The sequence below is a fragment of the Euprymna scolopes genome, chromosome 7 (assembly GCF_053919585.1).
Source record: "Euprymna scolopes isolate OS-2025 chromosome 7, ASM5391958v1, whole genome shotgun sequence".
NCBI classification, from domain to species: Eukaryota; Metazoa; Mollusca; class Cephalopoda; order Sepiida; family Sepiolidae; genus Euprymna; species Euprymna scolopes.
The window spans coordinates 36,455,973-36,594,778 of record NC_136488.1 but is presented as its reverse complement, the minus strand read 5'-3'; the positions used below and the strand labels follow the sequence as shown (position 1 = coordinate 36,594,778).

Below are 138,806 nucleotides of genomic sequence, written 5' to 3'. Positions count from 1 at the left end.
TGTTATTTGTGAAAAATTATAAAGAGTTATCTTCCCTTGTTAGAATTATTTAGCTGAAACACACACACACACACACACACACACACACACACACACACACACAATAGCCAATCAGAGAATTGGAACTAAATTTGACTCCGATTGACTTTCATAAGTAGATCCCTAGATGTAAAAGATCTTTCTACTCCAGTAGTTTCTTCCCCAGAACCGCTAGACTCTAGAATTCCATTCCAGGTTCCTGCTTCCCTAACTGTACTGACATGCAGAAGTTCAAGTGTTCCGTCTGCCTGCTTCCCACCTGACTACAACCTAGATGTCTTCAAGCCCAACGTTAACAAATTCCTAATGAACCGCCCCCTTAAGCAAACACTTCATCAAATCTCCACACTAACGTACTGTACTTGCAATAACCCTTATCCCTGAGTGGCTTCCGGGCCTTGATAAGTGGTGACCACCATGTAAAAAAAAAAAAAAAAAAAAAAACGTGAACCGACATCTTGCTGCCCAAATCCCAACATAGTGCCCCAGTAGTTGCTGCCCCTGATAGTAGCCCCCTACACCAAAGTGGCAATGTGCCTTGTTTGGGGTGAAAATGTAATAATAATAATAAAAGAATAAATAAAAAAAAAAGCAATAACAAACATTAGTGGTCTAAGTTTAGTAGTCTAAAGTTTAAGAAAATTAGCAGTCTAAGATTTAGAAAATTAGTAGTCTAAGTTTAAGAAAATTAGTGGTCTAAGTTTAAGAAAATTAGTGGTCTAAGTTTAAGAAAATTAGTGGTCTAAGTTTTAAAAAATTAGTAGTCTAAGTTTAAGATAATTAGTGGTCTAAGTTTAAGATAATTAGTGTTCTAAGTTTAAGAAAATTAGTGGTCAAAGTTTAAGAAAATTAGTGGTCTAAGTTTAAGAAAATTAGTGGTCCAAGCAATGACAGCTAGTGCAGATACTGTCACGCAGAAGTAAAGAGTGTGAGCCACCTTACATCCAACTGTAAGTTTCTGCTAGGAGATGGCTGCTATACGATCCGACACAATGGAGTGTGTAAATATCTTCACTGGACAATCTGTAAAAAGTTGAATATCGAATGCAGCTGTAAGTCCTGGGAATATATATATATACCAGAAAGAACAGATCCCGAATCCATTGCTGTACATTTTACTATTTATATCTTGTTATTGCCATTACTTCTTTACCTTGTGTCTACCTTATTAGTTGTATGGTCAATTGGCACCTTCATACCTTTCACTCCTTTGCTACACAGTGGTAGCTAAAACATTGGCACAAGGAAAAGCAAAAGAAAAGTGAGAGTATTTGTCAATCACTGTCAGTATGTAGCGGTTGTGAGAATTTTAAGGTAATGGTCCCTTGAAGCCCACTTATTTTTTCAAATCGTTGACTTACTTTTATGAGAGTCTGAGGTATCACTTTTTACTTTGGAACAGGGTGCTTACGCACTTATTGAAGCACACTATTTTTAAATAGTATTTTCAAGTTAAATGTTTTATGATATCTTTTTTTATTAAATTGTTAGGTGAAAGTACAAAATAGTTACAAAACACTCCCCTCTCCCCATGTTAAGAATGGCGTTCTAAATAATAAGGTTATTATTTCAGCATGGTTCAATAAGTGCATAAGTACTCAGAACAGACCTTGCAGGCTTTTATAACTGCTCTCACATCTTCCACAGTATATAATAGGTTCTTACTCCTGATGGAATGTAGCATTCTGGTTACCCCCAAGTGGTATAAGTCTGTTGTGTCGTGCTTCTTTGTTATTAGAGCAAAATTTGAAAAAAAAAAAAAATCAATTTTCATTTTAAAAAAAACAATGGCATCTACTTACTTTTTATGTCATTTTCAACTAAAAGCAGTGATACTTACTTAATTGTCATGTCTCGATTAGTTAAATAGCATTGCATTATAAAATAAAACAAGAAGTTTCAACCTTTAGTGAAAAGACGTTTTGCCATATTTGTTTGGGACACATGACATAAAAAACAAGGGAAGTAACTCTTAGTTTGGAATCAGCCTAAGATTTTCAAATTTTTCAGAAAATAATTTCCTCTCTTGTTACAATTTGAACACTTCTATTTATTTTTTGTAGCAAAACTTTCAATTTTTGTTAATTTTCTTCCAAAACTATTTTCATTAATAATTAATTTTCTACTTTATTGTTTTTCATAATTTTTGGATATGTTCATTAAATGTTCATTAAATGCGATGAATATTGAGAGAGCTCTAAAATACATTTTTTAGCATACATATGATTGACTGATAATTATATTATATTATTTGACTAAATAAATTTAGCATCTGGTAGGATATGTCTCTTAGATTTAACTGCTATTGTGCAACAGTTTATGGTTAAATTTGTAAATAGAGAGGGGTAAATAACATTTTTAATGACAGTCAGTCTACAAACAGTGCAAGGAGAAACGGTATTTCCACTGGAGAATGTTGACTTAGAAATTTATGTTTAAGAATGATATCACTGCATAGGTCAGCCATAATTGGTATTATTTTACAGAGTGGAACGATAAAATTGTTGCCACACCAAAGACTTTGTTTTAATCACCCTGGGCACGTCCCTGTTATTCATGCCCATCCAGCTATGCATTTTGAGAGTGTTGGCAATGGTCCTGTTGTCATAACTTGGATCAATAGAGAGCATGAGTTTAATCTACGATCTCACTCTGACATTGTGTCACTTTCAGACATAAGAGAAGGCTCATATCACTCTTGGGATTTGTACACAACTGGACAACTAGTAGATGGTCTGCAACAAAAAAGAAAACTGGTTTTCATTAAATGGAAATGGAATCATGTTGTCTTTTCTAGGGCAACAATTTTATCGTTTCACCCTGTACTCTTTATATGTTAATTGATTTAAAAGATTGATAAAACTTGTTGAAGACTAGGATATAAATACCCTAAACTGTGCTACAAGAAAAAATAATGAAACGAATTGAATGAAGGAAACAAAGAACTCAAATGCTGGAATAAAATAAACATGTTGTTTATTTTCTGTTGAGAAATGAAAGTCTTGGGTGTACACGTGTTCATTCAGCCGTTGACGACTATGCGCGTGGAAGGAAAGGGGAAAGCAATAGAGAAACGTAAAGTGGCAAGCCGGCCTGTAGAAAGAGAGGGTTAAGCTCAGTAGAGCATCGCGCACATGTCTGTGTTGATAGACCAAGACGAAGGAGAGATAGAGTGAGAATGTCAATCCAGTTAATGGAGATAGAAAGCGTATAAAGTGTATGTATGGTCTGTTAGCATTTTGTCCCACATAGTAGCAAGTGGTGTGAGGCACGCGCGTGCGTGCGCATGCCGAAAAGGCATGCTGTCGGTCCGTAGACCGTCCAGCTAGGAGGCTGGTCTGAAAAGAGGTGAAGCTGCTTATTGCACTTGCTTTTATAGGTGTTTCCGGTGGTCTTTTACACATGTGTGGATTTCCTTTGAAAGGGGAAGTGACGTTGTCCATGCGTGCGTGTATGTGCGTACATGTGTGTACGGTAGCGTGTGTGTATATACACGTGAATGTGAGTGTATGTACGCGAACGTGAATATGTGGACGTGGGCGCGTATGTTTGTGTGCGCGTATGTATATGACAAGTAATATAGCTTAAAATGTGAACACATGTTTTTGTGTGAGACTAGAAAAGGCTCGCGCAAACTAAAGAAAAAGGAAAATAAATTATTTTGAATCAACTAATTTTGTGTGAGAGTGCTTTGTGCTGTTTATAAACTTATGACTTATGACTTATGTCAGATTTTTATTTTAAATTTCTTGATATTGTATGAATGTTTTAATAAATAAATTAAAAATAATAATTCTATGCCACAGAATAAGGAGAAAAGTAAAAAAATACAGTTATGGGCGGTTTGAGCAAAGTGCAATTGATTGTAGAGGTGGTCATTATATTGTGACTAAATCGCAAAGCGATTCTGACGAATGCTAAAAAGCAAATAACTCTAATTACTTACCCTCTTTCTTTCTCCACTTCGTTTGGATTTGCTTTCTTCCTCACTTCTTAAAGCAAGTAAGTTTTACAGGAACGTGTTAACTCAAAAATATTTTTCAACCAATCAAAATCGTTTCAAGCCCTAAAAGTAACATGCCTATGTGAAAACAGTAAGCTAATACTAATTTCTGGTCAAGAAAATCAGTTTTCTTCAGAATTCTCAAACCGGTGCATCTTGAATAGGACTCCAGTACCATATTCTCTACAAACCCGTATCCTTTGGGCCTAGAAGTGACAAGGCAAAAAGAACTTAATGACTCACATACCAGCTTTCTCCACTCCGTGCACACATTCTTGCACACTAGCAAGAGATAAGCAAACAGAAAAGAGTTACTACTCACTCACATGCACTTACAAGAACAAAGTAAACCAATACACATACACAATGCTGTACTGTCAAATACTCACATACATATATTTCTTACATATATATATATATATATATATATATATATATATATATATATTTAATTATTTTCTACTATAATAATTAAATACCTACAGACACTAGTGTTTCATCCTTTCGGGAATCTTCAGTGCAGGGTGTCACGATTAGTACCAGTCAAACGATTCGAACCCCGTGTCACGAGACATCTCTGGCTCGATTAGCGGAGACCTAATCCATTCGGCTACCATTAACCGCTTGAAATAACATTGAATTTTAAACATCTTAATTTTAAATGTTCATTTACGTCAATCAGACAGTGATCTAATCGTTATACGATGATCTACGCATAAGAGCTAAATTGACCGACTTTAATTCAACTGAAAGTGCTCAACGATAAGAAACAAATTTCTTAAAGGGGCTGTCATAATTATTTTCTACTATAATAATTAAATACCTACAGACACTAGTGTTTCATCCTTTCGGGAATCTTCAGTGCAGGGCGTCACGATTAGTACCAGTCGAACGATTCAGGCCCCGTGTCACGAGGCATCTCTGGCTCGATTAGCGGAGACCTAATCCATTCGGCTAACATTAACCGCTTGAAATAACATTGAATTTTAAACATCTTAATTTTAAATGTATATATATTATTCACACTATTAATATTTTGACTTATGACTACTAACTTTACTTTCTTTACCAAACATGTATTTGCACTATGAACATTTTGCTAACTGAAAATAACTTTTTTTTATTTTATAAAATTTTAGTTATAAAAATGTTTTATAATAAAAGTTTGTTTTTCTCCATTTTTTTTTATTTACAAATCCTCATCTCAAACATTCAGAAACATAATTGATAAGACTGTAGTGAATTCTGAACAATGGATAAGAAGGTCAAGGCTTTATAATCATTATTTCATTAATTTACAATGGTAATGTATATACGAACATGAGATTGCTTTGGTATATTCTTATGTAGATGGCAGTGAGGTTATCATTTATGTATTTGCATATCACAGTCTTCCCTACATTCTATTCTTTAATGATAAAGGAACTTGAACTTAGCTCTGGTCTACCCGTGGGTTGAAACAGAAGATGCAAAAGTATGAACGGAGAAAAGTATTTATAGTGGGAAGGAGATGCATTGTGGGAAATTTTGAGTAGTTAACAAAGAAAAGATGGGGAACTCCAAACGAAGTCAGTTGGTTGTGTTGTAACAAAAAGAAAGGTTGTTAAAGAAGGAGCAGAAAGAAAGGAACAAGGAGAACAAAAAGTATTTGAGAAAATAAAACCAGGAACGTACTAATTTGGTCTTTACAATAGAAAAGGAAAAATTACATTTGGCCACTGAGGCTTTGGTAGAAGCCATGTTTTTTAATGACGATAACGTCTTCAAGTACTGCTAAAAACCAAACCATAATTTTATATAAATCTGATATAAATGTCATGTTTTAGTGAAGGAATAAAATGGAGAATATATATGCATATGTGTGTGTGTGTGTGTGTGTGTGTGTGTGTGTGTGTGTGTGTGTGTGTGTGTGTGTGGGTGTGTGTGCGTGTGTGTGTGTGTGTGTGTGTGTGTGTGTGTGTGCGTGTGTTTATAGGAAAAATATGTCTTTTCAAGTATATTTCACCCGTTATTTATTCCAACCCGTTTATTTATGAAGCTCAATCTTTGATAAATTTAACAACAGAGCATATACAAACGGATGGCAAAACAGTTATATTCCAAATTCCAAAATTTTATTCATCTTACCATTTATTTATTTCAACATGTCCAAATGTCCGTATTTTACAGCACTTGTTTCACAATGCAGAAACAATCAATTATATATGTGTGTGTGTGTGTGTGTGTGTGTGTGTGTGTGTGTGTGTGTGTGTGTGTGTGCGCGTGTGTGTGTGCGTGTGTGTGTGTGTGTGCGTGCGTGTGTGTGCATGTGTGTGTAGGCATGCATGCATATTAAAATTGGAATAAATGAATTATAAGAGAATAGCAGGGCCACCAAGTAATAAGTGCTACATAAAACACAGACAGAGTTTTGTAAATGCAAAAATTTAGAAAAATGTAATTTTATAACAATAATAATAATTAGTAAATGTTCATAGTGCAAACATATTTTTGGTAAAGAAAGTTGGGTTAGTAGTCACAAGTAGATATGTTCATAGTATGAATATGAATATGTAGGTAATATGTGAGTATTTGGCAGTGTGGCATCATGTATTTGTGTTAACCTTGTTCTTGTTAGTGACTGAGGAGTAATTCTTTTCTGTTCGGCTGATGCTTGCTAGCATGTAAGAATGTGCACGTGAAATGAAAATGTTGGTATGTGAATCATTGAGTTCTTTTACCTCCTCTGCCTTGGTATTGAGCAGATATTCTGGAGTCCTGTTCAAGGTGCTGCTATTAAAGTCTGGAGAAAACTGATTTTATTAACCAGGTCTTATAGGAATTTCTCAGTTGGCACTGGCTTATTAGATTCACATAGATGTGTTACATTTTGAAATTTAGGAACGATTTTCATTTGTGGAAAATACTTAGAGTCCACACGTTTCTGTGAAAACTTCCTTGCTTTGGGGAGTGAGGAGTGTAAAGTGAGACAATGTGTCATTTCAACTCAATGCTAAGATTCACACAAAAAGCAAACAGCCGTCCCTATATGTCCTCTAGATATAGCTATCAGGGGAGATTACTCCCTGGTTACTCCCTGTTATTAAGAGCTTAATGTGGGCTATCCACAACTGGGTATATTTTCTGGAGAAATTGACAGTTACACAGTGTTACTCAATTGCTCCCATCTATTCACGCTTGGTACTGTCGATTCCCATGTGTCTTCACGATCCTCCTTGTCTTTGTCCATCGATGCAGGTAGTTACCATCCTGGTTCTAAATCTGGACAAAAATCTCCAATTTGGAGTTCCCAGAGTGGATAACAATGTTGATTGTAGAACTGTTCATTCCACATATGCTGTTTTTGGCCATTGCTAACTCTCTTAGTTCGCCTATTTTTGTCCATTTTTTCCTAGTTTGATATTTATCCTATGTCAGGAAAGTGGTCTTTAATGACAACCATATAGACATGTCAAGGTCTTGAACAAGGATATTGTAATAGGTTAGTAATGCCCGAGCAGCCCCATCATGGCATAGTGTGATTCTGTGTCATTTGTAAAATGAGATCAAGCCAGAATGAGCTTCTAGTGACCATCCTCACAACTCATGTTCAATTCACACTCATATTTGTATCAGTTTATAAATAAGAAGTACAATATTCCTGTTTTGCTGTAATCTGTCGCCAGTTATGCTACTCTGATTATTTCGAATGTTTGGATATGTTTCTCAATCCTCTTGACTATTACTCTCTTTGATTCTTGCAAGAGATGCTCAAATGCTACATCCCAATAGAACTTTCTGTTCTTTATCCTTAATAGTTCTCAGAAGGAGAGGGGCATAACAAAAATGCATATGACATCTGATTCATGAATCCAAACCAGGACCTAACCCCAGTGGTATTCTGGGAAGTAAAGGATGACTTTTCCATTTCGACAAAGTGAAACTTGGCTTGATTAAATACAATCCCCTTGATTGTGCAATGTAGTCAGTTGTGTGCCAGAATGAAGACTATATTAAGTCATCCCATATGATGTTGTCACATGTACATGGAGTTTTATGAGTCATTACCCATAGTGATGTCATCAAATTGACAGGTATATTGATCCCCTTAACCACATAATCCTTGAGGGGCCTTAAAGTATCTATATCAGCCCCACTTGGTAATGAACGTAGTAGCATTCTGTGAGGCTGGGGATAGCAGTAGACTGTAGTATCCGTTCCATGTGTCCACTGTCGTTTTTATGGTTTCATTAAAATCAGATTGAATGTGGATGAGGTGTGATGTGTTTCTCTCATAGTGGAACTTTTGTATGTCCACTGTGTGCCTTGGAGACTCATCCTTTTTTGGTGTGACCACCATCCTTGAATATTAAGCAGTAGGTGTGCCTACTGGTACCAGTTCTATAATCCCAGTGAAATGTCTCTGCTTCACCTTCTTCTTACAGTGATGAAGAACAGGTATTGGCCTGTGAATTGCTGTTTGTGTTACCCCTGGGATGAACTTTATCTCCAAAGATTTACCTTTGATTATTTGCAATGACTTATGTGACATGTTGAATGTTTTAAATGTTCCATTAGTCATTGTTTTAGTTCTTGTCTTTTGGCTTCTGTGATAACAAGTTTGGGAAATTGGGAGGCAATAAGTCAAGCTCCTTCAAGGCCGTTTGTGATAAATAAAGCCCAGAGTTGTTTTCGGGCACATATGTGGTCTGTTGTATATCTTTTATTCCCACTTTATACACAGAAAGAAGACACTTCTGATGTGTAATTGACTGTCTGTTATCCAATGGGGAGTTAGTTTCTGAATTTTGGGCCCACTCAAACACGTTTGTGTCCTTGTGCCTACAAAGGCAGGCATGTGATGATTGTGTTGGCTCACACGTTTTTTTCCGTATATGCCCAAATCTTGCATAAGTTTCAGGCATCATAGATACCTCCACTGTCACTGAAGGGGGAAGGAGTGGTAACTCTGGAATACAATTGAAATTGCTCTTTTTCCCATTTAAGGTTAGGCATGTTCAGCAGCTGTGTCTTGTTGTGCTTGCAAACAGAAAAATCATCCAATGTACATGCCTCCCGTAGTCCATTCCAAATTGTGGCCCAAGTGTCCAAAAACAATACTCATTCTCCGTCAGTGGTATCTAGTCTTATTGAAGGCCGTTCTGGTATTTGTTTTTTCACCCGTGACATGTTGAGATGTATCTTTTTCAGGTCCAAACAGATGGAAAACTTATTTGCATTTGGTATTCCCTATTTTGCAGGTGACAATGCATAAAGCCATTTAATGTTAAGAGCTAAAACAATACTACTAACGATAAGTGTGAGAGGGATAGATTCCAACTCAGAAAACAGCAATTCTTCCTCCGTTGTCAAAAACATCACTTATGGAATGTAAGGACTAGAGGGCAAAATAAGAGAAGTGAGAGTTACAAGGCAGCTGAAAGTAAACTCATGGTGTTGCTACACAGATACAAAACAGTGGAACTTTTGATTGATCTCAAGATTTTTTAAATCACCTGAATGTTTTATGGAGAATAAATCGTTCGGCCAAATATTTGCATAATATTGATCCTCTCCAGAAAAAAAATGATAAAAAAAAAGAAAATTTAACTTGTAAACTACATGCTTGTATACAGTTGTCGAGAGCTAGTAAACTTAGTCACAGGCGACGACATGTCAATCAAAATACTACCTTTGAGTATTCAATTCAACTTGTATATTATGTGATAAAATTTCCACTCAGCAGGTGGGCTGTCACAACACAGCAACTCATGCCACTCAAACCAGGTCCAGCCAAATAGAAAATTTATTTGCAAATGGTGTTCCCTATTTTGAAGGTGACTTCCTGTTCTTATAAATCATTTGCTAAATCATTGGCTACAGTATATGTTTTTTTTTTTCTTTTTTCTAGGAAGTGATTGTATTTGGATATAATTTCATTATTATTACTAGCAAAAATATACTCCCTTTGGTTCTATAACTGGTGCTATCAGATCAAGTACTGGCTTTCTGACCTAAAATACACTAAACATTGATGTTATTGCTCTTTTCCTTTCCCTTTTCAAAACTCAATCATGTTCTGCAAAGTCAAAAACAAAAGCAACGATTTTCCTTTACAAAACAATCAAACCAAACCAAACACCATGAGTAAAGAAACTGAAAAACTTTTCCAAAATTACTAGATTCAGCATTAAATAACTTAAGAAGGGTTGATATGCTGTAAAACAAAATAACCAAATTCCATGAAAAAATATTTGGCAATATAAAGAACTTGAAGCATATAACCTTTTTCCAAAAATGACCGAATTTGGCATGAAATAACTTCAAAAGCGTTAAGATGCCGTAAAACAAAACAATCAAACCAAACTGGTTGCAATCTTTATTAGTATATATGACAAACAAATACATAAGCTATCCTTCCTCTCAGGAGGAAGTAATGTTTAAGAGAATAGTATGACAAGCAAAAGTATACTACATTAATTCCCCCCAAAAAGGAAGTCATACCTGGAACGAACATATATATATATATATATATATATATATATATATATATATATATATATATATATATATATATATATATATATATATATTACCCTTCTCCCAAAATGAGGAGAAGGTAATGCTGGAGATGATGGTTTCATAACAACACTACTCTCTCTCTAAAAGGCGTAATAATGCCTGGGAGGATGGTCTCATGTGAACAGAATAGAAACTACACTACTCGGCTCTCCTCCAAAAATAGAGATGGTAACACCTAGGAGAATAGTGTCATAGAAACAGACAACACTATGGTCCTTTAAAAAAAAAAAAAGGTAATCCCTGGGAGGAAGGTATCATGACCACAGAACAGTTAGTATACTACCCCGCCTCTAGAAAATGGAGGAAATGATGCCTGGGAGAATGGCATCATGACAACCTAGCAGATACTACAGTATCTCCCCTTCTGAATTGAACATAGAAAGATTCGTCTGAAATAGTATAATAAACTAAACTGAGCATTCAAAGCGCTTAATAGTATAGTTTCAGCTCCAGACAGACAAATATCAAATCTCTATATTTGTAATAGATTATATACATATAGATCTACCTCAGTCTGCACCTATCTATCTATCTTTTTATCTATCTATCTATCTCAATCTGTTTGTATATATCCATGTTTATATATTTTTTATCTACTATCAGACCTGACTAATTGGTTAACTGTTGGTATAGACCGTTTTATACCCTCCAAAAATTACCAGCAAAAACCTAACAACCTAACATGGTTAACTCTAAAATGTGCTGCTGCCATTGCTCACTGAAACCACTATTTCCAGTGCTTTCAACGAAATAGATGTTCTAAAGCCGTCTTCAGGACTGCCAGTAACCACTGTTAAAAGAGTAATAAAGAACACAAGAGAGTCATATTCTCAATTTGTCAAGTTTAAAGTAGCTTAGCAGCGGCTTGGTTCCTCCAGTTTTGGCGAATAAGAAACAGGATCCTGAACAGAAAGCATGTTCTATATCCCAACCATCATCAATGAACACAAGGTGATCTCGTCAGCATCTGACAAAGCCAAACTCTTTGCTAAGAACTTTGCAGAAAATTCTACCCTTTGCGATCAGGACTATCTACCACCCATATTCCGTCCTGTGACTGAAAACATGCTATGTAAAATACAAATATCTGGATATGATGTTGCCAAGTTTATCAAAAACCTTGATTCCAATGAAGCAACTGGCCTTGATGGCATTCCAATCATAGTGCTCAAAAAGCTTTAATTAGAACTAGCTCCCATACTTACAAAGCTGTTTAAAGAGAAATGCTTCTTAACACATTGAAAAACTTCATCAGTCTGCCCCATATTTAAAAGTTCTGGAGATCAGTCATTTGCCTCTCATTACAGACCAATCAGTCTCCTGATTGTTTGTAGATCATTCGTAGATATGGCTTCTTAGGTGTTATAGATAGATATATACAAACAACTATATATATATATATATATGCTTTCTTAGGTAAGGTTTTTTTCTTATTTCTTCCTGGAGAAATTTCTTTGTTTAATCACATGTAAGCAGTCTGAAAATGTATTTACCAAAAAAGATATAAAATTAAAATTAAAAAAAAATATTTTACATTTTAAGGTCAGAGATTACTTTTCAATATTAATCTATATAAATAAAACATTAGATGTGTGTGTGTGTGTGTATGTGTGTGTGTCTGTCTGTCTGTCTGTCAATATTTAACCGATAAACTTTTAAACTACTAGTTATATAATGCTGAAATTAACAGAAAATAATTATCATACCATAAGGATCGTTTATAACTAGTAAAATCTTTGTTTGAATTGATGAATAATACATACAGATATATATTGTGAATGTTGAAATGCAAAATGTCCAGCGACATAATTATATTTCTTTCTGCTTATTCAATTCATTAACTCAAGTCGTTTAATATTAAACCTTTCTTACCTATCTTTTGATAGTGACAACGGTAGGGAATGCGGCTGGAGTGCTAAATGTTTCGATTTCAATTCAAGCTAATGGCATACAAATCATTTTCTTTTTTAAACGTTTCAAATTAGTATCATATATTAGATATATTATAATATTCAATAGAGTATTTGCTCTGCAATAATAAATAGGAAATCTGCATGAACAAGAACGAAACAATGTACGCACTACCACAGTATCACATGCGAAGACACCGTCAACACGAAACAAAAATTTTCCTTCCAAACGAACAATTCACTTCACTATCCAAGCAACTCGTTGCACATGTCAGTACAAATAAAACCAAGCAAACAAATGTCAGCCTAAAAAAAAGAGTAAACGGTTTTCCACGCGTAAGTAAATACTTATTTTTACGAACACACTCCGTTTTTGATGTTTTTTTATAAACAACCATACCAACAGCAAAAAAAAAACAGGACGAAAAGTCAATTGCCGAAAACATTACTTACAAAAATATATATATATATATATATATACACTTGTGCCCGATATTATTCATACCCCCCCTTGGAAATTGAGTTTATTAGGTGTAACTTTGTAAGAATTTATTGTTTACGTCCATATTGATACATATTCTTAATAAACCTCTTCTGATCCTTTTTCGTCATTTTAAAATCTCGGGATACTTGTAATAACAGAAGTATACAGCTATTTATAAAATCTGCAATGTTCAAAAATAATCATACCCCCTTATTTTTTTCAGTATTAATCGAGTTTCTGACTGTTTGATTCTTATTTTGAATGCTTTTATACAACCTTTGATTAATTTCATTTCGTTTTTTGCATTTTTCAGAAATTAAAATGATATCAACTGAAAACCAATAAAAGAATAAAAATTATTAGAATGGGGAAGAAAAAAGAGCTTAGTAATGATCTTAGGACTAAAATTGTGAATTCACATAAGGATGGTTTAGGTTACAAGTCAATTTCCAAGAAATTTGAGGTCCCTACAGCAACAGTACAGAGCATCATCAGAAAATTCCAGAGCCACCACACAACAAACAACTTGATTGGTAGAGGAAGGAAAAGGAAACTGTTTGCTAGAGCCACCAGGAATATTGTAAGAAGTGTTAATGCAAATCCAACCACCACTACTAAGGACATTTTAGAAAATCTGGAGTCTTCTGGCATAAAAATATCAAGGCAAACATTGCAAAGGACTCTGCATGAAAATGGTCTGAAAGGAAGAAGACCAAGAAGGACTCCATTGCACACCGGAAAACACCTTGCAGCACGTCTAAAGTTTGCTAGGACCCATGTGAATTCTCCAGAGTCCGTTTTCTCAAGTATTTTGTGGACTGACGAAACAAAAATTGAATTGTTTGGCCATATGGATGCTTCTTACGTTTGAGGAAGAAAGGAGAAGCTTACAACCCAAAGAACACCATACCCACGGTGAAACATGGTGGTGGTAGCCTAATGTTTTGGGGCTCCTTTTCGGCTAGTGGTCCAGGTAGTTTGGTCAAGATAGATGGAACCATGAAGAAGGAGCAATATTTGGAGATACTCCAGAAAAACATTAGACAGGATGCGGAGAAGCTCTATTTAGGACCAAACTGGGTCCTTCAACAGGATAATGATCCAAAACATACTGCCAAAATAGTCAAGAAATGGTTTGAGGATAATCAAATTAATGTTTTGGAATGGCCTAGCCAGAGTCCCGACCTGAACCCTATCGAAAACCTCTGGCACATATTGAAAACTGAGGTTAAAAAGCGGAAACCTAGAAATTTGAGGGATTTGGAGAACTACTGCATTGAAGAATGGTCAAAAATCAGTGTTGATGCTTGTAAAAACCTTGTTGATAAATATCCAAAACGGTTACAGGCAGTTATTAAGAATAAAGGGCATGCTATTGACTATTAGTAAGAGAGGTATGAATAATTTTGAACCAGTGCCATTATTGTTTTTCTTTGTATAATGTTTCAAACTTGCATGATTTATTTATTTGTTGAGTTTAAATTAAATGCTTATGCTTGATTTATTGTTTGAAATCCCTTTAATATTGTCTTGCTTCTGGTTTGAGCAATATTCTTATAGAAATCTCAAAGATCACAGGGGTATGAATAATATCGGGCACAAGTGTATATATATATATATATATATATATATAAATATATATACACTGCATATATTTTTTTTGACTAGGAAGGGGAGTATTGCTCAAGCCTTTTCTAGTCTCACACAAAAACATGCGTTCACATTTCAAGCTATATTACTTGTCATATACATACGCGCACACAAACATATGCGCCCATGTCCACACACCTACATATATTGACGTTTACGTACATACACTCACATTCACGTGTATATACACACATGCTAACGTACGCACATACACGCACGCATGGACAATGTCACTTCCCCTTTCAAAGGAAATCCACACATGCGCAAAAGACCGACCGGAAACACCTATAAAAGCAATAAGCAGCATCTTCCTTTTTCAGACCATCTTCCTAGCTGGACGGTCTACAGACCAACAGCATGCCGTTTCGGCATGCGCGTGCACGCGCGTACCTCACACCACTTGCTACTATGTGAGATAAAAAGCTATCAGACCATACGTACACTTTATACGCTTTCTATCTCCATAACCTAGATTGACTTTCTCACTCTATCTCCCCTTCGGTTATAGTCCATCAACACAGACATCTCTACTGAGCGTAACCCTCTCTTTCTACAGGCCGGCTTGCGACTTCGCGTTTCTCTATTGCATTCCCCTTTCCTTCCACATGCGTAATCGTCAATGGCTGAATGAACACGTATACACCCAAGACTTTCATTTCTCAACAGAAAATAAACGACATGTTTATTTTATTCCAGCATTTGAGTTCTTTGTTTCCTTCATTCAATTCGTTTCATTATTTTTTCTTGTAGCGAGTTAGGGTATTTATTTCCTAGTCTTCTACAAATTAAAATATATTTAAACATATTTTATGACCCGGCAAGTCTCCCTTCCTCCGCTAGTTTAACATAAAATGATAAAATTTTAGAAAGAGAAAATTAGGATGGTGACATTTTTGTTTTTTATCAGCCAATAAAATTTTTTCACGCTTTAAATATGAGGGTGGGGGGAATGTACAGGGTGGAACAATAAAATTGTTGCTTTAAAGAAAGCAACACTACAGCTTTATTTAAAAACTTTTATTGAAAAAATCAATTCAGGTAGCTTGATTATGTAGTAGAGCTGGCATCTATTTAATATAGCCGTCTTCAGCCTCAATCATCGCCTCAATACGAGTTTCATAAGTGCTGGTGGGAGCCTGGCGGATGGTAGTGATCAAGCTGGTATTGATGTTGTGGGAGGTCATGGTGATGTTCTCAATGTATTACCAAATGAAGTAGTCCAGCAGGTTCAGGTTGAGGGAGGGGGTAGTGAGAGAAAGGTACAAAGTCATAGCATCCTTTCTGATGCCAATCCTGGGTCTCTTGCTGCCACACCCGGGGTCTGCCAGTAGTCATCCGGTTGCACCAGGGGATCAGCACATCCAGGTACACTTTGGTGTTGAGTTTCAAGCTGACTTCAAAGATGTGAGGTGGCATGATGTGGCCTTCACTTGAAACCACACCAAAGATCATCACAGTGGCTCGAAACTTTGTTGAGCTGTGCCTACAAGCGTTGAACCATCCGGATTTGCATTTTGAGGGTGCTTGCAATGTCCTGTTGTCATAATTTCACTGAACAATTTATATATTATGAACCAAACTGTTTCTTTTTCATTTTTACACTAAAATCATCATCATCGGCGGTCACTCGTGTCCGAGTAAGACTGTCCTCCGTTGTGGCTTCTGTGGGTCCTCAGGTGAGCATAGAGCCCAATTCTAGACCCAATTTGTCTTGTGCAATTTGGGCAGATAAAGGTAGTGGTGGTGGGGTAGGGTTGGGTGTGTCTGGTTAATAATCTGTCCTTTCTGTGCTTGCGCCTATCCACAGCAGCTTTATTTAGGTCACTACTATAAAGCGCAGCACCTTTGTGGACAGCGCTCCTCCATGCCAACCTGCTCCCAGCCACGTCCTCCCATGTCTTAAGGTCCATGTGAAACCGCTTTAGATTTGCTTTGATGTTGTCCTTATACCTCATCTTTTGGCCACCCTGGGCACGCTTTCCCTCAACAAGCTGAGAGTAGAAAATCTGTTTTGGGAGGCGGAGATCCGGCATTCGGACAACATGACCAGTCCATCTGAGCTGGCGTTGAGCAACAGTAGCGGTGATAGTGGGAATGTCAGCCTCACTCAGGACGCTGGTGTTGGTGCGTCGGTCCTTCCAACTAATTCTGAGGATTTTTCGGAGGCATCTTTGGTGGTACGTCTCCAGGGTTTTTACGTGCCTCCTGTATGTGGTCCAGGTCTCCGATCCATAGAGAAGAGTGGGCAGCAAGACAGCTTTATATACCATGATTTTGGTCTTTGCCAGAAGGTCACGGTTCTCAAATACTCTCTTCCTTAGCCTTGAGAAAGCCCCACTGGCACAGCTGAGACGGTGTTGTATTTCATCATCTATGTTGGCTTTTGATGATAGGATGCTGCCTAGGTATGGGAAGTGGTCCACATTTTCCAGTCTTGCGTTGTCAATGGAGATGTTTGGGGGTGAGACTGGAGTACTGTTTGGTGGTGATTGATGGAGGATTTGGGTTTTTTTTATATTAATTGTTAGTCCTAGCTGTTTGTACGCCCTCGTGAAGGCAACCAGTGTACGCTGTAGGTCCTCTTCTGAGAGGGCTACAAGGGCGTTATCGTCTGCATACTGTAGCTCCATAATGGATATGGTGTTCGTTCGACCTTTGGCCCTAAATCTGTTGATGTTAAAAAGTCGGCCGTCGGTTCTGTACATAATCCGAACTCCATGGGGAAGATGTTTGTCCGTAAGATGGAGGATAGCAGTAATGAAGATGGAGAACAGGGTTGGGGCAATGACACATCCCTGTTTCACTCCCGTGTCAACCCTGAAGGGCTCTGTTTCATCTCCACTACTACTGAGGACTGTAGCTGACATATTGTCATGCAGCAGTCTCAGTACCCGAATGTACCTCTCTGGGCATCCAAACCTTGCAAGAACCAGCCAAAGGGCTTGACGGTTCACAGAGTCAAAGGCTTTAGTAAGGTCTATAAAAGCCATGTATAATGGTAAATTTTGCTCCCTGCACTTTTCTTGGAGTTGACGAGCAGTGAAGATCATGTCCATCGTGCCTCTATTTGGTCGAAAGCCACTTTGGGACTCGGGAAGGATGGTTTCTGCAAGGGGTGTAAGCCTGTTAGCCAAAACCCGAGCTAGGGCTTTCCCTGTGGTAGAGAGGAGAGAAATGCCCCGGTAGTTCCCACAGTTTGCCTTGTCTTCCTTCTTAAAGATGGAGACAACTAGGGCATCTCTAAGTTGTGCAGGGATTTTCTCTTGTTCCCATATTTTGAGCAGCAGGGCATGGATGTGTCTGAGAAGATCAGGCCCGCCTTTCTTCAGGATTTCTGCTGGGATGCCGTCAGAACCAGCCGCCTTATTGTTTTTCATTTTCCTAATTGCATCCCGCACCTCTTCCAGACTGGGTGGTTCTCCCATGCTCTCAATTATGGGCTGTTGGGGGAGTTTTTCAAGGGCCTCCATCTCTGGAGTGGTGTCCCTGTTCAGAAGATCCTTGTAATGCTCTTTCCATCTATTTGTTATTTCTCCCTTTCCTTTCAGCAGCGTGAGCCCATCCTTAGACCGAAGGGGGGTCAGAGAACGGTAGCTGGGGCCGTATACCACTTTTGTGGCTTCAAAGAATCTTCTGGTGTCCCCAGAGTCAGCAAACTGCTGGATCTCCTGAGCCTTCTTCATCCACCAGATGTTCTTCAGCTTCCTGACTGTCGATTGGACAGCCGCTTTAGCCTTGGCATGGGCAGCTCTTTTAACCTTGCAATTGATGTTATTCTGCCAGGTGATAAAAGTTTGCCTCTTGGTGTCTATAAGCTGTTGGATTTCGGTATCGTTTTCATCGTACCAATCCTGATGTTTCCGCTTTTTCTGCCCTAGGATGCTTATACTGGAGTCCATGATGGCAGAAGACAGCTTGTCCCAGTGCTCTTCAGCGTCCTGCGGATACTGCTTGGGCAGGTCCGCACTAAGAGCTGCCTGGAGGTGTTGTTGGTAGGTGATATTGCCCAGCTGCTCGATGTTGAGCTTTGGTCGGCTCTGTCTTTTTTGCATCCTTTGCTTCCGCATTAAATGGATAGACATGATGGAGCGAATAAGACGGTGGTCGGTCCAACAATTGTCTGTACTGGTCATTGCCCTGGTGTTCAGCACATCACAGCGGTCTTTGGCACGGACAATGACATAGTCAATGAGGTGCCTGATTTTACTTCGAGGGTGCATCCATGATGTTTTGAATGCGTTTTTTTGTCGGAAAAGTGTGTTCGTGATGATCAGGTTATGTTCTGAGCACTTTGTCAGTAGGAGTGTACCATTTGAGTTAATGTTCCCAACTCCTTCTCTTCCAAGCGTTCCTCTCCAGTGCTGATGGTCTCGTCCCACTCTAGCATTGAAATCCCCAAGTAGGATAATCTTGTCCCCCTTGGGGGCCCCGGATAAAATGGTGTCAAGGTCAGCATAAAAGGTCTCCTTTATTTCATCATGTGCATCAAGTGTTGGAGCATACGCACTAATCACAGTGGCCATTTGGTTGCCCGCAAGCATCAGGCGCATGGTCATTAGCCGTTCGTTGATGCCAACAGGGGGCTCATTGAGGTGGCGGATGAGGCTGTTCTTTATAGCAAAGCCCACGCCATGGATACGCGGCTCTTCTGCAGGCCTTCCTTTCCAAAAGAAGGTGTACCCGCCTTTCTCCTCCCTCAGCTGCCCGTCGTCAGCCAGTCGGGTTTCAGAGAGCGCAGCTATGTCAATCTGGAACCTCCTTAGCTCTCTTGAGATAATGGCAGTTCTTCTTTCGGGTCGATCACTTGTTTTGTTGTCCATGAGGGTCCTCACATTCCAGGTTCCAAAATATAGGCATAAATTTTCTTTCTTTTTCCGACCACGTGGTGGTGATCCCTCTGGATGCGGTAGTCCAGACGGGTTTTTTTTTTTTGAGGCAGGCTATTTTTAGGGGTACCTTTTCTAACCTCCCTCCCCTACTGGGGTGAGCAGAGTGGATCCTAAACAGGGCTGCTCAGTCATGGATGCAGCTGCCGAAAAACTCTTTCTGCCTCGGTCCGTGAGGTTAGCGACTGAATCTGGCACCCACCGCCTATGTGCCAGGTTGCAGCTAGGAGCTGCCAGACTACACTGTCCTGCTCCCGTCACCACTTCCTGGTCGCCACAGGACTTTTTCTATCCGGGAATTAAGGGAGAGCTCTCTCTGCCTCAGTCCGGGAGCTTAATGACTAAGACTGTCACAAGACTTTTCCATCCATGATGTAGAGTAGGATGTGTTCCCTTTCGGGAGAACGCCTGCGCGTGATGTCTTTTAACGTGGGGAGACTGATGCGCCTGCAGCCACCACACGGCCCCTTGGCAGAGGAGGGCCTGATACCAATGGCATGGAGAACCACGACGACTGGAGACTCTCTTCTGTTGCAGCCTTCATCCGCCTTCAGTGCCGTTGTGTCATTATTGTCATCATCCGCCGCATCAGCCGTTGAGGTCTTTTGGATCACTCTTTGTCTGGAACCTCCCCTTCAACCTTACCGCCATGGGTGGCCCTACCAGGAGCCTAGGCTCCGGACGGCATCGCTCTCAGGTTCATCGGAACACACAAGGTTCTCCACCACGACAAGGTGGCGATCCAGGGAGAACACACTAAAATAACCAAAAACTAAACTAGCCTTAACATAATTTTAACACAGCCTGAAACTAACTCTAACCCTAAACTAACCCTAACCCTAACTTAACTCTAAACTAAGTTTGCAAAGTCAGTTTAATCATTCTTTTATATTCTATCCCGGGCAATGCCAGGACACAAGTCCTGCTAGTTAGCAATAATTCCTACCAGTAATTTTTCTGACAAAAATGGTTATTTTATTTTTAATAATTTTTCTGATGCTTTGTAAATACTGCATTTTTTTTAAATTATCGATATCTTTTTCTTCTTTTTTTTTCTTTTCACCAATTCACAATTCAAACTTTCTTTGTTTTGAAAGAAAATAAAGTATTATTAGAGCTCTGCACCCTATGCTAATTCGCCCAAAAAGAAAAAATACAGTTTTTTTTAAGGTAAATAGCCTGAAAAACTTGGTAAGAATAAATCAAACAACAAAATATCAGTTTCGCATATAAATCTATTTATCTATATATATATCTATAAAAGTGAGAATGTGTGTGTGTGTGTGTGTGTGTGTTTGGACAACTCTCAACCTATATACTCAACGAATTTTTGATCAGACTTAAAATTTGGTATATAGGGTATTCAGACACATGAAAAACTTTTTAATTGGTTTTCATCTGGAAAAAGGGCTGCTAAGGGGTCAAAATTGAAAAATTGAAACTTGAGGGGGGGGTCATTGGATTTTTATTTGTTTATCAACTGTTTCATGACTGTGTATGCATGAATCATTCACACAACAGCTTCCTTATGTTAAGACTAAGTAGGTTTGAAAACACTTTTTAAAGATCGTGGCAAACTGGACCAATGGTTATTGTACTTGACTCATTGTCTTTAGGGTTTGGTTTCAATATCAGCTCGAATATTTTTTTTTTTTACTTACAAGAAGTGAACTGTTTAGAAAAAAACATAATACTCACATGCACACATCTCAGTTTCTTTCCATTTTTTTGCTATATAGGATACAATATAATCAGTAGAGGATTGGCTTTAATAATCATAAATGTGAAATCTGCATAAATTAAATATCATATTTATGTGTATTTTTCAACCAGACAGGTGGCTTGCTAGTTTAACATAAAATGACCACCTCTTTCAGAATAGACAGTATTTTAAGGACATATAACCAATTTTGATTGTTTTAAATGTTGGCCATGTTAATGTTCATGATCAAACTTTAATATAGAAGATGTTGTTAAAAATCATACCTGCCCTCCTTTTTACTACTAACCCTAAGTCTGGCTGATAAATCAAAAAATAAAGCGATTACATAACTTTGCTGGTGGAATTAGGGTTAGTGGTAAAAAGTTTAGCTAAAAAATTAAAATGGCCTGGAAATGGAAGATCATTTTATACTATTCCCTCCCCACTGTAAATTCTAAAATAATAATTTTTTTTTCAGGACCTATTAGATTTGAGACTCTTTTTTGGACACTGTCTAAGAGTTAGAGACTAGTGGTAAATGCATCAGCCCAGATATGACAACAATACTCCATGCATAGTCGAATTGTGGTTTTGTAAAGATATGACACTCTCTGATGTGAGTAATGTTCTAACACGTTAGATTGTTTCTGATTGGTTAATCTCGATATATGGAACCAATCAAAATTGATTATTTGATCCAATCAGTATTCAACATTCAAGTCAAGAAAATATCAAATGAGTTTTGCATAAGTGCGTGGACTTACAAAGATGGTGACACTGCAGTTTAGTGTTCAGTCAAGATTTGCCTCCCTTTGCATATCAAAAGTCAAGAAGACTATTAGACATGCACTTTGAGAAATTCCGGAAATAAAGAACACTTAGGAAAAAACAGTTTTATGTGAATTGAAATTGGATGTATATCTCTTTGCCATTATTCTTGCTTTCTTTTACTCTTTGTTTTAGTCTTGTGAGCTGAAAACATGACATTTCATTCAGCATATGAATTTACTTCCAAATAATAATGATATAAACACCATAATCTAACTCAATACACATATTTGCATATGTATGCTTAAAATAACATTCTCTCTTTAAAAATAGTATTAAACTTTTATCTCATCTTGACTTCCAAACTTTCATTATAATATTTTCTCCACTAAGACATGAATATTTGATGCAAGTCCAGAATTCAACCTACATTAAAAAATAAAAATACAGAAAAATCTTTATGATCTACATACTCGTCATAGAACAAAAATGTCATATTTCAAAAATCACATAAATTGATAAAGTAGTTTTTTTTAATAGTGTATACACATAGGTAACTGAACACTCTTGCACAAATTAATGCATACGCTTTCTAACTTAGTGCCTATTCCATTTACAGGCATATAAACACACAAGACCACAAGACTAATAGCTGCAATGAACATGTATATTCAATTTCTCCTTTCTTTCCAAAAAAACGTTCATGGACTCTTTAAACTTCCATTTTTTATGAAGTTTTTATCTTTTATTGTTTTAATAAAAAAAAAAATAAAAAGTCACACACACACACACACACACACACACACACACACACACACACACACACACACACACACACACACACATATTAGGTTGAGAAAGTTCTTGTAGAATTTTTAATTTTGATTTCAAATGGTGTATTTTCAAATAAGTTTTCGCTATAATACCTTTACTTTATATATCATTTTAAATAGCATTTTTCGCTCTATCTAATCATTTAAATTACAATCGTTTTAAAACAATTATGTCTACTTTTCAGAACGTTGAATACAAGATGGAGAAAAAGCAAATTCACACAATTTTCTTATTTCAATTCAAACTAGGCCGAAAAGCTACTGGAACTGCTTGTGATACAAACGAAGCATTTGGCCCAGGAACTACTACCGAATGCACAGCACAATGGTGGTTTAAGAAATTTTGTGACGGCAACGAGAGTCTTGAAGGTAATGAGCATAGTGGTCGGCCATTGGATGTTGACAACAGTTAATTAAGAGCCTTAGTCGAAGCCAATCCACACACAACTGTTCAAGAATTTGCTTCTGGATTAGATGTAACATATACAATGATTTCCAACCACTTGGAGAGATTGAAAAGGCAAAAAACTTGGTAAATGGGTGCCTCACGAATTGAACCAAAAGAAACACTGTTATGAAGTGTCATTTTCCCTTCTATTATGCAACAAGAATGACCCATTTCTTGACTGGGTTTTGACTTGTGATGAAAAGTGGGTTCTCTATGACAACTGGTGACACTCAGCTCAGTGGTTGGATGCTGATGAAGCTCCATGACACTTCCCAAAGCCGGAGTTTCACCAAAAGAAGGTCATATTGACTGTTTGGTGGTCTACGACCGGTTTCATCCATTAGAGTTTTTTGAATGTAGGCGAAACCATTATAGTGGCGAAGTACTATCAACAAATGGATGAAATGTATCAAAAACTTTGACAACAACACCCAGCATTAGTAAAACGGTCCAATTCTACTCCATGACAATGCCCGACCACATGTTGCTAAACTGACTCTGCAGAAGTTGAGTGAATTTGGCTACAAAACTCTGCCTCATCTACCATGCTATCCAGGCCTTTCACCTACAGACTACCATTTTTTCAAGCATCTCAACAACTTTCTGTGTGAGAAATGCTTCAAAAACCTAAGCAATATCCAAAACACCTTCAGCAACTTCATCATCACGAGAAGGCAAGATGTTTACATTACTTGCATAAATACACTTGTTTTGTGTTGGCAAAAGTGTTGATTCTGATGGTGCTTACTTGGATTGATAAATTTTTGCTTGAGCTGAGATATGTTCATCTGAATTTAAAAGTTAAAAACTGCAAGAACATTTTTGTTAACATGATATATATATATATATATATATATATATATATATATATATATATATATATATAAAATTTATTTATACAAACATTGATGGCTACATATGTGCATACATGTTCCTGTAATCACCCACGTTGGGGGATTATGTCTTCAGGCGAGTGATTACAGAAACATGTATGCACATATGTAGCCATCAATGTTTGTATAAATAAATTTAATATACCTGCTCTGTTCACTCATTGAGCACTCTTTGGTAGACACATGTTGTTTCATTGGATGTACTTCCAAGAAACAAAACTCTACTGGCTATATATATATATATATATATATATATATATATATATATATATATATATATAATGTAGTATAATAATTCTGAAAGTTCCAAATATCAAGTTTTCTCAGTTGGTGATTTATTACTTCTCAAAAGGTATCCATTACAATATTGTTTCGAATTCCAATTAAGAAGTCTGCAAAATTATGTTATTGCTGCATATTTAGTCACATACTCATCAGATGTTTACCTTAAAAAACAACTTATATAGTTCAAGTAACTCTGCTGCTCCTTCATTGTTATAGATAGATATGTAGAAACAATTTGATATATATATATATATATATATATATATATATATATATATATATATATATATATATATATATAAAGTTTTGAATATAATGGGCGGAAGTCTCTCGAGAGCTCTTTCAGCTATCATCTCATCAGGAGAAAATCAATAGCGTAAAAATAATAATACTATGTCGAAAGTAAAGAGTTCTGATGGGGAACTGTTGAATGTGCCAAAAATTACGGGCACACTAAAATAAAGTTTATTAACGTTTAAAAAACGATTAAAATAATGGCCCAACGAGGGGGGGAAAAAAAAACGGTAAAAATCGAAAGCGATTAAAAATGATATTAATGGCGGAAGCAAAAAGCAATGTACGTATCTTAAATATGTTGACAACACTTTTGCTATGTTTGCATCACAACATGAAGCGTAAGCATTTTTTAATAGGTTGAATCCCCTTTATGGGGCTCTACAGTTCATTATGGAAAGTGAGAAAGATAACTCTCTTCTCTTCTTGGATGTTATTGTTGAACGTTTAAGAGGTGGCTTTCTCACTACCATTTACAGGAAACTGACTTTTACTGGTCTGTGTGTGAACTGGTCTTCTTTTGTACATAATTTGCAAAAAAATTGGCTTAATTCATATGTAGGTACATAGAGCCCTCATGATGTGTTCACCTAGTAAAATAGACTCCGAACTGGATAAAATCAGGGAAATTTTCATTAATAACGCTTATCCAGAAAACCTCATTAATGATTGTATTAACAAAAAACGTTGCAGATTTCAAGTCCTTTCAAATATTTGGGCCTTTAAAATACCCTGTTTATTTAAAATTACCATGGATAGGGGATAATAGTACAAAATTAACTAAACAGATTGTTAGAAGTATTATTAATTGCTTCTACTTTGATTCCTTGTGCTTGGTATATGCTACTAAGCTTGAGTTTCCTTCTTTTTGCAAGGATAGTTTGCCTTACATCCAAAATAGTAATATTATTTATCAATTTAAATGCCAGTGTGATGCTGGTTATGTAGAGTGGACTTTGTTGCATTTGCAGACGCCTATAAACCAGCATGTTCCATTCAAGATTAGACAGGGTAGGGTAGGATCTGTGAATCTCCCTTCCTCTGCAACTTTAGACTCTGCTATTGGCTAGCATTTGGTTGAGAATTGTTGTTGTGCCAATCAGTATAAAATAGAATAGGTTGAGATAGTTCGTAGAGTGGATTCTAAAACTCATTTTAAAATTTTGGAATCTGTCTCTAGAGTTATTTGAAAACCTTCTTTGTGCCGGCAGAAGGAACCATTAAAAACGTTAAATCTCTTTGGGGAACTTTGATTCCCCGTTGCTTTTTATTTTCACCATTAATATTATTTTCATTGCTATCAATTTTTCTCCTGATGAGATGATAGCCAAAAGAGCTCTAGAGAGATTTCCACTAATGTTCAAATGTGTGTGTGTGTGTGTATATATATATATATATATATATATATATATATATTTTAAATATGTTATAATATATTGAACTAAAACATATATAGTGCTATTATACAATGTTAAACTCCTGACAAAATGATTAACATCTGTAGCAACCGCTATGCCCAGCCAGAATAAAAGTCTGGTAGGAACATTTCACAGTGATCATCATTTTGATACACCCAAGTATATGAAGAATATGTAGAAGCACAACGTTGTGATGCGACCACTGCACACAAAAAACAAAAGGAACTATGTTACGCTCCCTTGCGTATGGATACAGTAAACAGGCTGGAACGTTCAGAAAAGCCTGTATATAAAGCTTTGCCTGCCAAAATCAAATCAGTTTTCTCGTCAGTTTCTCTAGTTTAACATGTGTCAAGGAAATTCCATCTGCGGAAGACGTTAAAACCCTGTCATGAATTTACATGTGACAAGCACAATGAGGATTTAAAGCAACGTTTAAACAATCTTATTCCGCACTACTTTTCTTATGATATGAAGCATACACACACGCATTTGTTTATATGATTTATGGACTGTTTTTCTCAAAAATAGCCACAGGGACACTTATCATACAAAAATCAGTAATTTCAAGCCTCGTGCTATTCTCACAAAATCCTTAAACTAAAAAACACTATGTTGGAACACTTTCTTTAAAAATTCTAACACATCAGAAAATGTTATTTCTTTTATATAAATTCACTGATTACAATTGGTGACTCTGTCGTGAATTTGGAATCTGATGGACACTCAGACAGAATACGGATCGCTCATTTCAAATCACATTGCTAATAAAATAGCGATGGCAAACATTTTATTAATTTAAGAAATCATAATTCCTGCAGTAAATGGGAAGTGATCGAGGAATTACTGGACGACAGTTGCGGGTTAGAATATCCATGCAGCATACAATGGAGAATGACACTGTCATCAAATCCGACTATGCTTGCGATAGTAAAGGTCCTGCATTTTTGGGTGGACAACCCCACACTTTGGTTCTTACATGTAGAGGCCCAATTTTATACTGAAAGGATTACTCAAATGGCTTCACTATCACACGAGGTACTGGCTGAAGTGCATGACTTAATCATAGCCCCCACCTGGATTGGTTACATACAACACTTTAAAGTCAGAATTGATTAAATGAACACGGATTCACAACAAAAGCGCTCCCACCAAGTCCTCACAGAAGAGGAGCTGGGCGATAGAAAACTGTTTCAGTTCTTGAGAAGGATGAAGCAACTCCTAGACAAGAACCCACTTCAACTGGACATTTTGAAGCAACTATTCGTCAATAGACTGCCGTCTGGAGTCAAAATGATACTCGCGTCCACTTGAGAGATGACACCGGTCAAAGGCTTGACCCACCTTGCTGATAAAATAATAGAGATCACAGCATCAATTTCCCCAATCAACCAAACTCCAGCCCTGACGATCCCTCTTACCACACCTGAAGTTGATGAAGACAACATGGACGTCAGAGAGATGCTTAAAAAGCAAGCTAAACTCATACAGGAGTTAAGCAATTTTCTCCAAAATGACCTCTTGCATGCGTGCAATCAACTCCCTGTTGACCTCGAAGACATCCCCAAGATTGCCATCACTACTCCATTCAGACTTTTTGAATTCATTAGAATGCCTTTTGGATTGAGAAATGTGGCCTAGGCTTTTCAACGGTTCATAGATGCAGTCACGTGAGGATTGCCTTTCGCGTATGCATACATCAACAACTTATTAGTGGCAAGCTCATCTACAGAGGAGCATATTCAACACCTCAACTAACTATTTCACAGACTATCGGAGTACGGCGTGATCATCAATCCTAAAAATGTGAGTTTGGTGTTTTGTCATTATCTTTTCTTGGTCATATTATTGACAAGGAGGGCATTTGTCTTGTATCTGAGAAGGTTCAATCTATTGTCAACTTCTCTTTGAAACTATGAGAATTCCTTGGCTTAATTAATTTTTTACAAACGATTCTTACCTCACTGGACTGAGATAACATAGCCCTTAATTAATCTTTACTCCTGATCTGAAATGGAACACGTACATCAAGTCTATTGCCAAGGTCGCTGGAAAGATGGTGGGATCCTTCTACCGCTCCAGAAGATATCTCACTACTGATGCAATTCTCTATCTATATAAAAGCCAAGTACATCCAAGGATGGAATACTGCTGCCATATCTGGGCAGGAGCTGCTAAAAACAGCCTATCCTGCCTTGACAGAGTACAAAATAGATTTGTGGCTTAGTGGGGGATGTCCTTTTCTCTACCCTGCAACCTCTCTCCCACAGAAGAGACGTTGCGAGCCTATCCTTGTTTTATCATTATTTCCATGGCAGGTGCTCGTCTGAACTCCAATCTCTGGTCCCCCCCTCGCCAATCTTTCACGGAAAACACCCGTCTAGGCGAATCCACTGTGAAAAATTTCCCCCACTCTTTATCTGTGCCTAAATCAAAACATGGATTCCATGAACAAAGCTTCTTTCTTAGAACTGCACGCCTGTGGAACTCTGTTCCGTCTGCCTGCTTCCCACCTGACTACAACTTGGATGTGTTCAAATCCAATGTTAACAAATTCCTAATGAACCGCCCCCTTAAGTAAACGCTTCATCAAATCTCCACACTAACGTAATGTACTTGCAATAACCCTTATCCCTGAGTGGCTTCCGGGCCTTGATAAGTGGTGACCACTGTGTAAAAAAAAAAAAAAGATGAGCAGTTTTTTTTCGAAATTACACAATTTATCACACCCAGGCATCTGAGCAACACAGAAATTGGTGACGTCACGTTTCATATGATTGGTTTGGTTGTTTCAGTTTTATCATCAACCCTTTTCAGGTCATTTAATGCCGATCCAGTGGTTTTGAAGAAAAAGTTTTTAATAGAATATATTTGTTTTTTTTTTCAAGTCAGTTTCTATTTAACCCATAGTTGGGACCCTAACAGGTACTACCATTCTAGGTCAGAGTGGACCTGGGGCAATGGCAATTAAGGGGTGGCTCCACACTCCCCAAAGCCCGCAAGCTGGGGCCTCACCATCAGATATAGTTTAAGGTCATATCCAAGACCTGAAGCCTTACTCACCACTGATATCTCTGCCGAAACTATCACCAAAACACTCGTTTCATAATGGATATCAAGATTTGGTGTGCTAGAAATTATTACCACCGTCAGAAGTAAAAAGTTTGATTCCTGAACTTTCACATCTACTTGGATGTAAGCACATACAGACCATGCCTTATCACCCATCCTAGAACGGCTTGGTCGAATGCTCCATCGCCAACTGAAGGCTTCTTTAAAGGCACATTCCGATCCCAATAACTGGATGGAATTCCTCCCTCTCATACTCCTGGTATCAGATCTACCATTAAAATTGTACTTACAGCTGCCAAGATCGTGTACGGAACACCTTACCAGGACAAATGATTGCACCGGCCGCGATTAGAAGCATGGTACACCTGACTATACATCACGCTTGAAGAAGTACATGTCAAGAGCCATGCATGTTGAACGAAGAGCACAAAAGACAACGATTCACCTTCCTCAGGATATACACACATGGACACATGTTTTCGTACAAAATGATGGAGTCCCACATGCCTGCAACTGCCCTACTCCAATCCGAAACATTTCATGATAGATAAGAATGGCAGACATGACTCATTCAGCGTTGATCAAATGAAGAAAGCATTTTTTGACAACACAGACTGTAGTACCACACTGAGACAGACTCAAATCTTGAGAAATTCTTTAACTACTGCCATGCCTAACGATACCATGATACCTAGTGCTACAACTTCCACCAAATCCGGCAGACACATAAGCATCCACTCTGATTTGCTACCTACACTAAGTGAAATACTTGACGTATTTTTATTCTTTCTCCTTAGATCGACTTCCCATCTAGGAGAGGAGTGATGTAGCAACTGCTCTGCTCGGCCGGAAAAAATATCCGACAGGAACATTTCACAGTGATCATCATTTTGATACACCCAAGCGTATGAAGAATGCGTAGGAACACGACGTTGTGATGTGACCACTGCACACATAAAACGAAAGGAACTATGTTACGTTCTCTCATATATGGATACAGTAAACAGGCTGGAACGTTCGAGAAAGCCTGTATATAAAGATTTGCTTGCCGAAATCAAATCAAATTTTCTCTTCAATTTTTCCAGTTTTACAGGTGTTGGGGAAATTCCATCTGCGGGAGATGTTGAAAACCCCGCCATGAATTTACGTGTAACAGGCACAAACTTTAATATTCAGCATGGAAAATTACCATATCGAGTGAGGATTTAAATCTCTTTTTAAACAATCTTATTTTGAACTACCGTTCTTATGATATGAACGCATATACACACGCGCACACATTTGTTTATATGATTTATGGACTGTTTTTCTCAAAAATAGCCACATGTGCTGTATCATACAAAAATCAGTAATTTCAAGCCTCGTGCTATTCTTACAAAATCCTCACTTTACAAATCCTCACTTCACTTCTTGTGTGGAATGTTCATAGTGAAGACTATGAACATTCCTCACAAGAAAACATTTACGTTGAAACAATTTAAACAAATATTTCTAACACGTAAATAAAAATAAATGTTGTTTATTTCATGTTAATACTGAAATTTTTTGTTTTTTGTCGAATGTTGTTATCTTCCATATTTTATTTTTTATTTCTTAATGCAAAGATGTGGATTGGTGAAACCTTTCTATTAGTTGGCGATCCCGTTAAATTTACCTTTAATGGTCCCGTGAATGTGGTCCCACAATTGTTGACTCTCGACTTCAATAAAAATAGCAACACCTAACCTCGGTCCTATAAATTGATGAATACGATTATGGATTGGTTATCCCACCAATCAACATCTTACACATCGTTGAAACGTAGATTAATCTGCACAGGGATTTCTAATGTTGTGTGTGTGTGTGTGTGTGTGTGTGTGTGTGTGTGTGTGTGTGTGTGTGTGTGTGTGTGTGTGTGTTGTTTTGGTAAAATATACAAAAGAATTTCTAATTTTTTTGAAGAGTATATGCACGAAAAGAGACGGACATAATAATAATAATAATAATAATAATAATAATAATAATAATAATAATAATCGTTTGTTTCTGCATAACGAAACGGATCTCTAAAAATTGTACCGAAATTTTAACATGCTGGAGGAGCTGTTTTTGGCACGAAAAATAAATATTAAATATTTGGATCTTGGAATGTAACTATACTATGATTCCGTGTGTGTGTGTGTGTGTGTGTGTGAGAGAGAGAGAGAGAGAGAGAGAGAGAGAGAGAGAGAGAGAGAGAGAGAGAGAGAGAGATTGATTATATCTATATATCTAAGGAAGGCTCTTATTATCTGTTTAAGTTTCTTCTGTATCTATTAATCTTTCTTTGTTATAGATAGATACAAACAACTACTTTTTATTTGTTTTACAGAAGCATTAAAAAAATATAATAATAATAATAATAATAATAATAATAATAATAATAATAATAATAATAACAATAATAATAATAATAAAGCATTTATAAATGCTTATGTAAAACAAATAAAAAGAATATATTGTTAATGTTGCCCTACTTCGGTATTGAGGACTCTTGCATTAACCGCGTTAAAACTTTATTGCTTGCTTATGCTTCACATACCTATGTTTCTATCCAAGCTTTTCATTATTTCTGTTAATCTATCTTGGTTTGTCAAAGATACATATTAAAAAATATATAAAGCAATCTGAGACATATATAGTTTACCTATCCAAAGTGAGTATGTCTATTTGTCTCAAATGTAATCATATTGGTTTATGAATCAAGCAATCTACTACAACCTCTTTATTAAATGTAGAAAGTGAAACGAGAGAGAGAGAGAGAGAGAGAGAGAGAGAGAGAGAGAGAGAGAGAGAGAGCACTTTTGTTCTCTCACATGATGAAAAGTGTATGCTATTGCGTTTTTTGTGCGTCTAAAAGTGTGTGTGCGTGCGAATCATGGGTGGGTTGGGTTGGTGGAGAATTCTTGAAACTAAAGTAAACCTGTCCTTCTTGGATTAACATATAAAATTAACTAATTGTTAAAAAACAAATAGTTAATGTGTTTTCTTTTTCTTAAGTCCATTATTTTTTTTTAAATAAAAAAGTATATTATGACAACCAAATTAGGAAGAACCTGAAAATTTTCGGATAAAATATGTGCGGGTGCTTGCAAAATATTTTTTAAATGACAAATATGTAAAAACAAAAAAAAACATGTAAATATTTTACGATTAAAAACATTTGAGGGATAATAAGGATACAATAAACCGTAAAACTTTTGTAATATTTGTTATTTTTAAGTAAAAAATATCGTTTATTTAAAAATTTTTGATTAAATGTAGAAAAATCGTTTCAATAAAAATTTAATGCCTTTTTCGCACATTTTTAAAAAAAATGTTGAATGATTGATTTTAAAGTAAAGTGTTTTTTACCATTTCTAAATTTTTACGTTTATATCCACAATAATATCTTAGTGTTTGTTAAAATTAATTATTTTGTGGATTGATTATTAGTTAAAAATTATATTTTTTGTTGATGTAATCGAATTATAGCAAAGAGTGGGGGGAAAACAATTTTTTTCGGGGTGCGTTTTTCGTGTCGTTTTGTGAACGGCTTTAATTTCGGGTTTTTAGACAATTACTTAGTTTTGATTAAACATGGCTGACAATGTTTTCTTGAACATCCTGGAGGGAAAAAAACGGAACTTTTCATGTTGGTAAGCAATAAAATATTTGCTTTCTTTTCGTCTTTGCTCTGGGTTTCGTTAATTTAGCACTTTGTATGGCAGGGTGGATTTATATGCACGCTGGTAACGAGTTTGGGTTGATCAGTCTTATGCTCTCTGTCTGTTTGTCTCTCACTCTCTCTCGTGAATCTTGTCTTTGATACATAAATACATGCGTATATGTATATATATACTGTATCTATTTCTGTGATCGAGCAGACGAATTCCACCTTTTTTTGTTTTGTTTACATGTTTTATACTTAGATGTAACCTAGCAGAATGTTTTAATAGTACTTACAGGCCGTAATAAAAGCCGATTTGGTGGTATTATTTTTCAATCACTTATAAAAAAAAAAAATCTAGACCGTATTGACACATCCAATCCATCTGGACAAAGAAAAATTAAAGAAAAGCGGGACACTATTAAGCGTTAAACACAATTATTTCTATTTTTTACTAAACCAGAAAGAAATTGATAACAATAATTTAAAAAATAATGTACTATAAATTTAATATTAAAAAATAATAATAAATTTAAGCAAAAAAAGACAATTTCTTTTGAATCTTTAAGATTTGTTCTTGTGTCAATTTCTAACAATAACACCGACTGATCCATTTCTTTTTAAGACTCAAGTAATAAAGAACAATTCTTTTATTTTTTTGCTGACGTTAGATATTTAACTTTATTTCATTTGTTGGGTTATATTTGTGGCATTGCATATTGATTGTTAAAAAACAAAACAAACAAAACATTGCAAACTAAAAAAAAATATTTATAAAAATAGGACACTCTTGTCAGAGCAGAGAGCACACTCAGCAACAGTGTGGATTTAGTTGTATACGTTTTCAACGTCCCAAATTCTTTTAAAAAGCGACACTCGATTATTTGTATTTTAAAAATTACATTGCAATTTTAGATGTCACAAAAGAAACCTAATTATACTGATTTAACATCGAGATGTTTTAGCACACACATGTGTGATTAAGTACTTATGCGGAATAATACGGACCGTGCTGAAATAATGGCCTTAGAAACTTATTCATAACATGGAATTTTAAAAACTGTTCTATACTTGCTTCTAACAATTTAATAAGCAAATGATACTTTAAAAATTGCATTTAATTTGAAAACCCTATCTAAAAAAAGAAAAAAAAAACTAGCGCGGTAGTGCATAAGTACCGGTGCTTCTACAGAATTTGAACCGAACCGACTCTTGCCGAAAAAAAACTTTGATTTTGAAGCAGAATGGTTCAAATTTACCATTAAAATAAATAACACACATGTGATGTGCGTGCGTGTTTATATATATATATATATATATATATATATATATATATATATATTACCAAGTTTTACATTTAGAATAACATATTTCCTTCTGTGAATTAAATTTTTTTCTTTCCCTTTGAGTAATATATATATATATATTAGTCGAGCAAAAAACATTATCTTGAATAAAAAGAAAAGAATCGATATTAAAATAAATATATATGTATATTTTTACATTGTTATTATATCTTAAATTTGCAATAGCTACAAATCGAATGACATTTCCTTTGAAAAGAGAATTTGAGACGCTGAAAACGTTCACATTCGTGTATCTTTTCTTTTCAACTATAGTCGTAGAAAAAAAAAAGTTAAGTATCTTTTTTTTTTTTTTTAATCTACAACTACTACAATATTCTCGTATTGTATGTCTCGAGACGAAACGAATTTAAAAAAGGAAATAGAGAAGAAGAAAAAAATCTAGATTCCTGGCGGTATTTTTGCCCAGTCAGTCTCCGAGAATGGAGCGAGAAACTAGAGCTACTAAAAAGAAAGTCTTTATTCTTTCTTTTTAAATGAAGAAGAATGCTACTACATTGGCTGTGTAACCTAATTTCTTTTTTTATTGTTGCATATACCGATTTATTGCTATGGAATCGTGGTCTTTTCTTTAGAAATCTCCTTCGTATGCGTAAAACAGTAAGTCCATTGTTAAATCTATATTAATAAAATTGTGTGACCACTTACTTCTCGTGTGCATGTGTTTTTCGCCCCTGCGTGGCTTACACATAATTTCTGGTGTTTGTTTAAAAAAAAAAAGTCGACAGATCGATTTTTTTTAAGTATACCATTTTAAGCAAAAACATCAGTAATTGTCATATCGAAAATAGTATTATATCCAAAAATTATGAAAATTCATCGAGTAGAAAATTATTTATAGTTAAAAATAATTTTACGGAAAATTGGTAAGTTACATTTTGCCCAGATGTAAACATCTTTAAGATTGCGAATACATGGGACGTACTTATCTCCCTTTTCGACACTTTTATGGCAGACATTTTTAAAAGACCGTAGAGAGAGCGATGGATGGACCGATGGAGTATGGACTTTTCTTTTTACTAGAAACACAATAATAGTTGGTCGCGATGAATTTTCGTAATTTTTGGATTTATTACTATTTTCGACATGACAAATCAGTATTATTTGTTTTTACTTAAAACGACGTCTAAAAATCGATCTATTGACTCTATATTAACAAGCTCCTCATGTCTTCTTTTTGACGCAGTGAATACTTATTGTAACTAAAAATGCAATACCGTAAAATAAAACAAAATGTATAAAATCTTTAATATATGTGACTTTATACAAGCTTTTAGCTTTACATATGCATTGAGCACTTTGAGAATATTTTTTTTTTAGTTCAATGCATTTAAACTTATATATATTACAACATTAAGATCCCTTACGATGCATTTCGTTTTTCTCGTAAACAAATGATCCAATCCATCTCCCAAAGAATGAATTAATTCATAATCCTTTGAAATTTGAAAGGAATTTGAAAATTTTCAAACTTCTGAATACAAAATAATTTCTAGTTTTAAGATTCTTAGAAATTTTGGTAAAACTATACAAACACCGTGACAGCGAATTACCCCTACCCCTAACCCTAACCCCTAACCCTAACCCTAACCCTAAACCTAACCCTAACCCTAAACCCTAACCCTAACCCTAACCCTAATCCTAACCCTAACCCTAACGCTGTCACGGTGTTTGTATAATAATACCGAAATTTTTGTTTATTAAAAGATCGAAAGTTTTGGAAGCTATTTAAACCCAATAACCGGTACTTATGAACCGTGCTAACAGCACTACTGCTGAAATAATAATGTTAAAAATTCATTCTTAACATAGGAAGGGGGGGGCGTTTTGTAACTATTCTGTACTTTCATCTAACAATTTAATAAACAAAAAGATACCGTAAAAATTGCATTTGACTTGAAAATTCTATCTAAAAAAAAAAAAAAAAAAAATAACAGGATCCGTAGCTTGCATAAAGTACCCTCATCAAAGTATATATTAAAACACCATTATATTAACAAAATTAGTTATAGGTTTATAACAATTGGCACAGCTTTTGAATCGGAACTGAACTGTTGTTTATCAAAAAAAAATATTTCTAATCCTAGTAACCGGTTTTTGTCTGGTTCAAAAACTGTACCAATATCACAAGTTACTGCTTTGTTCAAGTTCAGTATCTGATTTGTTTACAAACAATTTATTTCCGTTTTTGTGCGGATCGACCCCCTTCACGTCGAATGCCATGAAAAGGTCCGTTCTATTTAATGTTTAGCAATAAAAAATATTATTCTGAAAAATAGCCAAGTTCGTTTGCTTATTTTAAAACTCGTAAACATTAATCAGAGGGCACCTTTTCAGGGCATTCAACGTAATGCAGAACGGTTTGCATAAAACGGAAGTAAATCCTTTGTAAACAATAAACAATCACTGGCTGAACTTGAACAAAGCCCAATTTGGTTCACCTTAGTAAACAAACAATGATGTAATAATTGAATTTAACTTTGGAAATCCTGTATTTAAACAAAAATCAATAATTTAGGAAAAATAAAAACAAAAAACAAACGACATATTTAAACAAAAATGAAAGTAAAACAAAACAAAAAAAAAACTCTAAAGTAAAAAATATAAAAATCTAATTTTATTGAAATATATAAGAGATTTAAGACAATTTTTGAATTATTTAAATTACTGACGTTTTAAAACTTGATTTCATTATAAAACCAAATTGAGCGCTTCTACACTATTAGGACGAAATTTTGTAATCAATAAATGGAGTTTTCTGATAAAAAAAACAATGGTTTCAACTGATTTTTTTGTCAATTCTAATATGGTAGTTTCCCAATTATGCAGTCGAACTTACTTGAATATTACTGAATTATTAAAAACAACTTTAATCGTGTTAGCAGGTGAAAAATTGCGGCTATCTTGTTTCAATCGAAACGGAACATTACCTCCCTTTCGAACTAACCTGTGTCTTACGATCGTTTTCATCAAATTCTATTTTTATTTTCTTTAATAAATAATTTCTATCTAATCGATTTTCGTAATTTTTTGATATACTCATCTTAAATATACGAGGAATACGCAGATGCCATTGTTTTCATGTGAAATTCTGTATTACGATTTCCGAAATTTTGTCCTAATAGTGTAGAAGCGCCACAAATTGTTATATTCTTAAGGGTTAAATAAATTAAGTTTTGCGAGTTGTATTCTCTCCATCCCCTCGAAGTCTTTTTTACTTTCATTTTTGTTTTGCTTTTCAATTTTTTTTTTTTTTTTTTTTTACTTTTCATAAAATGAGTTTTGAAAATCAAACTTAAATGTAATGGTGCCCTTTGTTGATTAAATTTTTAATCAAATTGTTATAAACTAAATAACTGAAATAAAAATAATGGAAACTCAAACGAGTTTTAAAAATAGAATAACTAACAAAACAAAAAAGGCGTAAAAAAGAATACACTGGAAATAAATGTTACCAAAGGCAAGTTAAGTTGCTCTGCTTCCTACCTTGATAGGTTTTTGTGTTTTAATTTATTTTAAAGTGTTTTTAAAAGCAAAATGGTGGTTAAATTCAAGACATAGTCGAGCCTTGATAATCGCAGAAAAATCGAAAATTAAACCAAATACTAATTGAAACATATTCAATAAATGTCAGTAATCGCATGCAAATGCAATGTTCTACCAATATTTTAGTTTTCGATTTTTGGATGATTATCGAGATTTGAATATGACTCGAATTTGACCATTTTGTGTTTTGTTCAAACTTAACATTTATTTTAATTTTAAAAAAATACTTTTAAATAGGTTAAAATAATAAAAAAACTTATCCAGGTAGGAAAAAAAGTAACTTATCTTTACCTTTGGTAACATTTATTTGTTGTGTATTTATTTTTTTTGCACCTTTTTGTTTTGTTGGCTATTCTGAAAAATCACCACGCTGCGTTTTTTTTTTTTTTTTTTTTTAATGAAAAACATTGTATTCAGTGAATTTTATAATTTTTTTTTTTCAATTTATAAAATTAAAAAAAAAATAATAAGGATTATAATTTTTCGATACAAAATACATTTATAACAAAAACAGGACAACAGATTTCATCTAGTAATCTTTTATTAAATTTAAGAATCTTACTACTCGTCTATGTGACAAGCTGAAATGTACAGCTTTTATAGTTTGGATTATCAAAGAGGAGATAATCCATATTCACAACATTCTCCCCTACCAAATTTCTTACTGATAGGGAAGAAAGTCCCTTAAATGTCCAGCGGCCGCCTCAGCAGTACATGATTTGGGGTCGGTGTACTCAAACAGGGAGGTTCTTCAGTGCGAGTCTATCTATGGGCTCTAAAATACCTTGCTCCAAAATGGTTCTTTCTCAGAAGAGCAGACATTCCATGTCAGTCTCTGGATGAATACGTTTTTTCAGTGCTAGTCCTTCATCTGTCAGGGATTCAGGAGTTGGCTCATCCAAAGTGTCTGACAGAGCCCCAACAAAGACAGTGTCATTAGATGACGTGTCGGGAGCAATTTCAGTACCATGATCTTCTAGAGGGGCTTCAGTGTCAGAGGGAGTTAGTCTGTCCTCAGGAACTGTCCACAGTCCTAGTACATCTCCGGCAAGTGCTAGGTCTCTGAGAGACACATTAGACTCTCTACTATCTGCATGTTGTACTAGAGCGTATTGGGGGTTCGCCTCTATGAGCTCTACCTCATCCACCAAGTCATCATTTTTGGTGTTATGTGCATGTCGTCTTAGAAATAGTACAAAGTTGAGAGAGCCAAGATGGAAGTGAAACTCCCGCCGAACTCTGTTGCTGAAAAGGTAAAAACCTTTTGTGTGGCGGTACACAGTAGAGATTGAATGGCGTATAATGCAACAGGAAGGAGAGTTTCCCATTTATCAATTGAACATCCATTATTTGATGCAGCTAATTGAACTGTCTTTCCAAATAATGATGTTATATCTTTTTCATTGGCCGTTACCCTTAGGGTTGTAGGGAGTTGTCTGGCCTGTAGCTGCTCTGACATGAAAGAAGCTCCTCGGTTCGAATGTATATATGTAGGAACTCCAAAGACGGAGAATAGTGAGCAGAGGCATTGTATAGTTGCAGTAGCTGATATGTCTGAGCAAGGGAAGGCAAAAAGGAAACCGTGAATATTCGTTAACAACAGTTAATATATATCGGTTCCTTGTTTTGCTTGGTAGCGGTTCTTTAAAATCAAGATTGAGTCTTTCAAACAGTTGTGTTGCTTTTATTAAAACGCTAGTTTTGGATTTATAAAACCAAGGCTTTATTTCAGCACACGTTTGGCAGGAATTTGTAATTCTTTTTACCTCCTCTATTGAGAAAGGCAAGTTTCTGCACCTCACAGCATGAACCATTCGAATAATGCCCAGGTGACAGAGATTGTTATGTAGCGTTTGGTGTTCATCCTCGCTTGATGCCGTACAGCATACTCTTGATAGTGTATCACCTGTTAAGTTCTTCTTGCAGGGTCAGTAGTTGATGTCAAAAGAGAAACAAGATAGTTCAATTCTCCACCTCGCTATTTTCTCATTCTTTATTTTGCTTGTCGTCTTAAAGTTGAACATAAAAACAACTGATTTTTAATCAGCAATAAGTTTAAAATGGTCCTTGAAAAAAAGGCTACAGAACGATCAGCTTGTCCCAAAGATGCAGCAATAGCACAGTCTGGCACATCTTTTTCAACAAGCAGAGGAATATTTTGGTCTATTGTTGTAATTACTGATTTCGCAATATCCTTTTTCAGTCCCTCGAATGCTCCAATGACTTGACGGGACAGAGGAAACGTCTCTACTTGTGTTAATGGATGTATCTTCTTTTTTTTTTTTTTTTACACAGTGGTCACCACTTATCAAGGCCCGGAAGCCACTCAGGGATAAGGGTTATTGCAAGTACATTACGTTAGTGTGGAGATTTGATGAAGTGTTTACTTAAGGGGGCGGTTCATTAGGAATTTGTTAACGTTGGACTTGAAGACATCCAAGTTGTAGTCAGGTGGGAAGCAGGCAGACGGAACAGAGTTCCACAGGCGTGCAGTTCTAAGAAAGAAGCTTTGTTCATGGAATCCATGTTTTGATTTAGGCACAGATAAAGAGTGGGGGAAATTTTTCACAGTGGATTCAGCTAGACGGGTGTTTTTCGTGAAAGATTGGCAAGGGGGGGGACCAGAGATTGGAGTTCAGACGAGCACCTGCCATAGAAATAACGATAAAACAAGGATAGGCTCGCAACGTCTCTTCTGTGGGAGAGAGGTTGCAGGGTAGAGAAAAGGGCATCCCCCACTAAGCCATGAAGTCTATTTTGAACTCTGTCAAGGCAGGATAGGCTGTTTTTAGCAGCTCCTGCCCAGATATGGCAGCAGTATTCCATCCTTGGACGTACTTGGCTTTTATATAGATAGAGAATTGCATCAGTAGTGAGATATCTTCTGGAGCGGTAGAAGGATCCCACCATCTTTCCAACGACCTTGGCAACAGACTTGATGTACGTGTTCCATTTCAGATCAGGAGTAAAGGTAAAACCCAGAAGCTTGTCAAAACACAGGGCCTCTCCCAGACGAGAGCCATCCATCCCAAAAGCGCCCAAAAGAGTAAATCTTTTTATAGTTTGGGAGTAATCTATAACCATTCTCTTTTTATGGTTATCAGATTTCATATATATTATTATAATTGTGATTTCAAAAGTAAAAAAAAGTATTTGGGTGCAATCAGCTAAAACCAAAAGCAAAACTAACATTTAAAGCTGGTGACGTTACCACTCTACCAACATGACACGCATATGAACTGATTAAAAATTAAAAATAAACTAAGATAAATGTACAAAATGTATAACGATTTTTTCAATTTTGACTCCTTAAAAACTATTTTAACCGGCTAAAGATCCATAAAAGAACGGTTTATAAAAAATCCAATCATTTAAGGCCCCTAGCGCCACATTGCGAAGAGATAGAGTTTGAAAATATGGAGACAGACAGACAGATAGATATGTAGCCTTTCATATATTTGACTAGCAGGAGAGGGCGGCTTTGCCCAGTCGTAAAATATGCTTAAATATTATATATTTATTTGTCCAGATTTTGTATATATTATTATAGAGTCATGATTTCAAAAGAAAAAAAAGTATTTGGGTGCAATTAGCTAGAATCGAAACCGAAAGCAAAACTGTAGCATTAAAAGCTGGTGACGTTACCACTGTACCAACGTGACACGCATATGAACTGATTAAAAATTAAAAATAAACTAAGATGAATATACAAAATGTATAACAAGGTTGTCAATTTTGACCTCTTTTTGACCCCTTAAAAACTATTTTAACCGGCTAAAGACCTAAAAAAGCATGGTCCATAAAAAAATCCAATCATTTGAGGCCCCTATCGCTGCTCTGTGACTTTTAGTTTCACAGAAGATAAAGTTTGAAAATATGCAGACAGATATATAGCCTTTCATATATTAGATTAATAAAATTACACATCTGTATGTGTCCTTTGTCTATTGCATCAATTGATACTTAACAAGTTGAAATTTTTTATTTACTACTGCTTTTTTTTTTTTCTTATATCTGCGTCACCGCTTATCAAGGCCTGGAGGCCACTCTAGGATAAGGATTAATGAGTTTTAGGTAGATGGTGAGAGAACACCGTGACGATCAGTAATGGTGAACCTTGTGTAGGGTTTAATTATAAGATGACTCAACAAGAACTTATTTACATTAGACTTAAAAACGATCATGTTATAGGCAACTAGAAAGCAGCCCTACAGTATTGTGTTCCACAGATGGACAGATCTAGGAAAGAAGTTTTGTCATGGAATTTTCATTTAATTTTAGGCACAGGTAGAGTGAGGGAAATTGTTGACGGTTATTGTAGCTAAATAAGTATTTGTTGTGAAAATTTTACAAGAGGGGAGGGCATAGATTGTAGCTCAGTTGAGTACCTGCCAATAAAGCAAAGATAGACTTGCAAGTCTCTTCTGTGAAAAAGAGAGAGGTGAAAAGGTCTTTGCCCACTAGATTTCAAAGACGGTTTTATACCCTGTCAAGGCAGGAAAGAGTACATTTAGGAGCTCCTCCCCAGATGTGACAAATTAATTTGACTTTTGTATAGGTAAAGAATTGTGTCAGGATTGCGATACTTTTTATAATGACAGAATGATCCCACTATTTTTTTCAAATGATTTTGGCAACAGAACTGATGTAAGTCTTTTTAAATGGTGTTGTCATTTTGAAAGTAAATGAATTAGATTAAATGGGATGTGAAACCTTTGTTTCCATAATCTTCATAAGTATCCATTGGACAACAACTTTTGCTTCTATTTCGATCTAGCTGGATTACATATTTCAAGATGGTTTAATAATACTGAAGCACCCTTATACTCATTGATCTAGGACAACGGGTTAGGAGGGTGACCTTTGACACATGTGCTAAACCCGGCATGCCAGTCATTTTTTTCTGTTAAACAAACTCATCTCAAAAATGAAAGTTAGACGCATTTATTAAATATTCGACCCCAAAATGTAGCGAAATAGTCTGGTAAATATTCTATTTTTATGTACGATTCTTTTAAGGGATAATCATTAACATCATCCAATATGTGCTGGGTCTGATGTATAGATAGTATCACTAGTAAATAAAAAAAATCTGTATTAATTTTATAAATTATTCACTTTCAAATGGCATGTGTCAAAATTTGAGCTCAATTGAATTAGGTTACAAATTATAGTTATTTAAATGAAGCTACTGTTGCAAATTTTCAAACCAATGGAATAATCTGAATTTTGTATGTTGATAAAGCATTGCTTCCTGATGTAATATACTATTCAAGGAAAGCAATGGCTTGATAAGTGTTTTTGAACTTTGATCCATTGGAAACAATGGTCAAGTGATATGCTAATTTTAAATGCAGTTATACAGACACAAATAATGCTGAATGCTTAAGCCGCCAAAATTCTGCAATTATCGCAGAAAACATTAAAAAAGTCCACAAACTCATTTTGGTCGAATGTAAATTGAAGTTATGTGGGATTACAGAAGGGTTAAAGATATCAGAAGGCAGTATATTTAACTAGCAATACCAGAAACCATAACTTTCAGCATTGGACAAGTGGACTGCTACTTAATTTGACACTCATAGTCTTTAAATCAATAATAAGTACATTTCTTCTACCTCCATCAAAATAAAACTTATATAGCTGGATTCACAATAAAATTTACTTTAAAATGGTATTTTAATATTTTTGTTGTGATTTGTATATTTGAAGAAATCGTTATTTAAATCTGACTATTAAAGACGAAACATGCCAGTATAGCATGCCTGCTGGCAGTAGATCACTTTTTGCAAATAAGCGGTCGGGCTATGTTCACATAAATACTCGAAGCAGAAGTTGTACCTGTCGACGACGTTTCTAGTTTTTTTAGCTAATCAGAGGAAAGAAATGTCTTTGCTATGGAATTTGAACACAACATGTACGTCTTTCCAGTCAAAAGTTAGAATATCTCAAAGTTGACATTTATAGTACAGAGATAAGTAAAGATAGAAACTGTGTTTGAACGCTATTTAATAGTGAATGTATTAATTTCTTTTGTCCTAAAATTTAAAAAGAATTGGATAAAAACTTAAGCACGAATAGATAGAAATAATGATGAACGCATATAAATATGAGAATTGTGTGTCGTGACGCGTACAAAAAATCTGTAAACAAAGTGTTTGTCAACTAACTTACAAACATAAAGTATTCATTTTATTTTTGTTATTATTAAAAAAAACAAGGTTTTTATTATGGATAGGAAAAGAATATTTAAAAAAAAAAATTCTTTGAAAATTCTTTTAAATTTCTTACAATATTCTCTGATTGTATTGATATGGTGTGTTTTTAATAAGAAAATTGTGTCACAGTACTTAGAAGACACCAAATAATATGTCCCTCAAATATTTCGGTTGATATGCAAGAAGGTTTGGAATATTTGATCGAATTTTACAGACATACTTTTAAAAAGTTGCTCACATTCGAAATAAAAAGAAAATACTGTCATTGTGAAAAAGAAAACCCAAAACTTTAAATAACTGAATTTGGAGGCTTAGAAGAGTGTTCATTTTGTGGCATAAGTTGCCGTTTTTATAGCTAGGATCAAAGTGAAATGTCTACAATCTATTTTTTGTTTCCTGTCTAGACTAGCCTTTTGTTTGGAGAGCAATTGAATTTTCCACATTAAAAATCAATCTTGTGTCTAATTTTGACCTAGTCAGAAAGGTCATTAGAAGATCTTAAAAATGAGTCAAATTAATTCATCTTCTATGTCATCATAAACTTTTGTTTATAGCTCACTTAAAATCAGTGGCAAAATGATTTTTTTTTATACTTTTAAGACAGTTTGGTTATTTTGCTTTATGACTATGGCCATGACAACAGCATATTCTTTTCCTTGTTTTGATTCTCAGGTATATATCCATTGATATCTTATATGTTTTTATGTAGAGTGATGTGATCCTCGGTTGATTAATTGTGTCCGTGTCAGATATATACTCGAGAGTAAAAACAATGAAAAGAATATGCTGTTGTCATAGCCCTGTTTATGACATATCAGCTCTTTTTTTTTGGGGGGGGGTATTTAATGCTGAATTCAGTAATTTCGGAAAAGAAGTTTTGTGCGTCTAATTCTTTATATTTTCAAATATTTGTGTTTGGTTTGGATGTTTTGTAAAGAAAAATTATTTTTGTTTTTGCAGAACATGATTGAGGGGAAAGGAGAAATACAATAACATCAATGTTTGGTGCATTTTAGGTTAGGAAGCCAGTGTTTTAAGACAAAGAATAAACATGACCTACTTACAACAAGGAGATCATGGATTATTTCGATCAAATTTCAAGTATGTTTTATTATAGCCTAAAAGTAATTAGCAAACATGTTTTTCATATTAGTAGAGATGATTTGGAAAAAGCTACAAGAGATGTAACAAGATTATCATAAACCATTAAAAAGAAAGTAGTATCGTAAATAAGAATTTTAACCTAGATGGTCAAAAGTTGCATTTGGAATGTGATTATTTTGATAATTTAAAGGTTAGGATGGAGATTGAAAGCATGAATAAAACGAATAAAAAATTTCTATTTAAAAAAAATAAGTTCATTATTCATCGAAATTATTTATATTGAAATGGATAGTTTTGGCATTACATCCAAACAACTTATTTGTTGATATTTAAGAATATGCACACATTCATCACACCCATTTGTAAAATGAAGTTCTATACAAACTTGAAATGTGTTTTTCAACTAAATTAAGAAAAGTCTTCTTTTTTTTTTTCAAAAGTTTGTCAAATTTGGATTTTGATCACAAAAAACAATGGATGAAAAAAGTTAAAATTTATTAGTCATTTCGAGGTTTTGCATAACATCAATGTTTGAAACGTCTGTGTGAATTCTTAAAGATTACCACAATTTTTTTTACTTCACCATGTTTTACTTATAGAAAAATCAAACAAAAACCAGTAAAACAATAAGTTATAATAAGTTTCATCATAAATGAAAAAATATAGTCGCCATCAGTATACACGACGAAAAAGAAGTTAGTTAAGAAAAACAATAAGTTCATAACTCTTCTTTAACTAGAAAATTGATTTTTAGTTATCATTCATCCTGATCTAGTCTTATATTTGATATGTTAAAAAAGATGGCGACTATATTTTTCAACCTATTTTTCATTACAACGTTTCACTTAAACAATGAAAATTGCTCTAATTTAGTGGTTTTATTGTCTTAATTTAATTTTTTTTGTTATTGAAAATAATTTATTTGGGAATAAATCCAAAACCATACTGAAATCCATTTTACTGTAAACTAGCAGAGAGACCCGATGTTGCCCGGGATTGAATGATGATCAACGAATGTTTTACACTCCCATATTTTTATTGCCATCAGAATAAGTGAAATCACCAATTTTTCAATCAAATCAATTGATTGTCTGGTTTAGTTGGGGACCCATTGCGGTGCACTGGGAGGAAACTTTATATGCCTCTCTGCAGTGACTTAGTCCACAATATATTGTAGTCTACATTGCACTGTAGAGAACCTACTGTTGATTTTATATTCTTTATTTTTATATATAATAGCTTCAATTAAAGTTTAAAATGCAAAATTCAAATATTACACTTCAATTATGCTCTAAGCAGAAACATTAATTTTGAACGTGCCCCTGTTATATCAAAGAACATACTGTTGATTTTATATGCCTGGCCTTTTGGCTTGTGTGGTAATAAAACTTCTCAAATGCACTTGTGATATTAGGCTGTGTAAGGTGTTAACTTTAGTCAAAATCGCCAGTTCTTTCATCAGATTATTTCGATTATCGGTTATTATGAAAGACATTGCGATACAAAACCTATCTAAGAACACTGCTAAGCACATAAAGTACCTTTGTATGAAATTAATTAAAATCGGCCAAGCCGTTTTGGAGTTCATAGGGAACTTACACACACACACACACACACACACACAAAATTCCTTTTATAAAATAGTAAAGATAATTTTGATGACTAAAAGTGTAATTAACGAAAAAGTAATTTAATTACAAAATTAAATCTATCAGAATACATTTCGTTTTTTTGTAAACATGTCAGATATTTCAATGTTTTGTTAATAGTTAAAAAAAAAGAATGAGTTATATTATTATCCTTTGAAATTTGAAACAAATTTGGAAGCATTTAAATCGTCAAATAAAAAGTTATATCAAGCATGAAAAATTCTTAGCAAAGTCGTCAGGTAGTTAAAAGATTGCAACACAGGAATTAAAATAAAAAGATTCCTGAATAACATAAGGAGAACTAGTAAATAATAAAGTTGATTATTTTATTTAATAACAGGATTTAATCATAATGATACATTTTCATATACAAGGATCATTCCAAAAGTAAGGCATTCTGTTTTTTTTAACTAAAAATAAAGTTGAAGTGCTACGAAGATGGGAGTGGTACCATAAACGGGCAAACTTTTATTATCCAGAATTTAATTTTCTACATATTCACCACATTTCTCAATGTATTTTTGCCAGCAATGAACGATGGTTGAGCATGGGTGTCTGGAGCGCACTTTGTCAGTCACATTTCTGTTGCCACTCTGAAATTGACGATCCATCTCCTAACTGTGCTGATATCAACTGCATCAACTTCATAAACGTTAAATGAGCACTGATGAATGTTGATATCGGTTCAGTTTTTTTTTGTATGAAGGAATTCAATGACATATGTCTGCTTCTGATGCACGTCCATGACAGGGGTTGCTTTCTTAAGAGTCTCACAGCATAAATATCTGCAGCAGAGAAATGAGACTTTCAGATCATGAATGGATAAGTTCAGTCATCATAACAATGAAAATTGTAGTACATCTGATTCATTCAGGCGGAATAAAAATATAGGAGGCATTACTTTTGAAAAACCCGCATATATTTTTTTTTATAATCAAATTAAGTAAATTATTTTTACTTACTAAAATTGTCATAGTTAATATATGGCGTAATAATGTTGAAACACCAGTTCTCGTTCGATCACTGAAGTTAAGCAACATTGAGTCTAATCAGCACCAGATGGATGACCATTTGAGAAAACTAGTAGTTCTATGTAGGAAGATATCGGCAACTCTCTGCGAGAACAGTAAAAAGTTTAATGCTGACATCTTCTGTGACCGAAATATACTGTGACTGGGGAGTGCTTGTGAATTTAATAATCCCATGACAGAGGAAGCCGATTCAATCCACTTATGATGGATGCTGTTCAGGCATCTGGCATCAATTGAAATGGATGGCTCTCGTCTTGGGGAGGCTCCATGTTTTGACAAGCTTCTGGAATTGACCTTTACTCCTGATCTGAAATCGAACATGTACATCAAGTCTGTTGCCAAGGTCGCTGGAAAAATGGTGGGATCCTTCTATCGCTCCAGAAGATATTTCATTGTTGATGCAATTCTCTATCTATATAAAAGCCAAGTACGTCCAAGGATGGAATACTGCTGCCACATCTGGGCAGGAGCTGCTAAAAACAGCCTATCCTGCCTTGATAAAGTACAAAATAGACTTCATGTCTTAGTGGGGGATACTCTTTTCTCTTCCCTGCAACCTCTCTTCCACAGAAGAGACGTTGCGAGCCTGCCTTTGTTTTATCGTTATTTCCATGGGAAGTGCTCGTCTGAGCTCCAATTTCTGGTCCCCCTCTCGCCAATCTTTCACGAAAAAGCTGAAACCACTGTCAATAATTTTCCCCACTCTTTATCTGTGCCTAAATCAAAACGTAGATTCCATGAACAAAGCTTCTTTCTTAGAAGTGCACGCTTGTGGAACTCTGTTCTGTTTGCCTGTTTCCCACCTGACTACAACTTGGATGTCTTCAAGTCCAACATAAACAAATTCCTGATAAACCGCCCCCTGAAGTAAGACACTTTATCAAATCTCCATTACTAACGATTACAGCGATATTATCCCATTGATTACTGTACGCGCAATAACCCTGATCCCCGAGTGGCTTCCGGGCCTTGATAAGTGGTGACTACCATGTAAAAAAAAAAAAAATAAAAAAGATAGTTAATAAATAAATTTATATGTTTCTATTCAGGCGTAATTACATTTTCTTTCTATTATTGAGATTAATCAGGCTACTGTTCTCACCTTGAATGTTATTCTTACAACGTTTCAACCTATGTAACCTCCAGCCATCTTGAAGTGTATCTCATTGAACTCGGGAATCTATACAGAATTTCAAATGGAACTTTTTATTTACTCCATAGGGGTAGCTTGCTCTCATTCTGTCAGCCATGACTGGATAGAAGTTTTAAGTAATGTGTAATTAGTATTGCCTATACTGAGGATTGAACCTTCCCTCCACTGTCACTTAAAACTGATTATTACTTAGCACGTATCCATTATATCAAACGTCAGTGAGATGCAAGATGAGAACAGTAATTCAAATAAACCTCATCTCAAAAATTCTGAAACATAATACATTTTTCTTTAGAAACGCCTATTTATTATATTTACAAATAATGTTAATAAAAAATGGAAGTTAATAGTATAGTTTTAGTAAAAATGTTTTTTTTTCATTATTTAAAAAATAAAATTTCCTGTTACCAGTTTAATTTCATTGTTTTTTGCTACTTTCTAGAATTATTTAAATTTTTTTCAATCTGTAATTCATTTAAAACTAACACGAACATAAAAATCTCATATTTTGTATGATAAAGTCAAACATGACATTTTTGGCAAAGTTTTAAAAATCCTAAAATCTTATAAGCTGCCTAAATCATAAGTTAAAAAAACATAACTAAACAAATACCAGGATAATAGTGTCAATCAAGTTTTATATGTCAGCTTAAATGATATCTAGGTTCAAGTGTTAAAATTTCACATGTTAACTTTATATACTAGCAGTTCAGCCCAGCTTTACTCAGGCCCTATGTACTGTTCATAACTTTATGTGCATATGTATATATATATATATTAAAATGTTTGACTCATGTCCAAGTAACCTGCATCTAAAATTTCAAGTGTTTAGACCCAAAGTTGGCAGAGAGTTTGGTAGAGTCTGCAAAGGTCAACTCTTTCAACTTTGACCTCTTGGCAGCCAAATTTTCACCCCAAAATTAAAAAGCTTGCTGCATGTCTGAATACCCTTTATGTAAAATTTGAAATGTTTACACCCAAAACTGGTTGAATAGTTTGCTAGAGACCGCAAAGGTAAAATCTTTTGAACTTTGATTCCTTGGTAGCCAAATTTTCGGTGAAAACTTGATTAAAAAGCTTGCCCTATGTCTGAATACACTTGATGTAAAATTTCAAATGTTTAGACCAAAAATTGGCTGAGAGGTCAAATTCTTTTTAACTTTAACCCCAATTTTTACTCCTTAACATTTATTGTTTTGGGGCTCAAATCAAGTTAAAAAGTTTGATCCATATCCAAGGAACCTACATCTAAAATTTCAAATGTTTAGACCCAAAATTGGCGGAGGAGTTTGGTAAAGTTTTCAACGGTCAAATCGTTGAACTTTGTCCCCTTTACAGCCAAATTTCCGGCCAAAAACCGATTAAAAAGATTTTCCCAAATCTCAGTATACCTTATGTCAAATCTGTAGACTGAAAATTGACAGAGTAATTTAGTAGGGAAATATACACAGACAGACGCACAGACAATTTCATTTTTATAGATATATAGATTAGACATGAATCGTGTGTAAATTGATAAAATATACATTGTAAATCAAATATTTTTTAAAGCGCTTAAAATTCATACATGGTGTAGTGGATAAAGTACTTGATAAAATTCAGTTGTAAGTTATACTCTTTTGAAGGTTGTGTGGATGACACTCAAAATACAATTGCAAATTACTTAAGACCTTTACCAAGTCATGGCTGACAGAATGAGAGCATGCTACTCCTGTGGATTAAATAAAGGGTTCTGCTTGAAATTCCATGTAGAATCTCAATTTGACAGAAAAATTACCGAGTTTGACAGTATCCACGTGACAAAGGTTGGAGGTTACATCAAAGGTGAGAACAGTAGTCCAAAGAATCCAAAGATGATTAAAATATGACTTAATAATAAGCTTAGAATAACAAATTATCAAAAAGCAAATGATGGCAATATGTAAAAAATAATGTAAAAATTAAGTTTTATACATATTAAAAAGTTAATGTAGACATTTTTTTGTTGTGGCCCTATTCTAAATTATGAACTGTCAAATTAAAAAAATAGTATATCTAAATTGAAATCTATATATCTATAAAAGTGAAAGTGTCTGTCTGTCTGTCTACATTTCCCTACACAATAACTCTGTCAATTTTCAGTCTACAGACTCGAGATTTGATATACAGGGTAGTGAGATTTGGGAAAATCTTTGTAATCTGTTTTCGGCCATAAATTGGGCTGTTAAGGGATCAAAGTTCAATGAGTTGACCTTTGAGAACTCTACCAAACTCCTCCACCAATTTTGGGTTTAAACACTTGAAATTTTAGATATAGGTTCCTTGGACATGGATCTAATTTGAGCTCAAAACAATAAATGTTAAGGGGTCATAATAGAGGTCAAAGTTAAAAAGAATTTGACCTCTGTGGTCTCTACCAAATTACTCAGACAATTTCTGGTCTAAACATTTGAAATTTTACATAAAGGGTATTCAGAGATAGGGCAATCTTTTTAATCGGTTTGAGTAAAAAATTTGAGCTACAAATATATAAATCTATGTATGTATGTTTGTATGTCTGCCTAAAACTTTTGACAGAGGCGACGGATTTTCACAAGATCAGTATTATTTTGAAGCTCGACCCTTCAGACGAGAAATACTGAAAAATTGGCTAAAAACATTAATTTCTTCATCCTCAATTAGGCACTTTTCTACAGCGAGGAGTTGCTTTTTTCGCCGATACTTTCGAAAGTCATCCCCTCTTTTCGATTGTCTAGCCTTAATTTAAACTTACGTCACTTCCGGTTTGGCGGTAGTTATAACAGCAAAGGCGTCACGTTTTTTCATGTTCTTTTCCTCCCTTGTGGTATGGGTTCGAGCCTTTCTTCCTACTACCACTTTTTTTTTCACTTTTGCTTAACACACACCTCCAAACACCCGGGCAACGCTAGGCACTCATGCTAGTATTTTAAATATCAGGAAATTTGGTTTATTAAATAGAAATAAAATAAAAAATATCCTGCATTTTTCAGATAGTTTCTATTTTTTTATTAAGATTTCAGATTTTTTATATCTTTTTGTTATGAAAACATTTAAGTAAAAAAATATAGTATCTTAAACATTGCTTCTTTTATTAATAGAAACTTTATCAAAATGAAACAAATATTTCTGGCAAAGTTTTTGTTAATAAGCAAAATATCAGTCTAATAATGTGTTTTATGTGATTTTTTTTTATAAAGATAGAGAAAAATGCAAATTGAAAACTTGACAAACTATGGTTTGTTTACTTTTCCACTTTATTTTTTTTCTGTTGGAATTTATCCTTATATTACATATGAATATATATGAAAACAGAAAACAAATTCTAATAAAAAATTATGACATATTTGTATTGTCTAATTTTAACTTTCAAAATTTAGTTGATCAAATAGTCATTTTATTCGTTTTTAATTTAAAAAAAATACATATAATGCAGGTGAAGTGCTCTTTAGCCTTGGTAGGCAATCACCTGGCATCTCTGTAAAAGCACTGGTCTCCATCACCTCACTTGGTTGACATCAGGAAGGACATCTGGCCTATAAAAATTTTGCCTCAACTAAGGAAATGACTTCCAAAGAAAATCTGTCGCATTTTAAGCTATGTAGCCGGTCAGAGATAGATTAGTTTGGAAGACAATTACAGAAATCCACTCGGCACATGCCAGTATATAAAACAAATGCAAAACCGAATATGATATAAGATGATATTTCTTTTTGAAAAGATATTTACAATGCTTGTTTTTCGTCAAGTTTATTTTTCCATTTTTACATGCATAGCTTCTTTCTGTAAATCTAGTAATGCACATTATCAATAGTTTTAGGACAAAAATGATTATAAATGTCTGTATTAAACTATCAGACAAGACCATGTCTCACCTGTAAAATAACTTTGATAAACATGCATTCTTTTTTTTCAATATCAATCTAATATTTATTGAAACCGAAAATGAAATAAAAGAAAATTAAAACGAATTTAAAAAAAAAATCATAAACGCGACTATTTTAAAACCATTAAACTAACTTTCTAATGAGTATGGAATGGTTTGAAAACAAATTTATAGTTAAGATATAAAATATTTAAATTTAGAAGATATTTTTTCTCAAACAAAAATATTAACTCTTCTATTTGAATGTATAAAAGACAAAGTTATACTTAATGAGTATAAGTATTGCCATAATTAAAGACAAATAACTACACATTGGCATTAATTATATGAAATATATAAAAAAAAATTTGCAATGAGTTGTATTGATTAAATTTATTTAATCAATATAAAATTCAGAAACATAATGTGACTTAATATATTTTTAATTATTTTTATGTAAGCTTTTCACACAATACTATGTCTATCTCCAATCTCAGGAAGGAACAGCTTGTAATGAGGTGCATTTAGTATTTACATATATATATAAACAATTGGAAAAATTTGGGAGGCATAAATATTTAGCCAGTTTTCGGTTTTAAGCAGACAAACCCCTGTTTGCTGGTTAAAAAAATGCAAGATTTGTGGCCTTGCATATTACAGCCTTAATTGAAAAATCAAAAATTGTAATATGAAAATATTGTTCAAGATATATGTGCAAAAACACTTTTAAATGCTTTATTTATTATTTTTATATAGCTCTATCTAAAATAAGTATTAAGCTCTTTGTCCAACGTTTGTTTTCTTAATTCGAATCCGTCCTGATCATTCTTGTTATATATATAATGAGAAAAATACTTATCCCAGAATGGTTAAAATGAATTCCCTGAACAGAACAATTTTGCACCACTTTTATGTCTTACAGAGATTAAAATCCAGATATAATAATGCTAAACTTTGTTTAGAATCTTTATTTCAATTTTGATCAAAATCCATTACATGATTTTGATTGGAGAAAATGTAGAAAATTTATGAGGTCTTAAGAAAAAATTGAAATTCAAAGAATATTGTTTGATTGGTGCCTGATAACTCATGCAAACCTGAAATATTTGAATGTTCAAATGGAAACTTGTGTTCATATTATGCCCTCTAACGCCCCTTCAAAATACCCCAAAGAAACTGAAATTTTGGGAATATTTATTAATTGATATCTAATACCTTTTGTTAAAATTTCACAAAAAGTGGCCTTAATTTTCATAGATGGCTTCCACCCTTTCTTTTTTCCCTTTGCATAAAAGTAAAATTAAATATAGTTCTCATTACCTACTTTTATGCCTAAGAAGCTATGTTCCAAAATTCATAATGATCAGTTATTATTTTAGGAGTAAATCTGTTAAAAAAGATGATATTATTAAATTAAATTACAGTTGCATCATATCAAAATTTGAGCCCAATTGAATTATTAGTTTACAAATTTTTACATCTAACTTAGGAATGTGTACTGTGGCACGTGTTGGAGGTACCTAATGATCAGTTATTATTTTAGGAGTAAATCTGCAGACATACATAACTTTATATAAATATACGTAAAAGGGATACTAACAAGAGGTCTGGCAAACCTGCGATTGAAAGACGAGCATGTAGTTAACTAACTTATTGGTAGATAAGAATTACTGAGAACGTTTTTATCTCAAGACATATTAGTAATATCTAATAATTAATTAGCAACTATATCGGTTATTACGAAGCACCTTACCATTATAAAAAATATTGAATTATTTCCATAAATGCAATTATACAAGACATTAAGAAAAATAACATCCTTTACAATAAATAAACTAGTGCAAAATTTCACTTTATGCAATAAGAACTTTATAGTAGAGCAAGGGTTGTACAATCTCAAATAGCACTTCCCTTAATAATATTGCGTCTGTCTGGTGGCTGGGAGCAATGCAGTGGTAAGCAGAGATAGTAAGACCTTAAAAATACCATATATCCATTAAAAGGAAAGGGGCTAGAGAACTCAAAGTCAAATTGTAATGTATTTTATGTACAAGAAACTAAAATATGATACTAAGTTATTATGTTTTATTGTTTATGCCCTGATGACCCATCAGCTGTGGCTACTGCTGTTTGAGGAGGGGGGACAATCTCTCAACCCATTTATTAATTACTAGCAGGACCTGTTAACTGATGTTGTCCGGTGGTAGCATACCTCCACCAGCCCCACCTCACCCTACATATAAAATTATAGTACGGCTATTGTTGTTGCCCAACCCACAACCTCCTCATGTTAAGAACAGCTTTTGGAATGGACACCCTCAAAAACGGCTTTCGGAATTGACACCCCATGTTGTGAATTGGTGGGGTTTGCACAAAATTTGCTCAAAACATAACTTTGATAATTGCTGTCAGGATTCAGTATGTTGTATCAAAATACAACCGCTGAGATACAATGTGCGGCTCTTTATAAACAGACATTTCTTTCTCCAATTTTACAACATGGAGAAAAAGAAGAAAAAAAACATACTAAAGATGCAGTATATCTCTGAAATATATTTATGTTATAAACTTCAAACAAGTAAAATATTTGTTTATTTCCCTAATATTACGTTGTGATTTGGCTTTCAAGCGTACTTGATGCATATTTTATTTTTTATATATATACTAGCTGGTTGCCTGGTGTTTTCCAGTCGTGAAATACGTTTTAATATAATATTTTGATTAAAAAAACATTAAGAAATTTACATGCGAGATTTGAACCTACAGACCACATCATACAAAGAAAAAAAAAAAGCGTAAATTTTCAAGTCTTATAAATTCTTTGCAGTTAATGAATAAAAAATTAAGAAATTTATGTGTGGAGTTTGAACCTACAGACCATGTCATGCAAAAAAAAAAAACACACATGCAGTTGTTCTATCGCACATGTAGTAGTTCTATCATTGTTGCTAAGCGACAACATGGAAAAAATGGCTTTACCGATGATAGATTAAAATAACGGTTTCGATTATTGATTATCATCGTAGGTATTCTAAGACAAACTTAACTAAGATCACTCCCCGATTTATACACTGAAGTTCTGTAAATTTTAAAGAAAATCTGTTCAGCCATTTTGGAGACTATAGGGAATGAACTCACACACACACACACACACACACGGAGACAAAGTTACATTTATATAATTGTGTGTGAGTATATATATATATATATATATATATATATATATATATATATTTAATAACGTGATTGATAATTTAAAATTCACATTAAAATTAAAAATCTGTTTCATAAGAAGGAACAACAACAAAGTGAGTAATTTGTACGATCGTTTCGGAAACAATGTTTTTATTGTGATAGACATTATGCCACGGACAATAATTTTGAAATATAGTTTTTTTTAAACAAAGTCTCCTCATCAGTAAAAGTATTGGCTGGGTTTTTTATATGTAAAAGACACCATAAATAAACCTAGCAATTTTTAAGTAAGGCAGATGTGTCTGGAAAAAAATTAAAATAAAAAGGAAAATATTTACTTGATAAGAAAAGTAATATAAAATTATAAATCTGAATTTGATTTAAATATAAGGTTATAATAATATGTTTTTAATAAAAGTTAAGAATTATATATATATATATATATATATATATATATATATATATATATATATATATATATATATATATATATATATATATACCTTTTAATTGTTCACCTTTTGAAAACCGTAATTATCGTTAAAGCATTCATTTGGATGTTGATTGTAGCTTATAAATGTACGAAATGTTGAATTTTCAAAAAGAACATGTTAGTAAACGCCTAATTTAAAATTAAGCAAATATTTAAAAAAAAAAGGGGGGGATACTCTTATTTTTCTAATTAAATAATCAAAGGGAGATAAATAGTGTTTATTCTATTTAGATTATAAAATATTATATTTTGAACTTACTGAATTTAGTATTTTTAATTATTTATTTATTGAAATCAATAAATATAGTATAGGTTAAGCTTAAATATATATTTAAATAATAACATAATAAAGTAAAACTAAAAATTCCAGTTAAAACAAGAAACTACATGATAATGAAAAGAAAAAGATCCAGGAATTTTTCAAAGAATAACTTTTTTTCTTTTTTTTTTTTTAGAATTTTCCAAGGAAAATCTAATATAAAAATGTATCAAAATTGATTCAGTAGATCATGGGTTGTTTGATTTTTATTGGAATGAATTAAGTCTCTTATCTTTAGCAGAAAATGAATTTTCTGTTAGGGAAAGAATGTAACGCCTGGTTTTTGGCACAGAACCAAAATCGTTAGTATTTAATTTCTTTTCTTTTCAATTCAGGTGAACACTTAGAAAAAAATAAACATGGCATCAGTAACGCTATTCAGGAGAATCTTGTATTTGTAGCTTTTTTTTGTTTTTATTTCTTGTTTTACTGTATAATGCCAACAAAATAAAGTTTTGATTGGCTTACATATTCAGTTGTTGTTGTTAAGAAGGAAGGAAGAAAGATTTTGTCAAATACTTATTTTGTCAATATCTATTTTGTCTTATCCTTGAGTGGCCTATCGGCCTTGATAAGTGGCGACGCCTATGTAAAAAAAAAAGTGTTTCTTGAATTCCTACATATCTATATTCCTATAAAGTTCATTTTTTTTCTTGCTATGACATTGATATTAAAAGCCTACTTTTTCTATTTAAAAATTATTAAAATAAACTTTTTAATATACTCAGTCATGGATATGCGAGCGACTATATGAAGGTTAACTATTTTGTATATTTTTTGCTTATTCATTTTTTATGGTCTTTTAGATGATTTATTCTATTTCGCTATTAAGATAAATTCTATTTATGCATAGGTTCTAGATTCTACATAATTGCTTGAAGTTTAAGATAAAAACGTTGTGTGAGAAAAGTCTATCAAACTTCTTTCTGAATATTTGATCTACAGAGTTGAAATTTGATATGTAAAATAATTAGGCCTGTAGCACACTTTTGATTTGGTTTTTAGATGGCAAAAATTGCTGCTAAGAGGTCAAAATTGAAAACAAAACAGTTGACCTTGGCAGGAGAAGTCAAATAAAACATTATGTCTGCTATTTCTTTTGCGCCTACTCAAAATTAAACATTCATAGCTCAAAGTTGCTTAATTTTTAACGTTTGTATCCATCTGTCCATAGCTCAGATAGTAACAATGCTGTAGAGATAAATAGTTACTAAACCTGGAGCGCTAAACATTCTGATTTCAAATCTAGCAGATGGTACTCAAGTCATATTTTTTTTATAACTTTTGAAATCATTACAATACATTGGATAATAATCAATAGAGAATTGGCTATAATAATAATAAGAAGAAGAAATATGCATAGATTAAAATATAATCTTTATGCATAATTTACAACTGGGCAATGCCAGGTGGCCTGCTAGTATATATAGAGGGTGTTTCTTTTTTAAAAGTGGCAAACTTTAAATTAAGATCAATCACAGAAAAATATTTTTCTTATACAAATATGTGGTTTATTCCAAAGATTAATTTATGCCACGCTACTTGCGTGTATATGGCTTTATCTATGGATCCAATTTTCACAAACTCTACATATTCAATTAGGCTGTATCTTAGCAATAACATGTTGAATGTTGTCTTCTAAGCAATCTATTGTGTCTGGTTTATCAGCATAGACATGGGGCTTTACATAACCCCAAAGAAAATTATCTAATTAGGTTAAATGGCACGAATGAGGTGGCCAGATGATCTGTCCATTTCATGAAATTATTCATTCATTAAATGTAATAAAATAAATTTGCACAATTTGCAAATGTTGCTCGGGTGTCAGTCTTCATGATGAATTGTCAAATCAAGCTAAACTCTAAATAATCGATAGTTGCCAAATCTGCAATTAAAGAAAATACAAAAATGATGATAATTTAAAGCTTGCCACCTACAAAGAAAATACTCTGTATATATATATATATATATATATATATATATATATATATATATATATATATATATATATATATATATATAATTCTTTTAACTTTAATCATCATTATAGGAAACTGATAATATCAAATTCTTTGTAGAGACAAGAATTAAAAATTTTAATGTATACAAAATTTAATTAAATGTTTCAAAAGAAGAAAAAAGTAAAAGGGAACCATACTATTTTGGTCTGAGAAAATTGTTAGAAGTTTTTTTTTTTTTTTTTTTTTTTCAGATTGACCTTCCACCTGTGAGTCTGTGAGACAGCAATTTCTGTAGGAAACTGTCTCTGTTTTTTGTAGAGTAACTCTTTAGTTGCTATTACTTGCAGGCCCACTTTTTCTCTAATAGAGTATGTCTTGAGTATCATATGAAACGGCTCCCAGTTGTATACACACAAACTTATATCATCAATAACTAAGTGAAACAAATACTATGAATAGATAGATTTTTGGGAGGGGAGGGGTTATATAGCTATGAAAATTCAAGTTTATCAAGTTTTTATTCGCACCATCCTCTTCTATGTGTGTAAGTCCTGGTCAGTGAGAGCTGCAGACCTTTGCGGATTGAAAACTTTTGATCATTACTGTCGGAGTCACATTGTCAAGAGCTTCCTCACAATAACTCCTCTCAAATGCACATGATGCCAAATCGCCTCCTTTCAGCAAGCTCTTCTCATGAAGCATCTTTAGCTTGGTAACAATCTTTGACAATGGGACATCAGAGAAGCCATCAAATATTATTAGTTTACATATCTGCATTTTTGTTTACATCTTTGCATTTTTTGTTGGTGGAATCAAAACTAGCTGTCAGTCATCTCAATATTGGCAATGAACTGCTGTGTTTGGTTGGTTCAGGATTCTTTGATTTATTGGAAGAAGTCGGCTCAACTGATTCCATATGAATGCCATCACGAGGATCAAAATATGAATAAATATTTGAAAAACCTTTATCCTCAAGTGATCTCCGGGCATTGATAAGTGGTGAGTCCTTTGTAAAAAAAAAAAATAAATAGATAAATAAATAAAAACTGTTACCAAGCACGGATAGTCAATAGGAAGTTATAAAATTAAGATAATCAAATAAAATAGAAATTAACATCATAAATAATTAAGAGAGGCATTCCAAAAATAATACTTTCTATTTTTTTTAATTCTGTCTAATGGATCAGAGGGGATTACAAATTGCATTCTTATGATGATTGAATTTATGCATTTATGACCTAAAAAAATTCATTTCTATGTTGCAGGTATTGACAGTGTGAGACTCTAAGAAAGCAATCTATGTTATAAACGTGCATGAGAAGCAAAGATGTGTCATTGAATTTCTGGTGAAAGTCAATTGAGAATGGTGGTGATAGTGCGGAAAAATAATTTCTAGAGTACAAAAGGTTGCTTGTTTTAATAGTACCACTCCTGTCTTCGTAGCCCTTCAACTTTTAGTTAAAAAAAAAGTAAGAAGCTTTACTTTTGGAACTACCCTCGTATTTAAAGGTATCAGGAACTTTTCTGTCAATCACCAATATGAGTGCATAGGATGACCATGATGGCTGGAGAGAAAAGCTGGTTATCCTTCTACATTAAGAGATAGTTAGACGTTGGTGGAGAAAGACACTGAAAAGGAAATAATCTTTTGAAGATCAAAGGAAACAGAAATGATGAAAGCAATGGTAAAACATGTTTAACAATAACAAAGAAAATATTTCTGTGTGTGCCAAGCAAGAAATGGTACATGTGTATAAAAGATTTTAAGGAGAGAATTTGTAGACATAATTATATTTGTGCACTTGAGAAGAGAGAAAATTGCTGTGCAGATACAGAATGGCTACAATAAGTATTGAAATATGAATACGATATCCATCTTTCTAGGATGTTTCGGTTTTACATATTCAAAGAAATTCTAGGAAGAAAAATATGTTGCAAAAAGGAGTCTGCTTGTATTTCGTAGAAAGAGAAAAATAGTTACATGACCAGTGTCAATGCATCCATTTTTTTTTTAGACTCTTTTTTTCACCCTAAACAAGGAATATTGTTACTTGGATGTAAGGGGCTACTATTTGGGATCGTGTCTAACAAGGAGACTGGGAAGTTGAGCAGCGAGATGTTTGTTCACATTGCATTTAAACTTCTACAGATTAGTACAGTCAGAGAAGCAGGAAACAAGGAGGGAATTCCAAAGTCTAACAGTCCAGAGAAAGTATTAGAGTAGAAGTATTAGAGTAGAAGGCTTTCTGCCATCTAGAGACTTCACAGTGAAGGGGTGGGATTTTGTTGCTTGTAGAGTTACTTTGGGTATGTGTATGTCGAGAGGGTACAAGAGCATATTTCATTAAAGTACTTATAAAACAGACAGAGATACAACATTGTGGCAGTGGGGCTGGAGTTTAGCCAATAGTGCAGGACCTATTAGATTTGAGACTCTTTTTGTAAGAAGGTGAAGGAATTCCATACTTAGTGTTACTTGAGATTTGGATTTGTGAATTAAGATGCGGTGGTGAGAAGGGTTCTTTAAAAGGTCACAACAGGTTTATTAAGTTGAATAACTAAAACAAGGAACACTGGATCAAGCAAAGGAATGGTCATCATAAGTGTTAAATTCCAACTGACTAGTTTTGGTTTCTGTAGTTTTTTTTTTAAACCTACAAATGAGCTTCTTGAAACCTAACTTTGTATTCACTGAGGATGTTTTTCTTTAGTCAAAAATACAACCATTTTACTTGGTATTTTTTACTGCATGTTCTGCATTGATTCATATGCTATGTTGTCCACTTTATTTGAACATCGCAGAATAAGTGTCTGGTCCTCTGTATGTTATTACAGAACTTTAAAATGTAAACAGTTTTATTTAGATGACTAGATTTCATGATTAAATAACCTGAAAAGGCTTCATATGCCATAAAAGAGTATTATTTGGATTATTTTAACTACTGTTCTCATATTGAGTGTTATTTTCACGTTTCAATCAATCTAACCTTTGACCTTCAGGTGTACCTTGCTAAACTCAAAAATCTTTCTGTCGAACTTGGGAATCTGCATTGAATTTTGAACGGAACCATTTAATTCACCAGAGTAGCATGCTCTTTTTCCATCAGCCATGACTGGGTAGAAGTGTTAAGTAATTCACAATTGTATTTTGAGTGTTACCTGCAGTGAAGACTGAACCTTCAATCTCTGGAAGAGTAACTTTGCAACTGAATTTTACTAAGTATTTTATCCACTATGCCATGCAATGACCTGATGATTATTATCAATTCGATTTCTATAGTTTTTGGAATTTGCAGTAAAATCTACTATAAGAATTATGGAATATTTGTGTTTTAAGAAAAATAAGAATAAAACCCAGGTTGTCAGTTGATGTTAACCATTCAATCACCATTACTTCCTTGCTGCTGATGCATGATATGATGTCACTTGGTGAGCAGATATACATAATAGCATAAAAAGCTGAGCTTGCAATTGCATAGTTGCTCAAAACAATTATTACTTCTATAAAACTCTATTGTATTAAGCGCTCTTTAAATAAATACCAGATGATCTGCTCATTATATATACCAGCACAAAACTACAAATTACAAATTGAAATAGAGAATTTAATGTTTTTGCTAAACAGTAGGAAACAAAATCAAATTTCCATTTCCTTTACAATTTTTTGTTTCCAACTTATGTATAATTTTTTAATTAAATTCATTTGGAAAAAATTTGCACCTTATTTATAAAATAAATGGATTTACTGTAGTCAAGGGTGACCTCCAAGGATCCCTTTTCATAGGATTTTTTTTTTTTTTTTGAGGCAGTGAACTTTAAATTGACAACCCTATTTTCTTTAATTCCAGATTTGGTAACTATTGGTTATTTTGAGTTAAGCTTGGTTTGATAATTCATCATGTGGTTCCAGCAGGACAGAGCTACATGCCACACAGCATGCAATAATACGATCAGTTTACTGAGAGAAGCATTTGATGAACTAATAATTTCACGAAATTGACCTGTCAACTGGTCAGCTCGTTTGTGCAATTTTACTCCATTAGATAATTTTCTTTGAGGATATGTAAAGTTCCATGTCTATGCTGAGAAACCAGACACAATAGATCACTTGGAAGATAACATCCAATGTGTTATTGCCAAAATACAGCCTAATTTAATGTGTGAAGTTTGTGGAAATTGAACCTCCTAGATTACACCATATATGTACTAGCCACAGGGGCAATATTCTTAAAATTTAAACTAGCAGGGCACCTGAAGTTGCTCAGTTGTAAAATACACTTAAATATGATATTTTAATGTATGCAAATTTTGTATTTATTATTATTATAGAGTCAATTCTCTATTGATTATTATATTGTAGTAGTGTCCCTCCCCAATATGCCCGGTCGTAAAATATGCTTGAATATGACATTTTAATTCATGTAAATTTCATATTTATTATTATAGAGCCAATACTCTGTTGATTATTATATTGTACTCAATATATAGTAATAATTTCAAAAGTTACGAAAAAAAAACTGACTTGGGTATCATAAGCTAGAATTGAAACCAAAACATTTGGCACTTCAGCCTTAGTCCTTATCGTTTGAGCTATCATCAAATGGATAAGAAAACATTCAAATTTAACTGCCTTTAACATAAATGTATATGTGCCTTATTTTTAAAACAAATGCAGAAAAAATCTTTTACAAACCTAAAATTTGTTATTATTTTGAATGACCTTTCTTCATTCGTGTTACAACTTAATTTAACATGCACTAAAATATATAAATATCACTTTCTTTTTGTACAGCATTATTTATTTTTTGTTTTTATTTCTTCACATGGTATTTCATTTTTATTAATGTATACTTACATCATATATGTTGCAATTTATATCATATTTTTTATGAATCTTTACCATTTTTTGTTCATTTTTGTTTTATCATTATACATCAAGGTCATGATAATATAAGATGCAGGGTTCATTGATTACAATATGGATCAAGTAGTGAGTCTCTGTGATGAACAGAACAAAAGTTCTTGTTAACAGTGTGACTTTTAACTTTTCTGTGACTTGATCTTTATGGCTAATACTATATATAAATAAATTAATGTTCAACCTACTTGATACTTGCCTAATGGTAGGGAAGTAAGTGAGTATCATTTAAAATCATTATTGTTTAGAAAGGTATGAAAGTGCAATTTCTTCCTGCACCCAACTATTAGTAAAATAGCAACATGTGTTCAATTAATTGTATGCAATGGCTCATTTACAATTTGTATTATGATTTGGCTTTAAAAAAGGAATAACTATTTAATTGCCTCGTCATGGATGTAGTGTTAGATTAAAAGTCAGTTTTTAATGTGGGGAAAATCCAGCTTCCCAAAAAGGGACACTCTGCATTAAGACAAAAATAAAAATTGCCTAAGTCTAGAAGGACTTCTTTACTGATCGAGAACAGAAAAGATGAAGTGTAGTATCAGAACAGGTACTATACTTTGCTCCTAGCAAAAAAGTTAAGGCTTTAAATAAGGAGTCAATCTTCCATAAATTGGTAAAATGAAATAAAACATTAGAGCTGTTTTATTAAACATGTAATCTAATGGATTTATTATTAAGCAAATTTCCAATGTAATCAACAAGATTCTGACTGATCATCCCTCTGCTAGCATTCATGTTTGTGGTGACTTCAATGTCACAATGTTGAGTGGTTAATTCATTCAAATAAGACCGATGATGACGAGAAATTTTATCATGATTTTTCCCTTACATATGAGCTTACTCAAATTGTTGACGACCCACATGCATACCTGATGCTGATCGATATTTTGCCAGCATTGTTGATCTTTTTCTGACAACTTTCTTTGAACAGTACACATCTACTGTTCTGTTTTCACCAAAATCTTCTGCACTCAGTTAAGATTAAAACGAAGCCCAGCGATTCCTCTGATATCCATTTCAGAGTTTTCCAGCACTCAGCGGCAGCTTAAGAACTTTCATATCTGAAATCCCTCTGAAAATTTTCAAAAAGAATGTATCCTGTGTAGCTTCCAATATATCTGATTAGATAATCATTAGTATTGAACTCTTTATACCATCCGAAACATTCCCACAAAGAACAAACAACCAGCTAGTGTACAACCCTGAATATGCTGTTGCTATTACCCATGGGAATCACCATTTCAATTGCTTTTAACAATAGATGCTTTGAAACCGCTATTCCAATATCATTAAGAAATCAGAAGTGATCTCTTTAGCATCTGAGAAAGCCAAACCTGCAAAAAACTTTGCAGCAAATTTAATTTTTTTAACCAGGGCCATCTACCCCTAAAATTTCCTATCCATGACTCTAAGTAACATCCGAATAACTGTCCAAGATGTTACCAAACTTATTAAAAACCTTAATGCCATTAAGGCAAGTGGCTCTGACAACATTACAGTCATAGTACTACAAAAACTACAATAGTTCCTATCCTTACAAAGCTGTCCAATTGTGTTTAGAGGAGGAACATCTTTCTGTCACCTTGGAAAAACATGCTGGTCTACTCAGTATTTAAAAATATTAGAGATCAGTCTTCTGCATCTCAGTACAGACTAATTAGTTTCCTATGCTTCATGAATAAATTGATCGGATCTGTAATAAATCTAGTTGTCAAACAATCTGCTTAGTGACAAGCAATACGGATTTCATTCTGCAAGATCTACAGCTAACATAGTGAGTGTGATTTCACACAAAATCAATGAATTTAGTGACAAGGGCTTTGTTTCTAGGGTGATAGCTCTTGATTTATCAAAAACATTTGATAGGGTTTGGCAGAAAGGTTTGCTTTACAAGCTTGTTAGCTATGAAATATCTGGAAATGTCCTCACACCCAGCAAATCGTTTCCCCTAATAAATCTATTAAAGTAGTTATTAATGGTGACTTTTAATATCAATGTTAGTATACCTCAAGGATTTATACTAGATACTACCTTCTTCCTAAATTTCATAATCTTTCAAATTATATCCTGAGATCATTCATTGACATCTCGGCAAATAATATAACTATCTACAGCAGCACATGGAAGAGCACTGATGACCAAGATCTTTCTAACTCTCTCTCTCTCAGACTTGGAGCACATGGGGGGGGGTTAATAGTTTCTTACTTGTAACACCTTTGAAATCAAGCTTCTCTATTTTCACAATAACGTTTGCATCCTTATTTCTCCTTTGTTGAAATGAATGGCTTTCTTCTCAAGGGAAACCCTAGGCCTGACTTTTACTCCAGTTCTGAAGAGAAGACTTATATCAAATCTGTTGCTAATGTCACTGGAAAAATGTTTGGATCATTCTATCGCTCCAGAATGTACCTCACCCCTAATGCAATTTTCTACATGTATAAGAGCCAGATCCATCCTAAAATAGAGTACTGCTGTCACATCTTGGGAAAGTTCCACTCAAGGCACTCTTTCTCACCTTAATAGAATACAAAACCAACTTCGCAATCTAGTAGGTGATGATAATCTCTTTTCATCCCTACAGCCTTTTTCATACAGAAGAGATGTTGCTAGCCTCTCTCTACTGAGAGTATTGCTAAGTTCATGGTATGTGCTCAAATATCTTAAAAAACAATTTTATTAAGATAGACTTAGATAGAGCCTTGGAATTTTGCATCCTTCAGTGTTCATTTTCCATCTTAGAAATAAAAAAACAACCTCCAACATCACATGACCAATCCAACAAACCATAGGCATTGTGTTGACTTACACTTCACTCTCCAAAGTTCACATATTGTTTTTCTTTGACTGCTGAAGTCCCAGTTTTTCGGAATGTGCAAACGTGACCTTTCCTTTCGCACATAAGATATTATCCAAAAATATTTAAAACAAAACTCATGCTGTCAGCCACCATTTAACACTAATCATAGTCTTGGGATTTTGTTCCTTGGCACCAAAATCAAGAGTCTAGGCCATTTCTGAAATGTTCCTTTCCCTGTTGTTTATGGTATGTTGCTGGTCCTGGTAGTTGTTGGAGGTTCATTCTCCCAGGCTTTGACTTCTCTCTTTGAGAAGGGGTTAGTTTATTACTAATCAGCTGAGATACCCCTACCAGAGAAAGGTTGACGAGGCTGCCTAGATATTTTTTCAGATTAGAGTGCTCCTCCTTGGAGATACTGGCTCTTCAATCTCACTTTCCGACCCTAGTGTCATATTTTTCATCATGAAAGAAAGATAAATACATCACGGTATCATACATTAAGTATTTATTAAACACTCTAAAGAAGTATTATCATTTCAATTTAACTTTCAATCAGTTTATTTGTTGATTTATTTTGGAGTTGGAGAATGTCCAACAGTGTTGTTTATTTATATAATATTCTGCTTGTTTCTTCCTTAGTCTGTATGTTACACTTTGAAAAAGGCCAAATATGATTTTTGAAGGTCAAACTGCATCAAAAAAGGCCAAATTCATGAAATGGCCATTTTTTAAAATGCCCAATCTGGCAACTCTGAACAAGAATATGAGAATGACTTCTCTTTGATATAGCCTCATTTTCAAATATCATTATAATAATATACAATATATATGGTTGTATTAGTGTGAGAAAGGAACTCCTAACATCGGTTCTTCACTGAAGAAAGAAATTAGCGAAACATTATGTAAAAAAACGGAACATTTAAAAAATAAATAAATAAATAAGAGCATTGTTTACCAAAAGGTGCTGAACTGAAGGAGTAAATTAAAGATTATCTCTTACAATGTGATGTTATTATTTGTATTGAACTATGTAGCACAATTTTAATTTCTGAATATTTATTAATACTTATTAATTTGTCTCATTTGGGTCAGTTCTATATTTAAAATACAATGGACATTATTTTCATAAAAATATTAATAAACTCATACTTGCTGCATTTTATTAGTTTTTCTGTCCAAAAAACTTATTTTATTGCACTATCCAGAAAAATATCAGGTTTAACAAAACATATTTGTTGATTAAATATATTTCTCATTTCATGGAATTTCTACTGGTCCTGCTAGTTTACAATTATTAGACAAATTAAAAAACAAACATATTTTAAGACTAATCTCATCCCTATTAAGAAATAATATCTGATATATATTGCATATAAATATAAATAAACATGAAATTAAAATCTCAATTTGTTCTTGTGTTAATTGAAAAAAAAATAATTTGGAGAAAAAATGGCATGCACCTCTATTAACTTCTTACCTCATATATGAAGTGAAGTTGATCGTGGATTCTCTAGCTTAGATATACATATAGCAATACATCTAACAAATCAATGTTTGATCCTGACTAGTCAATTTTGATTTATTATTGTTGCACCATGTTCTTTGCATTAAAAATACATACTTCCCCTCATCTTTTTTTTTTTTTTGAAAAGGACTTATTCTGATTTGAAAGATTAGTAAAATGAGAATAATTTTCACATTAATACCTCAAAAGGAAAAAATCAGCTTCCTCATTGATAAAAACAAATTTCATCATTGCTCAGTTTTAACTATTAAATAAACAATTATATTTGTTTTAAATAAACATTAGCCTATTCATTTACTAAAATTTTAATTTCATAATAAGTAAAAAAAAAAAAATGTTTCATTTAAAACAACTATTTAAACTTATTTTACTTTAATCCTGCCTGCGGCAGTGATTACAAATAGCTGAGGGCTGATTAAGTACTTTCTTTCTTCAGTTTTATCTAAAAACGATTTTAATACCTATAAACCATGTTTAATTGTATATTTTTCTTATGTCAGATTTCCATTTTCACTTTTACTTAGAAAAACTTGAAAATTCCTTGCTAGAGAGACATAATTACTGATTTGCATGAATTTATATAATAACATTTTGCAATGTCTAGACATGAAAAAAACCCAAAAAACTCATAATCTGTTATTTTACAGTACATTTAAGTATTTGTAAGCATAAAGCAAGATTATTCGCCATTAACATTTTAAAAATATTTAAATAACATAAAATATTTTGTACTTTTTATTACTAAAAGTTTTGGCTCTTTCTTTACAAGTTATAATTGTGTAATATTGTACATACACATATATGCATAGCAACGGCAGCAACTTCCAGCTACCATTAATAATAGCAGTTTTCCTGTCTGTAATAATAACCATTATCATTATCACAGTGTAACATATTTTTTCAAACTTCACATATCATCATCATCATCATCGATAAACTAACAACTTTTGGTGAAATCCAGATTACATTTCTGGCTTTACAAAAAAAATCAAGACGTGACTTCTCACTAGACTATATTCTAATTATGGCTATCACAATTTGTTTACATTTCATTATGTGTGTCTTCTTTTTCTTTGCTACCATACTTTTATTATAATGTTGAGATTATCTGAGGGGAGATAAAAGCATTTGTATAGTTTTATTTAATTTACTATTTGATCTGCTTAATATTTTATATGATCTCCATCTGAGCAAGGCCGGGTAAATGCCGCTATCATCGTCATAGTCAGTTTAAAATCTGTTTAACACATTGGCAAGTATTAAACGGATTTAAGAAATTGACTTCCAAACTAACCTATCTCTGGCCAGGTTTTTATTTATTCCTCTTTCTCCATTCTTATCATTTTCTCTCTTGTTTCCCTTGGCTTTCCCCTGTGAACTAGATCTGCTACCTTAACTATTCTACATTTACTGGCTAAAAAATTCTTATTCATTCTTTACACCTTAACATACGATCATAGTTTCCTGTTCTTCATTCATGTATTTTTATATCATTTCTCTCCAGGCAACACATGTCCTCAACCCTCACTAGCTAGGTTTCATTTCCATACATTATGTACACATACCAGATAGATTTTCTCTTAGTCAATGGTGGTAATGCTCTGCTGGTTAATAATGTCAGAATTTCCCCAAAACTTATTCTACTAACAATTCTTGCAATCACACTAGCACTTCAATGTGCTTCAATGGTATCACTAAGGTAACAAAACTTCTCAACAGCTTTGTCATACATACTTTGCTCACATCTAAGTTCTCCTCCATCTTTATTGTCTTACAAAAACTGGTTATCCTCCCTCAATCTACCATTAAATCCACTGCACTTCTTGTATACCAAATGCTTACAAGTAGCACAAAAGATTGAATTGCACCAACTCCTAGTTACTTATAATTTTATCTATAATTTTAAGAGTTAAAAAAAAAAAAAAGTATTTATGCAATTTTTAAAATTTCAACATTTTAAAAGATATCCAATTGATTATGAAACTGATTTTTTTTAATGCATCAAAAAAAAAAAGAAATTGTAAATGTTTTCTTATAAGAAATTTAAATAACATGGGGAATAGGTTTCTATGAGCAACACTGAAATGCAAGTAAAGACTACCGGGCAATGCCGGGTCGGTACAGCTAGTATAAACATGACTAAAAAATCTTTTTATGTGACAGATTTTTTATTTCATATGACATTTCGATATATACCACTTCCAAATATATATGCAAAAGTTGAAAGAAAATAGATGCTTTCACATTGAAGAGAGTAGTAGTAGTGAATAAGGAAAGATCGTTGAAGGGGGAAAGAAAAAAGATAGGTACAGTTAAAAAATTGAATGAAAAATATTGAATTAAAAAAAAAATGAAATTATCAAATTAGTACTTGGTAATGTCTTAATTGAGAAAGTTCATTTCATCAATGAAGTTGGTTGTTAGAGTGTGTCCTAAGTTTTTTGATAAAAACGATCTAAAATAATCTATATATAATAAAATGATTGCAGAAATTCCCCTCTGGACCAAATTATGGTAGGTTTGCAATAACAAATACCACATACAAATTTTTTATGTCTAAACTATTACCCACCATCTTATGTAACTATTGCACGCCGTTACATACATATTTATTCATTATAATAAAATCCTACCTTACTTCCTACGAGCGACATCATCATGATCACCAAGATCTTTAAACAAAGTTATTTCCCCTCTATTTCAAAAGTCCTCCCACCGCTCCCAGTCATCACCGAATAATTATTTAAGTATTATAACTATATTACCCTGACACCCTTATTAACCGGTTGAAACACTTATTCACATACAACTAACTTTACACTGCATTATTTGAAAATAATGATTTCTCCCCCCAATAACATTCCAGCTATTCTTATTAGCTGAGACTATAATATTCTATTAATCCAGATTACACACATTCCTACAAAAACAAACACATCAAACCTTATTCAATATGGCCGCTCAATCTACATGAATCATTACTTTTATGTTATAGACTAATGTTTACAAACACTTACTATAACATTTACTATTAAGTTACACAAATAAATAGTTGTAAATTTGGTACAAATAAGTTAGCGCATCTTCTTTTGGTAATGTTTACATCTACTGCAAATGCTGTTGATTCGTTAGTTTCAACATCTTAAATTATGCCATTTTGCATTATTTAGATTAATATTATTTACATATTGGTACAATAAAAACATTTTGTCGCAGCTTTTTTTTTATCATGTACAGTTTCAGTGTCCTAAATTATGCGATGATAAAATGAATACACGCTGTTGTCTCTACTGAAGTATTAACAAAAAAACACCGAACCAACGATAATTTCATTACATGAAAACATTTACACAAGAAGCGGCGAAAACTTTTCCTTTCATTTAACAGTAAGTGACATGGTACAGTTCTTAAAAAAATATTACAAACTAACAATATTTCCTTTAAATGAAAACATTTACATCAATTAATCTCTTTCATGTTTTAAATGACATACTGCATGGCCTTAGGCCATTGACATCAATGTAGTACACACTGTGGAGCATTTTGTAAAGTCATTAACAACCATCTGAAGATTCCATGCAATGGACATACATCATTTTATAGTTGTGGCATTTAATAATCCGAAAGGAATTGATATGTTGTGAAAGAGACATTAAGTTTTATCTTTGTATTTCCTTCTTTTTTTTTTTTTTTTTACATAACCGTTTTCTTCATTTTTCTTTCTGCCATTTTCATGTTTTCCTTCCCCTATATCTTTTTGTATTTCTTCTTCCCCACCTCCTTTTTTTTTTTTTTACTGACCAAGCCTTTAATAAAGATGCAAGAATGCCATGTAAAAGAAATAATTTTTCTATTCTAAAATATTAGAAATAATTATTATTTAAGATGATTTATTTACTTTTTCTTTTTTTTTTTCAGATTCCACAAAGAATTTGATTGCGATTCACTTCACTTGATGCTGACATTTTCAACTGACTATCTTAATGTCGGATGATGTCTGGTAATGTCCAATATTCTCTTCCAGATGGAGAGATGTCCTTACACATTTCTGATGCTCTGGTAGCTAACTCAGCAGGAAACGACCTTGCCCCGCACATAAAGGATGACCCTGCGATTAAGTTGGGACGGTCAAATGACTATCACTTGAAGACTCGGAGTAAGACTTCAGTGTTTAACTGTGATGTCTGCGAACGCACCTTTGAGAGCGCAGAATTCTTGTCAAGCCATGTACTATCGCATAGCTTGGACATTGGAGCCTACAGCTGCGAGATCTGTCATAAAGTCTTTGCTGAAAAGTATGACCTCGTCCAGCATAAGTGTTTGCAAAATGATATGCACTCTCAAAATTTAATGCAGAACACCAACACCTTTCATCCGCAGACTGACGTCCCTAGAAGTGACTTGAACGGCCCCTACGGTTGTGTTAGTGGTATGGGTGGAAATGATTGCGGTAGCGGCAGTCACAGTATGGATGGAGATTATAGTCTTGGCCTCAACTCGCAGCAGAAAGGAGTTCCAGTTTTTGCCTGCGAGTACTGCGAGAAAAAATTCAAAACAAACTCGGCTCTTTTGATCCACCGCAGGAGTCACACGGGGGAAACTCCTTTTCCGTGTGAGTTTTGTGGTAAGAGTTTTCGCCAGTCGGCACACCTTGACGTCCATATGCGAATACATACTGGGGAAATGCCCTACAAATGTGCCTACTGTGACAAATCATTCACACAAAAAAATAACCGCAATCGCCATCAGTTGTTGCATTTGAACCCAAATAGTCAGGAATCAAGTAATGAGCCGGATGTACAAAGCAAACCTCATGTTGAAAACTGTATGGATGGACCTCCGATTGGGAATATGCCTGCTGAACCTCCTCAGCAATTAATGAACTCTTACGAAAACCCTCCCATAACACCAACAACACAGGTGGGGGCTAATTACTCTCAGCCGATGCAGATGACAGGATCCTCGCAGTTTACTTATCAATGCAACATATGTCATAAAATTTACAGCAATAACCCTGCATTACAACAACATATGCAGAGTCACAACAAGGAACACTCATTTGACTGCTACGTCTGCGGTCACAAGTTCAAGCAGCGGGCTCACCTCGAGACCCATCTACGTGTGCACACACATGAAATGCCCTACAAGTGCCAATATTGTGATAAGTGCTTCTCTCAGAAGGGAAACAAGAACCGGCACGAACGCTTACACCTGCTAAACAACACGGCTGATCCATCATCAGGGACGCTACCACCTTCCTCCTCTTCCATTTCTTCCAATCATAGCAATTCCACCTCATTATCATCTACTTCAGTTGCCATGGAAACAACAATGAACAGTGCCAAGAGTTGCATCCAACAACCTAACATCTACATCGATTCTGAGTTTGCATCATGCGACATTTGTCATAAACAGTTCTTCAATAAGGATGACCTGAATGCTCACCGAAACTCGCATCTTTCTCTGCCCTGCAACACAACCCCAATGGACAACACAATGAATAATATGGAATCATCTCACCAGCAAATGACCACTGGGCAGTATGGGCCAACTTATTGCAACATTTCATCTGACAAGGGTTATCAGATGAGAGACTCTCCTCAGGTAGCTTTTAGTACAAGCAAGGGATTAGCTGTAGACCAAAATACAGTAAGTCCAGCAAACAGCATGGGAAATAAAATGTATTATGCTGGCGGCAATGGAGGAATGCCAGAATCCATGAGACAGAACGATCCCAATTGTTGTAACATTAATACCTCCACTCTTTCTCCATGTGAGGTTTGTGGTAAGGAAATCTCCTGCCAGCAAGAGATGCTGCAGCATGCCCAGTGTCAGAAGGGCGTCTTCACTTGTGAATATTGCCATAAAGAGTTTGGAAGTAACTCTTCCCTACAGGTTCACCGTCGTGTCCACACGGGCGAGACGCCATATAAATGTGACTTTTGCGACAAAGGTTTCAAGCAGGCTCCACACCTTGATGTCCACCTAAGGACACACACAGGTGAAATGCCCTACCAATGTCTTTATTGCGACAAAAAGTTTACCCAGAATAGCAACAAGAATCGGCATCAAAGAAGCCATTTCCTTGGTGAAGGGGCTTCTGGTATCCAGAGTCCAAATTCAATGAACCAAGGTTCTATGAATGCTCCAGAAAACAATGAGAATCCATTTGCAACTAATCTGAAATGTGAACTTTGTGGTTGTTTATTTGCTGATCGGAACAGTTTTGTTAATCACATGTTGTCTCATCAGTCGTCATCCGGGAATTATGGCACCATGCCTGACAACTCAAAGCAATCGACGTTGACTCATGGTCTAACACACCTTTATCAGTGCAGTGCTTGCAATGGAAACTTTTCATGCCAGGCGAGCCTGGATAGTCATATAGCTATGGTGCACAACAACAATAATAAAAATACTGTCATTCCAAACAATTCAGATAATATGCAATTTGGTCAGCAAAAGCCAATGATGGAACTAAATAACATGAAACATGGTCAGAGTAGACCTATGGAGTATACAAACATGCCGCCCCATTCGGGAGCGCCATCTGAGATGACAAGCAGTGGACCTGTAGGCAACAACAATAATTATGTACACCATCAGAACACCAATTTCTATCCTATGAACAGTAATGGTATGAGTGGTGGTGTATCTAATGGTAGTGGTATAAATGGTGGTGGTGTAAGTTGTACTGATAGCGGTGATAGTAGTACTCATGTTAACGAAGCCCAATCAAGCGGCCATGAGGCGTACGGTGGTTACTGTTCGAACCGCGAACCAGTGGTCAACATGAATTGTGAATTTTGCCAGAAGAATTTCAAGAGTGTGTCCTCATTGACAATCCACCGACGGGTGCATACGGGTGAGACGCCGTTCCAGTGCACGTTCTGCAGTCGTGCATTTAAGCAAAACGCACATCTGGAGGTGCACATGCGTACCCACACTGGCGAGACGCCATTCAAGTGCGAGTTTTGCGACAAGCGTTTCACCCAGAAAAGCAACCGGGATCGACATCAGCGGACGCACTTTGTCGACGCTGTCAGCTTACAGAACTCGGACATCAATTTCCCTGTGGAAAATGCAGACGGCAAAGAAACTGGGTCTGAAGATCGGAACACAGAAGCCGAGGGTTACAAGTGCGACCTCTGCAGCTCCGTATTCACAAACCATGAGGATTACACTGATCATCGTAGCTGCCATGATATACCGCGTCTTTCCGAGGATTCAAGAAGGCCTCATAACAATAAAAGAAAGTATGATAGTACAGACAGTAATCCAAACGAGTCCCGGGGAGGAACAGGTGGAGAAGGTGGAGTGTATAAATGTGATCTTTGTGGCTCTTATTTCTCCAATGTCTCTGATCTCCGGTACCACCAAGACTCACATCATTCCCAAGAGATGTATCCGTTGGGTGACAATCTTAGGAATAGTTCAAACAACAACCGTTCTCAATACTTGGATAATGCAGACTCTTATAATTACCAACCGGAACCAAAAAGATATTGCTCCGAGCGAGGTTATTCGCACCATGGTAGTGGATACCAAGATGGTGGTATGCCACCAATGAGTGGACCTATGCCACCCCCAGATGTTTCCTACCAAGAAAGAAATGAATCCGGTTACATGAGACCAGAAGAAACTTCATACTGTGAAATGGGTGGTAACTATTGCAATGGTCAAAACAACTCTGGGCCTCCCCCAATGCCACCACATCATGGAAATTCATCTTCTTCCTCCCAGATTGGAGATGGAGATGAACATATGTGCAACTTCTGCCCGAAGACTTTCCGCAGCACATCTGCACTGTCGGTTCATCGGAGGACCCACACGGGTGCAGGTGAAACTCCCTGTCAGTGCGACTACTGCCAGAGATGCTTCAAGCAGAATGCACATCTTGATGTGCATCCCCGCACAAACACCAGGGAGACTCAATGTAAATGTGAATATTGTGACAAGCGATATACTCAGACTTGCAATCATAACCAGCACGATCATCACGTAGATGTCCACAACAAAAGCAACGTTAATGGAGGAGGAGGAGGAGATCAGTACAGGTGTGATGTCTGTCCTTCAGAGTTTACCAATCAGGACGATTTCAATGACCACCGCAGCTGCCATGACATTCCGAAGATATACGAAACTACACCCAAACCAAGTTCGCCAGTGCGAAGAGGACGAAGGCGAGGTCCTGTTAAGAGCTATGTTGAAATTGACGATGATCTATTTGATAACGATGATGACATGACTGTTAGTGAAAGCTATGGTTGCAACCAGTGTGACGAAAAATGCCACAGTAACAATCGCCAACGGCACGTGAGCCCCAACGTTAGAAATGATCACTCTCGTTTCCAACATCAAGCTGCCACGGCTTGCAGAGACAACCAGAAATATTCTAGTTACAGATCGGATTCGCACCAATGTGAAATATGCTCGCAAAAGTTCTTTGGTGAGGAAGAGTTATGCCAGCATCGGTTGACTCACATGGATAATCCATATAGTGGCGAGAGAGGAGGATCGTACTCTCAGCATCAAACTCCTACTTCAAAACATTCTGATGTACCTATGCTTGATGCCAAAAAGGAGGGAGGAAATTGCAGTAATGCGAACCATAAAATGACTGGAAACAAGTGTGAGGTGTGCCATAAAGCATTCAGTAGCACATCAGCCTTGCTGACTCACATGCGTGTTCATACAGGGGAGGCGCCTTACAAGTGCGAGTTTTGTCATCGGGCGTTTAAACAGACGGCACATCTAGAGGTCCACATGAGAGTACACACGGGGGAGACACCTTTTAAGTGTCAGTTTTGTGATAAGCGCTTCACCCAGAAAAACAACATGATAAGACATGAAAAAATACATCATGGGGATGTTATAAATCAGAGAAGTGGCACTAGTACGATGCCAGTTGATTCTAATATGGACTCGATGGATAGCCCCTGCCAAACCTGTGAAGCTCAGTGTCGAGGTTCGTTCAGTAATAATCGGACAGAATGCTCTGCTATTACTGATTCTGTCTCTGATTGTGATATATGTTGCAAAGAGTCGCGTGTTAAACTCGACGTCTGTCCATATTCTAAACCTAATCATTGCAATACGAGTCATCTGATCAAAACGGACAGCCCTCAAGATGTGAACAATACTCACAGTAATTTTGATGAAAAATCGGTCCGGCCACCCCAAAAAATGCAACTGCAGAAGTACGATTGTTGTCAAGAAGCCTGTATAGACACCCCCCTCAACCCACCTGACAGGAAACATTATAAATCGTCTAAGTTTCCGCTACCAACTGAAAAGAGTCCCGTGGAAAATCTTGCTCTCCAACTGCCGTATGCCTGTCGACATTGCAAGATTGAATTTTTGAACCAAGCAGATCTTTGTGACCATGAACCTCAATGTGGAGCAGCTAACTTAGTCACCCCGGGAGCTTCGGGTAAATTTCCAACGATGACACCTGCAGAAGGTGAGAATGTCTACCTTGATGGTGGCCAGGTGGATACCACTAGCAACCAATGCGAGTTTTGTCAAAAAGTCTTCAAGAATTTCTCGTCACTCTCCGTGCATCGTAGAGTTCATACAGGAGAGGCTCCATTTCAATGTCAGGTCTGTCAAAGACGGTTCAAGCAGAATTCTCATCTTGATAATCACATGAGAACGCATACAGACGAAGCACCATATAAATGTGAATTCTGCGATAAATGCTTCACCCAGGCCGGCAACCGCAACCGGCACCAGCGTACCCATTTTATGGATGCCATCAGCTTAGGTGCTACGGAATTTAATCGTCTTCATCAAGACGATGAAAACAATGAGGCCGATTCTTCAGAAGTTGTTGAAAATCAAGAGACTGATTCTGGAATTAAAATTCCTAATATCGTCGATAATTCTGCTGCTGTTAATGATGCTGATGATGAAGGTGATGATGATGTTGGTCCTGATAAGAATGATAATGTTGATAACAATAACGCTGGTGGTAGGAGGGAGGAGAAGGAGGAGGGCAATAAAACTGTACAAAAACAACGACGGAAAAGAGGTCGTCCGAAAGGGTCGCGTTCTTACTTTAAAATTGAAAGACAACCATCACCTGAATGCATTAAGACAGAAATAGCAGAAGATCTGCTCATGAACGATCTGGGTGATCGGCGTCAGACGAGGAGTCTCAGTCGATTAACAAGGAACATTAATAGAAAAATGACTGCTGCTGATGATGTGGGTAAAAGAGTTACTTGTAACGTTTGTAATCTTAGTTTTAGCAATGCCGACGCTTTGAAGTATCACCAAAAGTCTGTAAATCACACGCCTGTAGTCGACAAGAACAGCAACAACAAAACAGATACTTTCCCTTTAATTTGTGAGTATTGTGACAAGACTTTCATGAATGCTAGCGGCTTATCTGTGCACCGTCGTGTGCATACAGGCGAGACTCCCTTCAAGTGCCCATACTGCCACAAAAGCTTCAAGCAAAACGCGCACTTGGATGTCCACATGCGTACCCATACAGGTGAGACTCCATTCCAATGTGCGTTCTGTGACAAACGCTTCACACAGAATTGCAACCGGCTACGGCACCAGAAGACCCATTTCACCAATGTCACATCCGGACAAGAGGGGGCGGCCATTTTTAACTCTGACCCTAACAGTGACACGGCTGCCTATGGGTGTGGAATCTGCCATCAGGGGTTTGACACAAAACACAATTTCGATAGTCATGTCTGTATAGATCATTCTTACGTTGCTGATGATGATGGTAGCGGTGATGTTCAGTCATTGCTGCCATCTCCTGATAATGATCCGCAGCTATCATCTGGAGACAAAATAAAATCAGTTGATGAAAAAAAAGAGTCGCCAGGATCGAGAGATGATGGATTTGAAAAAGCTTCCGACGATCCGCCTGCAGATGTGGCATCCTACTCAGACTTTCCTATTCCGAATAAACGGATTAAGGAAGAAGAAACTAGTCCACAGAAAGACTTTTCCGAAGTTGAAACCAATCCTGTCAAATTCCAATCTGCTGAGGATCGTGAAGAGAGCTCGCATGAAGAAAATTCTGCCAATACGGATGAGATGGCTCCGTCTGGGAAGAAGGAACCTACAAATTCTAAATATGGCGACTTTGCTTGTGGTTTTTGCCCTCGGACGTTTCGCAGTCAATCGGCTTTGCTTGCCCATCGAAGGATACACACGGGTGAAACCCCATACCAGTGCCCATACTGCTCGAAAAGTTTCAAGCAGGTTGCGCACCTGGACACCCATTTGAGAGTACATACTGGGGAAAAACCCTACTTATGTAAATACTGTCCAAAGTCATTCACCCAGAAGAGTAACCGCAATCGCCACGAGCAGGTGCATGAGTTATCTGGTAAGACACGGCCCGTGAAAGGTTCTGTCCCCGAACACAGGTGTGAATTGTGTGATGGCTACTTTGCTAATGCCACTGACCTGGACATGCATCGTTGCACTATGACTGCAACTGACGACTGGTCAAATCATGCTGGGGGCACGGACATTAGTGCCGATAGCCAAAACCTTCCGTACACATGTAACATCTGTGGCAAGGAGTACCGCAGTCGTGTGCGTTACGAGAAGCATCGACAAACTCATGAGCAGAAAGACGAAACCATGGCACCATTGATGGAGAGGAATGGCCAAGGTGGGACGTCATCTTCAGATGAACACACGTTTTTTTGTGAAGTTTGCCAGCAAAAATTCACAGACAAGACAGAATACACAGATCATATATTCATGCACATCTCTGAGAATCCGTACCAGCAGAATTCGGAAACACACAAGAATACAAAACCTATCGGCGTTGAGGAAATTCACGAGGTCTGTTATTTGTGTGAACAGTGTCAAAACGAGTTTTATAGCAGGAACGATTTCTATAATCACAAGTGTTTTAAAAATACAATAAATGGCAAAAATCGTTTTAATTCTGAGAATGCTGAAAATATGGATAACAGCTCCACTTACAATAACGAACATTTTGGATCTAGTGCTTCCAATCCTGGCCAATCTGAAGACTTGCCTGCCAATGAGTCAGGTTTGTATAATAAAAGCTTCTTTGAATGTGATTTTTGTGACAAGACTTTCAAAAATCATTCGACAATGCTGATCCATCGAAGAGTCCATACGGGAGAGATGCCGTTTAAATGCAAGTTTTGCGAGCGTTGCTTCAAGCAGAATGCGCATCTTGAGGTGCACTTAAGGACGCATACTGGGGAAACTCCGTTTCACTGTCGCTTCTGTGAGAGATCGTTTACTCAGAAAAGCAACAGGAACCGACATGAACGTACGCACTTGATGAACTCTGAAACGGGGGAGGGTCAACCTGATGATGGTGCCGGGGTCACGTCTTTCGAAGAGAGTCTCCAGTGTCACTTGTGCACTGTTGATTTCTCTACCGAAGACGACCTTAAGGAGCACTTGCTAACACATACGGATGATGAAATGGGAACTGGGTTTCAACCTATGGGCTCTTACCTGACAACTTTAAAAGAAGAGCACGAGATGTACGAGCGAGAAGCACTATCAAACAACAGTTACCCAAGTAGTCTGGGTGACGGATCTCTCCCTTATGCTAAAAATACGTCCATGATGTACGCAAATAATGTGGAGCCACAGTTGCAGGACGAGAACGGGCATCCAGATGGCAGCAAAGTGGATGCATCTGGCCAGTTTTATGAGTGTGAATTTTGCCACAAGCAGTTGAAAAGCTTGTCGTCTTTAGTTGTCCATCGTCGTGTGCATACTGGTGAGACCCCTTACAAATGTCAGCACTGCGAGCGCAGTTTTAAACAGTTGGCACATCTCGATGTGCACATGCGCACACACACGGGTGAAACGCCTTATAAGTGTGAATTTTGTGACAAGTCATTCACGCAAAACAGCAACAGGTTGCGACACCAACGACTGCATTTTATGGATACAACTAGCATTGTCGGGGATGATGTTGATGGTGATGGGATCGCACCACCCGTCGCAGAACTGTTAAATGACAATGGTACAAAGGACCAAGTGGAAGATACCTCGAACACTACATCACACATATCTCTATAATAATAGATTTAACAGTGTGTATGTGTGTGCGTGTGTGTATATATATATATATATATATATATAAGTAAAATTATATAAATAAATCTTTATGTAATTTCACTTATAATAACTCCACATATGTATTGAGCACTTTTGAAAAATATTGATTTTTTTTTTTTGTTCAATACATTTAAACTTATAAATATATCAAATTGTTTTTTTTTTTTTTGTGTGTGTAAACAGGTCAGGTTTAATCAAAAGGGAAATAACTCTGTTTCTCTGAAAACATTTTCTTAAAAGTGAGCAATCTTTCCAGGGACTACATATCCTGAACTAAGATCGTTTGAATCAATGTTGCCTATTAGTTTACACTATATATAAATATATATAATAAAAAATAATAAACATTTCATTGGTTAAAATTACATTAAATTATAACCAACGTTTTGATCATGTAACCCATCCTTGGGGGGTAATATTATGATAAGTGGCTTTATGATATGAGCAAATAAGTGATTTAAAAAAAAAAAAAATTAACTTTTGAAATTCATTTTATAAATGAATGAACGCCATTTATCATAATAGAATCCGGAAAGGTCACATTGAGTGAAACGTACGTTATAGAGCCAATAAATAACTTTTTACCAATTTATATATTTTATTTTTTAATTTAATAAGTTTTATAAAATGCAGATGTTTATCTGTTTTACTCTACCGTGTGTGTGTTTATATATATGTATATATTATGTATGTGTGTATGTATGCTAATGTATGTATAAAGAACAAAGCATGACAAATCTGTTTTCGATTTAAGATAACAAAATCAAAGACTTATGCTATCATGTAAAAGCTATTTCTTTTGTGTTTTTTTTTTTGTTGTTTTTTCCATCCTTCACATAGATATGTCATATCTGCTTACTTACATTACTTTCTTTTATTTTTTACATCATCTATATTTATAGAAATACTTTAAGCAAGTTATATATGAATAAATTGACAGATTAATACTATGGTTTAATATCAGTTTTGAAGCTAACAAAAGCAAAGATATCTTTCTAGTAGAATTAAAAAATGATTGAACAAATTACATTAAATCATAGTAAGATATAACTGATCTGTCAATTGCTGTGAAATAACCATTTAAATATTTTCATGTTGAGATTCACATTGCTCTGGAATTTTACTTCCCATAAGATTCAAACAAAACTATTTAAAATAACTGTTATATATATATATATATATATAAATTTCTGTAGAAATATATTTTCTTATGAAAACTACCAATATTTATTTAAGAAGCTCAATGTAATTACAAAGCAATATAGTGAACAAATGACAAAAACTATATTCCAAAATTCATGATGTTGACCATCTTACGATTTATTCCTTTAATTCAGTTGACGTTTACAATTCTTGACAGTATGTTTTGTAGTGCAATGATGAGTTAAGGGCATAATAGATTCACTGATTGATATAATAATTAAGTGATTGATTTTGTGCTACGAAACAGATAATGTCAAGAATTGTAAATGTCAACTGAATTAATGGAATAAATAATAAGATGGTTAACATCATGAATTTTGGAATATAGTTTTTTATCATTTAATCACTATATATATATATATATATATATATATATATATATATATATATATATTTGTGGACTATACAATTTAATAATAGCTAAAAAAAAATACATTTTTTTTTAATTCCAAGTAAAATATTTGAGAATCATGAGAAATGGGGGTGGATGTTGTAAGTGGGGACGAGAATGAAATCTATCATATAAAGGACAGGTGTCTGTTTGTCTAGCTAAAAGTCAAAAATTACAAAACAAACATCATAAAGTTGGTATCTTGTTGATTAGTGTTGCCCTAGATGAAAAATATATAAATTTTCAAAAAAATTCTTCATTCTTTGGTGATTAACTGGGCCAGATTCTGTGAGGGGAAGGGGGGGTCAACCATTTAGGATGTTATTATATTTAAGTGAAATGAATTACTTACATTATTATTTTCAATAAAGAGGAATAGGCTGGGTTGGTGTGAAAAAATTGGGAAAACGAGAAAGATGGATTGGGAGAAGTAGAATTTTTTTTATAATCCTACACATACACAGCTTTTAACTTAGTCTATTTTGTTTTTTTATGACCCCAGGCAACACCAGGTAACACTGCTAGTTATAAAATAAATGAAAACAATGAAATTAATGTCTCAAATACACCACTCTTTTATCTGTAAAATGGATTGATATTAAGAAAGTTAGAATGAATTACCAATCACCTTCGATCATTGTTTATCAAAGTAAAACTTAAGGATTAATACATTGGGGCAAATTCATAGATGGATTTTTTCCATTGATTACTCCAGCACTTTCATCCATTGACTTGAGATTTACCCTAAAGATTTATACTTTTTTCTTTCCGCTACCATTGTAGTGCACTCGGTGGATTCATCTCTAATGTTTACCATCATGTTCTTGCTGATAATATTTTATGGTTACTTCTGGAATTTAAGTGACAATAAACCTTCCACTACTCTCTGTACTCAGCCGATGTCTGGATAGTTCTGACTTTCCTCAGCTATTTCTTACTTGCAGACCCTCTAGAGCCACTTTCTGTGTTAGCAACTGATGTTGGCAAAGTCCCACCCCTTCGCTTTAGAAGTTTCTACATACCAGAAAATCTTTACTCTAATAATTTCTTCCCTCAAATTGTTAGACTTTGGAATTCCCTTCCTCTTTCCTTCTTCCGTGATTGTACTAACATGCAGAAATTTAAATGGAATGTAAACAGACATTTTGCTACTCAGTGCCCCTTAATCCCTAATAATATCACCTTACATCCAAGTTGCAGTATGATTTGTTTGCAGGGGTGAATAATAAATAATCCTTCACCGGATACTCTTGGATTTTATTAATTAGTTTGGTTGTTTTCATTAGTCCCATGTTTTGTATGATATTGTGTCAATTCACTCTCTGATTCCAATTTCTTCTATTGTTTTACAATTATTGGGATTACAATAGTTTCAAGGATTTATACTTTTTTTTTCAATTTTCGATTTCATTGACGCCTACCCCCTTTCATCTCTCATGATATATCTTATGTTTAAGCTTTATTGATTAAAAATCTTTTTTGTTTTGCTTTTTTTTAACCTTTATATATTATACAAAATTTATACATGTACAAAAAATGCCTATCATCATTATCAGCAGTTGCTAAATTAGTGCTACTCTTCAAATAAACTTTATTATTATTTTTTATAAATCTTAGAACAATTAAATGAAGTTCTAGAGAGTTACAAACTTTATCCCTCCAACATGAGTAGTTCCTTTCATATTTTATCAAGCATTATCGAAATTTACAATTTCTATTTTATTTTAAATTTATTTTAGTCAAATACTTATTTTTATTTAAATTTATGATTTTGTTTTAATCACTAAAAAACAAAACGAAATACCAAACATTGTGTGTGTGTGTGTGTGTGTGTGTGTGTGTGTGTGTGTGTGTGTGTGTGTGTGTGCTATATTGACAAAAGCGTGATAGTTGTTGTCTGAACGTGTTTATTTACTTTTGTTTTCTTCATTTTTTTTCTAACTTACCAGGCAGGCTTTATTTATTTAAAAAAAAAAGAATGAAAATAAAAAACATTCATTTTTTTTCTTTACTGTATTATGAGTTTAAAAAAAATCATGACTATTTGCAACTAAATAAAATTATTTCTGATAGGAAATGTCGGAAATAAAATCACTTTGCTAATATTATTTCAAGAAGTTTTCACATACTTGAAAATGTTTATTTTGAAACTTATAGAAATGTAAATATCTCATTTAAATTATGAAAAAAACAAAAAAAACAACAACCAAATTTGTGAACTATTCTATAACGAAAACAAGAAAATAATGAAATCTAATGTATATGATTCAAATAGTCGGATATTTTATTTTTACTGTCATGAAAAATAAATATTGAAAAAACAAAAACAAGAGAAAAACTGGACCCACAAAACGGGGTGGAACTTTTCTAATGTATGCGTGTTCATTAACACTGCTAAATGTATCTGGTGTCGAAAACTGCTGAAATTTTTTATTTCAAAATTGGAGTTTGATATTTTCCATATTTGACAATCCATCATTAAGGATGAAAAAAAAAATTCTTATTTTCAATGTGGCTACAGACAATGTCGAATAGTGGAGATCCTGGCTTTCCACTTATTTCAAAATGGTGGTTTCATTACTGTTCAAGTAAATGTATAACAATTAAAAACTACTGCATGTACATAACTCAACATATTTTCTTTCTTTTATTATGATTTTTAATTTGATTTTGATTAAAAAAAAAAAAGAATGGCCCCGAGTGATTAAATTACACCATATTCAATACAATGGTAATGAAATGGGCCAAAAAAATTAATTTGTTTTATTTTATTTTAAAGCTTGCAATATCTGACAATCTACTTGCAAGTGCATTGTGTATACTATTGAATATTCAGTGCTTGTCCAGAATCTCTCCTATATTAAAAATAAAGAAAGAAAGAAAAACCTGTATATTCGTACCTACCCATAACGAAAACAAGGGAAAAACTCCAAATAATTTAAATTTGCAAGATGTTAGAAAGTCATTCTTTATGTGGACACATTGAAAAAACTCAAATTTGCTTACGATTTTCTTTATGAAAATAAAACTACTTGATCAATTTACATGATTTCTGGTGTATATTTTCTTCCTGTCATGGGTATGTACATCATACAGATATTTTGTTAATATGGAAGAATTCTGGTGAAGCACTGAATATTCTTGTCTAGCCATCAAGGCTAGACAAGTATCTGATGTTTTAGAGAGATTACAAATTTTGACCATTTATGATTTGGCAAAAAGGCAATTGATTCCAGATAAGTAATGATATGCAGGAAACAAACCTGATCACACATCAAAGAAATGCATAAGTGGCTTCCAGATTAAAGAAGTAACACTGTGACAATGTTATACAAAGGATGGAAAGAAAATACGGATTTGTGTTGGAAAGTCTCTCTTTTTTGCTCCTCCATATTAAATTAAAAAAAAAAAGAAGAAAATTTAAAAGGAAAATGCTGTCTTGTTTTAATCAACAACATAATTAAGATATGTCAAACAAAAGATTTGGACACCACTAAAGTTTTAGAGTGAAACCAATGGAAAATCTGAAGACATAGAGCATAGCAATCTGTAGAAATGAAAGAACACAACTGAAGGAGTGCAAAACACAAAATGTCAAAACGACCGGTTAGATTTACATGACGATTTGAGAAAGTGGTGCTTGTTCAGAATTTCCAATATATTAAAAACAAAAATAAAATTAAAAAGTCTCTATGATGGAAAGAAAATATTGTATTCCAAAACTTACGTAAATTGATCCAGTAGTTTTATTTTTAAATAAGGAAAATCTTGTGGTTAACCAAGCCACGATTGTCTCATGACCACCATCTTTAAAACAATCTCATAAAAACAGGGAGATAACTCAACATAATTCAAACTTGCAAGATTTTTGTTTTGATGTTTACAAATTCCCATTAATCACTTAAAAATTATTTTATTCATGAAAATAAAACTACTTGATCAATTTACATAATTTTTGAAATATGATATTTTCTTTCTGTTACAGGCATGCACATCACAGATTTTTCTATAATTTTGTAATTTAATATAGGGGGTATTCTAGACAGCCTCTGAGAAAGCTTACCTGACCAACAGCAGAATGTGATTTGGCACTGTTACTCACTGAGAATAATTTTTTCCTTAAAATTGATTCATGCTTTATTACAAAGGAATCTTACAATCTACATTTGTCGTCATTTTAACTTGTACGCCTCCAATGAAACAAGGAAAGATAACTCTCTACATGATTTTACAGTAGAACCACTGGTTTAAAAGTTGATAGTAAGATTGCCTCTTCTGTTGATTGCTCATATTCATTAAATTCCTTCAAACACATTTCCACAACAGCGTGGTGAGCAGATTCCTCAGCCAAAATTTGTGTAATTTACATTTGTGTGAGAATTGAGAACTATTATCGTTGATAATTGAGAAAGTCTCTTCATAAATGTTATAAATTGTTTCATGATTCTGGTATGTACATTTATCAGACCCCCCCCTCCACTCATCTCCTAGTTTCACCTACTACCATTTGGAACAGTAACGCCCACTGTTGCATTTATATGGGCACTAGCGGGGGTACCCGGCGTTGCCCGGGTGTTTATAGGTGTATGTGATATTAAATAAAAAAGAACCCAGGGAGGGTAAAGTTGGTAGGATCGAACCTGAAGCCCTGAGGCGAAGTTTGAAAATAAAATCAGCCAGCCAGAATGAGTTAGTGAAAGATGTTTGAATTTATTTAAGTAAGAACCAAATTGACAGGTGCGCGCCCGGAAGTTGTCGAGCGTTATGACGACAACTTCAATGACCAGGTTTGTTTGTTATAAGCGAAGTAAAAAAAGAAAATGTTAAAACTTAAGCAGGAAAAAAAACACAAAAAAAACTAACGTAAGGCAAACGAACGATGAAAACAGAAAACAAACACGTGAAAAATGGCTTAAATAAGCCTGTTTCGATATTAAAATCGGTGGGTACCCGGGTTTTTTTGGATGTGTGGTCGGGGGTGGATAAGCGAAGTAAAAAAAAACCCAGAAAAACAAACGTTACGTGAAAAATAGCTTAAATAACACTGGTTCAATGTTTAAATTTAAAAAATCGGAAAAATAAAAAAGAAGAAGACATCTCACACCACGATTCGAACCCAAACATTTAGATAATGAACCAACGTGCTAATCAACTGAGCTAACGCGACGTACATGAAATTTGTTCGGTTTTTCAACTATTTAAAGTAAATCAGGTCATGACGTCATCTGACGCATGCGTAGAACCGCTCGTCGTCACTAGAAGACCGTTTTTGTATGCCACTTAAAAAGAAAAGTAATGCTTCAAGTGCAGTATCGTACAAATAGTTGAATATGATAAACAATGGGAATAAAATACACACGAGTGAATCGCACAATATCAGTATCAAATACGGGAGAAAAGCTGAATACTGAACGAGGAAATAAAGCAAAGTTAAAATTGACAATTTGCATGTAAAAAGGTAAGATTTGAAAATAGATTTTCGCCTTCGTTTAGTATCTCTTATTTGAGGAATTGGATTTTCTTCGCATTAAAAACCAATCTTATGTTTAATAATTAATTATTTGTTTTTAACCCTCTTACTCTGTGTTCATCTCCAATAAGTCTAGTCTATCTATAAAGTCAAAATCTACCATTTATCCCTTTTTCAAGTGATATAGAAAAAATATCTTCGCTAGATTTTAAAAGTTTGACCTAATTAGCATTTAAGCTGACAAATCAAACTTTGATTCTTATTAACCATTTTCCATTTGTTATTGTTGTACCGTGTTATTTGAAATAAACTAACATACTTTGCCACAATTTATTTAAAAAATACATAATCACCTTAAAATAAAAATTTGGTGGTTGTCCAGAATTCCCCCATGTTAAAAAAAAAACAGAAAAATCTTTGATGTACATACCTGTGATGGAATGAAAAGATCATATGCCAAAAATTACGTAAATTGATCAAGTACTTTCCATAGGAAGATTTTTAACTTCTGTAGGGTTAACTGGGATAAGCGTTGCAGTTTCCTGTGTGACGTTCCATGGCTCATATCTTTGATATGTCTCCAAATGATACTGCAATGGAGGTTGCTAACTGATTTATTGGAATTGACACGTTTATTCCTCATCGTAAGTTTCAATCCAAGCCGTATTCTCCTTTGCTTTTCATGTTTGTGTTTCTCTCATTGCTTATTCATAATCATTACTTAAATCACTAGCATAGGGATGATCCTGAGACTTCTAGACAATTCTATATATATATATACATACAGCATAATCATGTTGATATGCTGGTTCCCGTCAGATCACTGAAGTTAAGCAACTTTGAGCCTGGTCAATATAAAAATAAGTGACCATTTAGGAATTCCAGGTGGTGCATGTGCTGTCCGCTTATATCAGCATTGTTTTCAGTCAGTCTTGAGCCTCTCTTTGTTACTAGACCCAAGCAGTGCCAATTCAAGAGAGATGTGGTTGGGGATTGTAAAATTTTTGCCTCATACACAGTTACCCTTACATCATCTGCGAGACTGAACAGAAGCATCAATCAAGACAATTCTACAGAAGAGCTAGCAATGCCTGTAAAAGAGCAATTTCTGTGGCTAAGTCTAACTACTCTCAAAGGATTTGTGACTATTTCATCTCAAAAGGTTAGTTCTCATGATTTTTGAAGAATCTATAATAGTGTGGTTAATAGTGGCACGTCTGCTCCTCCTCCTCTTTTTAATGGTCTTCCACAGATAATGCTGATCTCTTTGCTCGTCTTTTTGCTGACAATTATTCTATTTGATGAATCTAGAGTTGTTTATCCTGATTTTACTTTGAAAACTGATGTCTCTTCAATTCTATAATTATCGCTACAAATATGGTTGCTAGGTTTTTTCTGATTTTAACCAGTCTAATATTTATGCCCCTGATTCAATTCCTGTTGTCATTCTCAAACACTGTGCTCTTGAACTTTCTTTTATCCTCTGTAAATTATTCAATCTTGAACTTTCTTCTATCCTCTGTAAATTATTCAACCTTGAACTTTCTTTTATCCTCTGTAAATTATTCAATCTTGAACTTTCTTCTATCCTCTGTAAATTATTCAATCTTGAACTTTCTTTTATCCTCTGTAAATTATTCAACCTTGAACTTTCTTTTATCCTCTGTAAATTATTCAATCTTGAACTTTCTTCTATCCTCTGTAAATTATTCAACCTTGAACTTTCTTTTATCCTCTGTAAATTATTCAATCTTGAACTTTCTTTTATCCTCTGTAAATTATTCAATCTTGAACTTTCTTCTATCCTCTGTAAATTATTCAATCTTGAACTTTCTTCTTTCCTCTGTAAATTATTCAATCTTGAACTTTCTTCTATCCTCTGTAAATTATTCAATCTTGAACTTTCTTCTATCCTCTGTAAATTATTCAACCTTGAACTTTCTTTTATCCTCTGTAAATTATTCAATCTTGAACTTTCTTCTATCCTCTGTAAATTATTCAATCTTGAACTTTCTTTTATCCTCTGTAAATTATTCAACCTTGAACTTTCTTTTATCCTCTGTAAATTATTCAATCTTGAACTTTCTTCTTTCCTCTGTAAATTATTCAATCTTGAACTTTCTTCTATCCTCTGTAAATTATTCAACCTTGAACTTTCTTCTATCCTCTGTAAATTATTCAACCTTGAACTTTCTTTTATCCTCTGTAAATTATTCAATCTTGAACTTTCTTCTATCCTCTGTAAATTATTCAACCTTGAACTTTCTTTTATCCTCTGTAAATTATTCAATCTTGAACTTTCTTTTATCCTCTGTAAATTATTCAATCTTGAACTTTCTTCTATCCTCTGTAAATTATTCAATCTTGAACTTTCTTCTTTCCTCTGTAAATTATTCAATCTTGAACTTTCTTCTATCCTCTGTAAATTATTCAACCTTGAACTTTCTTCTATCCTCTGTAAATTATTCAATCTCTGTTTATCAAAATTATGTTTCCCCCTTTATTGTTCCTATCTTTAAAATTGCTGGTGATCAGTCTGCCCCAACTAAGTATCATCCTGTTAGTTTTCTCTCTGCTATTAGCAAAGTTTTTGAAAGATTAGTGAACTACAAACTTGTTGATTTTCTGGAAAATCTGGGCCTCTTTAGTGATGTTCAGTATGGCTTCTATGGTTTTCATTGAACTGCTAATCTTTTAACTGTTGTAACTAAATGGATCTGTTGGTTTATGGATAATTCAGAAGAGGCTAGGGCCATTACACTTGACATTTCGAACACGTCCGACTGTGGCATTCTGATCTTCTACATAATTGGTTTTACGGCAGAGCAACTTTCTTTTTTGGTTATTTAATGCTGAGTTCCGTGATTTAAATTTTTTTTGTCATGGGTTAGATATTTTAACTTATTCAGTAAAACAAGTCAGTCTTTTTTTGAATCATTAGGTAATGTGAGTTTGGGGGGAGGGGGTAAAGTTGGATTGATTAAAATTATATTATTTTATATAAATTTACTTTTTTCAAAAATGTTAGTGTCATTAGAATTTATATTTTTAAATAGTTCTTTCAGATTGTTGACATTGTAATAATTTTGCTGGATATGCGCGAAAGTGTTTTACTGTAAAAGGTTCTTGGCATGCCAAACATTTTGGTAGCAGGAAGGAGTGGGTTATGTATGTGTGTCCTATGCGAATGTGGGACAAAACCACTTTCTCCCTGCATGATTTTCTGAAATCTGGTAACCATTCTTCTATTGTGGGTTTGATTTTGAAAAGTTTGTTATTTTGACAGTTATTTCATTGCTCTTACCATTTCTTTATAATGAGATTATTAATTAATTGTTTGTAGTTTGAGTGTGGAATTTTTATATTGCGTTTTAGTGGTTTTTGGCAGCTATGTCGGCCTTTTCACTGCCCTGAATTCCAAAATAACTGGGGGATCCAGCAGAATTTGATACTTTTGTTTTGTAAAAGAGTATGTATTCTTTGTAATAGGTTGAGGAGTAGTGGGTTATTTAAGTTTTGGTTCTTTAAGGATTCGAGTACTGATAGGGAGTCTAAAAAAATTATAAATTTCTTGTAGGTGAGGTCAGTAATGTTTATAGTTGTGGCTTCGGCACTAAAAATGGAAGCATAGTCTGGTAGTTGCTTTTGTAAAGTAATGCTATTGGATACTACTCCGCATCCAGTTCTGTTGCTGTCTTTGGAACCATCTGTGTAGATATGCTGATGGTTTGGGTATTTTTCTTGAATGTTAAGGAGTTTTTCTTGATAGATTAGTGGATGAGTTTGATTTTTTGGGAGCATGTTTAGTTCAAGGATAATTTTAAGCTGTTTTAGTAGCCAGGATGGAAGACTAAGTTGGTTGACATCATGGATGTTGGTGATTGTGATATCTGTGTCTTCCACTTCATATGGAGACGAAAAGGTTGTATAGCATTTACTTTTTGGTCAAATAGGTTTTGTTATTTTGGATTGAAGATGCAGTTATGGGCTGGATTTGTTGGTTGTGATTTTTTCCTATCATAGAGAGAGAAAGCAATCTAGTGGCTCTGCAATACAGTCATAGGCAATATTGTCTGGACAAGAGAGAATTTTGGTTAAATATTGTAAAGCTAGTTTGTTGCGTTGAATTGATAATGGGAGTTTGTTGGCTTCTGCATAGAGACTATCAATCGGGGAAGTTCAGAAGACTCCCAGTACAAGCCTGAGTCCCTGATGTTGAATGGTGTCTAATGTCTTTATGTATGACTTTCTAGTGGCACCGTAAATGAAGCTGCCATAATCTAGTTTTGATCGCACTCATGATCTATATAATTTCAAAAGGGTTCGTTTGTCTGCTCCCTAGTTTGTGTGGGCAATAACTCACATTAGCTGGAGAGTTTTGTTACATTTATTTTTAAGGTGTTTGATGTGAGGGATAAATGTAAGTCTTTTGTCTAATATTAACCCTAATAATTTATGTTCATCTACAACAGGAATCTGGGTATCATCCAATTTTAAGAGGATCTGGGTACAGTTTTCTAAGCTGAAAAAGTATATGCATTTTGTTTTGTTAGTGGAAAATTTTAATCCATTCTCAAGTGTTCATTTTTTTTATTTTGTCAATGCATTGTTGAAGTTAACACTCAATTATGTGGATATGCGTTGAGCTGTACACAATTAGGAAATCATTGAACATTCCACGTCTTGGTTTATGCATCCAACGATATTGTTAATTTTTAGGTTAAATAAGGTTACAGACAAAATATTTCCCTGTGGGATTCTCGTTTCCTGTTTCTTGATATCCTAGAGGCATATTCCTACATGGACATTAATAGTCTATTGTTGATAAAGTTGTTGATGAAGATGGATAGTTTTCCTTTCAGTCCAGTGTCTTTGAGATCTTCCATAATACCATACCTCCATGTGGTATCATAAGCCTTTTCAAGATCAAAGAAAATAGCAGTGATATGTTTTTTTTTGTTTTTTTTTGTATAAATGCATTTCTGATAAAAGTTTCCAATTGTATTAAGTGATTTTTAGTGCTCCTATGTTTTCGGAAGCCGCATTGAAAGTTGGTTATTATTTTATTAGTTTCAAGAAATCAAATTAGTCTAGTGTTTACCATTCTCTTTATTGTCTTGCACACACAGCTTGTTAGTGCTATGGGGTTATAATTAAAGGTGTCAGATGCATCCTTTCCTGGTTTTGAGTGGTTTTTGATCTTAATGAGCGATGATCCATTAGTTAAAAAAAACAAACTATTTTGAATTTATATTATTTTATAATATTGTATATTGTTTTAACTGAAACTTATTTTGCTAAATAAATAAAGTTAAATATGTATTTTCTTTTTGTAGACAAATCAGATTAGTAATACACTAAAAAAAAAAACAAACAAAAATAAAATTTATATTTGATATTTAATAGAAAAATAGTAACAAATTAATTTTGTAACATGATTTCAGTTTTGAAAATTTTAAATGGAAATTTTCTATTTTTAACAATTTTTCTTTTCATTTTGTTTTTAATGGATTTAAATAAAAATAGCAAATACAAGTGATGTTCCAAAAGTAGTGCATCTGATTTTTTGACTAAAAAAACAAAAAAAAACTTGAAAAGCTATCAAGATGGGAGTGGTACCATAAAAACAAACAACCTTTTGTGCTCCAGAATTTATTTTTCTATATATAGCAATGGGGTGGAGGCTGAGCATGGGGGTCTGGGACACAGTTAATCACTCACATCTCTGTCACCACTCTAAAATCAACAAACCCATCTCTTAACTGTGCTGACATCAACTGCATTGCAGGTGACAGTGAATGTTGATCGGTTCAATTTTTTCTACATGGAAAAATTCAATGATGCATCTCTGTTTCTGACACACATTCATGAGATGGTTTGCTATTTTAGAGTCTCACACCATTAATATCTACAACAGAGAGATGAAACGTTCAAGTCATGAATGCATAAGTTCAGTCATCATAATAATGTAATTTGCAATCCTCTCTGATTTATTTGGCTGAGATAAAAAAAATAGGAGGTATTACTTTTGGAACATCCCTTGTATGATTAACATTCAAATTAAATTATTCTTGCTGATGGAAACAAATAAAACCGAACGATTCTATAAAAATGAAATGATTGAATAACTTTTGTACACAAACGTTGGCATCAATCCTCATCACCGCTTTCTGCAGACAAATATTCTAGCATCTGCGTCATTCCAATCTCTTCATCTGCTTCTTTTTTCTGCTTTGGATCTTCTTTGTCGACCGCTGTTTTTGATTGTTGCAACCGTCTGCGTCTTCGAAACTGCTTTGAGACTGGAGATTTGGAGTCATCTTTAACAAAGTAACCTACGACGGAAGATAAAATAATGCATGCATGCATTTACTGATTGTAACAAGTTTTTTGGGGGGCGGGGGCATGGGTTTGCGGAAACAACAAGCAAGAGTTCAAATCCTGTCACAACTTGTGTATTGCTTATGTTGAAATATCGATTGTCATCTAGTTTTTAAATTAGCAAAAGATATAGACACCACAAGCAATCCATAAAACATCAGTTAATTTTCAATAAATCATTTAAAAATTGTACACCCTATTGGAATTCTATAGTAAATTAAGGAAAAATACAGGTTGGAGTAATCTCCTTGGGGTAGACATTCTTGGGTGCCATTTTAGGTATGCATTGTACAATTTTTTTTTTTTTTTGTTTTCAGTTAATAATTAATGAAAACAAATATTTCATGATGTTGAAAATAAATTAAAAATAATAAGAGTTTCATATTTATTTTACCTTTTATTATCCACACAATTTTGATACACTTGCTCTTTTGGTGCTAGTCCATATTGCTCCACCTCCAAGAAAGCACAAAAATAAAGAGAAATCTTTGATGCATGTACCCGTGACAGAAAAAATATACCATACACCAAAAATCACGTAAATTGATCTAGTAGTTTTATTTTTATAAAGAAAATCATTTTAAAGTGAACTGGAATTTTTCCAATGTGCCCCTCCTGATGGTAAGAATGGCTTTCCAAAATCTTGCAAAAGTTTTAATTATTTGAAATTATTTGCCTTACCCTGAAAAGTAATGTTGAGATATCATCAATCGATATTTAGCCATGAATTAAAAAAACAAAACAAAAAAAATTCTTGATCAATTTACGTGATTTTTGGAATACAATATTTTCCTTCCATCACAGGTACATAAACTATAAAGAATTTTCATTATTTTTGTTTATTCAGAGGCGAGGGGATTTGCTGCATTCTTTCAATTAAATTCGATGGTTTAAAGAAAATAAAGCTGGAAGGTCATTAAAAGTAAACACAAAACTATGTGTGCCGACAGTAGGTTAAAATATCCAAGGACAAAACAGTCGTACAAAAAATAAAGGAAAAATACATTAACCCCCAAATGTTTTTTTTTAAATTCAGAGTGTGAATTTTTATTGCTCACTCAGTAGTAATTCATGGTGTGTTAATAAAATTTGTTTTTCATTTGTAGCTGCACCAGTTTGGCAAATTTAGATTATGTGATCATGTCATTTAAGACATAAAATTCAAAGGCATTAATTTGTAAATACAACTCGTTAAAAACTATAATTCAAACAAGCAGAAGGCTGAGAAAAGTACACCTCAGTCTGCACGGTGGAGGCGGAGTATAAAAAGAATACAACAAACTTAATCTAAATTAATAATCTCTCAAACTCAATCGATTGATGGTAGAGGAAGAGGTAATATCAATGTTGCAAGGGGAGTGAAATATTTGCAGCCGTGATTTTCTGAATGAGAGAAGGCGAGAGACTAAGGAGAGTGTATTTTTGAAATAGTTGAGTTCAAACGGTGAGAGAGAGAGACATATTATTATGGTCACCTGAAAAAGGAAATGATAGTTAAAAGGAACAGATAAAACAGATTGACTAATGATTGCCATGAAAGTCAATAAATTAATATTTAAAATATTTTATAATCATTTGTAGTCATCAATTAATCAAAATGCCATTTCCAGATATGAAAAAAAAAACAAAGAAAAAAGATATTTAAAAAAACAAAAAAACTCGTGGCATAGTGGATAGAGTATTTGGTAAAATTCAGTTGTAAATTACACTCTTCTGGAGGTTGAAGATTCAATCTTTAATGCAGGCGATACGCAAAATACTATTGTGAATTACTTAGGACTTCTACCCAGTCATGGCTGACAGAACGAGAGCATACTGCCTCCATGAATTAAATAAATAGGGTTCTATTCGAAATTCCGTGCAGATTCCTGAGCTTGACAAAATACACCTGAAGAAAGTAGGTTATGTCGACTGAAACGTGAAAATAACACTCAAGATGAAAACAATAGTCCAAAGAATCCAAATAATATGAATAATCAAACATCATCTCAAAAATTCAGAAACAATAACTGACCTCTGTTTTCACATTCCATTGTATCAGGAAAGCCAACAGACCAGAAATGTTCTGGTGTCTGGGGAGCTTCATACTTGGCCCGGTGCCGGGAACAGTCCCCGACTTGTAGACGGATTTCCTCTTCAGTCAATCCTTTTGCTTTGTAATACTGCAAGAAGAATACACAATTAAATACTTCCTCATCAGCTATTTATGTTTGCAAATACTGGAGTCTATGTTTTATTTTCCTTGAACCAGAGTTACCTACCTTGATCAAGTCTTTTTTTTTTGTCAGCTTTTCCAGGTTCTTTTCTTCAGTGGTCTATTTTGACATTGAATGATAATTAAATTGTAAAAAATTGCTAATAATTTTATAGATAAAAATTCAAAGAAACTTGTCTTGTGCAATTAATATAAAAAAATGATCCAAATCTAAATTTTTAGGTGTTTGTGTCGCTTATGTACCATGCTATTTTTTAAATAGTATTTTCATATTGAATTCAAATTTTATGGTATTTTTTGTTTATTAAATTGTTAGATGAAAGTACAAAACAGTTAAAAAAAATTTACTCCCCTTCCCATGTTAAGTATGGCTTTCTAAATAAGGTTTTTATTTTAGCACGGTCTGTAAACTGCTCATGCATTAGGCATTCAGTTAAGTGAAGTTACATCTCTTGAAGCAGAGTGCACGTTGAACAAATTTAACAATTAACAAATACCACTATAATACTTCGTTTTGTTCAAAAATAGATACGCACTGTATGATGCCATGCACCAGTTTAAAATAAATATGAAATTTGTACATCTGAATTTATAATTCATGGCTTATGGTAAGGAGATACATCAGATTTGACTGCATAATCAGAAAGAGCACACAATTTTACATAAGACTGCTAAGTTTCATGAGAATAGCTTGAAAAATAAATAAATGGTGGCGAAATTACCAAATTTCTTGAAATGTTGAGGTCCATAATTTAGCCCACTTTTTCTAAAAAAAAAAATGTCCACGGAAAAGCCTAAATTTTGGCACTTAAAATTCTCATAACTTTTGAACTACTAATGGTATTTGCATAATTTAAACGGTTTTAAGCATCTTTTATATAGCTCTTTTCATGCAAGTTGATAAAATTGTAACGTGATCAACCTGAGGGAGCAATTACCCCCCCCCCTCCCAGGGGCCTGAGGAGGGCCTCATTGGGGAGCTTTTCTCATATTGAAAAAAAGATATGAGTATGTTAATTACTATATATTTAAATATACAGATTAATTTTTGTTAAATATTTCAGCTGATAATTTCCAAAAATGTCATTTTAACCCTTTATGACTGGAATTATGATGTAGATGATTAAAAAATATTTATTGTTAATGTCAGTTAGTTTAAAGGGTAATAATACTATGATTTTAAAACTTTTTCACTATAAATCTTTTATTATGAAGTTCAATAGTTAAACTACCACTGAGAATTTTTGCATTTCATAAATTTACCTTGATTATTATCTATAGTGCTTGAAAAAAAATGTGTGTTATTGACAACAAACAAAATTCTCCACTTTCTGAGATGGATGGTGGCATGCTGAATGTAAGCAATGGACGGTTGCAATCTGGAGGTATCTAGCATCTATCCAGATTCTGAACTAATATATACAAGGCGTGTTTGAATCAATTCCCACTTTATTTATACCATTATATCCATTTTACAATTGAACAAATTAGTTTAACGAGGCCATAAAGGGTTAATTTCTTTTTTTTTTAACATTATTTCTGAATTCATCCATTTTCATTCCACAATGTCCTACACTATGGCTGTACTTAATTTAGTCTGGCAACTTGTCCAAAAATGTATTATACTAGCAAAACAAAAAATTGTTGTTAATAGATTTGGTTTTTAAAATTTGTGTTTTGACGATAACCCACCCAGAAAATATTAAAAAATGCCCATCATATTTTGAAATGTTATTATTTATTTAGAAAGTTTTGATTAAATCATTTCTCATTCTTCATTCTAGTAAAGTAGTTAATCCTAATAATTTTTCTCTGTAGTTTTCTCACTCTTTGTATGCTTCCCAATCTCAATATTTATTCCAACTTACATGTCTAAACCTGACTGCAATATGTTCTACAAAATCTTATTAGAGCTCTATATATCTTTAAAACAAACATTAGTCTCCAATCATTGAATTTGTCTTATGGATTTGATTGAAAAATTGTGTTGAAAAACAAAAAAAATAAATAAATAAGAGATTATACCTCAGCACATTCACGACACGTATAACCATTGAGTCTTCTGCGTTCTGCTTTCTTTCGTACAACTGAGTGATATGCATAGCCGATTTCTTTCTTCTTAGGGACACTGTTTAAGGAAACGAAAAAGCCTACTTGATAAAAATGTATAGATATCTATATCTCTTAAAAAAATCAATTACTGTAGTTATTTTAAATTTCAAATGTAAAATTATTTTTGTTAAATTTTTCACATCTTAAAAAAAAAAAAAAAAAAAAAAATGAAGATAAATTAAATCATCCTAAATTGAATTGAAAGCAAAACAGATAAATGTTGGCGCTTGTTCAGAATTCCCTCTATATTAAAAATCAAAAATAAAGAAAAAGCTGTATAATGTATGTACCTGTAACAAAACGAAAATATCATATTCCCAAAATCATGTAAATTAGTTTTATTTTAATAGGGAAAATCACTTTAAATCTATTAATGCAAATTTGTAAACATAAATCTTGCAAGTTTGACTTATTGAGTTACCCCTCCCCACACACTTTTTTATAGATTGTATTCAAAATGATGGAGAAGACAACCGCTCTTTAAATACTCATAAAATTTAATTTTCTTATTTAAAAATAAAACTACTTAATCAATTGACATGATTTTTGGAATATGATATTTTTGTTCCATCACGGCTATGTACATCATATAAGTTTTTCTTTATTTTTGTTTGTTAAAATAGGAGAGATTCTAGACAAGAACCTAAATGTTTTTTTGTGATAAGAGAGAAGAATTCTTCTTACTGATCAAAGCTGTCACAAAAGCTTTCTTCGGTTATTTTTTGCTCTGGTTTTACAGCTACAACATCTTCCACAGCTTCCAGAGAGGATGACACACAAATAAAAAAAAAATAAAAATAAAAATAAAATTAGTAATTATACCAATATTTCTCAGCAAATGAAAAAAAAAAAGAAGGAATATAAATTTATCTTTATTTGATATTAGCAAGGTCACCTAGTGTTATCCTGTGCTAAAGTGTAACATATTTCTATTAAAACATATTTCTATTAAAACTTATATCTCTCTACCTCTACCTATCTGTCTCTCTTTTCCCTCTCCTTATTTTTCCTCTCACTTTCCTCAACACCATCTTTCAACTTTGCCCAGCCCATTCATCTCTAACTGGACATACAGACAGGAATTAGTCAGCATTTTTTTCCCAAATTAGTACCTAATAACACTGACTCCCCACCCTCCCGGGAAAATAGCCCAGTTGACCCCTGGAGAATGAATAATATTTTTCAATTATTGAAAAAAGAAAAAGTTTTTGTTACTGTCCATAACTTTTGATTTTCTCAAAATTGATCTATTAGATTAATTATATGACCATGAAAGCAGAAAAATGACTTTTTAAAAGAAATCTCGGTGATGGTCCCGAACACCCATGAAAAAAAAAAAAAAAAAAAAAATGAAAGAAAAATGTGTATTATGCATGTACCAGTGATGGAAAGAAAAGATCATATACCAAAAATCATATAAATTGATCTAGTAGTTTTATTTTTAAATAAGATAACCAATTTTTATGGTTAAACTACAAGCAACAATCTTGTGATGCCATCTCGAAAATAGTTTGAAGGAACAAGGGAGATAACTCCAAATAATTCAAATTTGCAAAATTTTTAAAAGCCATTCTTAACATTACATTGGAAAAACTGAAATTCATTTTAAAATGATTAAAAATAAAACTACTTGATCAATTTATGTGATTTTTAGCAACAATATTTTTCCATCACAGATATGTACATCATAAATAATTTTCTTTAATTTGGTTATTTCATGGAAAGTGGAGAACAAGTGCCGAAAATTCTAAAAAAAAAAAAAATTATACAAATAAAAAAATTTCCTTCATTATATCTTTAGCTCAAACTTAAGCAAAAGTGAGGATTAATATTTTTTTTTATGAAAGAAATACATGAAAACTCTGGTCAGACCATTAAAAAATTGAACAATGTCTCCAAAATTGGTGGAAATTGGAATTTTTTCATAAATTTCTATACTCCTCTCACTTGTAATTAATTTTATTCATATAATAGTAATCACAGAGGGAAATAACTCATGCTTTACTTGTCTCATTACACAATGGAGATTTCATGATTATCTGCAACCAAAACTATGTCACATTCAAAACAAGTCTGTCATCAATGTTATTAACATACAAGTTTATTTTATTATTTGGACTACTAATCTCATCTTGCGTGCTAGTTTTGGCCAATGTACCCTCCGACCTTCTTGTGTATCTTGTCAAACTCGGGGATCTCACAAGGATAAAATGCTAAGTAAAATGCAGTTCTAAGTGACACTCTTCTGGAGGGTGAAGGTTCAATCCTCAGTATGAGGGATACTAAAAATACAACTGCAAATTATTTAAGACTAGTAATGGCTGACGGAACAAGAGCATACTACCTCCGTAGATTACACAAAGGGTTCTACTGAAAATTTGGTGCAGATTTCCGAGTTCAACAGAAAGATTCCAGAGTTTGACTGAAGAAGGTCAGTGATTACATTGGCCGAAACGTGAGAATAGCACTAAAGATGAGAATCCAAATTATCAATCCTTATCTAAAAAAAATCCAGAAATAAGTTCATTTTATTCACAGATCCTAGCAAATATTTAGCAGTTGCCTCACAAGAATTATTTGATGTGACATCAAAAGCTAACAGTACTCTCAATAATCATTAAAAAAAACAACAGTAAGTTTTGCCAAAAGTAGATAAAAAATAACCACCCTCTCTAACCCTAATCCACTTCAATTCAATTTTTTCAGCCAATGACTGATGTCCTTTGGATCTGGGTAAATAAAGGATAAAAAGAAAAAAAATAATAAAAAAAATGTTCTTGTTCAGAATTCAATTAAAAAACAAAAATAAAGAAAACCTATGATGAAACAAAAATATCATATTCCAAAAATCATAAATTGATTCAGTAGTTTTATTTTTTATCAAGAAAAGAATTAATGAGATTTTGTAGGCATTCCAACATAAATCTTGCAAGCTTGAATTGAGTTATTTCCCTTTATTGATTTCAGCTTGTTTACAAAACGGTGGACAAGATGACCATTTATTTTAGTTACTCATAAAATTTGATTTTCTTATTTAAAAATAAAACTACATGATAAATTAATGTCATTTTTGGAAAATTATATTTTCATTGCATTACAGATATGTATATCATACACCTCTTTCCTTATTTTTGTTTTTTCATGAGGGGTATTCTGGACAGGCACCATATCTTCAGTTTTGATGGATACTATCTGTAAAAGTGCTTGCATGAATAGTTTAAAGTAAAACAAGGGTTATACAGTTCCTAATCGTATTTTAGCTGATCTGACATTCTTTAATTCTAAAAACAAGAACTCTAACATAACGAGAAGCAATGCTGTGATAGGTGGAGAAGGACTGATGTTACTTTGGAGTTTTCCAACTTCTATGACAGTTGCTTAACTGGTTAGTTAAAGATAAAAAGTAAATTTTTGTTTACCTGTTAATGCCGGACTTTTTGCTACTGCTCCAAACTTATAACTTCTACTCGGAAACGTCTGTGAACAGCTCTCCACTTCCATGATATCTGATTTTTCTTTCAATTTCTTGCCTTGACAGTTTTCAGCTTCAGTGCAACCTTCATTCTCTTCCAGAAACTGAGTCATTTGCATACTTGGAGCTAAACTTCCATTCATTTGTGTCATTTCTGTTTTCCGGAGACTGTTGAAGACTGGCTCGGAGGCGGTCTGCCAAATCAAAGCATCTCCGTCATCAGCATCAACGGACATATTTTCTTTATGTTCAATTTCAGAATCACTTATCAGCGTTTCATTTCCCCAGTTTTCTGGCGGCAGAGTTTGGTCAGCATCAAACTCACAATTCTCTGCCTTATTATTCTCTCGACTTCGGCTACGCCGGCTGAATTTCTTCTCTTCAAAAGAAAGCCGTTTTACATTTTGTCCATTCTGAACAAACTGCAGAAGAGAAGTCGTCTCATTTTCATTCGTCTCCATTTTCTTTTCTGGCTTTTCATCTTTTTTTGTTGGACTAAAATTTTCATTTGAGGACTGTTTGCGCTTTTTACGTAGTGGCGATTTTGTGGGTGATTTGAAAGTATTTCCCAAATCAGACAGAACAGACTTGCGAGATGTCACAGTTTTATCAGAATCATTTAGCTTTTCTGATGGTTCAGACACGACAGGACTTGTTGGACAACTATTTGATTTTTCACAAATTTCTTTATCGGAAAATGCGGCTTTTGGAATGGAATCGTTTTTTTTTTGAATCGTAATATTTTTGGAAGATTCGCCAGATGCTACTCGAACCAAATCCGTATCGCTCAATATGTTTGACTTATTGCATGGGCTTTCAACAACTAAGCATTTATCTACAGTTTCTTCAGCACCATCAGAATTATCCTGATCCGTTTCGAAATCAGAATCCCAAGGATTGAATAGTGCCAATGTATCTGGGATTACCGTAAGCTCATTTGATTCTACAGATTTTTTATCAGTTGTCTCCGTAGCACAGGTATCAGGAAAACATGTTTCAGGGACGTTTAGTAAAGGAGCAGTAGGAGATGGTTTGGTATTCTTTGCACGCATACTGGGCGGATTTTGATTAGCATTCTCTTCTGGGGATCCCTGACAAAATAAATAAATAAAATAATAAGTAATAAAAATAATATTACTAAAATAACAAATAAATAGAAAAGAAATAATAAAAAAAAATATAAAATGATAATAAAAAGTATAACTAAATAAAAAACCTCTATCTCTACTATTATATAAAAGAAACTTTGTGTGTGTGTGTTTCCTATGGACTTGGAAATGGCTAGGCCGATTTTTTTTAAATTTCACACGATGATTCTTGATGTATCTGGGAGTGTTCTTCTGTAGGTTTTGTATCAGAATGCATCTAGTAAGTATTGAAAATCGATAATTGAAAAAATCCGATTAAAGAAAGAGGTCTGAGTTTGACCAAAATTAACACTTTTATACAATCTAACATAACAAGTTAATTGAGAAGTTTTATCACCACACAAGCAGAAAGGCTCAGCCTATAAAATCAACTGTAGAGTCTTTTATAAAACAGGGATGTGTTTGAAAGGAATAATACTTTTTAGATTAGAATTGAACCATGATATTTGACTTTGGTATGTTTAACTTTTATTCGAGTCATTATGTAAAAATAGTTTCATAAAATAAGCAACTGATTCTTTGATGAGACAAGGACACGTTCGAAATAAATGTTTCTTTTTAGAGCACAATTGAACCATGATACTTGACTTTTGCATTTTAAACTTTAAGTGAAGCCATTATTTACAGATAATTTTATAAAATCAACAGTAGATTTTCTATAGTGCAATGTAGACTACAATGTATTGTGGACAACATCACGGTGGGGAGGCTTGTGAAGCTTCCTCCTGTACACTGGGGAGGGGTTCCCAAACTACAATCGGTAATCAGTCAATTTGATAAAAAAAAAAATGGGCGATTTCACTGATTTCGATGACAATAAAAGTATGGGAGGGTGGAACATCATTCAATCCCGGACATCGAGTCTCCCTGCTAGTATGTCTCTAAAAATAAAATGATGTGTCTGTCTGTCTTTCTGGTACAGACTTTTTTTTTTTTACAAAGGAGTCACCACTTATCAAGGCCAGGAAGCCACTTGAAGATAAGAGTTAATGAGTGTACAATGATCAAGGGGAACATGTCATAGTAATCGTTAGTAATGGAAATTTGATAAATTGGATTACTTAATGAAGAATTTGTTCACATTGGACCTGAAGACAATCATATTGTAGTCAGTTGGAAAGCAGGAAAACGGAACAGAGTTCCACAAGCATGCAGTTCTAAGAAAGAAGCTTTATTCATGGAATCTATGTTTAGGTTTAGGCACAGATAAAGAGTGAGGAAAATTATTGATAGCGATTTCAACTAGATGAGTGTTTTTCGTGAAAGTCAAGCCAAGGAGGACCATAGATTGGAGCTCAGACGAGCACTTGCCATGAAAATAACGATAAAACAGGGACAGGCTCACAACATCTCTTTTTTAGAAACTATTGAATGATATTTAACCAAATCTTGCATAACGATAACTCAAAGAGTGTAGAGTTATGAAAGGGTTAAAAAAAGAAGTAAAAGCCACTGCCCACAGGAAGCTGGAAATTTCTATTATAAAAACTATTTATGCAAATGGAGATAATAAAAGACAAAGAAAAAAATCTCTTGAAATTTTCAAAAGGTGCAAAATTATCCCAAATTATTTTTATTTCCAATTTTCCCTTCTGGGGATGAAGGATCCTACCAGATGCCAGACATTTATCCGCTATATCATACATTCCAACCAAGAGATCTTTTTAAGATTCAAAGCATCCATCTAGATGCAACTGATGTATCTCTCTTGCACTTGGTTCACTGGGTATATTTGCCAGGTAGTTTTTGAAATTATTTTTCATAAATCCAGTTGCTCCTATAATTACTGGAATAATGGAGTTCTTCCTAAGATTTCAGTTTCTTTTCATGTACATAGCTATAAGAATTCCATAGTGTATGGTCTATGACTTATTTCCAACTGTTCTTTGTAGTATGTGTTCACAGGACTTCAGGACTTGCTGCTATATTCATTATTCAATTTTTTACAGATCATCCAATAGAGATATCGGCTATGCCAAGTTAAATTCTTATCGGATATATCATCATCATTTCCACACTAATAGTGCTGGGAAAGGTATGATGCTGCAATTTCATTGAAACCTATAGGTAAAAATAACAATTTGTTTTAAGCTAATTCTATATAATGAACTGCTTAAAATACTGTATGTTAATGTAAATTGTCCTCAAAAGGGTTCGCTTACCATTATAGAGAGAAACCAAACCAAATTATCTGATATGAGCCGTGGAAATGAAATAAAAAAAAAAGAGTAACTTTGAAGGATTGCGAGATGAAACCAAGTTATGACTATATTAAAATTTTCAATTTAATTTATATCAAAATTTTAAAATTAAAAAATACTAACCTTATAAAAAGCACGTTTTTGGGAAACCTTTAGTCGAAGTCGATTGTTCTTTTGGTTTTCAGGGCTGGATTTGGGAGAGGCACTGACAACAAAAAAAAAGAAACACTATATCATCCTCATCATTAACTCTTAACATCCTCTACTGCTCAAAACCACATTGACCCAAAGTAATTTTTATATTATCAATCTGCCCAAGAATGCATTAAATGATAACTCTTTGTTTGTGTGTGATGGTAGCTAAATGGTTAATGACAACGACTGAAAACCTAAGTATGCTAAGTTTGAACCCAGTTTGTTCCACAGAAACACTTTCATCAAATCCACACTTGACTGTGTGTCTAATCTCCTGGAGGAAGTAAATCAAATCTCTTTGTTTAAATCTATTTTTAAAAACATTTCAAAGTTCTCATAAAAGGTAAATAATTGTTACCAGTCGTAATCAAACTTGTATCCGGGTGCTGTTACTAATTTAGGACCATGTGCATTATTTGGAGAAAATATCTTGCAAAATGTTTGGTTTTGACAAAGACTCAAATAATTTATTTGATGACTATATCATTTGGTTCTTGTCCAGAATTCTCCCTATATTAAAACACAAAAATAAAGGAAGATCTGTATGATGCATGTACTTGTGTATGTGACATAACAAAACAAAAATATCATATTTCAAAAATCACATAAATTGATCAAATAGTTTTATTTTTAAATACAAAAAAAATTGAATTATATGGGTATTCATACTGTCTCGCCTGCCATTTTGAAAAAATTTTCAAAAAACAAAGGAAGATAACTCTAACAATTCATACTAGATTTTTGTTGTAATGCCTATGAATTCCAATTAATTGCTTAAAAATGATTTTCTTTATAAAAATAAAACTATACGTATCATTTGAATTCTTTGAACTACTGTTTTCATCTTGAGTGTTCTTTGTAGGTTTTGGTTGATGTAATCTCCAACCTTCAAGCATATCCTGTTGAACTCTGGAATCTTTCTATGAAACTCGGGAATCTGCACAGAATTTAGAACAGGACCCTTTATTTAATCCATGGGGGTAGCATGCTTTTGCACAAGTACCTGTGATGCAGTGGATAAAGTACATGGTAAAATCCAGTTACTAACTTCTCTGGAGGGTGAAGGTTCAATTGCGAAATAGAATTGCAAATTATTTAGACTCCAATCCAATCATGGCTGATGAAACAAAAGCATGCAACTCCTGTGGATTAAATAAAAGCTTTGGTTCAAAATTCCATGCAGATTCCTGAGTTCGACAAGATACACCTGCAGACAGAGGTTACATCGATCAAAACGTACAAAAAGTAGTCAAGATGAAAATGGTAGTCCAAAGAATACGAAGAATCAATTTTCATCTAAAAAATTCAGAACCGTAAAAATAAAACTACTTGATCAATTTACCTAATTTTTGGAATATGATATTTACATTTTTCTTTATTTTTGTTTTAATATAAGGAAAATTCTTGATGATGATTATGATGGTATCTTTTCATTTTAAACTTATCATGTAAAGTTGATTTTTTTTTTGTGAGTCGTACTTACAGACTTTAACTGAATAGTATGAACATAATAACTTGTAGTCTTATAAAATACTAGCCTGGGTGCCTGGCGTTGCCTGGGTGTTTGGAGGTGTGTGTTGAGCAAAAAAAGTGGTAGAAGGCAGGCTCGAACCTGTACCGCGAAGCAGGAAAAGAACATGAAAAAAAAAAGTGACGTCTTTGCCATTGCGCCCATCGCCAAACCAGAAGAATCAAAATGGCTAGTCAATCAAAAAGAAAGGATGACTTTTGAAAATATCGGCGAAAAAAGCGACCCCTCACTGTTGAAAAGTGCCCAGTTGAGAGTAAAGAAATTAATGTTTTTAGCCAATTTTTCAATATTTGTCTTCCGAAGGGTCAAGCTTCAAAACGATACCAATCTCATGAAAATCCATTGCCTCTGTTGGAAGTTTTAGGCAGACATAAAAACATACAGACATTTAAACAGACAGGTGAGATTTATATTATAGAAGATGTAGTTCAAGATTGTGCTGGATGCTGATTGATAAAACAAGATGGAGAGATGTTCAAAACATTCACCATATAATTAAATAGTATTCTATGAAAATGATCATACGAATTAGGAGTTTAGTGAAAATGTCTTATGCATGGAGAAATGTTTATATGAAACTTACACAAGAAATAGGCTTTTAAATGTAAACTGTATTTGATTTGATAACACAAAGACAATAAGGAATAAAGATAGAAATCTTACTTCTTGTTCTGATCAGAAGTGAAAGAGTGATGTTGACCATTCAACTGAGCTTCTGTAAAAAAAAAAAAAAAAAATTCCATAAACTTTTTTTTCTAGTTTAAGTAAGATTGTGATACTATGATTGAGGTTGTTGAGTGCTGGAGAGGTAAGAAAATGACAAAAGAAAAGGAAATAAGTTCAGTGAGTCATAAAAGAACTTATCAATAGACAATGGATAGAAATTTGTTTTTAACACAGAAAAAGAGAAATAAGGGTAGGTTTTAAATTAGGGCGTGACGAATGGTGATAGCAAACGGACTAAGCAATTAACTAATAATCGAACAATAGGAATGACGCTTATCAGAGGGTGTCAGTCATATGCTTGGTCAGTTGAGGCTTGAACTCTGAGATGGAGAATTGGAGTTTGAACGCCACTGAAGACGGATCATGGTTTTGATCAGATCGAGAGCCCTTGAACAAACAGAGATGAATTAATCAACTAACTGACGGAGATGGCCTCGACAGTAGATATAATTGTGGATCTTAGCGTATAGAGGGTAGTTTCACACACACTCAAATTTCAACCGATATGTATGTGAAGTATTGGCATTGTGTTTTTTTTTGTTTTGTTATATTTTACTTTTATACTTGCGAACCCGGCAACCGGTTAGTGGGGTCACAAGATTATATAAATCAATTGGCAGTAATTATCACTTTCTACACAGATGAGAATGTAAGTTCGGAACACATATATCTGTATGACGTTTTTGAATTTTTTTTGAGATGAGGATTGGTTATTTGTATTATTATTCATCGGATTACTGTTCTCATCTTGAGTGTGATTTTCACAACATTTCGGTCGATATAATCTCCGACCTTCTTCAGGTGTATCTTTTTGAACTCGGAAATGTTTCTGTCGAACTCAGGAATTTGAACAGAATTTTAAGCGGAACCCTTTATTTACTTCACGGGATTAGCATGCTCTTGTTGCGGCAGCCATGACTGGATAGAGGTTCTAAGTAATTCGCAAATGTATATTTCGGTCACCCACACTGAGAATTGAACCTTCAGGAGAATATCACTTCTATAATTGATTTTTCCCAGTACTCTAATCACTGCGCCACGGGTCAAGAGTTCAACAAGATACACCTGAAGAATGTCGGAGGTTATATCGACCGAAATGTTGTGAAAATCACACTCAAGATGAGAACAGTAGTCCGATGAATAATAATACACGTTTGTAAGTTGAAAAATAATCATGAATATTTATTTAAAAAATATTGCTGTTATATATACACGCACACAACACTTTTTAACTCCTTAAAAACCCTTTTAGAATGAGTGCTTTATTCGAAATCGATAGTTGAATATGGTTAAACTTATGCTCATTTACTAATTACTGTGCATCAGATACCATAATACTTAGTTTGCGACACCTTATCATAACAAAGGTCCATACAAAATTATATATATATATATATATATATATATATATATATATATATATATATACTAGCAGGCCGCTCGGCATAGCCCAGTCATAAAATACATTTAAATATGATATTTTTATTAATGCAGATTTCGTATCTATTATTATATCGGACCCAATATATAGTAATGATTTAAAAAGTTGAAAAAAAAAAAAAATGACTCACCACTAAGAATCGAAACCAAAACATTTAGCTTATGATTTACTTTTCCCTTTGACGTTAATATCTGAGCTATGGAGACATGTTTTCTACAAGGCTAAAAGTTAAAACATGGACCAATAACTATTACGTTACGCATGCATATTTGTAATGCCATCATTTGACCATAACCTGGAAAATTCTATTTTTTTTAATTTTCACACTTTTGCTCCGATTTTCCCCAGCATCTGTCTCTACCACTGTACAGAACCTTTTGGAAAGCCTTTTTTAAAAAAAAAATTAAGTTGAGTCATCTGGTACTCTTGCAGAATTTGACCCAGATTCTTGGAATTTCCGATCAATCATGGATTGGGGGTACAAACGCCAATTATCGGATTAAGCCTGGTGTTTGAATGTTGAACACTTTTTTAAGGGAATTAAGAAAAATGTCGTCAACCTAGGCACAAAATGCAACATTCTGACTTCCTCTTGTTGAATACTCTCTGTTTACAGTTTATACCTGCTGACTTGACATTTAAAAGTACTTAATTTTTGTCAATTCCTGCGTTAACTGCTAGCAGACTGGAGGTAAAATACCGACCTCTAGCGTCAAGAGTGACTTTGTGACTGGCAGTAATTTTCATTTCCTACACTAATGATTGTGTAAGCATAAACACTAGTAGCTGTAGGTATAAAAACAATTGTTAATATTTATTTAAAAAATATTTTCTCTTTCTCTATGTGTGTGTATTATATATATAATTTTTATTATATAGATATACTTTAAGGTGATATAATATATTGCGTATGGATTTTCAGTATTTACTTCAACACTGCTAAATATTATTAATAGTAGTAATAGTATAAAAGTAGTAATAGTATTAGTATGAAAATAGTAGTAGTAATAGTATGAAATTAATTAAGTTACAAAGAGGTGTCCATGTTTCATTTCCATGGGGAATCATCCAGCTAAGTGCACAGATTTAAACTGAATTAATAACAAAAATCTGTGCACTTAGCCTGATGATTTCTTGTGGGTATGAAACATGGATTCTTCTGTAGCCTAATTGCCATCTATTTCCATACTACTATTATATGGTAGTATAATTTATTATTGTAAAATCTTTATATTGCAAATATATATATATTCATACTACTATTATATGGTAGTATAATTTATTATTGTAAAATCTTTATATTGCAAATATATATATATATATATATATATATATATATATATATATATATATATATATATATATTCATACTACTATTATATGGTAGTATAATTTATTATTGTAAAATCTTTATATTGCAAAGAGTGAGAGCAAGACAACTTACCCAAATACTGAATCATTTTCTCTTTCTCACTTAAACTCCGCTTATAGGCCTCTTCAAGAGAATCAAATGAACGTCTCAGGTGATCACAATTCTTACATGAGGCATCGGTTCTGCAAGACACAAAAAAAATACAATACAAAGTAAATAAATGATAATGGTAATATCTGGAAAGGCTTGCTAGTCTATAATGCTATCTTATTAATAAGATCAAGAAAGGTCATAGGAGTCAGTCACATCTTTTAAAAGCATTATTTTGTAAAGTTTAAATTTGAGAAAACTGAGTAATACTGTATAATTTTTAATTAAATGAAAAAAAAAACATTTTTCTGACACTTTCAGTGACATCCACCCTAATCATAGAAGATTCTGTAATTTTTTTCCCCCCTCATTTTGTTGGTGATGGTGGCCCCTAGAAGAGAAAAATTGTTTGTCCGATCTCGTTGACAACTGTATTAAAGTAAAATTGTATGTGTGCTGCGTAGTTGGCATACAAATTGAATAGGAGCTGTCATATCTTTTAAAAGAATTATTTCATAAGGTTAAATCCGAAAATTAAAATAAGAAAAAAAAACAAAAAAAAAAAAAAACAAGTAATTACAGCATCACTTTTAGCATTACCAATAAAATGAAGAAAAAAGAAAAAAAATTACAAAGTCTTCTTTTGTTATTAGGGTGGATGCCATGCCACTGAAAGTCTCCAAAAAAAAAAAAAAGAAGATTTTTCATTTAATACAACATTATACAGCTTTATTCAGTTTTATAAAATTTTCAAATTGAACCCTATAAAAAAATGCTTTCAAAAGATATAACAATGACTATTTAATTTTTGCATCAATCATGTGACACAGATCGGATCTGAATTTAATACAATCATCAACGAGATTAAATGTACAAGTTTTCTCTTTGAGGGGCCACCACCTCTAGACTTAGCATCAACAAAATGAAAAAAAATTTTTTTAAAGTACAAAATCTTTTAAGATTAGAGTGGGTACCAATGGAAGTTTCAAAACAAAATAAAAAAAAATTAGTTAAAAAAAATGATTTTTCATTTAATAAAAAGTTATACAATATTCAGTTTTCTAAAATTTTCAAATTTTAACCTATGACAATATTTGGAAGAATATGATAGCAAAAAAGTCTATTAAATACTATCTTATTCTATGTCATAAATATAATTTTACAAGATGGTCATTTTTAAAAATTTGCTTTATTTGTAAATGATAAAAAGGAAAACTGCAAAATTAGTTATTCCATTGGTACCAAAATTGCACCGAATTCACATACTTACCGAGATAAGGCGGCTTTTAAATCTTGGTTTTCTTTCTTCAAATTGTTGCATTCTTTTTGAATTTCTTTTCCTTTTTCAAACATTCTGTACACAAAGATAAAAATGGACAGAAAATATTATTTTAAATGTTTACTTATTAGATATTGTAATATTTATATTTAAATGTTTATTTATATATTTTAATATTCTGCTCAAATGTTTATTATATATTTTAATATTTTATTTAAATGTTTACTTCCTAGAAATTGTAATATTTTATTTAAATGTTTACTTATTTTATAGTTTAATACTCTATTTAAATGTTTATTTATATATTATATTATATTTAATTGTTAACTTATATATTTTGATATTTATTCTGCCCGGGCGTAAAATACGCTTAAATATGATGTTTTAATTTGTCCAGATTTCATATATATTACAGATTTGTGACTTCAAAAGTAAAAAAAAAAAGTATTTAGGTACCATCAGCTAGAATCAAAACCGAAACTATAGCATTCAAAGCTGGTGACGTTACCACTGTACCAACGTGACACATATATAAACTGATTAAAAATTAAGATGAATTTACAAAATGTTAAACAATTTTTTTCAATTTTAATCCATTTTTAACCCTTAAAAACAATTTTAACCAGGTAAATTCCTCCGATATTAAAAAACAAAAATAAAGAAAAATCTGTATGACAAAGCAAAAATATTATATTCCAAAAATCACATAAATTGATCAGATAGTTTTATTTTCATAAAGATAATCATTTTGAAGCAATTAATAGGAATTCTTAGGCATTACAGCATAAATCTTGCAAGTTATCTCCCTTCATTTTTTTGTAGATTGTTTTCAAAAGGTGATTTCTTTCGTTACTCATAAAATTTTATTTTCTTATATTAAAATAAAACTAATTGATCAATTTATTTTTAAATAAGAAAATAAAAATAAGAAAATAAAATTTTATGAGTATCCAAAGAGTGATTGTCTTGCCTACCATTTTGAAAAAAAACTCTCAAGAAACAAAAGGAGATAACTCAACAATAATTCATACTTACTAGATTTATGTTGTAATGCCTATGAATTGCTATTAATTTCTTAAAAATGATTTTTCTAAAAATAAAACTACTTGATTAATTTACAGGACTTTTTGGAATACAATATTTTTGTTTCATTACAGGTTCGTAAATCATACAGATTTTTCTTTATTTTTTAACTAGCTGTACCCGGCCACGCGTTGCTGTGGCTCAGTTTGTTAAAATGGAACACATGTGAAAGTAGAGAAAAGTTTGATTTTTTTTTTCAAGAGAATGTACAAATTATTTTTTTTTTTTTAACAGATGTTAAGAAAATAAACAGAAAAATACTTCCATCATTAATTATGCAAAAAAATAAATAAAATACGATAAAACTTGCTGAGTATGCACTGTTTTACGGTTGTTGTAAAAATGGAACGGAAACTTAAATTTCGCTTCATTTTAATCTTTCTTAATTATGTAATTGTCCCCCCCCCCAACGAATATAATCAAAACAGTAACATTCAACAATTGTACTTTATCTATATAAAACACAAAATGGGTGTTTGTATTACTGTACACATAGATTCGAAAAAGTTGTGAAAAAAAAAAAATAAAAACAAATATATAACAAATAAATGTTATCAAAGCCAAGATAAGTTACTTTTCTGCCAAATTGGATAGATATATTTTTCGTGTTTTTATTCAATGTAACATATTTATTCAGCTCGAAAACCATACAGTGTTTACCGATGTATTCGAAAATTCAAGATGGCGTCTCACACCCTCATTAACACCGTAAGTATGGAAGAAGGTGTTATAAATAAAAAACTATACAAAATTTATAACATCTTTTCCCACACTTACCGTGTTAAAGAGAGAATCAGACGCCATCTTGAATGTTCCAATACATCGGTAAACATTGTATGATTTTCGAGCTGAATAAACATGTTACATTGAATTGGGAAAAGATGTTATAAATAAAAAACCTAATGAAATACTGTTAAAAACTCGCTCAATACATGTTAATGCGACATAGGTTGACATATATTCGGCGTGTTTTTAATAGTATTTTGTATATTTTTTTTATTTATAACACCTTTTTCTATACTTACGGTGTTAAAGAGGGTGTGAGACGCCTTCCTGAATTTTCGAATACATCGGTAAACACTGTATGGTTTTCGAGCCGAATAAATATGTTACATTGAATAAAAACACGAAAAAGATATCCAGTTTTGCAGAAAAGTAACTGATCTTGGCTTTGAGAACATTTATTTGTTATGTATTTTTTTTTTTTTTTTGACAACTTTTTCGAATCTATTCTTCGGAGGTTGGAATGGCCCCCCCCCCCCACCTAAAATGTAGTTGGAAAAATCGATTTTATAGTGAGATTTAAGAATGGTTAGTCTAAAAAAAGGGTGAAAAACAAAAGAAATAAGCAATTAATAATTATTACCAAAAGCAATAAATGCTACTTTTTTTTACTGGCACAAATAGAGTTGGATACACAAGTAATAGTCGTAGAGTGATAGAGTGTAAGTAAAACCTGGAATATCCGGTTGTTTCGTTTTAACAATGGAAAGAGCAGAAAATGGAGAGAAAAGAAAGAAAGAAGGAAAGACCGAAAGGAAAGATAAAGATAGGGAAGTACCCCCACCACCATCACCCATAAAGCAAAAAGACAACGAAAGGTAAGAAAGAAAGCAAAAAAGCACGTAAGGAAAGAGCGAAACGGAAGTTGTGTTTGTGTAAGTAAGTTTGGTGCGTTTCACGTAAATGTCAATTTAGGTTTTCATTAAACTTTAACCACGCGGGTTATAACGAAATCGAAGTAATGTAATTGTGAATTCAATTCCAGGTAACGGATTGTGTTCTGTTTGAATCTAATTTTATTATAATAAATGCTTTATAAATTGTGTTTATGTTTTATGCTAACCAATGGCAAGGTAAGCGTGGTTCGTTTCAGTGTAAGTCCAGTCCAGTTTTTAGATAAATTCTAACCGGTGATCGGTTTTAAATGTCTCCTGTGAACGTTCTGGTACGGTGTAAGTGAGTGGCGGTGGTAGGATGAATTTGTTAGAGAGAGTTTACTTTACTACTTCCATTAAATGTAACCGATTTTTACAGTGGACTCTCACCAGACAGAATATAGGAAACTGTGATCAGCGAGATCCTTGATATGTAATAACCCTATAACATACGGCAGATGTCGTGATTCAGTTTGTGAATGATACGGCTGCACCAAATGTATACAGGTGCAGTCCTATAAACGTCAAAGTCGGAGGGGAAAAAATGAGTTCATTTTATTTATAGAGATTAATATTGGGGAATTCTGGACGAGAATCAAAAGTACTTACTTGTTTTTGAGCGCCACCATTTTATCGAATTTGTGTTTATGTTCTTCACGGCACACTGATGACGGGGTAAGAAAAAAAAAAGAAATATAATGATACGTCGTTTAGAAGGGGACATAAAAAGGAAAAGAGTCACAAATTTAAGAAAATAAGATGTGTTCATTCTAACAATGAAAATATAATTTCAAACATACATGAAAGACTTTCTCCCCTCCAAAAAATGGATTATCTAAAAAGAAAATCTTGAGTCATAACTTGACATTTTCTTTTTAATTCTTGTAAAATGTTTTTGACTCCTAATGGGGGTATGTGATGAATGGATTCGCCAATCATTTTTATAACCACCGGCTGTCTAAACAACCAATGAAAACCTTTCAAAATTATTATAAAAATTGTTGAATTTTGGATGCAATCAGTTCGCTGTTAACTAAGCCACAGACCGCATTTGATTCTTGGCCGTCATCTTGGTTACTGCCAATTACTAATCTGAACTACGCCGCCATCTTGGTTACTGCCAATTACTAATCTGAACTATGCCGTCATCTTTGTTCAACATAATGTCTCAAAACTTAACAGTTATAATTTAAACATTTTCATTCATAATTTATTGAAGCATAAACAAACATTGTGGCATATCCAGAACTGAACCTAATTTAAAAAAAAAATACAGGGAAATCTTGATATACGTACCTGTTACGTAATGAAAATGTCATATTCCAAAAGGCATGTAAATTGATCAAGTATTATTTTATGTAAAAAATCTTTCTTTTTTTTTTTTGCTTATTAGTGATGTACTATTACATTGTCGTCATTACAAAATAGATTTTTAAATTTCAGTAGTAAGAATTGAATTGTCTCCCCTTATTAAACAGGTTGGATAAAAACATCTTGTTTCGTCATAAAATTTGATTTTCTTAGTAAAAAAAAAAACAACTACTTGATTGATTTACATAATTTTTGGAATATGACATTTTCATTACATGACAGGTACATATATAATGAAGATTTTTATTTATTATTTTTTGTAATTAGGTTGAATTCTGAACTTGCACCTAAACATTTATTTGATCATTTCATTTCATAAAAAATTCAACCATTACAGTTTCTAAAAATTCTGTTCTTCAAAGGAAAAAAAAAACAGGACAAAAAGGAAAGAAAGAAAAGAAACAGAAAAAAAGAAAAAAGAGAAAAAAAAAGGAAAAAATTATTTATCAATTAAGAAATAAAACTTTAAAATATTTTTTAAATAAATTACTTTTTTTTTTTTTGCCGTTCAGTTTTAATATAAAAGCAAGGTACTTGTACAGTTTAATCAAGACATTAAAAAATGAAAATATCGAGAAAAAAAAGTTATATTGTACATATCCATTTTGAACTGAAGATCTCCAAAAAAAATTTCACTTAATTTGATCTAGTAGTTTTCTTTTTTACAACGGAAAAACATGTTTTTATGACAGCACGTTGAAGACAGAGATCTTGGAATTTAAAAATTTTTGTTTGGATTTTAGAAACGCCACGGGGAGATAACTCAATGTAAAGCACCGACACTCCCTCCCCATCTTTAATACTAGCTTTTCTTCCTAAAAATCGAACCTTTTGCTTGGTATCATAAATTGTTTTTTGCTGTAAAACAAAAACTACTTGATGAAATTAAGTGAAATTTTTTTTCCGGAGAACTTCATTCCATAACGGATACGTACAATTTAAACTTTTTTCGATATTTTCATTATTTAATGTACTGATTAAACTGTACAAGTACCAAAAGCGATACTACTAGTTATTTTCTACCATTCTGTAGTCAAATAGACAAAAAAAAAACTTGAGTTCTGGTCCAGAATTTCTGTATATTAAAAAAAATCAAGAAAACTACTAGTTCAATAGTTCTGATATTACACATTTCTCTTAGTTGTTAGGTAAAGATGAAATCATGTTAAAATCAAAGATTTTGAAGGGAGTGATTTCAGGCCTGGATGGTTTGATATGAAATTTCCCTGTGATAAAATATGCCTCAGCAATGCAAGTCTTACTAGTCACAAACCTGTAAACTACCTCCTTCAAGGAGTAACCCAACCTGTAATTTCAATTTTCCTATTATTTAGCTTTTGTTGGGGATGAAGCATCCTACCAGATGCCAGACATTCACCTAATATTTCAGACACTTTAATCAATTTTTTAAGATTCCAACTGTCGCTTTAAGTGCAAGTGCTTGTATCTTTCTTGCATTTGGTTCATCAAGTATATTCGACAAAATTTGTGTAGTAAAATGTGGCAAGCTGTATAAGTTTTTTTATTTATTTGCAAAATATTATCCTCACATTTTACTGCATAGGTTCTAGTGAATTTCCATCATTCCAGTAATCATAGAAATAATGAGATTCATGAAAAAGAATTTTAAAAACTACCAGCAAATATAACGAAGTGTAAGAGAGATAGTGAGAGAATGTCTGGCATCCAGTAGGAGTCCTCATTCTTCAGCAAAAACAAAAATTCTAAAAAAAATTGAAAGGGACAAAGCCCAATCAACTACTTGCATAGGACAACATGTTTGCAATTACTATGCCAGAGTGTATAAGAGTATGGCGGGTTTGAAAAGCCATATTCAATATATGAATTTAATGAACAAACAATGGCAACACTGTGTATAGAGTTTGTTTCCACCACTCTCGAGCACAGTAATTGCAAACATGTCCTATACAAGTAGTTGATTTGACTCTGTTCCTTTTCAATTGTTTTAGCATTTTGTATTTGCTGGAGATGAGGAATCCTACTGGATGTCAGACATTCATCCACTATTTCATACATTCCAACTGAGAGATTTTTTAAACATTTTCACTGTCTTTTTAACTGCAATTGTTTGCATCTCTCTTGCACTTGTTTCACAGGGTATATTTTCCAGAGAGTTTTTGAAATTCTTTTTTGTGAGTTCGGTTGTTTCTATAATTACTGGAATGAGGGAGATCATCCTAAGGTTCCAATTTCTCTTCATTAGTGATGAGACCATTCCAATATTTTTCTCAGATTTTGATACAATCACTGATTTTGTTGTAACTATCCAATTTCTATAGAATAATCAATTCCAATTCTGATTTTAATAAAAAAAAAAAAAGAAGGCCCCTGGAAAAACAAAACCACAGCATAAAAAAAATAATCACTTGCACAACTATAGACTGCCTATTGAGAGTTTGTTAAATAGCATTAAATTTTGTAGAAATTTTCTGATATTTAGAGCTTTTATCAAAAACTTTTTCCTAAAATGAATCATTCATGAGATTAAAATTTAAATATACCAAAGCTATGTTAAAAAAATTAACTAAAAATTTGTTTTACACATTGTTATTCTGCAGTTGTTGTTGTAGCTACTACTACTACTACTACTACTACTATAGAATGATAACCATGAAAACTGACTGAATTTAAACAAAATTTATTTGGGCAACATTGAATCCATCTATTAGTAAATGAATATATAAAAATTTGCAAATGAAACAAGAAAAGACTTACATCTAATTGTCTCCTTGTGTTTGCTATAAACCTCTTTTAAGAGAATTTCCAAAGACTGTGTGTGATTCCGAAGTGTCTCCACAGGTTTGTTATCACAGGATGAGCTTAAACTGAACGACTCTGATTTATTTTCACTCATTTTGGATCAACTTTGTTTGTTTCCTTTGTCTGTTAAAAACAAAAAATAACAAATTTGGATTATTCGTACTGCTGTTCTCATTTGCTGTATTATTTTCACGTTTCGGTTGATGTAATCATGAGGGGCATGCGTAGAAGTGCCTGAGAACGATGTGTGCATGCTTTTACTGGACATTTCTTGAGTACGAGAATGCACTCACTCCAAAGCGATATAAGGACGACACTCGAGTTATTTGTCAGTGGCTTTGTAGGTCGCTCTTAGTCCATGGTGACGGTATTACTTAAGTGTGTATTGGTGTCACTGGTTGATTGAATCCACGTGAACACCCTCGACAGACCCGACAAGCTGCAAAATCCCACCCCCACACTGTAGAGATCCCTAGATGTAAAAGATCTTTCTACTCCAGTAGTTTCTTCCCCAAAACTGCTAGACTTTGGAATTCCATTCCAGGTCACTGCTTCCCCAACTGTACTGACATGCATAAGTTCAAGTGCAACCTGAACCAACATCTCGCTGCCCTAATCCCTACATAGTACCCCAGTAGATGTTTCCCCTGATAGTAGCCCCCTACACCAAAGTGGCAATGTGCCTTGTTTGGGGTGAAAATGTAATAAAAAAAAAAAAATAAAAAAATCGGCATCACTGGTCAAGTCTGTGTCAATGTTATCAGTGCAGATTCATGAGTTTGACAATCGACACCTGAAGGTTACATCCACCTATTGATGATCGATGCCTACGTTCAGTCTCAAGAGACAATGGATACCCCGTGTAAGGGTAGCTGTGTGTGTGTAATTGTAAGGCAAGGGTTGCACAATCTCCAACCACACCTCTCCTGCATCGGCACTGCTTGAGTCCAGTGGTAAGAAGTGCTAGATGACTAGAAACAATGGCGAGATAAGCAGAGAGCACATAAACCACCTGGAATTTCCAAATGGTCACCCATTTTAGTACTGACCACGCTCAAGGTTGCTTAACTTTGGTAATCTAATGGGAACCGGTGTGTCAACGTGATCATGCCGTATATTTACATCAACCAAAATGTTGCAAAAATAGCAATCAAGATGAGAACAGTAGTCCAAATAATACAAATTATCAATCCTCATCTCAAAATCTCAGAAAAAACAATGATTATCATTAATTATCTATATAAATATGAGAGTTGTGATAATCTTTTTGAATGATTAGTTGTTTGCACATTGAATGTGTTAGATCAGGAGTTCTCAACCGGGGTCCACATGGACCCTAGAGGTCCATGGAATATTTCTGGGGGTCCACAGGCAAAACCTAACAAAACTTATTATCATAATTATTATAGTTGTTGTAGAATACTTTATTTGCATTAAATTAGTTTTCATTTAAAAGTAAAGCTTAATTATATAATGTTTCTTTGATTATTAAAACCTCAAAATTTATATGAGTGTAAAATAGAAGATTGTCTTATGACCAATAGTTACAAAGGTGTCCATCAAGATAAAAAGAAGGGAAAAGGAGTCCATGAGTAAAAAAAGGTTGAGAACCACTGCGTTAGATGGTGGGAGGAAAGGTAAATGAGAATAGAGGGAGTAGTAGTAATCAAAACAGTATGGTGAGAGGATGATGTAAATAAGCAACATAAATAAAAAAGAAAAGGAAAGCAGCAGTAGGTGTATCAGAATTTTGGGGGAATTTTTGACACCCCTAACACGAAACTGCGAATAAAGTATAAAAAAAACTCGTAATTTCTCTTTTAAAAGTGAGTTGTTTATTTTTTTTATGGAATATACTTCCAAAATAAACTATTAATGTTGTTTAAAAAATAATAGAAATATTATTTTTTATTTTTTAAAAAACAGTGTTTACAAAGTGCTGGCGCGCCTCCATGCAGCCATTTTTTTTACGTAATGAAATCAATTGAATTTTACGAGTTAATTATTTTTTAATTTTTAAACTTTAAAAATCTATAAAAATTTTCTATTGGTAAAATTTTTACGATATTTTCAGGATCAATGTGAAATTTTATGCTCTTTCCAATAAATCGAATATAATATTTTAGACAAACGTTTTTCTTTTAAATTCACGCCCCCGCCCCCATTTTGAAATGTCTTAAAATTTTAATAATTAATTTACTCACCAGAGTTTTACATTGAAGATAAAAGATCAATAAATAATATATTGTAAATTAAAACAAAAAAAAAAAAAAGAAATGTTTTTTGGAAATTTACCTGTAAAGTCCAAAGTGTAAAACCTTTTTTCTAAAACCACGTTGATTTTTTTTTTTTTTTTTTTAATTGGAAGCCTATATTCTGCTTATATTGTCCAGTAAGTATTGGACACTGACGACATTTTTTTTCTATTTCATTCAATGTTTTATTTTAGATATTTAAAAAAAATTCACTCGATAAAGTAGAATTAAAATGTATTAAATCAAAAATTTATGTATTTCTTTGAGAAAAAGAAAAAAAAAATTCCTTGACTGTTTTTTTTTTAAAGGCATATTTCTTCACACACAAAACTAGACGGTTAACGCGAACATGTAGTTTTTACTTCCTTCTGTCCATCCGTAGTTCTAAACAAGAACAAACCAGTACTTCCGGTGTTTAGATAAGAACATAAAATGCTTATGTAATGGCGCCTTTTTCAAATAGTCGTTTAAAAAATTCTTTTATCTAAAAAATAAATAGAATTTAAAATATAAATATGGATAAATTCTTAACATTGAAGAATGGAACTACACATTGAATAGTATTTTTTATAGGTAAGTGATTTTTTGGAATTTATATCGATTTTTTATAATCGAAGTAAGTAAAATTTCGTTGATTTTCTTCAAATCTTTTTAAAAGAAAACTGATTTAAAAAACAAATATTGCATAATTTGCTATTAAACCTGTTATTTTTTAAAAATTTTGGTCTTTACTCCTTTAATTGAAAAAAAAGGGGGGTTGAATTACATTTTTCAAGTAGTTATAAGCTTGTAAAGATAGTAGGTCGAATTATTCATTTTTTTTCATGCATTCTTAAAGTCGGTTTCTGACACTGCTAAAGCAGCACCCAGCCCAGCAGTAATTGGTACTAAAGATCAGATGACGTAAAAAAAGTAGAATCTCATTTTATTTGAAGAGGGGGGGTGGTCTGCCATAATACTATTTTTTTTTTCTTTTTTGTGAGAATACACTTTGCCAAATATCTTAGACCTCGAGTACCAGAAAGCGTTATTAATCAACCAGTTCTCCATTGTAGAACATTGTAGAACAGAACGCAACGAGTAACCATTTTTTTTTTATTATGTTGAAAATACAAAAAAAGGGGGGGGTGCTCGTTCTGTTTTAAGATCAAGACGTGAGTGTTAAATTTATCAAATGAATACTTATTATTCTAGGTATTGTAGGATTGTACCCCCCCTTTTTTTAAAGTCGAATGTTTAAATGTAAAGAAGAACCAACTATCAACATGAGGAAAGGATTTGTTTGTTAACTCTTCACTTGTTGCGGATGAAACATTCCTAAAATGAAAACAATTTGCTGGAGGATGTTAAAATAGACAAATGACTAAGCTAAAAAAAGAAAAGAAAAAAGGTTTAAATCCTGCAGTAGTGCAATAAATTCATTGCAAAACTACAATTAATCACCATTAAATAACTTCATCAATTCGGTGCATTCGACGAAAAAAAAAACACGTTTTCGGTTTGTTTATTGTTGAATTTTTACTGTATTCACTTCGAACATATATTCAATAATTCATATATTTTTTTCAGGAAAGTGAAATAAGTAAAAAGAAAATGAAGGAAGACAATGAAACTAACCTTTTCGGCAATTATATTTTAAAAAATTACAACTTCAGAAATAATTTAAGGTTGAAACTTGGCGCCATGACACTGGTGCCGGTCAACAACCGATCTCGAATCAATTGTCGTAAAATAATAACACTTATACTTTTGTAACATTAATATTGATAATCAATTTTTTTCAAAACTTATTATTGTGTGATAAGTATTAAATCATTATATGTTGTTCGAACTTATCAACAATGCAAACATTAACCTGTCGTTAAAAGGGTAGTCATCTCTTATCAACAGAGTCAGGTGTCAAAATAAACAAATAGGAAAGTCTTATATTATGATTCTTTAAGGGAATCAAAAATTTACTTGCATTTAAAAAGTCTATAATATTTTTCTATTGGAATTAAATTAAAACAAAATGTTTGTATTTATTTAAAAACTTCCTGAACTATATAGAATGGAATGAAAATAATTAATTTAAAGAGATTGGAGTAGATTATTGAGCGATGAATCATTTTCTTAATTTATGAGTAATTATGAGTTACGTCCCTTGTTTAGCATTTAGCTTTAACGAAATTATTTTTAAGAAGTCTTTTTATTTTTAATGTTAAAAATGTCATTTTGTAAAAAAATAACCTAAAATATTTGAGCTTTAATTTTTTTTTTGTTTTAAATTTAATGTAACCATTTACTGTTGTAGTCCTAAACTACTTTTAGTTGGGTATCTTTATATACAAAAATAAATAATCTATACCCGTTCCCTCGTCTGCCTATTTACGTTTAAATTCAGTATGGTATTTTTATTTTAAAATGTGTAAACACATTTTATAGACATTTCGGTGCTTCTGCAGAAAAGTGAATTTTTAAACAAATGCATTTCAGATAACACACACACACACACACACACACACACACACACACGCGCACACGCACAGTCACACACACACACACACACACACACACACACACACACAAAGACATTGTTACGTAATTGCGTGTCATGGCAAATTTAGTATAAATTCCAAAAATTACGAAAAATGATTGAGTAGAATATGTGCTAGATTTATTTTTATCATTTTTTCAATGGCGGATTTCAATCGAAAGCAAGGGAGATAAGTCAGTTTTTCATAAATAACGAGATTTAAAAATAAAACTTTTCAACTTTAATATTTTAAAACACGATAAAATTCGACGAATTATATTTTTACTTGTAATTATTTTTCTATAGGTAAATTTTAATTTGCTCTATCTAGTATATTGAGCAATTTTATTTTGCTGGGATTGTCTTATATAAAAATATTACCTCCCAGAGTATTTTTACAAAATACTTGACTTGAAACCACAAGATTCATTATTCTGTGATCTAATTCATCTCATTATTCTGATATATATATATATATATATATATATATATATATATATATATATATATATATATATATATATATATATATATATAATCGAGCCAGAGATGTCTTGTGTTGCGGGGTTCAAATCGTTCGGCTGGTGTTAATTGTGACACCCTGCTCTAAAGAATCCCGAAAGGACGAAACACTAGTGTCTGTAGGTATTTTATTATTATAGCAAAAAAATAATTATATATATACATACATATATATATATATATATATATATATATATATATATATATATATAACTCCGCGGATTAAGGACTATCCACTTATCTTGTGCTTCCTTTTTTAAAATTAAATATGTTTTTAACTCTTTTTCAAGATGTCTTTTAACATATTTTATTAATCATTTGTTCATATTATAAGCTCCATTTCCTTTTCGGTTTTATTGAGCTTTTTATATCTGGCTGAGTTTATTTTATTTGTAAATATTAACTCTTTAATATTTATAATATATTTTAAGTTTACCATTTTGATTACCTTAGTAAACTTATTGTAACTTTTATTTATATATATATATATATATATATATATATATATATATATATATATATATATATATATATATATATAAAGGTTTCACCAATCCACATCCTTACATAAGAAATAAAAATGAAATTCAGACACTCGACAAAGAACACGAAATTGCAGTATTAACATGAAATGAACAACATTTATTTATGTGTCAGGAATATTAGTTTAAATTGTTGCAACATAAGTTTTTTCTTGCGTGGAATGTTCATAATGAAGGATTAATGAAGTGAGGATTTTGTGTAAATATAACGAGGCTTGAAATTACTGATTTTTTATGATCAAAGTGCTGCATGTGGGCTTTAATTCCATGTGGCTATTTTTGAGAAGAACAGTCTATAAATCAAATAAGCGAATGCATGTGTGTGTGTGTGTGTGTGTGTGTGTGTGTGTGTGTGTTCGTATTATAAGAACAGTAGCTTGAAATAAAATTGTTTAAAAGAAAATTTAAGTCCTCACTTAATGTGGTAAATTTCCATGAGGGTATTAAAGTTCATGTCTGTCGCACGCAAAATCATGTTGAGCGTTTGTATGTAGAGAAAACTTTGGCTGTTCTGTTGCATTCTTGGTGATGCTATTTTACATCTAAATAGATGGAGTCTTCTCAATCACATGCTATTGTAAAGAATTTGGAGGGAAAACTAATTTGATTTTGGCAGGCATATCCTTATATACAGGCCTTCTCGAACGTTCCAGCCTGTCCACTGTATTCATATGCAAGGGAGCATAGCATAATTCATTGCATCATAACATCATGCTCCTACGCGTTTTTCAAAATGGTAATCACTGTGACATGTTCTTGCTAGGCATTTGTTCCATCCGGGCATAGCAGCTGTTACAAATTAAAGCGATTATCAGCATGTGTAAAAAGTATGTGCAATTATAAAATAGACACAAAATGATGACATGGCTGACGGCGTGTAAAATGTTGGTGATTTCACACAACAATTTGAAGATCCCTATTTTACTACTGGATCATTTTTCATATTTCTTTGAATTTATACTAATTTTTACATAACGTGTAACTACATAATATTTTCACATGAAATGCGTTTGTTTTAAAATCCACCATTCTGCACAAATTTTAATTAAAAAAATTATTAAAATTAGTTTTATAAGCATATATTTCTTATAAAATTTCAAATAAAATTATAATCTTTTACGTTTTTTTTATTTTATTATTAAAAGTGCAAATAAAGACTAATTGTGTTATTTTTATCTGTATAATTTTTATTTTACATTTTTCAATAACGCCATTTTTTATATTTTATTTCACTAAATCGATTCATAATAGAAATACTGAAGAACAATAAAAGTGAAGGAACTGATCTACCTTGTCACCACTTCCGGTAGCAAACACACCAGAAGTTAGGAAGTATGTTAGCTGCCTATAACCCAGGTACATTTCTGCACCTTATCAAGAACCTCCAAATATGACAACAGTATTCTATACATGATCTGATAGTAGATTTGTGGACATGTACAATAGCATCAGGTGAGAAAAAGTGTTTAGAGTGATAAAAAGAATGGACTTTACAAGAAGCGGAAAGAGCAATGGATCTAACTCCAAAAAAGATTTGATGAAAAAGAAAGACCAAGAAATTTCAGAGTCGATTTCTCCTCATTAACAGATTCATTCATAAGAAAAAGGAAACACCTATGATTGAAAGACCTGAGCTGAGTCCTAACAAGACTAAACGAAATAAGCCATTTCTTACCCCAATCAACTACTGAAGACCGGTAAACTTCTAGATCAACTGCATATTTCAACTCATCCAAGGAAGATAGGCAATAAGCAATATCAGAATAGAGTTGTATCATCAGCATAAATGTTAATCTTCTGAATAATATCCTCAGTTAGATCATTGATATAGAGAAGGAACAGTGTTGAGCCTAGAACTCTAAGGAACACAAACATTGATGGGAAAAGAGAATGAGTAGACATTTTACTCATAAGCTTTGATTGGAAAGAAATAATGTAATAACATCAAGAACCTTACCACTAATACTATAATCTTGACGTTTGTGTAGACGACCAGAATGCCACACCCTGTCGAACACCTGCAAAATATCAAGCACATTGGCCCTATGCTAAATCATCCATAAACTGACAGATCAGCTCAGTTACAACAGTTAAAAGATCAGCAGAAAATATTTACTTTATGCCTATCAGAATAGAGATTATGTTGATTAATATGAATTTTGGAAAGATTACATTAAATACATTTAGGACAACTTGATAGCAAACAGAAATAAACCCAGTGCAACAAGTGTGAGTGAGGTGAGGGCGGGGGTGAAAGGATACCTCCTTAGACAAAACATGCTAGAAATAAGGTGTTGAATAATATTATAGGGAAATTAGATCATGCGTTCAGGGAACAGAACAGAATTTCTAGACAGTTTTAGTTGTGGAGGCAGACAGACAAAACATGCCCGACAATGCAAAAATCTAATTGAATATTTCCTTGAGACCTGTCCATTTTTTGATTATTTTAAGGCTAAGTAAGAAGGAATTAATCTTAGACTCTCCCCTCATGAACGAACGTCTCTCACCAATAAAACCTTTAAAACTGCAACATACATGAGTTCCATGTATAAGTTTTATTCACCTAAGTTACAGCCTACCAACAGGCACTGGACAATGCAACTATACCAGGAATGGCTCACATGGAAATGTTATCTAATATATAAAGTAAAATTAATCATGAAAGCCATACTGAACATCACCAAAGAAGCCCAGACTTTCGAGAAAAATGAACAAGCTTGCCGTTGATCAATCTTTATAAAAGTTTGCTAATAACAGAGATAACACTAACAGGAAGGTAATTACTTGGGTCAGATTGATCACCAGCATTTTTAAAGATAGAGACAACAGAGAACTCTATGCAACAAGAAGGGAAACAGGACTAAGACAATCAGAGATTGAATAATTTTGAGACGATAGAAGAAAGTTCAAGAGCACAATGTTTGAAAAAAGAAGGAATTTAATCAGGACTAGAGTGACTGCTCAGTGTCAGAAAGGCCAACAACAGCCATCTTTGGAGTAATAATGACAAAGTGAAGACAGTGATTAGTTTTCAAAGGAAAATCAGAAAATCCTTTAAGAATAGCTAGACTTTGTGTCAGATTTAATGAACATTGTAATAATAAACAATAACAAATAATAAACAATAACAAATCCTTTAAGAATAGCTAGACTTTACCTCAGATTTAATAAACATTGTAATGATATATACATTAGATTAATAATAATAATAATAATAATAATAAAAATAATAATAATAAAAATAATAATAATAATTTTGTTGTTTTATAATAGTTCACACACTCACAAGTACAAGATTAGGAATGAAGTGCAGTATTCCAGCATTCTGACAAATACCACCTGCCACTTTTGTTGGGTAAGATATGTACAGTACAATTGTCAATCATCTCAATTTCAATATCTATCATTAAATAATACATAGAACTAAGGGAGGTAATTTAGTAGATAACATCAGGAGCAGTTGATTCAAGGTATCATAAATAAGTGAGTTTATAGTCGCTTGATTTAAAGTAACAATAAACAATTATTGGAATCAAGATAATTTTGATAAGCATGACGTAAATATTTCATTGCTTAATGAAACCCAAACGCAGAAGAACTCAAACAACACCAACTGCAGCAATCAAACCTCCAACTCAAACTACTTAATGTGATTTAACTTTCACTCTTTGCTACTATTTACTCTCTGAGATACATCTTGTTCTTGTTTTGTTCTTGCTCCGATTCAAGGGGTTCCTGCTAGAACTCCTTCCAGCAGCACCTGCACCGACTTCTGCTACAACTCCTTTCTGTCAGCTCCAGCTCTTCCATGCAGCTCTTGCTTTAGCTCCTTTCATCAGTGCCAGCACTGCTACTTTCAGCGATTTCTACATCAGTTTCTTTCAGCAGATCCTGCTTTAACCCCTGCTGATCTGCTTCAGCTCCTTTTGACAGATTCTGCTTTGACTCCTACCAGTACCATTTGTATGACTCCTTCCAGCTACTCCTGCTTCAACTCTTTTCACCTGCTCCTCTTTCAGCTCCTTCCAGGATTCCTGTTTTAGTTCATTCCTGCAACCACTGCTCCAGCTTCCTTTCCTTGATCTAGTATCTCCTGTTTATCCAGGCCACATTCACATGAATTGGACTTACTTAAGAACACCTCAGGGACGTTCACTGTGATATTATTCTATGCTGTCCAGGATCCAGTTTCCCTCGTTCTTATTTATCCAGCCTTTCTACTGCTGTTTAAGTGTTATAGTACCCTACGCTACTAAGTAGAGATTATGTTGACTAATATAAATTTTGGGACGGTTACATTAAGTACAGTTAGGAAATAGACCCAATACACCAAGTGTGAGTGAGGCAAGGGGAGAGAAGTCAAAGCATAGCTCTTTAGACAAAACATGCTAGAAATCATGTGTTGAATGATATTATAGGGAAATTAGATCATGCGTTCGGGGAATAGAGTAGAGTTTCTAGACAGTTTTAGTTGCGGAGGCAAATAAATAGAATATGCTGACAATGCAAAAATCTACGTGAATATTTCCTTGAAACCTGTCCATTTGTTGACCATTTTAAGGCTAAGTAAGAAAATTAAGTAAGAAGGAATTAAAAAAATTTTTTTTTTTTTTTACATGGGGGTCACCACTTATCAAGGGCCGAAGGCCACTCAGGGATAAGGGTTATTGCGTGTACAGTAATCAATGAGATAGTATTGTAGTAATCATTAGTATTGGGGGTTTTGATAGAGTGTCTTACTTAAGGGGGCGGTTTGTCAGGAGTTTGTTTATGTTGGACTTGAAGACGTCCAAGTTGTAGTCAGGTGGGAAATAGGCAAGCGGCAGAGAGTTCCACTAGCGTGCAGTTCTAAGAAAGAAGCTTTGCTCATGGAATCTATGTTTGGATTTAGGCATCCTTTAATTATGAATTCGTCTAGAGAAGTGGTTGGCCCTATGCCAGTTTCACTTAGAAAGAATATGTCCGGTTTCATCTCCTGTAATTGTGTTTCAACCTTTGGAAGGTTGGAACGTAGACCCCTGATGTTGGAGAAGGAGACCTGGTAGTAGGGGTCTACGTTAGTGGATGGGGTTCGAGGTTTATTTGTGTTTCTTTTTTTGGAGATTTGTCATGATTGAGGTTTTGGGGTTTGTGGAGCAGGTTGGTAGACTTGGTTGGAGCAGGACAGAGAGGGAAAATAAGAGAGAAAAAGACAAGAAATTTTTTTTTTTGTGGCACATGAACAGGTTAAGCCGTTACAATTATCCACTAGTATGGCATCGAGAGGCCCTACCAGAAACTACTGTATGGTCCAGAGCTATGAAAATAGGAGTGATACCATTAAAATGAGCAAGCTTTTGTGCTTCAGAATCTATTTTTCTACAGCATCACCAAAATTCTCGATACACTTTTGCCAGGAATTCAATGATGCATCTCTGTTTCTGATGTACGCCCATGACAGGGGTTGCTTTCTAAGTGTCTCATGCTGTCAATATCTGCAAGAGAGAGATGAAACTTTCTGGTCATGAATGCATAAGTTCAGTCATCATAACAATTGCAATCCCCTCTGATTCATTCAAACAGAATAAAAACTAGGAGGCATTATTTTTGGAACGTCCCTCTCGTATACATAGTTTATTAATTGTTTCTTAATTGCTCACTGACAAAACCTGACAAGCGCAACGAGAACATGTTTGTGTGAAAAGACGTGCGGATGGTTTCTTTGTTCATTTAATAAGTCCCACTTTGTCAACTAAGCTCGAACCTCTGTCCCATCTCCGTAATGTTGCATCTCTGTTTCTGTTTTACAAATATTTTAATGGAATGTGCTTTGATGAACTCGTTGCACTTGTGCTCCCTTGACGTACATATCCCCAACAAACTAGCTTAGCAACAAAATCTCACCCCTTCACTGTTGAGGTCCTTAAAGAAAGCTTTCTACTCTAATAGTTTCTTCCCTCAAACAGCTAGTGGTCCTGGATATGACCTTAAACTATATCCAGTGGTGAGGCCCCAGCTTGCAGGCTTTGGGGAGTGTGGAGCCACCCTTTAATTGCCATTGCTCGCAGGTCCACTCTGACCCGGAGTGGTAGTACCTGTTAGGGTCCCAACTATGGCTTAAATAGAAACCGACTTGAAAACAACAAATATATTCTATTAAAAAATTTTTCTTCAAAATCTTTGGGGTTGGCATTAAATAACCTGAAAAGGGTTGATATGCCGTAAAACAAAACCAACCAAACAGATAGACCTTAGAATTCTGTTCCTGCTACCTGCTTCCCTGACTGTAGTGATATGTGGAAGTTTAAATGTAAATCACCATTTTGTTAATCTTTCCTAGCCATGGTTCGAAATATTAGCCCCTTACGTCCAAGTGACAATATGCCTTGTTAGGGGGGTGAACGTGAGTATATATATAAAAAAAACAAACAAAAAACATTTATATATGAAAATATTGCACAAGCGCATACATTTCCTGTCCTTCCAAAGACATCATCTAGCCTTTTCCTCCAGATTCCCCCCATTATTTTCTCTTGTATGCAATAAATACAGCCTCTATTTTACAATTGTTCCTCTGCATTTATCCTCTCTTCTTTATCACTGTTCTTACAATTGAACTGGCTCCCTCTGAAGGAGGAAGTTTCATGGGAGTATAAAATTCAATAAAAATCAAATTTTTATGAGATCGATCATATCCTGTCAATCTTGCTTATTTCGCAGACGAGGAGGGGGCTCCAAGAGAGACAATTTCATCACCGCTTAAAGTTTGTCAAAATTTGACGAGATTATTTTGAAACATGGGCAGAAAAAATACCTAGATAAATATTTTAGTTTTTTTTTTTTCACTTATTTTACAGAGTTTCTATGTCTTTTTTAAAATCCCTTTTTCATTTTGTTCTTTGTTAATTCCTTTTTCGTTTAAGGCCCCCCCTTCCCCGTCCGCGAAATAGTCAAGATGGCCGCAAGACGATCGATCTCATTAAAATTTTATTTTCCTCTGTAAAAATAAATAAATAAATAAATAAAAGCAAACTATTTGGTCAAATTAGGTGACATTTGTTTTATGAGAACTTTATTCCGTAACGGGCACGTACAATATAATTTTTTCTGAATATTTTCATTTTTTTAATATCTTTATTAAACTAAACAAGTACCTCATTCCGTGACAGTTACGTAAATCATAATGCTTTTTCTGTATTTTATTATTATTATTATTATTATTGATTAGGTTGAATTCTAGATAAGAACAGAAAAAATATATCAAACAATTGGTTTAAAACTTATTGAAATAAGCAGGTCGTGTTCAATAATTAAAAAAAGCAATTAATAAAAACGACTAAAAAAATGAGGCGTTCCCTTCTCTTCTAAATTAAAAAAAAACAAACAAACCAAAAACTCAACCAGAATTGTAATCTTAAAACGAACGAGGTATTCTGGAATTCTATTATTCGTTAATGCGCGCCGGTTTTTGGTAACACCCGGAAGTAAACAGCGACTTGTCATGTCTCGTTCTTCTTCCTGAGGGGAAGCTTCTTCTCGCTGGTTGTTTATATTCTCCCCCTTATGAAACATCCCTTCCCTCTGGGGACAGACAGCTACCCTTTACCTCTGGCATTCACTGGACACCGTATGGCTGCAGAATTGACAGGTTTGAAGGCCCTTTTCTTTCTTTTGTCTGCGACTAGAATTCGAAATCTCGTTCGTCTTCAGTAAATCATTTAACAACATTAAAACTCACTCCCTCTCTCTTTGGATCTGAAACCACCATTATAGATCGTTAATAACGTATACCGCAAATATGTGTTTTTAAGTCTAAGCTTGCTTGATTATTAAGATAACACAGTTGAAAAGCAATTCATTTTAAAACTTATTGAAGTTTAAATATACATATAGAAAAACTTTCCCTAATGTTGGTGCACCTAATGTCTATGATGTCGGGAAGAAATTGTTGAGCTGATTATTCCGTGACTAACTTTGAAGATGAAGACCTATTTAAACGATTTTATGGTCGCCAAAGCATTTTAAAAAAATTATTATTATCGTTATTAAATAATAAAATATTTTAAAAAGAAAAGAGAGAAAAAAGGGATTTAGTATTTTTAAAATTTTTTCCTATCCTTTATATTTAGATGTGATATTATTGTTTTAGGGAATTAATCGTTTGTGTACGTTTTGAGCGCCCCAAATTTTCTTTTTTAAAAGAAACGTCATTTCTACACGATTATTCGATTTGTAGTTTTAAAACATATATTGCAATTTAAGACGTAATTACACAGTAAAAATATTAATAAATATTTAATTATATATATATATATATATATATATATATATATATATATATATATATATATATAAAATGTGTCTTTAAAATTTGTATATATTCGTCCTCTATGGCTTAGACTTTTTTTTCATTGCCTAGTAAATTGTTTGGTCTATTAATAAAAAGGAAGAAAAAAGATTCGCTGTTAAATGAAATCTTTATGTATATTTTTGCTTTGCTTCTTAAATTGCAATCTAATTTTAAAACTACAAATCGAATGATGTTTTTTAAAGAAGAATTTAGGACGCTGAAAACGTACACAAGTGAGCCTGTTTAATTTCAGTATTTGTTTTTTTTATTTATTTCGTCAAATTGTGGCTCCACGAAATCGGTCAGACGTAATGCCGACATGTGTTTATTAACTGTTAAGTTGTTCAAATAAATGTTTCGGCGGCGGGGGATGGGGGGTCACTCATGCACTTATGTTACCTTTGCTGAAATGACCAATAAGTTATTATTATGAAAGCCATTGTTAATATGAAGAGGGTCTTTTGTAACTATTCTGTACTTTCACCTAGCAGTTTAATAATAAAAAAAAGCTATCGTGAAACTTGAAAATACTATTTAAAAATAGCACGGTAACATAAGTGTATAAGCACCTGTTTCAGTAATGTTTTTTAGTGTTTGTTATACAATCGACGATTTTATAAAAAAAAAATACTAAAATTCATCGAATAGAAAGTTATTCATGGTTAAAGGTTATTTTACGGAAAATTGGGTAAAATTACATTTTTCTTAGACGTTATAAAGTAAACAGAACTCGTAGTCGTAGATATAATTCGGAACGAACATCACTTTAGATTACTTGTTCATGGCGCGCAATATTTTGTTTATAGCAGTAGACTTTTTTTTTTACTAAAAACAAAATTATTCTACTCAATGAATTTTCGTAATTTTTGGATATAATACTATTTTCGACATGATAATTAAGTACGCAATATTTTTTTTGCTTTAAACGATATATATATGTATAAAATGATTTGTCGACTCTATTTTAATAAGCACTGTTTTTTTTTCTAAGTTTTTTTTTGTCACGTGTTTATTTTAATGTTTTCTATAAAACAAAAAATGATTGGTGCTAATGCAGAAAGTGATCCGCGCTATTTTTTTTAAATCATATTTCTACGTTTAATTATTTATTTTTTTTATTCAATTATAAGGTTAAAGTACAGAATAGGTACAAAACACCCTCCCCTCCCTATGTTAAGAATGGCCTTTTAAATAATAACGTTATTATTTCAGCACAGATCACTCTCTACATGAGAACCAAATGATGTAATTTATTACCGAGATTCTCTTTCGCAAACAATCATATTTGTACTTAATTGATTGAATTTATGTTCATTTAAACTTTGAGTTTTAGTTTATATCATTAACTGTAATTTTATGATAGACTGATCGTTCTGCTTCACGAAAAGTGCTCTGGAAAAGCCCCTTCTGATTAATGTTTACCAGTTTTAAAATAAGCAAACGTACTTTGTGTGTGGGTTTTTTTTTCAGAATAACAGAATATTTTAACATTGGTAAACATTAATCATAAGGGATTTTTCTAGGGCATTCATCGTGAAACAGAATGACCAGCAGAAACCGGAAGTAAAAACGAAACAAAAACACGCGGAACTTGTGTAATAACAAGCTAGCACGACTACTTAGCGTTGTACCTTATGCTACCCTCCACAAGGAGATTGTACTTCTTTTTTTTTTTATCCGATTACATGTTAAAAAAAAGTTGATAAATTTTTAATTTCTTTCCACTTTAACACTCACAACTATTATGGGTTTCAAGTATGCTGAAAACGAATATCACATTTAAATTTTGCGCAGAAAAGTAGTTTTGTGTATATTAAGACATTTTTTTCTAATATATTACTAAATAAAGGTCAATGGCTTTCGCCATTCTTAACATGGGAAGGCGGAGGTGAGTGTTTTGTAACCTGCACGCGCATTAGTACTTTTCATTTGGGGAAAAACATGGCCACCAGTAAAAACATAATCGATTACATTGGATAATGAAAGTCTTAATATCCATAAAACTACTTGTCTGCACAAAATTTAAATGTGATATTCATTTTCAGCATACTAGAAAACCTATGTAAGTCGTCATTTTAAAGGTGAGTGTTAAGGTGGAAATAAAGTAAAAAATCTCAAAGTTGATATTATTTTAGCACGGTCTGTATTCTGCGGAAATACCAAAAAGTTGACAGCAAAACTAAAAAAGAATAAAATGATTATTTTAAAAATTTAAGGTAGGCAAATCACTATAGCGTATAAATTTGATGCAAAATGATTACACACTGTGATAAGTATATTTGAATAAAAAAAGGGGGGTCTGTCGAAAAAGTTGTCAAAAATCAAATATATAACAAATCAAAGGCAACATTCTACCTAACTGGATAATATTTTCGTGTTTTTATTTAATGTAACGAGTTTATTCAGCTCAAAAAACATAGTGTTTACCAATGTATTGGAAAATTAAAAATGGCGCCGGACTCTCTGTTGAACACGGTAAGTTTGGGAAGAATGAATTAAAAAAAAAAAAAAAACTATACAAAATACTGTTAGAAACTCGCTCAATATATGTTACAGTGACATAGGATAACATATATTCGGTGGGTTTTTAACAGTATTTAGTATAGTTTTTTTTTTATTTTAAACTCGTTTTCCCAAACTTACCACATTCAACAGTCTGGCACCATTTTTAATTTTCCAATACATCGGTAAACACTGTATGCTTTTTCGAGCTGAATAAACATGTTACATAAATAAAAACACTAAAAAATTATCCATTTAGGTAGTTGCCTTTGATAACATTTATTTGTTTGTTTTTGACAACTTTTTCGAATCTATGTTTATAGTAATACAAACCCGAAAAAAGAAAATGTTCAATGCAATTTCTAAAATGCAGTAGCATGAGTGCCCTAGTCATTTGTAAATTTCGACACTCCCCAAGGAGGAGTAAAAAAAAAGTAATGTCTATTCATTACTTTTTTTTCAAAACTTGTGCAAGATATCCCTCTGTCAATTTTACCAGTTAAATTTGAACTTCTTTGAAAGGTTTCTTTGTAATTAATATTTTAACCTAAGTGATGCTACTAGAGCAAAGAATACTGTTTTATAGAAGTTAATGTTAAACATTATTTTATTTTTTACAATCAAGAATAATTGTTTTATGTTTTAACAAAGGCTATATAAGAATCAGTGATTATTTTTGGTCTCAAGGTACATCTTCATTTATCCTAAATGACAAAAGAGAAGCTTTATTTATAGGTGCTTTACATATTAGCAGGAGAAGAGCTTTGAACCTTACAATCTGGACAAAGCCAATCTCTACAGGTCTCTTCCCCAGAGGCTCCCACGCAGTCAAAATGGTACCATCTGTTGCATTTATCGCAACATATCATTGGGAAAGAACCACCATTGCTAACAGAACAAGTAGGACAAAAATAAGGTTCCACCTCTTCTTCAAATTCAGTCTCTGCATAATCTGCACAAGAAACTTTAATTTCTAAGGGATACAAATGATTTAGGCAATGGATTTGCTCATAATCATCGCTTAATACACAGCTGGAATGAACTTGTCCATCCTTCCTATGAATGAGTCAAAGAACTTTACCAAGACTCCAGAATGGCCTGGTCTGATTTGGTGACTTCATCAAAACAATATCATAGTCTGATATTTTCTCAGTACAATGACATATCATATTTTTTTCCTTTTCTCTCAGCGGAACTCCTCACCAAAGTCCTCTCTTAATTGAAGAGATTGCGGCAATTTGATCCTACTTAGAGGATCCGAACAGAGGTTATCAACCTTATGGTTTTCCAGCAATAAACATGGATTATAATCAGTTTGCAAAAAATGATTTGGGACCAAAATATCTAGACCTTTAACCGGAGCAATATAAGCGAGTGGTCTGTTGTTAATAGCTTTCTCCACATCTGAAACAGTAGTGAGGAAATCAAAATATTCCAATTTCTTTCTTTCTTCTAATTAACTTTTTAAAACACTGTTTAACCGTCTGGATCATTTGTTCTCATGCACCCCCGTGCTAGGCAGAATAAAAAGGAATGGTGACGTGAATAACAGACATCAATCGATCATCGGAAACAAATGTTTCTGATAACACTGTTCTTGCTGCCAAGAAAATTTTGGCATTATCTGAATGTGTGTAGGCACACCAAAAAATGACAGAGTACTCATATCGAGCAATAATTACAAGTGCACTGCTCAGAGAGTCATAAAGTAAATAGAATGTGCATTTTGGCTTCTTCCCCATTAACCGTTACCCAATAATAACCAGTAAAATCTATTCCAACTTGCAAGAAGTGATGAACTAAATTAACTCTATGCACGGGTAACTGAAGGCCTGTTGGCGCTTCAAAAGGTAAAGCATTTATCTTTTTACATACAGGACAAGGTTGGATTACAGCCTTTACAGACTGTCTTCCTTGGGAAACCCAGAACCCCATTAATCTCAACTTGATCAAGGTCAAGTTTGTACCCAAATGGCAACAACTTGGATGTGCTTCACTAATGATTAGTTTCGTCAGGTGATGACGCTTTCCCAACAGTACTGGGTGTTTCACTTGATAAAGATGGATATCCAAACACTGAATATGACCCGAAGTTTGAATCAAACTTTCATCATCCAAAAGCAAACCAAGACTAGTGATTCTTGATGGCACGTTTTTTACAGACATTTTATTTAAATGTTGAAGCTCCTCTGAGTACTCTTCTCTTTGCATATTTGCCAATAATAACAATTTAGCCTTATTGGAGGAGTCTGTTTTTCAGTGCTTCAATTTGTCAGTGAATTTCAAAATTTTCTTTAAAACATTAATTACCTTAGTTAATTATGAAAATGTAGATATCTTGAAAGGCAGACTTCTCTCAGTAGCGGTATAATTTCTATACAAACACGAGATAATTTTCTTATTAGTGTTATTAAGACATGGAAGGGAGCAGTTGACCATTTAATACTGACCCGCCTTATCCAATCAGGGCTATAGACCCATAAATTATGAGACTGGCAGAACTTAAAGGAAATACCTTGAGTAAGTAGGCCTGTAGGATTCTCAGATGTAGGAACATGTTTGTAAAGAACTAGAGTGTCAAATTTATTCTTCAACTCCTCCACCATTTTTTTTTAACATCTTTAATACAGTTTTGACAAATATATTGCCCTTAGATAATTTTTGTTAATGACCCAAGATAAAACAACCTGAACGTCAGTAATGAGATACAGTGACTCAATGACTACTGGAATTGTAGATTTTAAAATATTGGGAAGTATCGTACAAGCCAAGAATATAGCTAAAAGTTCCAGAGTGGTTAGGAATGTTTTCTTGAGAGAAGCCACCTTGGCCTTTGCAAAAATCAAAACATTCATTTCCTTGTTTTGCA

The 138,806-nt window shown here is 33.5% G+C and overlaps 4 protein-coding genes across 5 annotated transcripts in view; 2 read left to right on the top strand and 2 right to left on the bottom strand.

Moving 5' to 3' along the window:
* The first annotated feature begins 32,814 nt into the window (after positions 1-32,814).
* LOC145279677 (uncharacterized) lies at positions 32,815-81,257 on the top strand. Its single transcript, XM_080130943.1, has 2 exons — positions 32,815-32,902; positions 71,973-81,257. The coding sequence occupies exon 2, from the start codon at positions 72,045-72,047 to the stop codon at positions 81,108-81,110; it is 9,066 nt and encodes a 3,021-aa protein (XP_079987069.1). The 5' UTR covers positions 32,815-32,902; positions 71,973-72,044; the 3' UTR covers positions 81,111-81,257.
* Positions 81,258-93,595: 12,338 nt separating this feature from the next.
* On the bottom strand, positions 93,596-123,256 carry LOC145279676 (uncharacterized). 2 transcript variants are annotated; one of them, XM_080130940.1, is made up of 12 exons: positions 123,142-123,256; positions 119,225-119,392; positions 115,727-115,781; positions 112,368-112,451; positions 111,080-111,189; positions 108,132-108,183; positions 105,866-105,947; positions 102,341-103,484; positions 99,606-99,678; positions 98,835-98,937; positions 96,609-96,756; positions 93,596-94,548 (listed from the first exon to the last, which is right to left on the bottom strand). In XM_080130940.1, the coding sequence occupies exons 2-12, from the start codon at positions 119,361-119,363 to the stop codon at positions 94,364-94,366; spliced, it is 2,175 nt and encodes a 724-aa protein (XP_079987066.1). In that variant the 5' UTR covers positions 119,364-119,392; positions 123,142-123,256; the 3' UTR covers positions 93,596-94,363. The 2 variants fall into 2 exon arrangements, with proteins under 2 accessions (XP_079987066.1, XP_079987068.1); XM_080130942.1 differs by lacking the exons at positions 93,596-94,548; positions 99,606-99,678 and having other exon boundaries at positions 96,613-96,756.
* A 9,280-nt stretch (positions 123,257-132,536) lies between these two features.
* The window catches only part of LOC145279674 (uncharacterized), a 64,874-nt gene continuing 58,604 nt past the window's right edge, over positions 132,537-138,806 (top strand). The window contains exon 1 of the mRNA XM_080130939.1: positions 132,537-132,733. The gene's annotated coding sequence lies outside the window, so the exon portion shown is untranslated. The remainder of the gene's footprint in view (positions 132,734-138,806) is intronic.
* On the bottom strand, positions 137,639-138,148 carry LOC145280264 (uncharacterized). The gene has a single exon (XM_080132038.1). It carries the CDS (start codon positions 138,146-138,148, stop codon positions 137,639-137,641), a length of 510 nt encoding a protein of 169 aa, XP_079988164.1.

Coding starts and splice junctions, on each gene's coding strand:
- LOC145279677 (XM_080130943.1), top strand. CDS start 72,045: ATGATGTCTGGTAATGTCCAATATTCTCTTCCAGATGGAGAGATGTCC.
- LOC145279676 (XM_080130940.1), bottom strand. CDS start 119,363: ATGAGTGAAAATAAATCAGAGTCGTTCAGTTTAAGCTCATCCTGTGAT. Junction 115,782..119,224: donor ACACAAGGAGACAATTAGAT/GTAAGTCTTTTC, acceptor CCCCGTCATCAG/TGTGCCGTGAAGAACATAAA. Junction 96,757..98,834: donor CGTGTCGTGAATGTGCTGAG/GTATAATCTCTT, acceptor TTCTTCTTGCAG/TATTACAAAGCAAAAGGATT.
- LOC145280264 (XM_080132038.1), bottom strand. CDS start 138,148: ATGCAAAGAGAAGAGTACTCAGAGGAGCTTCAACATTTAAATAAAATG.